At 41.8% G+C, this 144,179-nt stretch overlaps 2 protein-coding genes and 1 non-coding gene across 6 annotated transcripts; 1 reads left to right on the plus strand and 2 right to left on the minus strand.

Moving 5' to 3' along the window:
- Positions 1 to 531: 531 nt before the first annotated feature.
- CAGE1 (cancer antigen 1) lies at positions 532 to 47,793 on the minus strand. Of its 3 annotated transcripts, none has more exons than XM_061194799.1 (9): positions 47,589 to 47,793; positions 25,944 to 26,093; positions 23,957 to 24,067; positions 21,960 to 22,040; positions 21,640 to 21,747; positions 5,005 to 5,109; positions 4,329 to 4,399; positions 3,347 to 3,415; positions 532 to 633 (listed from the first exon to the last, which is right to left on the minus strand). In XM_061194799.1, exons 2-9 carry the CDS (start codon positions 26,082 to 26,084, stop codon positions 555 to 557), a joined length of 765 nt encoding a protein of 254 aa, XP_061050782.1. In that variant the 5' UTR covers positions 26,085 to 26,093; positions 47,589 to 47,793; the 3' UTR covers positions 532 to 554. The 3 variants fall into 3 exon arrangements, with proteins under 3 accessions (XP_061050782.1, XP_061050781.1, XP_061050779.1); XM_061194798.1 differs by lacking the exon at positions 47,589 to 47,793 and adding an exon at positions 46,857 to 47,038; XM_061194796.1 differs by lacking the exon at positions 47,589 to 47,793 and adding an exon at positions 39,439 to 39,706.
- An 87-nt stretch (positions 47,794 to 47,880) lies between these two features.
- On the plus strand, positions 47,881 to 71,326 carry RIOK1 (RIO kinase 1). 2 transcript variants are annotated; one of them, XM_061194800.1, is made up of 17 exons: positions 47,881 to 48,150; positions 51,198 to 51,402; positions 53,666 to 53,756; positions 54,649 to 54,718; positions 55,892 to 55,934; positions 58,855 to 58,947; positions 60,278 to 60,390; positions 60,503 to 60,583; positions 61,956 to 62,042; positions 62,457 to 62,594; positions 63,010 to 63,113; positions 63,331 to 63,437; positions 65,802 to 65,867; positions 66,656 to 66,775; positions 67,610 to 67,663; positions 69,561 to 69,728; positions 70,796 to 71,326. In XM_061194800.1, exons 1-17 carry the CDS (start codon positions 48,080 to 48,082, stop codon positions 70,904 to 70,906), a joined length of 1,722 nt encoding a protein of 573 aa, XP_061050783.1. In that variant the 5' UTR covers positions 47,881 to 48,079; the 3' UTR covers positions 70,907 to 71,326. The 2 variants fall into 2 exon arrangements, with proteins under 2 accessions (XP_061050783.1, XP_061050784.1); XM_061194801.1 differs by lacking the exon at positions 69,561 to 69,728.
- A 33,511-nt stretch (positions 71,327 to 104,837) lies between these two features.
- Positions 104,838 to 104,944, minus strand: LOC133095844 (U6 spliceosomal RNA). Its single transcript, XR_009701701.1, has one exon. It is a non-coding gene; the product is annotated as a U6 spliceosomal RNA (small nuclear RNA).
- Between the last annotated feature and the right edge of the window lie 39,235 nt (positions 104,945 to 144,179).

Below are 144,179 nucleotides of genomic sequence, written 5' to 3' on the forward strand. Positions count from 1 at the left end.
GGGAGAAAGGGAGTTGGGAGACAGCATTCCAGGTTGGGGAGCCACCCGGGCAGTAGCCAGAAGGCACAAAGGTAACACGGCATGTGCAAAACATTGCAAGTGTTAGATATGGTTGGGGTGTATGATGAGAAGGAGGAAGCAGTGAACGAGAAGCCTGGATAGGAAGGCGAGGGCTAGACCACAGAGGACCTCTATGCCAGCTAAGGAGCTGGATGTGATTCTGAATGCACCTGGGAAGCACTGAAGGGTCTCATGTAGGGGAGGAGTATAACTAGGTTTTGCTTCTGCACAGCCACTCTGTCTACTCCGTGGAGGGTGGAGCCAACTGGAGGCAGAGCCACGAGTAAGCAGACGACTGTGACAGGCCAGATGAAAACGATGAGGCCCTGACATGAAGCAGTAGCCGTGGGGATGAAATTAAGGCTTCCAGTTACAGAACCAACTACAATCAGAGGCAAAAGAGGCCCTCATCTGAGGGCAGAGGGGAAAGCTAAGCTGAACATTACTGAAACATAACTTCAGGAACTCATATTTAATTTTGTGTAATTTGACAATTACATGGGAATATAGCATTCTTTATAATTATCATCAGTATGACCTACCACGGTCATGGACTTCGGATGACTTCTCAGTCTGCAGGAAACAGAAAGAGAATAATGTAAAGCAAACAAACAAACAAACAAACAAGTGGCGGGTGGTGGTGAGGAGGACTGAAATAGAGAACATAGTGAACAAGGATGCCATTATTTAAAATTTTCTTTTCCTCACTTTTCAAAGAGAAACCGTCATTTGGGATAGAACTATGAGACCCTAAAAGATTAAGTTTTTCAGTATGTAAAATATGGATCATTCTCAACTGCAATTAAATAAAAATATTGAGCCTCAGTATTGTTATGTTTTAACATTCTCCTAGATTTACTTAGGATAAGATTCTGGCTATGACTTGAAAACCTAATGAATCTCCTTGAAGTGATAAAGAACTAGAGGCCAAAAAAAAAGAACTAGAGGCCAAAACAAGACATCTGAGACTATTAAAGTGCTCACTTTTCTCTCCCTATTTCTCACTGTTTCCACTTCTAAAGACAACTGGCAAAAGCAGCACCAGAATTTTGAGACGATGCAGAGGTGGTCTAAAGCGTGTTTGCGTGCTGACTTGACTGAGGCCCATCGGTCAAGGGGAGGCTCGTGGATGGTGCGGGGCTGAAGGCTGATGCGAGTCTGAAGTTCTCTAAGAAACGGTCTTCTCAGCTAGAAAGGGCCTCAGAGCTCTTCCACTCCACCTCACACCTTTGTTTCAAGGCCACCCTAAGTCTATATAAATGGGCCTCAAATCTACTGTGAAGATAGGCCAAGTATAAGTACACAAATATCTGAACTAGTGAAATGTGTGAATTTAGAAGCAAATTTTCTTATTGTAAAATAATGCCAGAAAAAAATATTCCACAGTTTCTTTCAGCAACTCAGAGAAGATTCACATTCAGTTTAAACTAGCGATTACTGAGCATCTGTAATATGCCAGGCATCAGATCATATTCTTTCATATTAGGGAGAAAATCATAGTTAAACTATCACTTTGCAAATAATAGTGTAAACCTGCTAAAGGCTTTTGATTTTCAAAACATAGTTGTATTTGCAAATGGTATTCGGAACAATCATGACCCACGATATAATGAAAATGCAAATTTCATGTCTGCTCCCCACTTTAGCCTTTTTTTAAATTTTCTGGTTTTTGGGGGGTTTTTTTGGCCACACCACATGGCACGTGGGATCCCTGGCATGTGGGATCTTAGTTCCCCAACCAGGGACCAAACTCACGTGCCCTGCAGTGGGAGCTCAGAGTCTTAACCACTGGACAGCCAGGGAAGTCCCTACTTTAGCCTTTCTTCACTCAGGGGAGCTCTTCCCCTTTGCTGTTGGCTGAATATGCAGCAGGCCCAGTGATTTTTTTTGCTCTAAGGTAACAATCAGCCCTCACTGTGAAGAATTAAGCACAGCTCAGTTCAGTTCGATGCCCAGTCTTAAATATTAATCCATCCTTTAATCTTCACTCAGGAGAACTTCTCATCCATCTCCCTAAGCTAAGGCTTGTAGTTGGTGGACACCACCTGCCCCTGAAGTTCAATTTCTGTGCCCTCCTCACTCCCCACCTCCTCCCTTTGCAGAAGGAGGGAGGAGAAGTAAAGCAATAAGACATTTTTACTTGGCTGGGTGGCTTCACAGTCTCTGGGATTGGCTGATTCTTTCTCTTGGAGCTTGCCACTGCCAGGGACCCCTGCCCTACAGTTCCCTGGGCCCAGGCTGAGGCATCTCTCTTCCGGTGGTCACCTGATACTGCTGCAGCAGCCCCTAAGAATGTGCTGCTCCCTTTCCACTTCTTGCTGCTGGCATCCCACCAGGCAGCATTCAGCCGAGCCCAAGATGACTCAGATCTCACCTGCATGGTTCTTAAGAAACTGTCACAGACATTCTTTGTCCTGATGACAAGCTCAGGGAGAACAGGCCACCCAACTCAGCCCCTCTGTCATGCTGCCTGCCACACCTTGCTTTAATTTTCTCCGTCACTGATCCTCCCTTTCCTAAATGTGTTTAGGAAACACATTTCAAAGTTCCTTAGGTGATCTCCCAGAGACCCCTCACAAGGCTTTAGGTAAAAGAGGTAGAATGACTTGGGGGTGACGGGAGCTCATGACACGACAGAGTCAAAGAAATCTCTTCTGCAATTTTCCCCACACTCCAGACGTTTCATATACTGGATCTGGTCAAGGGATATGAGTCATGAAAAAGGTTCTTTGAAATTTCCCTCAGAAATTTCACATTGGGCAAACTCACTCTCGTTTTGGGAATCGGTAAATATTTAATTAGCATCTTAAGAAGTAGGTCAGGAAGAGTCCCATTTTAACATCCTACTATGGTCTGAATCAACCCCATAGGGTTTGTGCATATACCTTGTAGCATCAAATACTGAGAGTTGAGAGTCTTCTAAAATAACGGATTATAAGATTTCACATTAGTGTAAGAAAATCTGATCATAAGATCTGGTCTGCTATATATTTACATCAGGGTAAGCTGTTTTATTGTAGACAAAATCTTAGCTCATAATCTGTATAGTATTTTTCTTAGAGATAATCATAAGTTCCATGAGAGCAGGTAACCAGGCTTTCCAATTCAGGTCCTACAAAAAACATCTATCAAAGAAACTATTTTATTCTAGGCAAAATACCAAGGACTTTTATATAATTTATCTTAAACTGAGATAAGGAAAAGGGTTTTTTTTTTAATGTATAACATTATTATGCATATATTCTAAAGTTAAAGACATTATTATTTAGAAAAAGAAACCACTTACCTTGGTTTTCTGGCTCTCTCTCTGGGCCTTCTAATTAAATCTTCCAAATGTTTATTTCTCTCTTCTAAACTGAAAGAAAAAACAACTGAATTTTATGACTAAAATGGACTTTTCTAGGCTAACATTTTGCTAGTTTCATTGGAGGATTTGAGTAGATAAATTTCATGGTGGTCTAGTTCTCTATACATCATCCATCCATCTTGCTTTATGGGAATCTGGAATTCTTTCCAAGCAACTCAAATTATTATTAGTATTATTTTTTTTTTGTCTGCGTTGGGTCTTCGTTGCTGTGCGCCGGCTTTCTTTAGTTGCGGTCAGCGGGGGCTACTCTTCGTCGTGCACGGGCTTCTCATTGCGGTGGCTCCTCTTGTTGCGGAGCATGGGCTCTAGGCGCACGAGCTTCAGTAGTTGCAGCACGCGGGCTCAGTAGCTGTGGCTCACGGGCTCTAGAGCGCAGGCTCAGTAGTTGTGGCACATGGGCTTAGCTGCTCCGCGGCATGTGGGATCTTCCCGGACCAGTGATCGAACCCGTGTCCCCTGCATTGGCCGGTGGATTCTTAACCACTGCGTCACCAGGGCAGTTCCTGAATCTCATTCTAATGAGAAAGTTTATTTGGTACTTGATATGTTTCATTTGGGGTGCATTCAAAAACTTTTGTGAATAAATTCTAAGCATAGCAATGTTACTTTACTTGAATACCATGGTCATATCCTCTAAAATTCTTGGATGTTTCTCTGTAATTTCTTAACCTCGCTCCCCCGACCCCCAAGTCAAAGGGAGTTCTGAGGAAGGAAGATGAAATTCTGCTTGTTCAAGTAGTCCAGACACTAGGCACACTAAATATATCATTGAAGAATGGTCTTGACTTACAAAACAGCACATTTTCCTCTTTCTAGGAGTCTAAAAAATGAACTTAGCAAGCCAGAGAGCAAAATATCAGCAAACGTTTACAAAATTAAAAATTAAGTTTTTTCAACTTACTGTGCAATCTGGGAGTTCGATATCATGAGCCTTCGGTCAGCACATTCGATAATTTCTTCGTATGATGTAACCTTGAAAAACATTAGCTAAAACAATTATTCTGTAAGAAATTCTAGGATATTTATTTAATTTTGCTTTTTAAGAATCTGTACAAGTTGAAGTTCAATTATATGACTCCCATGAATGAAAGTTTTACAGTAGGCAGAACATCTTCCTTACATTTTGAAATCAGGAATATGAATACAAATAGAATTGTAATGTGCCTGTTCATCATGCAGAAAAAGTGAAGTGTCAAAAAACGGACAACTGTAGCAGCAAGTCAGCTATGATCCATGCACGTGGTGTGTGTATCAACCCAGGCTTTCAGTCCACCTGGTTAAAGTTCATGCAGTTTTCAAAAGGTAAACTAGCACACTATGTTGGCAAGATTTATAGTGGCCCTCAAAATGAAGCAGCAATACGAAGACCTGAAAGTGCTGACAGCACAAGGACAGATACACACAATGTTCTTTGCTAGCTTTCAGCTAAAAGGCTAATGGAAGGTCATAATGAAGTGAAAGGAATCAATACAAATGTATTACATCATCCCTCAGATCCTTTTTAGCACCAAAATTCTATCGTTTTAATATTTCACACAGTTTTAAAAAGACAAATATTTATGTAAGAAAATGTGTACCTTATTTATTAAGTTGCCTAAATGTCTTCGATACTTGTCATTTTCTTCAATGAGTCTGTTGCAGTGGTCTTCTTTTAACTCTAGAAGATTTCCCAGTTTTGCAATCTACGGAGAAACACCGGTAAAAATACTAACCTGGAAACTTCCATGAAAACCACGTGTGGATGCTAAGAACAAATCAGAACAGTGAGCTATACTTTATTTCAATATTCTCTTAAACTAATTTGTACCATAGGTGAATCAAGACATGCTATGAACCAGGTCCTAGTTTGATTGCACCTAGAACTGATGAGCAGAAATTCAAACGATGTTTCAGCTTTTCTCCAATTTAATATGAAACAGCTTTGCAAATAATTAAACACCTATTAGTGAATACAAATACTTATTAGCCCCAAATCTTCATTACCTTCTTTCCACATATAAACAATGGGTAGACATATTTGATTCTCTCTGAAGTAAAGCACGGATGTTGGGCTTGATGACGCATTTTCAGGTTTGATAAATATTCTCAAATATTCTCAAATATGCATAAATGAGAGTTGTTTTTTTTAAGGTTCTGCTCAATGTATGTCACATTCTGACTTATGGTCCAATTTTTATTTGCAAAAAAAATTTTAACAATTTAAAAATTGTATTTCTAAAAGTGACATCTAGGATTAATTATCAGGAAAAGGTATTCACAAGTCCCTGAACAGTTACCTTAATTTTCAAAGCAATTATAGAAAAGGACAGAAATGTTCCCATTAAATAACAATGATAATAATGGCCATCAATATTCTAATGCTTATTTAAATATTCTTATTTACATATGCTTACATGTCTGTAGTGAGATACCCTGGAGGAAGCAATGGCAAAACAAATTTGCTGCAGACACAGCAGCTTTCTTGTTCTTTCTCTTTACATAAATATATTAATGGGGACAATATCAAATCAGGGGTCCCAGTCCTCTGACTACACACATTATTTAAGGTAGGGAGTATAGATGTCACCTCGCTTTAACAGACCCAAGGTGAAGAGAATTTAAAAGATTTTTTAAAGGACGTGTCTAGAAGTAGAAAAGACTAAAATCTCTACTTATCTACTATTAGCATTGGGCTTTTCCCATTCCATTCCTTTGCATCTCCTCACGGCATCCTGGAAGGTGGGGTTCCTCTCTTAGCTTTACATACCTCATGACAGTTTACTGAAGCAACATGGAATTCCTTCTCACTTCTGTTGTCTTTTTTGTTTTGTTTTTTTTTTAATTACAGACTTAATGGCGCATCTTGAATTTCTTTACTGGCTTTCAAGATCAAAGTACTAACCCTTTTAAGTCCTCAGATTGATTTTTAAAAATTTGCGGGGCTTCCCTGGTGGCGCAGTGGTTGAGAATCTGCCTGCTAATGCAGAGGACACGGGTTCGAGCCCTGGTCTGGGAAGATCCCACATGCCACGGAGCAACTAGGCCCGTGAGCCACAACTACTGAGCCTGCGCGTCTGGAGCCTGTGCTCCGCAACAAGAGAGGCCGCGATAGTGAGAGGCCCGCGCACCGCGATGAAGAGTGGCCCCCGCTTGCCACAACTAGAGAAAGCCCTCGCACAGAAACGAAGACCCAACACAGCCAAAATAAATAAATAAATAAATAAACAAACCTTATAAATAAATCTGTCCAATCTTAGCCAGCTTTGACCACACAAAGTAAGATTCCTTTAAAAAAAAAAAAAAAAATTTGCTAGCCTCAGATTAAATAAAGAAGGGCAAAGGAATTCTTAAATATTGTTTATTTTAGCGATAAAAGAATTGCTCCGTAAAAGCCAGTTTTGGGGATTACAGTGAAAGGTAATCCAAAATTTTAAGTTTCTGCTAAAGAGTGTAGAGTTTAACCATTTTAAGAGCATAACTGTCATACAATAAACTGCATATATTTATAAAATGTACAGTTTGATATGTTTTTATCTATGAATACAACTGTGAAACCATCACCGCAATCAACATAATGAACATATCCACCCGCCCCCTGACCAAAGTCTCCTCTTGCCTCTTGATAACCCCTCCCTCCTGTCTGTCCTTCCCTCACTCCCATACTCTATGCCAGCCCTAGGCAAACACCCATCTGCTTTCTGTCATGACTGATTAGTTTGCATTTTCTAGAATTTTATGTAACAGAACCAAGGGGTATTTACCCTTATCTGGCTCTTTTCAGTCAGCATAATTATTTTGAGATCCATCTAGGTTACACGTGTATCAGTAACTCATCTCTTTTTCTTTTTTTTCTTTTCTTTTTTATTTTTTTGTCATTTAAATTTTATTTATTTTTTTATACAGCAGGTTCTTATTAGTTGTCTATTTTATACATATTAGTGTATACATGTCAATCCCAATCTGCCAGTTCATCTCACCACCACCCCCCCGCCACTTTTCCCCCTTGCTGTCCCTATGTTTGTTCTCTACATGTGTGTTTCTATTTCTACCCTGCAAACCGGTTCATCTGTACCATTTTTCTAGGTTCCACATACATGCATTAATATATGATATTTGTTTTTCTCTTTCTGACTTACTTCACTCTGTATGACAGTCTCTAGACTCATCCACGTCTCTACAAATGACCCAATTTCATTCCTTTTTATGGCTGAGTAATATTCCATTCTATATATGTACCACATCTTCTTTATCCATTTGTCTGTCGATGGGCATTTAGGTTGCTTCCATGACCTGGCTATTGTAAACAGTGCTGCAATGAACATTGGGGTGCATGTGTCTTTTTGAATTATGGTTTTCTCTGGGTATATGCCCAGTAGTGGGATTGCTGGGTCATATGGTAATTCTATTTTTAGTTTTTTTAAACGAACCTCCATACTGTTCTCCATAGTGGCTGCATCAATTTACATTCCCACCAACAGTGCAAGAGGGTCCCCTTTTCTCCACACCCTCTCCAGCATTTGTTGTTTGTAGATTTTCTGATGATGCCCATTCTAACTGGTGTAAGGTGATACCTCATTGTAGTTTTGATTTGCATTTCTCTAATAATTAGTGATGTTGAGCAGCTTTGCATGTGCTTCTTGGCCATCTGTATGTTTTCTTTGGAGAAATGTCTATTCAGGTCTTCTGCCCATTTTCTGATTAGGTTTTCTTTTTTTTTAATATTGAGCTGCATGAGCTGTTTATATATTTTGGAGATTAATCCTTTGTCCATTGATTCATTTGCAAATATTTTCTCCCATTCTGAGGGTTGTCTTTTCGTCTTGTTTATAGCTTCCTTTGCTGTGCAAAAGCTTTTAAGTTTCATTAGGTCCCATTTGTTTATTTCTGTTTTTATTTTCATTACTCTGGGAGGTGGATCAAAAAAGATCTTGCTGTGATTTATGTCAAAGAGTGTTCTTCCTATGTTTTCCTCTAAGAGTTTTATAGTGTCCAGTCTTCCATTTAGGTCTTTAATCCATTTTGAGTTTATTTTTGTGTATGGTGTTAGGGAGTGTTCTAATTTCATTCTTCTACATGTAGCTGTCCAGTTTTCCCAGTACCACTTATTGAAGAGACTGTCTTTTCTCCATTGTATATCCTTGCCTCCTTTATCACAGATTAGTTGACCATAGGTGCGTGGGTTTATCTCTGGGCTTTCTAGCCTGTTCCATTCATCTATATTTCTGTTTTTGTGCCAGTACCATATTGTCTTGATTACTGTAGCTTTGTGGTATAGTCTGAAGTCAGGGAGTCTGATTCTTCCAGCTCTGTTTTTTTCCCTCAAGACTGCTTTGGCTATTTGGGGTCTTTTGTGTCTGCATACAAATTTTAAGATTTTTTGTTCTAGTTCCGTAAAAAATGCCACTGGTAATTTGATAGGGATTGCATTGAATCTGTAGATTGCCTTGGGTAGTATAGTCATCTTCACAATATTGATTCTTCCAATCCAAGAACATGGTATATTTCTCCATCTGTTTGTGTCATCTTTGATTTCTTTCATCAGTGTCTTATAGTTTTCTGAGTATAGGTCTTTTACCTCCTTAGGTAGGTTTATTCCTAGGTATTTTATTCTTTTTGTTGCAATGGTGAATGGGATTCTTTCCTTAATTTCTCTTTCTGATCTTTTGTTGTTAGTGTATAGGAATAAAAGAGATTTCTGTGCATTAATTTTGTATCCTGCTACTTTACCAAATTCATTGATTAGCTCTAGTAGTTTTCTGGTGGCATCTTTAGGATTCTCTATGTATAGTATCATGTCAGCTGCTAACAGTGACAGTTTTACTTCTTCTTTTCTAATTTGTATTCCTTTTATTTCTTTTTCTTCTCTGATTGCCATGGCTAGGACTTCCAAAACTATGCTGAGTAAGAGTGGTGAGAGTGGACAACCTTGTCTTGTTCCTGATCTTAGAGGAAATGGTTTCAGTTTTTCACCATTGAGGACGATGTTGCCTGTGGCTTTGTCATATATGGCCTTTATTATGTTGAGGTAAGTTCCGTCTATGCTTACTTTCTGGAGGATTTTTATCATACATGAGTGTTAAATTTTCTCGAAAGATTTTTCTGCATCTACTGAGATGATCATATGGTTTTTATTCTTCAATTTGTTAATACGGTGTATCACATTGATTGATTTGCGTATATTGAAGAATCCTTGCATTCCTGGGATAAACCCCACTTGATCATGGTGTATGATCCTTTTAATGTGTTGTTGGATTTTGTTTGCTAGTATTTTGTTGAGGATTTTTGCATCTATATTCATCAGTGATATTGGTCTGTAATTTTCTTTTTTTGTAGTACCTTTGTCTGGTTTTGGTATCAGGGGGATGGTGGCCTCATAGAATGAGTTTGGGAGTGTTCCTTCCTCTGCAATTTTTTGGAAGAGTTTGAGAAGGATAGGTGTTAGCTCTTCTCTAAATGTTTGATAGAATTCACCTGTGAAGCCATCTGGTCCTGGACTTTTGTTTGTTGGAAGATTTTTAATCACAGTTTCAATTTCATTACTTGTGATTGGTCTGTTCATATTTTCTGTTTCTTCCTGGTTCAGTCTTGGAACGTTATACCTTTCTAAGAATTTGTCCATTTCTTCCAGGTTGTCCATTTTATTGGCATAGAGTTGCTTGTAGTAGTCTCTTAGGAGGCTTTGTATTTCTGCGGTGTCTGTTGTAACTTCTCCTTTTTCATTTCTAATTTTATTGACTTGGGTCCTCTCCCTCTTTTTCTTCATGAGTCTGGCTAAAGGTTTATCAGTTTTGTTTATCTTCTCAAAGAACCAGCTTTTAGTTTTATTGATCTTTGCTGTTGTTTTGTTTCTTTTTCATTTATTTCTGCTCTTTTTATGATTTTTTCCCTTCTACTAACTTTGGGTTTTGTTTGTTCTTCTTTCTCTAGTTCCTTTCTGTGTAAGGTTAGATTCTTTATTTGAGATTTTTCTTATTTCTTGAGGTAGGCTTGTATTGCTATAAACTTCCCCCTTAGAACTGCTTTTGCTGCATCCCATAGGTTTTGGATAGCCATGTTTTCATTGTAATTTGTCTCTAGGTATTTTTTGATTTCCTCTTTGATTTCTTTTTTTTTTTTTAAATTCTCAGGCCCCACCCCAACTTCCTGAATCTGTGTCTCAGAATTGGGTGATTGTGAGGCATGCTCGGGGTTTTTTTTGTTTGTTTGTTTTTGTGGGTTTTTAAAAATTTTTATTTATTTATTTATTTATTTATTTATTTATTTATGGCTGTGTTGGGTCTTCGTTTCTGTGCGAGGGCTTTCTCTAGTTGCGGCAAGTGGGGGCCACTCTTCATCGCGGTGCGCGGGCCTCTATCGCGGCCTCTCTTGTTGCAGACACAGGCTCCAGACGCGCAGGCTCAGTAATTGTGGCTCACGGGCCTAGTTGCTCCGCGGCATGTGGGATCTTCCCAGACCAGGGCTCGAACCCGTGTCCCCTGCATTGGCAGGCAGATTCTCAACCACTGCGCCACCAGGGAAGCCCCTCTTTGATTTCTTCAGTGATACCTTGGTTATTTAGTAATGTATTGTTTACCCTCCACGTGTTTGTGTTTTTTACATTTTTTTCCCTGTAATTGATTTCAAGTCTCATAGCATTGTGGTCGGAAAAGATGCTTGATATGATTTCAATTTTCTTAAATTTATCAAGGCTTGATTTATGACCCAAGATGTGATCTATCCTGGAGAATGTTCCGTGTGCACTTGAGAAGAAAGTGTAATCTGCTGTTTTTGGATGGAATGTCCTATAAATATCAATTAAATCTATCTGGTCTATTGTGTCATTTAAAGCTTGTGTTTCCTTATTAATTTTCTGTTTGGATGATCTGTCCATTGGTGTAAGTGAGGTGTTAAAGTCCCCCACTATTATTGTGTTACTGTCAATTTCCTCTTTTATAGCTGTTAGCAGTTGCCTTATGTATTAAGGTGCTCCTATGTTGGGTGCATATATATTTCTAATTGTTATATCTTCTTCATGGATTGATCCCTTGACCATTATGTAGTGTCCTTCCTTGTCTTTTGTAACATTCTTTATTTTAAAGTCTATTTTATCTGATATGAGTATTGCTACTCCAGCTTTCCTTTGATTTCCATTTGCATGGAATATCTTTTTCCAACCCCTCACTTTCAGTCTGTATCTGTCCCTAGGTCTGAAGTGGGTCTCTTGTAGACAGCATATAGATAGGTCTTGTTTTTGTATCCATTCAGCGCACCTGTGTCTTTTGGTTGGAGCATTTAATCCATTCATGTTTAAGGTAATTATCGACATGTATGTTCCTATTACCATTTTCTTAATTGTTATGGGTTTGTTTTTTGTAGGTCTTTTTCTTCTCTTGTGTTTCCCACTTAGAGAAGTTCCTTTAGCATTTGTTGTAGAGCTGGTTTGGTGGTGCTGAATTCTCTTAGCTTTTGCTTGTCTGTAAAGCTTTTGATTTCTCCATCGAATCCAAATGGGATCCTTGACTGGTAGAGTAATCTTGGTTGTAGGTTCTTCCCTTTCATCACTTTAAATATGTCCTGCCACTTCCTTCTGGCCTGTAGAGTTTCTGCTGAGAAATCAACTGTTAACCTTATGGGAGTTCCCTTGTATGTGATTTGTCGTTTTTCCCTTGTTGCTTTCAATAATTTTTCTTTGTCTTTAATTTTTGTCAATTTGATTACTATGTGTCTCGGTGTGTTTCTCCTTGGGTTTATCCTGCCTGGGACTCTCTGCATTTCCTGGACTTGGGTGGATATTTCCTTTCCCATGTTAGGGAAGTTTTTGACTATAATCTCTTCAAATATTTTCTTGGGTCCTTTCTATCTCTCCTCTCCTTCTGGGACCCCTATAATGCGAAAGTTGTTGTTGTTCATTCTTTTTTCTTTTTTCTGTTTCGTGGCTGTGAATTCCACCATTCTATCTTCCAGGTCACTTATCCGTTCTTCTGCATCAGTTATTCTGCTACTGATTCCTGCTAGTGCATTTTTCATTTCAGTTACTGTATTGTTCATCTCTGTTTGTTTGTTCTTTAATTCTTCTAGGTGTTTGTTCTTTAATTCTTCTAGGTCTTTGTTAAACATTTCTTGCATCGCCTTGATCTTTGCCTTCATCTTTTTTCTGAGGTCCTGGATCATCTTCACTATCATTATTCTGAATTCCTTTTCTGGAAGGTTGCCTATCTCCATTTCATTTAGTTGTTTTCCTGGGGTTTTACTTTGTTCCTTCATCTGGTACAAAGTTCTCTGCCTTTTCATTTTGTCTGTCTTTCTGTGAATGTGGTTTTTGTTCCACACGCTGCAGGACTGTAGATCTTCTTGCTTCTGCTGTCTGCCCTCTGGTGGGTGAGGCTATCTAAGAGGCTTGTGCAAGCTTCCTGATGGGAGGGACTGGTGGTGAGTAGGATTGGGTGTTGCTCTGGTGGGCAGAGCTCAGTAAAACTTTAATCTGCTTGTCTGCTGATGGGTGGGGCTGGGTTCCCTCCCTGTTGGTTGTTTGGCCTGAGATGACCCAGCACTGGAGCCTACCCGGCTCTTTGGTTGGGCTAATGGCAGACTCTGGGAGAGCTCACGCCAAGGAGTACTTCCCAGAACTTCTGCTGCCAGTGTCCTTGTCCCCTGGTGAGCCACAGCCACCCCCCGCCTCTGCAGGAGACCCTACAACACTAGCAGGTAGGTCTGGCTCAGTCTCCTATGGGGTCACTGCTCCTTTCCCTGGGTCCCGATGTGCACACTACTTTGTGTGTGCCCTCCAAGAGTGGAGTCTCCGTTTCCCCCAGTCCTGTTGAAGTCCTGCAATCAAATCCTTCAAAGTCTGATTCTCTAGGAATTCCTCCTCCTGTTGCTGGACCCCCAGGTTGGGAAGCCTGATGTGGGGCTCAGAACCTTCACTCCAGTGGATGGACTTCTGTGGTATAAGTGTTCTCCAGTTTGTGAGTCACCCACCCAGCAGTTATAGGATTTGATTTTCTTGTGATTGTGCCCCTCCTACCGTCTCATTGCGGCTTCTCCCTTGTCTTTGGATGTGGGTATCTTTTTTGGTGAGTTCCAGTGTCTTCCTGTCGATGATTGTTCAGCAGTTAGTTGTGATTCTGGTGCTCTCGCAAGAGGGAGTGAGGGCACGTCCTTCTACCCCGCCATCTTGAACCAATCTCCAACTCACCCCTTTTTCATTCCTGAGTAGTATTTCAGTGTATGGATGTACCACAATTTGTTTATCCGTTTATCTGTTGATAGAAATTTGAGTTGCCTTCAGTTTTTGGCTATTATAAATAAAGCAGCTAGGAACCTTTGTATAAACATAGGCTTTCATTTCTCTTGGGTAAATAAAACACCTAGGAGTAGAATGATGGTAAGTACATGTTTAACTTTTTAAGAAACCACCAAAACGTTTTCCGAAGTGGCTGTACCATTTTACATTCCCACCAGCAGTGGATGAGACCTGCAGTTGCTCTGTATTCTCACCAATCCTTGGTATGGCCAGTCTTTTTAACAGACATTCTAACAGGTGTGTAGTGGTATTCACTGTGGTTTTAATTTGCCTCTTAATGATGCTGAGCATCTTTTCATGTGCTCATTTGCCATCCATGTATCTTCTTAGTGAAGTGTCTGTTAAAACCTTTTTGCCCATTTAAAAAATTTGGTTGTTTGTTTTCAAGGATTCTTTATATATTCTAGATACAAGTCCTTTATCAGATCTGTGATTTGAAAATATTTTCTCCCAGTCCGTGACTTGTCTTTTCATTAAGAGCTCATTATTTTAAAGTTAAAAAAAAAATTTCAAAATAGAAAAGTTTTGGAAGACAGTCTATTAAAATCAAATCACTGGAAAAGTCTAAAACATTTTTCTGAAAGCATATCAAAAGGTACTTTTTAATGTAGACATAGAGAATGGACTTGAAGACACGGGGTGGGAGGGGGTAGCTGGGTCAAAGTGAGAGTAGCATTGACATATATACACTACCGAATGTAAAATAGCTAGTGGGAAGCAGCCGCATAGCACAGGGAGATCAGCTCAGTGCTTTGCGATTGCCTAGAGGGATGCGATAGGGAGGGTGGGAGGGAGGTTCAAGAGGATATGGGGACATATGTATGCATATGGCTGATTCACTTCGGTGTACAACAGAAACGAACACAGTATTGTGAAGCAATTATATTCCAATAAAGATCTATTAACAAAAAAAGGCACTTTTTAATAAACAAGGTCTAACAAGACCTCCCCTAACCCCGGGGTGCCTGAGGGCTGAGAGCAGGTGTGGCAGCACTCTCTCCCAGCCCCCCTGGTCCCCTTTCCTGAGGGGCCTGCCCGTGAGTGCCAGGGCCGTGGTGCAGATGCAGACCCACAGAAGTTGGGATGGGCCTTGTCAGTCATCTAGGAGAAGCGGGTTCCAAGGGCAGGGTGGAGTTTGGTGGAGGAAGAGCACCGTGCCTGGCCCTGCCCAAAGCAACATGCACTTGACCGTAGTGGAGGAGGAAGTCCTCTTGGAAAGCTGCCCCCCTGCACTGTGAGAACAGCAGGCACTGAGAGGCAGGAGAGCAGTGGCTGCTGGTTTGGGAGGAGGTCCGCTGGGTCCAGGCAGGCTGCTTAGACGTGAATTCCTGTAGAGGAGGAGTTCCTGGGTTGGGTCCCCTCTGTGGTCCCCCGTATTCTAGATTTGTGGACACAGTTCCATGTTGATAATATATGGACTTGCCCCAATATATTATGGGACACTGAAATCCAAATCACTAAAGAAAATGAGGTCAACATATCATGTAATAGTTTCCTGCTGCTGCTATAACAAATGATCACAAACTCAGTGGCTTAAAACAATGCACATTTATTACCTTATAGTTCTGTTGCTTAGAGGTCTGACAGGTGTCTCACTCGGCTAAAGTCAAAGTGTCAGCAGGGCTGGTTCCTTTCTGAGGCTTTGGAGGAGACTTTCCAGCTTCCAAAGGCTGCCCACATTTCCTCAGCTTGGGTCCCTCCCCGTCTTCAAAGCCAGCGATGCTGCGTCTCTGACATCCTTCAGTGGTCACGTCTCTCTACAACATTGCCGGGAAGATTTCTCCACTTTTAAGGATAGTTGTGATTAGACTGGGCACATCCTGATAATCCAGGATAGTCTATCTTCACACCTAAAGGTCCTTGATTTCATCATGCCTGCAACGTCCCTTTAGCCATAATTGCTAGCTTCCTTGTTTCATTAAGGAATGCAAAGTCCCTTTTGCCATGTTCGCAGAATAGGGCATGGACATCTTGGGAGGCCATCATTGTGCCTATCACACCCCTGAGAGGAGCACTGAGGGCTGCTGTGACCTGAGGTACAACAGCCTGGCCTATACAGTCAGGGTATCTGGCTCTACCTAGTTCATGATTCCAGGCTTCCTAAGAGGCTTTTGCTTGTCTTACACTCTGCTAGTGTCAACTCACAGAGAAAGTGTGTCAAGGTAGCTAGGGGGAACCTACTGTATAGTACAGGGAGCTCAGCTCAGTGCTCCGTGATGACCTAGATGGGTGGGATGGGGTGGGGAGGGAAGTCCAAGAGAGAGGGGATATATGTATACATATAGCTGATTTGCTTCACTGTACAGCAGAAACTAACACAACATTGTAAAGCAATTTTACTCTAATTAAAAAAAAAAGAAAAGAAAAGAAAGTGTGTCAAGGTAGAAATAATACCATGACAGCGATGCATCAGTCATCATTATGAACAGTCCTGGAGACTGGGATATCTGAAGGCTGGCTGATTGACTGATTCCCCAATTCTTTACACAAAGGTTTTGAGATTGAATATATGCAATAAAATATAAATTAAAAATAAACAATTAAACCAGAATGTACAGAACAGATAAAGAACAACAGGCGGATATGAAGCCAGTTAAGCCCTGAGCTACAGCACCATGCTTTCGGAACTAAACTTCCTGGTAGCCAAAGCAAACAGGAACCTGGTCAGTTACATGATTTTCATTATTCATGCGATGAAAACACACCTGCTTCTAAGAAAAGCTTTTCCTAGTAGGCCTGAAGTCTCGAAGGACGTTCTCATCCAAGTGGCACTAAGGGAAGCAGCAATCTTTTTACAACAAATGGAAAAAGATGTTTCCTAGGATTGTTGAGGGCGTAAAACACCAAAACACAACTCAGTAAAAGCAATTCTGTGAGGGCCAAGATAGCGTGTTCCAAGCAGCAGCTTTCTGATAACAAACATGATCCAGGTTGTAACTCGATAAGTATTGAAATGAATATATGAACAACACGCACACAAAAAATGGAATAGAACAGGATCGAATATGAAACTGGTGTTTCTTCTGTGTGTGGGCATATAGGTATCCGATCAAGATGTAAAATGTGTTTTTACTGCGGGTTACTGCTAGAGGAATGACAGGATGGCACACATAACCCTTCAGAGATACAGGAATCCTTACACACGCTCCTCCTAAGAGCTGGTCGGCAGATAGATTGAGGTTATATCCTCTGAAAAGGGTCTGCAGCGCAAATATTGTTTCTTGTGCTGGCTTTAGAATAGGATTTAGGGAAATCAGAACCAGGAAGGTGAGGAATAGGGTCAGAGCATCAGAGGAATGCCCAGGGAGCTTGGGAAAACAAGGAAATAGGTGGTAAGGTTGACATCTTCTCTGGAAACCGAGGAGCTGGGGTTCCACCTGGTGGGACAGCCCTCCCACCTGTTTGACCTGAATCCTAGTGAACCCAGACCCTTCCTCAGGAGATTGGTCAGTGACACCAATGTAAAGTATACTCAAGGTGATACTGTGCCCAAATGCAGGAGCTGGCAGGTATGGTTCATAGTTCAGAGGGATCATGAGACAAGGGACTACGGTTATTTTCTTTTGGAGTACCTAGAAAAATTTTCCTAGAGTAGTAATTTTATGCTTTACATATTTGTTCTTTTCTTATTTTTATGGCTATAGGACATAACATGAAAATAAAAATAATTATATATATATATATGATGCTTCCTTCTGAGTATTTCTTTACAAGTTAACAAACTTCTAATTTTAAAGGCTACCAAAATAATAAATTAGGTAAATGGGTTTTTTGTTTTTTGTTTTTGGCTGTGCTGGGTCTTCGTTGCTGCGTGCGGGCTTTCTCTAGTTGTGGCGAGCAGAGGCTACTCTTTGCTGCCGTGCACAGGCTCTAGGTGCATGGGCTTCAGTAGTTGTGGCACATGGGCTCAGCAGTTGCAGCTCGCGGGCTACAGAGCACAGGCTCAGTAGTTTTGAGGCACAGGCTTAGTTGCTCTGCGGCATGTGGGATCTTCCCGGACCAGGGCTTGAACCCGTGTCCTTTGCATTGGCAGGTGGATTCTTAACCACTGGACCACCAGGGAAGCCCAAATTAGGTAAATGTTTTATGTAATATATAGAGTGCTAAAGTGAAGTGGTATATTTTAGGACAGTATTTTAGTTTTTGATCTTCAACTAGTCTACAATAATGGTTAAAGGATATCTTCTATAATACTGGTTAGAGAATATCTTTTTTTAAAAAAATAAATTTATTTATTTATTTATCTGGCTGCGTTGGGTCTTCGTTGCTGTGTGCAGGCTTTCTCTACTTGCGGTGCGCGGGCTTTCTCTAGTTGCGGTGAGCGGGGGCTTCTCATTGTGGTGGCTTCTCTTGTTGCAGAGCACAGGCTCTAGGTGCACGGGCTCAGTAGCTGTGGCACACGGGCTTAGTTGCTCCACAGCACGTGGGATCTTCCCGGACCAGGGCTTGGACCCGTGTCCCCTGCATTGGCAGGCAGATTCTTAACCACTGGACCACCAAGGAGGTCCAAATTAGGTAAATGTTTTATGTAATATATAGAGTGTTATAGTGAAGTGGTATATTTTAGGATAGTATTTTAGTTTTTAATCTTCAACTATTCTACAATAATGGTTAAAGGATATCTTCTATAATACTGGTTAAAGAATATCTTATTTTTTACATGTATATGTATAACTGAATCACTTTGTTGTTCACCTGAAACTAACACATTGTTAATCAACTATAGTCCAATATAAAATAAAAATTTTTAAAAGAGTATCTTATTTTTATAAAAAGGTTCCTATTTTACAGAAGATGGGATCTAGGAGGAACTTGAGGGGTCAATCTTATTAGCCCCCCCCTTGAACCCGGAATGTCAGCAGTGTTAACTGGACTCTTGCCTCTTCCCTCTGACCAAATCCCTGACTTTGGTGTACCTTATCAAGACCTTGTAGGACCAGGAGACAGTTTGCACTTGAAAGTTAAACATCCAGCTGGCTAGAGCCAGCAGGAAGGCAAAGCTGGGGTCCTGTCTCAGGATGGAGGAGGTCAGGAGGCTCCTGGAGCAGCCAACAAGATCAGAATTGTGAAGAAGAACCAAAGGCAAGGGTCCGAAGGACCACAGGAGCAGTGCACGAGAAAGCATGAGAGGAGGTGCAAGCCACCAAATTTAACTCTGGCAGACCTAGTCTTCCTGGCCTAGAGTTCCTTGGAGAATGAGGAGTGAGCCTTCTAGAGCACACTTCTGCATTTCAAAACCAAAGAACAAAACTAAAGCCCTTTTTACTTTGGAAAATTCCAAAACACATACAAAAGTAGAGAGAGTAGTATAATGAACCTCCATGTACCCATCACTTAACTTCAACAATTATCAACATTTTTCCAGTATTTTTTCATCTGTCTCCAACTTCCCACCCCCCACTCTCACTCTGCCACCTTTTAAATTTCTTGGAGTATTTTAAAGCAAAGCTAGCCATCATGTTAGTTCACTCATAAACACTTCTCAGTATGTATCACTAACAGACAAGGGCTTTTAAAAACACAATGATACCACTATCACATCTACTAAAATTAACAATAAATTCTCAATACCATCTAACACCCAGACTGTGTTCGGTTTTCTGCTGATATCTCACGAATATCTTTGTGAAGTGGGTGTGTTCAAGCCAGGATCTACACGTGATGCGTTTGCTTGATTTGTCTCAGGTCTCTAATCTCTGAGTCTAGAACAGCTCTTCCTCTCCTCTCCCTCCCCTTCCTTGTGCCAATTGTTTATGGATTAGAATTTCTCACGTTCTGGATTTTTATCATGGTCAACTTAATATGGTTCTTTATCCTGTCAGCTGGTCGTGTGGTCTAGAAGCTTGCTTTCAGAACAGGTGGTTCAGGTGAGAACACCTCACGCACAGTGCCCCGTTCCCTCCTGCATCCTGTCAGGGGCATGTCTCACCTTTCGTGTGGTTGAGGCAGACGAGGGGGCTCTGGTGTTGGTCATTAACAGGTTCCTATGAGCCTTGAACTTACATGTTTTAGCAACCATTGTAATTGCCTGGATTCCTTATTTTATTCAGGGATGCAAAATGAAATTTTCTGCAGGTGTGTCTTCTCTTGCTTTTAACAGCTTACATTCTTCCATGAAGACCTCTCCCTCATCAATTATTTGGTTTCTCTGAGATACGGTTTGTACAAGAAAGTCTGCAGCACATGTTAAAAGCGACACAGCGTGTCTGAGCGCTTCCATTTGTGTCCTTTTCCTCACTCCAGCTTCCCACCCGGGGAAGATCAAGGTCCACTCCCATCCTTTTTATGCCTGAAGCACAGAAGCTGGTGATGGAGCCACAGCTTACCGCGTGCCCTCCTCTCATCCGCCCACTAACAGTCTGGTCACCGTCCTCTGTGCTTCTCCCACCAGGACGCCATCGGTTCCTCCTCTGATCTCCTCTGTCGGATGCTTGTCACTGTATATCTCTTTTTAAAAAATGTTCCCTTTAGTCCTCGTAAATAATTATCTATGTATCGCATCTACTTTTCTAGATTCTTTGGAAGCAGGACTCATGTTTTTTTTTTTTATAAATTTATTTTATTTATTTTTGGCTGCATTGGGTCTTCTTTGCTGCACGTGGGCTTTCTCTAGTTGCGGCGAGCGGGGGCTACTCTTCATTGAGGTGGCTTCTCTTGTTGCGGAGCACGGGCTCTAGGCACGTGGGCTTCAGTAGTTGTGGCTCACGGGCTTTAGAGCACAGGCTCAGCAGTTGTGGCGCACGGGCTTAGCTGCTCCACGGCATGTGGGATCTTCCCGGACCAGGGCTCGAACCCGTGTTCCCTGCATTGGCAGGTGGATTCCCAACCACTGTGCCACCAGGGAAACCCAGGGCTCATGCTTGATTTATCTTTCTATCTTCATAGCGACTAGCCCTGCTTAACCTTTCGTGGGAAGTGAACAATTACTTATTTAATGAAAAAAATGAACAAATTAGAAAAGAAGAAACCTTTAAGCCCTCACCACGTTGGACTTTTTTTTCTCTCTTAAAGATGAATGGGTATGTAATGAATTTAGTACAGAATGCCGATTTTAATTAATTTATCATTAATTGTTAATTAATTTTAATTAATTAATTATTTATTTTTTTGGCCAGACTGCTCGGCTTGCAGGATCTTAGTTCCCCGACCAGGGATTGAACCCGAGTCCTTGGCAGTGAAAGCACTGAGTCCCAACCACTGGTCTGCCAGGGAATTCCCTGATTTTTAATAATTTAGAAATATGATGATAGACTTCTCTAGCTATTAAAAAATAAATTACGTTAACCTCTTTTTAATTAAGGTGGGATCCAAATGGGCTGTAACTTTCTAGATACCAAGATATTTTTATGTTCTTCCCACGTATTTTTCCTGTTTTATCTGCCTTTATCTTAAATTTTCCAGCTTTATTGAGATATAATTGATGTAACACTGTGTAAGTTTAAGGTGTACAACGTGTTGATTTGATACACTTACATATTGCAAAATGATTACCACCATAGCTTAGCTAACATCTCCATCCCCTCACATAATTACCATTTCCTTGTGATGCCTTTATCTTTAGATGCCATCTAAAGTATGAGTGCCATTTTCCAAAGCACATCCCTTAATCATGATTGCTGTAGACACCTGCTGCTATAAGAATAGTGGTAGCATACGCAACAATATAAATGTGCTCCATCCTCTATGAAAAACTGCACACATTTGAAAATTTCTGCATTTTGAAAGAAAAAATCTGATTAAACAGAAATCAGGTGGGACAATATTTAAAATTTCAAAACCTGAAAATGCAAACTTCAATTGTATATTTTTGTGGGTGAATAATGCTGCTACTATGCCAGTGTGTGACCATTTCAATGAGCAAAATTTTTGAAGGTCGATAATTTCCTGAACTTGTTACTAAAATGGTGTTGTATATAAAAATGCTAGCAAAGCAACAAAAGGTGTTTCTTACCAAGAAATCAAGCTCTTCATTTAGGCTGTGGTACTGATCCAGTTTGGCTCCCAGTAAGACAGGTACGTCTCCGACATTCTTGGCTTCATTTGAATCAAAGTCTGTAACCTGAGATGAAACATATTTGTACTCACTTCCAATATGTTCACACCCCTTGGAACATTTGACAATGAATATGTTATTAGTTTAACCATCAGAGAGATCTCCAGTGGTTTCAATAACAGATGTGTAGAACTTGGAGTCAGAATGATTTCAATGTTAAGTATCTAAAATTGTATTTTTGTATGTTAAAGATAGTACATAGTGAATGTTTAACTCACCTCAGTATCCTGATCTTGAAATGATTTTTCATTAGCAATTAACTCTCTGAAAGCTGTGATTCTGTCTTTATGCTTCAGTAGCTAAGGAAAAAAGCATTTTCTATTTCAGAGGAGAGGAAATAAAACTACATTCCAGAACATTTATAATAAAGTCACCAAACCATGCACAGTCCCTGGTCTCCAAAGGTGTCTTGTTTTTAAAGCTCTTGTGTAGCAGAGCGTTCACACAGCAGGCCTGAGACTGCTGTCCTTAGAAAGGCCTGCTCGCCAGACTGCCCTCTGACTGGCATCTAGCAACTTGGATTGTGGGAGAGTTTCCATCATTTCCTGATATGAAGGCTCACTGTGCCTAACCTATTTGTACAAAGAACGTTTATGCTGAATACCCCTTTCCTTCGGGAGGGTCTGGAATTTTGGTACATGGCAGGCAGAGGGCACCTACCCAACCAGCCTCCAGTCAAAACCCTGGACACTCAGTCTCCAACAAGCAGCCCTGGGAACATTTCACGCACGCTGCACGGGTCACTGCTGGCGGAAGGAAGTGTACCCTGTGTGACTCACTGCGAAAGGACTCTTGGAAGCTTGGATCTGGTTTCCTCTGAACTTTGCCCTACGTGCTTTTTCCCTTTACTGATTTTGCTCTGTATCCTCTCACGGTAATAATACATCATAGCTGTGAGAACAACTATGTGCTGAGTCCTGCGAGTCCAGTAAATCGTTAAACCTGAGCGTGGGCTTGGGATCTCCAGAGAGCTTATCCTAATAGTCAATTGTTTTTGCAGCCAGGCTATTAAAATTCTTCTTTAAAGAAAAAAAATTAGCCAACTTTTTCTAGATGCAATTTATAGTCATTTCTCCTCATTTGTTTGTTCCATGTAATAACAATAAATCTTAACATTCAATATTCTAACTCCTCCAAATATTAGTGAGGGCTGCACAGAATTTTTTTTTTTTTTTTACTATGAACACTTGCCAGAAAAGAGGAAAAACTTTAATGAACGCCCATGTAACTATTATCCAGTTTCAACTACTAACAGTTAACGGTCAGCCTTGTATCGTTAATACCCCAGCCACTTCCTCCTCCCTGCAACTCCCTTCACTGAATCAAATTACACACATCATATTATTTCATCTGCCAGTATTACAGGAATGACACAGAAATTTACCAAGAGAACATAAATATCTGAAATGGTATTTTTATAACATCTTACTCGAATCCTCAACTGGGCTTATTTCTGAAGACTGGTTTAAGAAATGGAGGCCAGTAGTTTCTCTGCATGTCTGTTTATTCCTTAGTCCTTTTCTCTAGAGGTTAGCTAAGAGACAAAGAGATTCCGCAGAATACCTGCAACAAATTTTCTATCCACCTCAGTTCAGAGAAGTCATTTCCTGATAATGCAGCACTGAAATTGAATCCCAGATTTAAATACGTTTTTATTCCTTTAGCCAGATAAATTAGTCACTTCTGTATTCCTTTCAGATTAAAAGCGCACACATTCACGTCCTGTTATCACTTTCTCTATATAACTGACTCTCTTCATTCTCTCTCTCCACCTCTGCACCACTACACCAAGAAAAGAATGATTGAAGAAATTCCAAGAGCCTCTTCCCTTACCCTTGTCCCACTTGAGAAATAAAATTTGTTTTCAATGTATTCATTATTCCAAGTGATAAAGTTTGTAATCACTATAGAAATGTCAAAATACACACTTCTTCAGGAATCAGTAGTACCATACAAAAGTGAAAAAATAATCATACCAATTTTTTGGTAGATGAATGAGATTTTCTAATACATACTTATGTTATAAAACAAGTCAAATGTTGAACAGTGTATCTCCTTAGTGAGGGCCAAAGTAAAGCTAATCTTGTCCCCCAAAATAATTCTTTAAAAAAATCCAAAATTTTAGGAGCCTCTTTATACTTTTACATGACCTTTTTCTTTGTCTTTTTTTCACTAAAAATGATACAATTTTCAGAATAAAGAATACATACAGTACCTCTTTATCTAACTTTTTCTTTTTAAGATGAAAACTCTTCAATTTTTGTAGCATGATATCACTAATTTTCTCATTCTCTTTGAAATGTTCGGCATCAGGATTGGTGATGTCCTAAGGGTAACATTTTGAGAAGCTATATTAAAAAGTTTTCAGTAAAGCTAAAAGGAGGCAGGAAAGAAGACAAATGAAATAAATCTCCCTTCCAAAATAAGTGGCTAAACCAAAGGAGATAAAATCATATTGAACTCAATTCTTCAATTACTCATCATAAGCCATCTAATAAAGGGTTAATGTGGAAAGAATTCATATAGATTCACACTTGTATATAAATTGTTATTGGGACAAATTAGTATAATCACTGGGAAGTTAATAACTACACATGCTTATATACTCATACATACATCTGCTCTTAGCCTAGTCAGTTTACAAATCCAAATTTTAGTCAAATTGTTATACCTGACACCAGAACAATCAGACATCCTCAACAATACTGAAACTCTAGATATTTCAGTGGCACCCACATTCCACAAGAATGAAGATACTTGGACCAATATAACCTAAGGGTCAAAAGTGCATGCATTACAGTCAGACTACTTGGGTTTGTATCTGAGTTCTGTCACTTAACCATCTGAGTTCTGTCACTTAACCACTTGACTTTGGACAAGAAACTCAATGATTCTAAGCCTAAGTTTGTTTTTCCGTGTTAAAAAAAAAAAGTCTGATAATGTAAAAAATGGGGTAAGAATTGAATGAGATAACCTATGAAAAGCAAGGTCAACTTAAATGCCTCCAAGGACAGGTTGGGAAGTCAGCAAATATTTGTTGAGTGCCTGTTAAGGGTTTACCCTGCATTAGGCAGAGGGCATCTGACATATGGAGTCTCTGATCTTGAAGGCTTAAGCAAACAGATATTTGTTTGGCCTGGGATGAGATTTACTAAGAAGAGGGCTGATGACTCACTCCCTTACTGAGAGGTCTTGTAGAGAAGAAGCAGACACCAAATAAGACTGAGAAAGAACAGCAGCCTCCAGTGAGACAGGAGAAAGCCAAGCAAATATGGTAAGAAAGCAGACGTCTGAAGGGGCAAGGTGGGGTGGAAAAGGTTACAGCAAAGAAGAGTTTGTGCCATATTCAAATTCAAATATTAAAGACAAAACTTCAGGTGGATACAGTCTATGGGCCACCACTTTGTGATCACTGCTAAAAATGCTTAGCTTGGTTTCCAGCATTCAATAAATGCTAGTGTGCAACAAATTTTAGCTAAAAGAAAGCAGGAATAAAGGTTGTGTTGGATCCGGAACATTGCAAACTCATGTCCCCAAATTTTGGCTCAGAGGAGTGCACTGAAGCTCAAAGAAATGTACAATGATCAGAGGGAAGAGGAAGAAAGAGAGCTTAATAACTGAGAAGCTATCAAGTGTCATGCCCTTAAAATGTTCTCTCATTAAGACGTAGTGTTTGTAACCTCCCAGGGCAGCAGCAAATATCACTTCAGCTAAGGCTGAGAAAGGAAAATTTACTTGGCCAGGTCACACAACAGCGAGGTGGTGAAGCCGTGCCTTGAACTCACCAGACACTAACTTCATTTTTCATTCTACTAATTAATGTACACAGCTCTGCACTGCCCAACCCCTGCCCCAAAGCTGCATTTCAGATTGGGTAAACAGCTCATTTGTGTGAACAATCTCTCATCACAGGCTGCCCTGAAGCACAGGACTATTACTCTGAGGGAGTGTTCCTGAAATGTGGAAAGCACTGAGGGAAGGGTTTTGCCTGAAGTTTTTATTTTTTTAATCTTATTATATTATCTTACTATAGATTTGTGGGAATTAGGTGTTGAAGAAAGAAAGAAGTAGTGGGAAGAAGGAAGGGCTGATTGGTTGGTTTAAGGATCTGTATTTTTACTTCCATTTTTTTTCTTTCACAACTTAATTGTCCAACCTTGATATCTCTTCTCCCAGTAAAAAATATGATTTTTTCTAATTACCTGGCACATGAGAAGTCGTACCATCAGAGCCAGAAGATTGCAAATTTTGGAGGTCAGCTGCGAAGTTCTTTTCATGTCTGGGGGATTCAGGCTCTCTCCTTCACAAGGTGAGTGATTCAGGAACAAATTAGAATGTATCATCTTTGCATCCTACATGTACACAATTCAGATTTGCCACAATAAAGACAAAGAATCTGGATTACTTTTTAGGTAAAATGCTGAATAAAATACCACTCTTAAAAACTCAGAGCAGTGGTTCTCAAACTTTTTGATTCTCAGGATGCCTTCATACTCTTAAAAATTATTGAGGATCCCAAAAACTTTTTGTTTATTAGGTTATATCTATCAATATTTATTGTATTGAAATTACAACTGAGAACATTCAAAAATATGTTTACTAATTCAAATAACAATAAATCTATTACGTGTCAATGTAAGTAACAATTTAATACAAAGCACATTTTCCAAAATGAAAAATTAGTGAAAAGAGTGGCAGTGTTTACACTTTTTGCAAATATTTTTAATGCTGGCTTAATAGAAGATAGCTGGATTCTCATAATGTGCTTCCCGCATTCCATCAGCCGTGAAAAGCAATTACACCATCACATGTCACATAGCTTCTGGAAAACTCCACTGTACACTTGTGAAAGAATGAGAATGAAAAAGGCAATAATGTCTTCGTATTTATTACCATGAAAATGCTTTTGACCTCAAAGATACTCCCGGAACACACTTTGGGAAAATGGACCTAAAGGTAATGAAAAGCAAAACTAAAAGCAGAGTAAAAAAATTGATTTGTCAAGATAGAACAAGGAACTTCACTGCTTTTTAAAGAAGAAAGCTCAAGAAAAAAATTGTATACTGGATAAACTTCTACACAGTTACACTAATTTACTCAGTGTTTGCTAATTCAAAACTTGCCATGATTTGGCTACCAGCTAAACTTAAGGTCATCTTTGTTTAGGTCAGTGGTTCTCAAAGTGTGATCCCTGGACCAGAAGCATCAGTGAGATCCAGGATCTTCTTAGAAATGCACATTCTCAGGCCCCACTGCACACCTACTGAATCAGAAAATCTGGGTGGGCCCCAGCAATCTGCATTTTCACAGCTGATGCTGATGAATGCTAAAGTTTGAGAACCACACTGGCTTAGATAGTCCTTCCTTCTTTCTGGAGAAAAGATCACAGAGAGAATTTTTTAATAAGAGAACAATATTTTTCTGAGTCATTAAAAATAATAGAATTATTTACTTGCAAGCAATACTTATACTGATTACAGATTCATGAAAGAGAGTCCTCTAAGGACATCTTCAAGCAACAGATCAGCTCAGCCTAAGTTATTACGACAAATGTAAAAATAAACTTATACATTTTTCTAGTTTAGATTAGCCTTCTTTCTAAGTACTCAGAGTTAATAAGATTGTATACTATAAATACTTTAAGGCAGGCCTACAAAACTGAAATAGAACAGATATGCTCTGGCTTGTGAAGATTATCACTACCAGGACATGCTTCCAGGCTGTCTGCCAAAAAAGCCATTTGAACTGCAAATACAAAATTACAGCCTTTCCAAACACATTGATATGAGGCTCTCATGATGTTTTTAATGAATGTTAAGTAGATATATTATGATGATCATTTTGCAATATATACAAATAACAAATCTTTATGTTGTATAGCTGAAACTAATATAACGTTATATATCAACTACATCTCAATAAAAATGTTTATAGCTTTACAAAATTACTGTGTGTTACAACATAGGTTTGTTTTACCTTGTAAACCAAATATGCAATTGTATTATTTAGTTTGAATAGGTAGATGTGGCATGAAAAGATTGCGATCCCCACTTAGAAAATCTTTTCTCAAAGGATTCTCCGGATGATTGGTCATAGGAACCCACAAAATTCCCACATTAATTTTCACCACTACCAAAATAATCACAAGAGGCCAGGAATGGCTGTTCTTTAATGTGAGTACCCAAGAACCAAAGAAACTTCTCCAAACCTGTGGTGCATTTTCCTTTCTCTCTTTTTTGTTAATGACTCTCTCTGCCAACAAATTTGTGTATGGGCCATGCCCAAATATGCATCAGAAGAGTACTAGAAACTCCTGAAATTCTGCATTAGAGATTCTGAATCTGTGATAATACCTTTGCCATATCTGACTCTATTCCTTCCTCTAAGTTCTCCTTGAGTTGAGCTATCTCACATTTAGGGACATAATTTTGCTCCTCACTCCTTGCAACCTGCTGCTGAAGTTTTGAGTTTTCACTTTTTACTTTGTTGATCTGCTGCTGGAGTTCTGTATTCTTAGCCTTTTCATTGTCGGATATGAACTGCAAATTTTGAACTTGAGCGACCAATTTCTCAAGTCTAGATTTCAGTTTCTGTCTTTCACCCAAGTTTTCCTTTTCACGTTTCTGAAATTCCTCCTGTAAAGACAGGAACTCTTGTTCTCGGGTCTCTTTTTCCTTTTTCAACAAGTCCAGAGCAGAAGTGGTGGCCTTTTCCAGTTCTCCTTTGAGTTGCTGCAGCCTCTCTACCTCTTCTTCTTTCTTGCTTAAGGCTCTGTCCATCTCCATGCACTGACTTGCAGCTTTATTTTTTTGTTGCATTTCAGTCATGTACCTTTCCTGTAGACTAACATAATTGCCCTTGATCTTCTTAAACTCTAGCTGTAAGGTTTCCTTTTCATTCCTGGATTCCTGAAGATGTTTTTGGGTGTTAACTAAAATCTCATGCAAATCCTGCAATGTCTTCTCTGTATCATTCTTCTCTAGCATTACTCTGTATTTGTCTTCAATTAATTCTTCAACATTCTCCTTTAGCTTATTGATGATGTCCACGAACACGTGCTGTTTAGTTGTCTTCATCTGCAGTTCTTCAACCTTCTTCTCTAAATACATGTTACTACGCTGTAGGTCTTGGATCAGAGTTTGCTGTTCTTTGTTAGTACGTTTTAATTTTCGTAGGACTTCGTTTAAAGCCATGTCCTCTTCCAGAGGTTGTGAGCTTTCCAAGCTCTGCTCTGTGTCGGGTGTCATGCAGTCCTCCCGAGCTGCTCCACCACTCCAAGAAATGCCTGTCGGAGACCAAGTTGAGACAATCTCTGGACTCTCCCTCCCCTCCACTGTGACTTCCTTTTGGTGCCTGACTGACATCTCAGGAATATCCGTAGAATTCTGTATTCCTTTTGAAGAACCTGCAATCTGTAAATTACAGTAAATAAAATAAGTATGAAAGAGTAGAAAGATCATGAGCTTTGAGGTCTGGCCTTGAATCCAAGATCCCTAGTTTGGTATTCTCTGTTCTGAAATAACAATGACAACATCTACTTCCAATACTGATGTCTAATTAACAAAAATACTTAAGTATTAATTGCTGAATGTATGTACAGCACCTAATAGCACAGCAGAGCACAAACAGTAGGTATATGATAGAGATATGTATTACACTTACTTTTACAGAGGAAAAATTAAACTTTGATACTCTCACCATTTTCTATGACACAAACTTTTCTGAATACATATAACTTTCTTTGACTTCAAATGAATTAAAACAGATTTGTCCATCACCCTAAGCCTGCAAAGCCTTTTTTAAAAGTTTATTTTCTATTGAGGTAACACTGGTTTATAACATTATGTAAGTTTCATGTGTACAACATTATATTTCTACTTCTGTATACCCTACAGCGTACTCACCACCAAATATTTAGTTTCCATTCATCACCATACAGTTGATCCCCTTTACCCATTTCACTTATTCTGTTCATTTGAGTTTTTTCCATGTATGAGGGAAATCATATGATATTTGTCTTTCCCTATCTGACTTATTTCACTTAGCCTAACACCCTCAAGATCCACCCATCCATGTTGCTGCACATGGCAAGATTTCATCTTGTTTATATAACAGTAGTATTCTATTGTAAACATATAAAACATTCTCTTTATCCATTCATCCATTCACAGGCAATTAGGTTGCTTCCATATCTTGGTTATTGTAAATAATGCTGTGATGAACATAGGGGTGCATATATCTTTTCAAATTAGTGTTTTCGTATTCTTTGGGTAAATACCCAGAAGTGGAATAGCTGGACCATATGGTAGTTTTATTCTTTATTTTTGAGGAATCTTCATGCTGTTTTCCATAGTGGCTGCACAAATTTACATTCCCACCAACAGTATAAGAGGGTTCCCTTTTCTCCACATCCTCTACAGCATTTTTTTTTTGAATTTTTGAATTTTATTCATTTTTTTATACAGCAGGTTCTTATTAGTCATCAATTTTATACACATCAGCGTATACATGTCAATCCCAATCTCCCAATTCATCACACCACCACCACCACCACCCCACCGCTTTCCCCCCTTGGTGTCCATATGTTTGTTCTCTACATCTGTGTCTCAATTTCTGCCCTGCAAACCAGTTCATCTGTACCATTTTTCTAGGTTCCACATATGTGCGTTAATATACGATATTTGTTTTTCTCTTTCTGACTTACTTCACTCTGTATGACAGTCTCTAGATCCATCCACGTCTCTACAAATGACCCAATTTTGTTCCTTTTTATGGCTAATATTCCATTGTATATATGTACCACATCTTCTTTATCCATTCATCTGTTGATGGGCATTTAGGTTGCTTCCATGACCTTGCTATTGTAAATAGTGCTGCAATGACCATTGGGGTGCATGTGTCCTTTTGAATTATGGTTTTCTCTGGGTACATGCCCAGTAGTGGGATTGCTGGGCCATATCTCTCCAGCATTTATTATTTGTAGACTTTTTGATGATGGCCATTTTGACCAGTGTGAGGTGACAACCTCGTTGTGGTTTTGATTTGCATTTCTCTAACAATTAGCAAAGTTGAGCATCTTTTCATGTGCCTGTTGGCCACCTGTATGTCTTCTTTGGAAAAATGTCTATTCAGCTTCTCTGCCCATTTTTTAATTGGATTTTTTTGTTGTTGTTGAGTTGTATGAGCTCTGTATATATTTTGCATATTAACCCTTATTGGATATATGATTTGCAAATATCTTCTCCCATTCGGCAGGTTGTCTTTGTATTTTGTGGATAGTTTCCTTCACTGTGCAAAAGCTTTTTAGTTTGATGAGGTCCCATTTGTTTGTTTTTGCTTTTGTTTCCCTTGCCTGAGGACACATATCCAGAAAGATATTGCTAAGGCCAATGTCAAGGAGTATACAGCCTATGATTTGTTCTACAAGCTTTATGGTTTCAGGTCTAACATTCAAGTCTTTAATCCATTTTGAGTTTTGTGTATGGTGTGACATAGTGTTTTGTTTTTTTGTTTTTTTTTTTGCATGTGGCTTTTCAGTTTTCCCAACACCATTTATTGAAGAGACTATTGTTTCTCTATTGTATGTTCTTTGCTCCTTTGTTATAAATTAATTGTCCATACATGTGTGGGATTATTTCTGGGCTCTGGATTCTGTTCCATTGATCTATGTAACTGTTTTTCTGCCAATATCATGCTGTTTTGATTACTATAGCTTTGTAATATAGTTTGAAATCTGGGCGTGTGATACCTCTACCTTTGTTCTTTTTTCTTAGGATTGCTTTGGTTCTTTGGGGTCTTTTGTGATTCCATATAAATTTTAGAATTGTTTGATCTATTTCTGTAAAAATATCCTTGGGATTTAATAGGGACTGAATATTTAATAGGGACTGAATATTTAATAGGGACTGAATAATAGGCATTGAATATGTAGATTGTTCTAGGTAAGTGTTAATTTTTCTAATCTATTAGCATGGAGTATCTTTCTATTTGTGTCTTCTTCAGTCTCTTTCAACAATGTCATAGTTTTCAGTGTACAGATCTTTCACCTCCTTTGTTAAATTTATTCCTAGGTAATTAATCTTTTTGTTGCAATTGTAAATGAGATTTTCTTAATTTCCCTTTCTGCTAGCTCATTGTTAGCATATATAGGAACACCACAGATTTTTGTATGTTGATTTTGTACCCTGCAACTGTATTCATTTATTATTTCTGACAGTTTTTTTTTGTGAAGTCTTTAGAATTTTCTATCTATAAAATCAAGTAATCTGCAAATACTGAGAGTTTTACTTCTTCCTTTCGAATTTGAATGCTTTTTGTTTCTTTTTCTTGCCTAATTGCTCTGGCTAGGATTTCCAATACTATGTTGAATAAGAGTGGCAAGAGTGGGCATTCTTGTCTTGTTCCTGATTTTAGGGGGATAGCTTTCAGGTTTTCAAATTTGAGTATGATGTTAGCTGTGGGTTTATATAGCTTTTGTTATGTTGAGGTATGTTCCTTCTATAGTAATTTCATTGAGGGTTTTTATCATAAATGGGGGTTGAATCTTGTTAAATGCTTTTCTGCATCTATTGAGATGATCATACAGTTTTTATCCTCCATTTTGCTAATGTGATGTATCACGTTGATTGATTTGCAAATGTTGAACCATCCTTGCATCCCTGAAATAAATCCCACTTGATCATGGTGTATGATTCTTTTCCTGTATTGTTGTATTTGGTTTGCTAATATTTTGTTGAGGATTTTTGCATCTATGTTCATCAAAAATATTGGCTTGCAATTTCTTTTTCTGTGTTGTCTTTGTCTGACTTTGTTATCAGAGTAATGTTGGCCTCATAGAATGATTTAGGAAATGTTCTCTCCTCTTCAAGTTTTTGGAAGAGTTTGAGAAGAATAGGTATTAAATCTTTTTTGAATGTTTAATAGAATATACCAGTGAAGCCTCCTGGTCCTGAACTTTTTTTTTTTTTTGGAGGTTTTTGATTACTGTTTCAATCTCTTTACTAGTGATTTGTCTATTCAGATTTTCTATTTCTTTTTTTAAAATTTATTTATTTTTATTAATTTATTTTTTGGCTGCATCGGGTCTTTGTTGCTACGTGCAGGCTTTCTCTAGGGGCAGCGAGCAGGGGCCACTCTTCTCTGCAGTGTGCAGGCCCCTCACTGCAGTGGCTTCTCCTGTTGTGAAGCGTGGGCTCCAGGTGTGCAGGCTTCAGTAGTTGTGGCTTGCGGGCTCAGCAGTTGTGGCTTGCGGGCTCCGGAGTGCAGGCTCAGCACTTGTGGCTCATAGGCTTAGATGCTCCACAGCATGTGGGACCCTCCCAGACCAAGGATCAAACACGTGTCCCCTGCATTGGCAGGTGGACTCCCAACCACTGCACCACCAGGGAAGTCCTTCTATTTCTTCTTGATTCGTCTTCGAAGGTTGTATGATTCTAAGAATTTGTCCATGTCTCCTAGGTTGTTGATGTATAGCTGTTCTTAGTATTCTCTTATAATCATTTGTATTTCTGTGATACCTGCTGTTAATAGTCTCTTTTGTTTCTGATTTTATTTAGCAGAGTGCTCTTTTTTTCTTAGTGTGTCTAGCTAAAGGTTTGTCAATTTTGTTTATCTTTTCAAAGAACCATCTCTTAGTTTCATTGATCTTTTCTATTGTCTTTTTAGTCTATTTCATTTATTTCCACTCTGATCTTTATTATTTTTTTCCTTCTACTGACTTTGGGCTTTGTTTGTTCTTCTTTTTCTTGCTCCTTTACGTTTAAGTTTAGATTGTTTGAGGGTTTTTTTTCTTTCTTTCTTTTTTTGGCTGCACCGTGCAGCTTGTGGGATCTTAGTTCCCCAACCAGGGATCAAACCCATGCCCTCTGCAGTGAAAGCACGGAGTCCTAACCACTGGACCGCCAGGGAATTCCCTGAGATTTTTCTTTTGTCTTGAGGTAGGCCTGCATTGCTATAAACTTCTTTTAAGAGCTGCATCCCTATATGTAGTATTTTTATCTTCATTTGTCTTCAGGTAACTTTTTATTTCTCCATTGACCCAACAGTTGTTCAGTAGCATGTTGTTCAGTCATGAACATATCTGTGATTTTTCCAGCTTTCTTCTCCTAGTTGATTCCTAGTTTTATACTATTATGCTCAATATGATTTCAATCTTCTTCCATTTATTGAGACTTTTTTTGTCCCAACATATGGTGTATCCTTGAGAAAATTTCATGTGCACTTGAGAATGTGTACTTTGTTGCATTTGGATAGAACGTTCTGTACAAATTTATCAAATACATCTAGTCTAATGTTTCATTTAAGGCTGATGTTTCTTTGTTGACTTTCTGTCTGGATGATCTATCCATTGGTTTAAGTGGGTGTTAAAGTCCCCTACTATTATTGTGTTGCTGTCAATTTCTCCCTTAGGTCCATTAATAATTGCTTTATATATTTTGGTGCTCCTATGTTAGGTGCATATCTATTAATATATGTTACATCTTCTTCATGAATTGTCCCCTTTATTATTTTTATATGTCCATCTTTGTCTCTTATTACCTTTTTTGGCTTGGAGTCTATTTTGTCAGATATGACTATAGATACACTTTCTTTTAGCTCCCATTTGCTTGGAGTATCATCTTCCATTCCTTCATTTTGAGCCTATGTTTATCTTTAAAGCTGAGGTGAGTCTCCTGGAGGGAGTATATAGTTGGGTCTTGTTTTTCATATATATTTTTTTGCAGGGGGAGGGTCTTGTCTTTTAATCCATCCAACCACTCTGTGTCTTTTGATTGGTGAATTAAATCCATTTACTTTTAGGATGATTATTGACAGATGAGGACTTGGTACTGCCATTTCATCTTTTGTTTTCTGATTGCTCTCTATCTCCACTGTTTCTTTTTTCTTGTTTCTGTCTGCTATTTTTTTTTTTTTGGTGGTTTTCTATGATGTTTCTCTTTTTTATGTTTCACGTATTTGCTCTAGATTTATGTTTTGTGGTTACCATGAGGTTTGTATAAAACATCTCATAGATAAGACAGTCTTTTTTCTGCTGATAGCATCTTATCTTCATTTGCCTATATAGGTTCTGTCCTTTTCCTCTTCCCCTCGTTTTTGTTGTCTCAAATTATCCCTATTTATGTTGTGAGTCTGTTACCAAATTTAAGTAGATATGGTTATTTTTTCTGCTTTTTTTCTCCCTTGATATTTATGCTATATTACAGTGTTAACAATCTATTCCGACATAGAGTTGCAATTTTCTGATTCTATTTATCACCTTACTCGAAGTTTTGTGTATTTTGCCTTTCTATTTTTGGCATAAGAGCTCCTTTCAGCATCTCTTGTAAGGCACATCTAGTGTTGATAAACTCCTTCAGCTTTTGTCTGAGAAAGCCTTTATTTCTCCTTTGCTGGATAAAGTGTTTTTGGCTGACAGTTTTTAATATTTCAGTATTTTGAGAATGTTATTCCACTCCCTCCTGGCCTATAGAGTTTCAGCTGAAAACTCTGCTGATAGCCTAATGGGGGTTCCTTTGTAGGTAACCATCCTTTTTTCCCTAGTTGCCTTTAAAATTCTTTGCCATTGACTTTTTTTTTGTATTTTTAATAAAATTTTTATTAGTTTCCCTTAATGTTAACATCTTATATACCATGGCACATTTGTTAAAATTAAAACAAAACAACACAAATGCACTGCTATTAACTAAACTCTAGATTTTACCATTTTCCCACTAATGTCCTTTTTCTGTTCCAAGATCCAATCCAGGGTATTACACTGTATTTAGTACCTCTTTGTCATTGACTTTTGACAGTTTTAATATAATGTGTCTTAGAGAAGATCTTTTTGCAATGAGGTAATTAGATGTTCTCTTGGCTTCATGGATTTGTATATATAGTTCCTTCCTCAGGCTTGGAAAATTCTCAGCTATTATTTCTTTTTTTTAAACCTTAATCTTTTTACATCCCTGATATGCTGTTGGTTTCAGTAATCTTTATTTTTATTTATTTATTTTTTTCTGAAAAAAATCTTTATTCCAACAGGGCTCTTTATAGCAGTTAATTTTAGAATTAAAATGAGCAAAAATTCAGAGTCATGTTCCAATTATAAATCTCTGTTGTCATCACAATTCAGTCATGATTAATATTTTGAAAACTGAAAAATCTTTATTTTATCTCCAAGAAAATTAAGCCAGGTAAAGAAAATTAACTTGAAGTGTTCTTTGAACTTCCTATTCACTTGAAGACATCATCTTATTTTTCCACTTAAATATTTTTGTTTTATTGTGACATATACCTTATATACAGAAGCATGCACAAAACACTGGAGTTTACTTTAAAGAATAGTAATAAAGTAAGTACCTGTGTAGCCACCATCCAGGATAAGAAGTAAAACATTTCTCCCCCTGTGCCTTTTCCCAAAGGGAAAAGGCCCACGGGTATATATATTTTTTTTAATTTATTTTTTGACCGCCCTGCACGGTATGTGGGATCTTAGTTCCCTAAGCAAGGATCAAACCCGTGCCCCCTGCAGTGGAAGGTCGGAGTCTTAACCACTGAACCACCAGGGAAGTCCCTCAGCTATTCTTTCTTTAGGTAAACTCTCTGCTCCCTTCTTCATCTCTTCTTCTTCTGGGATAACCCATTACCCTACTGTTGTCCCTCCTAAAAGAGTTGTATAGCTCTCATAGAATTTCCTTTTTTTTTGGCCTCTCTTTTTCTATCTGTATCATTTCTAGATTTCTATCCTCAAGCTCGCTAATCCTCTCTTCCATACGGTCTGCTCTACTTCCAAGGCTTTTTAATGCATTCTTCATCTTGTTTATTGAGTCCTTCAGCTCCAGAATTTGTTTGGTTCTTTTTTAGAGTTTCAATATTTTGGTAAAATATTCCTTCTGTTAATTGATTCCATAGCTCATTGAACTGCCTGATTTTCTCATAGCTCCCCGAGTTTCTTTATGACAGCTATTTTGAATTCTCTATCAGTTAGATCTCAATATTCCATGACTTTAAGTTTGGTTTCTGGAGAATCATCATTTTCTTTTTGTGATACAGTGTTACTGTGGCTCTTCTCTTCCTTGGTGCTTGATGAGTTGTTCCTCTGCCAGTGCATTTGAAGTAGCAAATACCTTTCTTCTTTAGATAAACCTTTTTTCTTTTTCCCCTCTCTTGATTCTAATGATTCAATAGGTTAGAAATTAGAGGACTTTCTTTTGTTTTCCAGCAGGTGGCATACATAGCACAAGTTTTCAGTTTCTCTTACCTGTGCTACCTCTGGTTACATTTGAGAGTTGGCACTCTCCACCCTCCATGGCCTCTGACAGTTGCCCTTGCTATTGCTGCTTGTGCCTCTAGGGTGGTTGGTGCCTTGCTGCTGCTGGTGTTGCTGCCTGGGGCACTGGGATGGTGGTGGGCGCTTCTGCCACGTCCAAGATCCCCTGAGTCACAGGCTCTGCCAACAAGCGGGGAGGGGAAGAGAGTAGGGATCATGGGCACCCTGTTGTGCCTGGTGGTGTCAGGTTCGTGGGTGCTGCCACTGTGGGCTGGATTGGGGGGGCAGAGTTATGGGTGCCCCTGCAGCTGGAGAGATGAGGTTGTGGGCCCCACTGCCACTGCTGCCTAGTCACCTATGGTTGGCTAGTGCTACTGTGGCCAGGAGGCTTGAGTCACGTGTGCCGCCTCTCCTGCTGCTACTGGGTTCTCTGAGGCCGTGGGCTTAGCCACCATGGCAGGGGGACCAGGATTGCAGGCACCACCTCCACTGTTCCCCCAGTTCTTCCTCCTCTATGTATTCCAGTGCACCCTCCTTTAGATGTACAGCTGCGTGGAATTCTCCAGCACCCTGGTATGTTCGGCAGATGCACGTTTGTTGAGTTGTGGATGTTTTACTAGTTGTAGATTGAAGGGCTGAGACAGAGAGAGCATCTCAATCCACCATGATGCTGATGACACTCTCGTGAAGCCTCTTTTGAATAAAGACTTTTTTTTCCTCATTAAACCATTACCTCACTATGCTATGACTCCTGTGAACACTGGAAAGTCAGATGAACATACCTCCTGATTGACTTTCTGCCCACAATACAGTTTTGGGGGGTTTAAAAAAGGACAGTAAGTTGTAGTAAGAAAACACTAAAATGAATATGACATAACAACCCAGTAAAAGATCTCTGAAGGGGTGGGCTGAATAACTTTCTAGAATTTAGGGACACTGGATTCTTATATTTAGTGTTTTTTTCATTGCTCTGAGATAAAGACAACTATCCTTACTGAGGCCTACAAGGTCCTGATATTGACCTTGATATCTAATCCATGCTACCTTTCCATCCTCATCAACAACATCCCTCTTCTCCCTCCAACCCAGCAACATTAAGCTTCCTTCAGATCCATGAAATGAAGGTACCATGCTCCCTGCAGCCACAGGGTTTTTGCACTTGTTGTTACTTCTGCATGGAATGCTCTCCCACCCACTGTTACCTAACTACGCCCACTCATCCTTCAGAGCTGAGCTCAATTACCACTACACTTCAGGGAAGCCTTACCCAAACTCCCCGACCAGGACAGGAAGACTCCCATCTTACTTTTAGTCACAGCACTTATCATAGTTGCAAGTTTATATGTAATTTTATATAACATTATATACAATTTATATGTAACTTTTATTCACAGCACTTACCACAGTTGAAAGTTTACATTTACTTATGTGATTGTTTAAGTCTATCTCCTCTACTAGGGTGTTCTTTTCATGAGGACAAAACCCACATCTTTTTGGTTTTGGTTTTCTTTTTCAGCCATTTTATAACCAACACATAGCACAGGGCCTAGGATATGATAGATGCCTGAAAGTTTTTATTGACTGACTGAATGGCTAGATGCAATGGGAAATAGGAAGGAACAATCTTGAGAAACCCTAATTAAACAGCTTTTTAAAATGTTCTTTTCCAGACCTCAAAACAGGTAAATAAAGTTCTCTTGTAAATGCTCCTTCCAAATAAATGAACAAAAAACCTGCTTATACTTGTAAATGATACATAACAGCCATAGCTTTCTCACCAAACTCACAAGGATAAGGCACTGTTTATGCTATTCTTGGATTGTTATCTATTTGCCCACACAAATTCTTAAATTTTTTATTTTTTTATTCAGAGAGTACACAGACTTTATACTGTTGGCATCTTCAGTGCTCTTAGGATACTACATACCAAGAATCAACAATTCAAAGACAAATTAATGTTTTCACTTTGGTAGAAAGACAAACATTTTTTGCTTGTCAGTAGAAATCCCACATGATAGAAAAACCATAAACTTTTCCTGTCAAATAATTAATACCTCTGTACTTCTTCCTCTTCTAACCTTTTCCTTACCGTAAACTCTGAGTTCCAATCAATATGATTCACCAAATATAAAAGCTTAGTATATTCAAGGCATCATGCAGATGCTAGGGTGCATAAAAGGATAAGTAAGACAGAGCCCTGACCCTCAAAGAAATGATCATTTGGTAGAACTAATCCCCAAGTATGGACTTGATTTTATTAGAAAAAATTGTTTCTAAATTGAGTAAGATCTCAGAAGGCATTTTCCCCAGAGAAGCAATGTCCCTCATGCTGATCAGATGATTTAGCACTACTTACAAAAGTCTCAGATTACATACAGTGTTTTTTGTTTGTTTTTTAAAAACACATCCTTTAATACCCTACAGGCTGTACTAACCATTAAAAATCTTACCTCCTCTGTTTTATAATTAGCTCTCAGATCAAGCAGGTTAAAGCTATTCTCCTTATAAAGTGGTTGTTCAACATCACTGTGTAAATTTTCCTCACACAAGAAGCCTTGAGGTTGACTAGGGTTGAGGGCAGATTCCATGGCAATACTATTAGCCAGTGACATTTCCATGAATTTCAGCATCTCTCCACTGCAGTGGATTAGAGGTGGGCTTCTAGGAGGTTGTCTGACACACTCAAGAACAAGTTGATCTTTATTTGTGGAAGTGCTAGTTCCCTTTGGATTTTCTTCCTTAAATGAATCTTCCTGTATATTGGTGTCTTCTGCATAATTATATACATGACGTTGCAATTCTGGCTCCTCTGTATAAGATAAGCCTTCTGTCAGATTTTGAAATGTTATCATTTCATTATTAAATGCTTCTGTCTGATGAAATTTGCAAAGGGGTTCAAATTGTCTGAAGGAAGAAATGCTGGTGTCAACTGGCTGAGTTGGTACATTCTGTGAGTAATTTCCAATGTTGACATCTCATTAGAAAGAGAAAGATGGAAATAAGAATTAGCTGACCTGAAATTTATGACTTAACAGTTACATTTACATTTATGAAATCAACTGTTGGAGGCTTTTATGCATTACATATATTTCAACCTTTTTCACTGAGTGTATTTGTGCTAGCAGACACAACAAAACTTTTTCATGTGGAGGAAAAAGTCATCAAGGGACTGCTACAAAAAAGCTTGTTATATATCATTCTTGTCAAACACCATTGCAACAAATTCCAAGACATCTTCAAAATTCTTTCGTTGTACTGTAATTTTAAAATGTTTCAAAACAATACAAACGCACAGCACATAGTGTAATAGCAAACACACATAAACTCATTTAATCTCACAACAATCTCATGAGCTAGGTACTGTTATTACCCCTGTTTTACAGATAAGAAAACTGAAACATAAGAGATGTTAAGTCAGTTGCCTAGGGTCACAGAGCTGGTAAGCAGTGCATCTGGGATTCCAGAATACTATTTCTAAATGCTATGCTATACTGTTTCTCAATATGACAAATTACCCAGATTTAATACATTTTAAAAAATAAGAAGCAAATAAAGACAAAATGGAAAGAAGTAAAGTGTTACAAATTAATAAATGACCCTTCCCTTCTACCTAAATTCCCTCCTTTTCCCCTCCCCAGAGAGAACTACTATACTGAAGCTGGTATTAATTCTTCCCATCCATATTTTTCTAATTTTACTACTCATTTAAGTACCCGAAATAATACATATCAAGTTCCCAGACTTCCTCATTTTGTGACGCCTTAAAGTCTGCAATTTTTTCACAGCACCCCTAGACCAAAAGAAATACTTAACAGTTCCATTTATTAAGTAGTTAAGCTCAAACAACTTAACGATTTTTCCTAACAACTTAGTAGCTGTTTAAAAATACACATAAACTGTAAAAGAAAAATATTTTATTTCATTCTTAAACAACCAAACTTGCCTGCTAGTTGGGTACACGACTGAGCACAGCACAATGTCTCAAACCTTGGAATCAAGCTGGAAGCCAACCCTCACTTCTGACTTCACACTGATTTTCAGGAAGTACTTGCTTTTTATCACAGAAACCTCCAAAAACCCATCTTTGCAAACAAGGCAGCATAGAAAGGATTATAGTATGGTTTTTATACTGAAATAGTGAACTATCTTAAGCTAGTAGTTTGTGGGGTCCAACAGATGTCCAGTATCACTGTTTTCTTCAAATTTCAAAATATCCTGCAGCACCCTGGGCAAACTGTGGGTACACAGTATTATTTTGTTTTAAATTTTTTATATAAATAACAACATGTTTTATATATATCCATATAAATGTCTATTTCACTTAAATTTTTGCTTTTCAGACTTAGCCATGTAAATACATGTAGATCTAGTTCATTCTAAAGGATTACACTTTATTCCCTTTCTGTTAGATATTTGTTTCTAATTTTGCTATTAAAAACAGCACTGCAGTAAACATCCTTATACACATTTCCTTGTACACTAATTTAAGAATTTTGGGGGGCTTCCCTGGTGGCGCAGTGGTTAAGAATCCACCTGCCAATGCAGTAGACACAGGTTCGAGCCCTGGTCCAGAAGATCCCACATGCCGCGGAGCAACTAAGCCCATGCGTCACAACTACTGAGACTGCGCTCTAGAGTCCGCGAGCCACAACTACTGAGCCTGCGTGCCACAACTACTGAAGCCCACCTGCCTAGAGCCCGTGCTCCATAACGAGAAGCCACCGCAATGAGAAAGCCCACGCACAGCAATGAAGACCCAATGCAGCCAAAAATAAATAAATTAAATTCAAAAAAAAATTTTTTTTGCCTAGGCTCTGGGTATATACCTAGAAGTGGAATTGCTGGATTATAGGAAATATATATCTTCAACTTTACTAGATATTGCAAAGTTACTCTCCAAAATGGTTGTACCAATTTACACTTCTACCTTTGCTTTACATCCCTCCAACCCATGTCAGACTGACACATATGAAATGGTATTTCGTGGTGTTTTTAATGTACATCCTTTCAGGTATTTAATGGTCTTGCAGGTTTCCTTTTCATGATCTGCCTATTAGATACTACGTCTCCCCAAAACTCTTATGTTGAAGGCTTAACCCCCAGTACCTTAGAATGTGATTGTATTCTGAGATAAGGCCTTCAAAGAGGTAATTAAGGTTAAATGAGGTCATAAGTGTGGGGCCCTGGTGCAATATGACTGGTGTTCTTATCAGAAAAGACACTGGGGAGGCACAGAGAAAATGCCACATGAGGATATAAGAAGACAACTGTCTGAAAAGTCTCAGGAGAAAACTCTGCTGGCACCTTGATCTTGGACTTTCAGCCTCTAGAACTGTGAGAAAATAAATTTCTGTTGAAGGCACCCAGTTTGTGGCATATTTTGTTATGGCAGCTCTACCAAACTAATAATACAATTTGCCTGATTTTCTATTGAGTTATATGCGTCTTTTTCTTATTGGAGTTCTTTATTTTGTATACTAATCCTTTGTGAATTGTATACATTGCACATGTTTTCTCTTAGTCTGAGGCTTGTTATTTTACTTTCCTGATTATACTTTGGTCATACAGAATTTTTCTTCATTTTAATGTAGTAAAATGTGTTGATTATGGTTTATATTTCTTGTGTAACTCTCTGAGCCTCACTTTTCTCATCTGTAAAATGAAGGTTAAAAACAGCCCTACTTAAAAAGAAAAAAAAAAGCCCTATTTCATAGGACTGTGGATTAAACGTGATAATGTACATAAAGTGCTTAGCACAGTACCTATTATTATAACAGGACACACACAAAATTTTAGTTTCTCTGTTTGCATATTGCCGACAGAGAGATACTCACCACCTAACAAATTGCCTAGTGTGCTACAGATTTCTTCAGAAAGTGTGAGTTTAGACTCATTTTTCCTTTTTATATACTTTATTTCATTCTGTATTAATAACAAAAAGGCATTAATATTAATACTTCTAACCTCATAAGCTTCTTCTAAAGGTATATGTACATTGCTATATAATTTTTCTTTTAGTATTTTTTGTTGCAAGGGTAGAATGTGCTTTCTGGTATCTTTCCCCACTGTATATCTGAACTCCCTTCTAATTAAACCATACTAATAGAGTTACAATATTAAATCGCAATTAAATAAGTATCTTGCTATTTCAATATTTCGGGTTTTTCTGGTAAATCAAATCATGTTACTATAAACATTCAAATATATGATAACATATATATCCCTTACTGATAATTCTTTGATGTTTATTAAATCTGGTCTAAACAACTTTAAGGTAGTTTTTATTCGAGTCATTTAACATTGCAGATACACAAAAAAAGGATTCCAGTATAAGGTGGAATCTGATTTCACTAAACAGCAATCCCTAACAATTCATGTAGCTTATTCTCAAAGTTACGTTACTTCTACATAAGATGAAAGGGTTTATTAAGTAAATTAAAAATATAAATAAGATAGTAAGAGAAATATTTTAAACGTTTGAGGAAAACATTGGTTTAATCATGAATAGCGTACCAAGTATGGGGACCTAAATGATGCTATTAAAAAATTCTTATCTCTTATTAAAGTCAGCTGGTTACAAACCTCTATTCAAAAATGCTTTTTTATAGCATTGTTCTACTTATTGAATGCATTTGAAGTACAAAAAAACCAAATTGTATTTTATAACAATCTGTTTTTTAGACGTGTTGCTGAGACCGTTCCTTCTAATTAGATTTTAAAAGTATCAAGAATAACATACATGAAAAACAAAATATAGCACTATTGACATGTACTGATGTTATATTTATACAAACTTTTTGGAACTCCTACACACTGAATTTTAGAGATCACTTCTAACACTAGTATTCTATGATATTTAACTAAAACATGCCTTTTGTTCCTTTGGTCTATACATTTTCTATAAAAAATAAAATGCTCAGTGAAACCCATGAGGAAGGACCTCCTCATATAATTTAAGACATTCATTCTTTATAATTCAATATATAGTATCTTGGTCCCTGATTAACCCTGTAATACTATGACAAAAATTTTTTTTCAAAATGAAAATAGTTCTTTATAATTATAAAAAATAATTTTGAATTATTAAAAAATAATTTTAAAATTATAAAAAATAATTTTGAATAATTTTGTCTAAAAAGAGAAAGTAAAAAACACTCAAAAGCCCACTACCCAGTGAGAAGCAGTGTGACCATTTTTCCATGTCAAGTATATATCTATACTATCAAATTTTAGGTTTACATATCTGCTATACATCTGTACAATAACTAGTCCCCTACTGATGAAAATTTAGGTTGTTTCCAATGTTTAGTTATTATGGAGAATTATGCAAATATCTCATTTGTATACTTTCCTAGAGGTAGAATTAAAAGTAAAATGTGCAGTTAAACTCTTGATTTCCTACCACTAAACAGCCCTTTAGAAAGTTATGCCAATTTATGGCCTGAATCACATGAAATTGTCACTATTTGTCCATTTTCGAACTATAGAAATGCAATTTCATATGGCACAACCTAACACACTGCTACTATTTCCCTACACTCAAGCTAACAATTATCGAACATTTAGAACATTAATGAAGATCCTGCAATATTACAACCTTTTATTTTGTGAGAAAGGGCACTAGGAATGTTCATATAGATACAAAGGAAGTCATTTACGTGCAGGGCACAGTCAATGTCATTACAAATCATTTGCAAGCTGACATAGTGGAAAATGCTCTAGACCAGATGATGTGATCTGAGTCGTTGTGCCCACGTCCCCTGGCTGCACTCATGGGACTACACCAGGATGCTAGAAAGGATTGGTTTTAACACTCTATTTGTAAGACTCTACTTTTCTTTGTACACTAATGGAACTGGGAAAACCAAGCCCTATATTCCCCTCCTCTACACCTCCACTGGAGATTCTTTTATTATTCCTCATATTTTTTATGAAATTTAATACAGAAGACAATGTGAAGGATGAAGACATCTAAACCTCCCAGAATTTATAAGCAATGCACACCTGAGGCAAGTCTGAAGTGGTACTGCTGGTTTCCATAAAGAAGGGAGAATCTGAGTGAGTTAAGTCTCAAAAAAGGCTGCTGAAATTCATAGCATCTGCTTCTGACATGCTTTCTAATTTTTCATGAGAAGCATCCACTTCAAAAGGTACAGGATCTGAAGGTGATGACCAAACTTTCTGATAGTCCTTGTTCCTAACTGTTGAATGATGAAAGGCCTCTTTAAAAAAACATAATTTTAAGGGCTTCCCTGGTGGTGCAGTGATTGAGAATCCACCTGCCAATGCTGGGGACACGGGTTTGAGCCCTGGTCCGGGAAGATTCCACATGCCGCGGAGCAACTAAGCCCGTGTGCCACAACTACTGAGCCTGCGCTCTAGAGCCCGCGAGCCACAACTACTGAGCCCATGTGCCACAACTACTGAGCCCGCGCCTAGAGCCCGTGCTCCGCAACGAGAAGCCACCGCAATGAGAAGCCTGCGCACCGCAATGAAGAGTAGCCCCTGCTCGCCACAACTAGAGAAAGCCCGCGCACAGCAACAAAGACCCAACGCAGCCAAAAAACAAAACAAAACAAAAGAAAAACATAATTTTAATGTCTATTAGTATATACAAACAAAAAGCTGTTTTCCGCTTCCCTCCTCACATTAAGAAGGCAGCAAAGTTCACTACCCTAAATTTTAAAATATCATTTGTGAAGTCATTGGAAAAATATAAAATTAGTCTGAGTATGTTACAAAGTCATGGTAACTTTGCATGGTAGTAAATGCTAATTTGGACAAAAAGAAGTCAGTATGTGTGGCTACCATCCAGTGATTCCCTAAAAGGTTTGGGACCCAGAACGTGAAGGGATCTCTCAATTACTTAATCAAAAGATATTTACAAAATAGTATCAGAGACCTATTAGGGTCCACAAAACACTGTATTTCTACTTACTTGATAACTTTCTATTCTAATACCTCATTACCAAGTCAAAGCCAACACTGAACATCAGTTTTCCCTCCCTTCCCTATGCCACACTTATTCTCTCAGGCACTTGGGTTTGAAAACCAGGAGACATCTTTGGCATCCTTCTACCTCATCACCCATGGGCTACTCAGTTACCAAGTCCTGTCCGATTCTCCTTTAAAAAATGTTCTTCATAACCCATGCTTTCTTTCCCTCCCTACGGCATCATACTGGTCCACATTCTCATGACCTCCTCAGGTCCGTCAGGGGATGGGAGTAGAAAACAAGTCCAAACACAGAGTCCAAATTCTTCTGCTTGACTTCCTAGGTCTTCCATAGCCTGAACCCACATTACCTACCCAGTCCTCCTCTGCTCAAGTCAGATCAGGCTTCCTTCCCTGCAAATAGATCACGCTCCTTACCATCTCAGCAGTCTGCCCTGGTAAGTGCTTCTCCCTCCTAAAACTTTCCTATCTACCCGTTCACCCAGTTTTTAAATTCCTTCAACGTCTTTAGTCTAAACTTCCATCTCACAATTCAGCACCTTATTCGTTGACTGTTTTAGTCTTCACCATTCTTCCAAGGGTGTTAGTGTCTGCACTCACATACTATACAGACCTCAGGAGGAGCCCATTTACGGTTTTTCAATATCCCCTACAGCAAACCAACCAGTGTTGTTCCGAGAATATATAGAATAAATCCTGCACTTAAATGATTTATTTCTATTAAAACTTTTCAATCTGCAGCCACTTAACCACTCCCCTGGGGTATTTTATTGAATTATCAAATTAATAAATAATTCGCTGAGGTTTAATTTTTTTTCAAACTTGTCATCATTTGGTTAAGGATCAATATAAAAAAAGCGAGGGAGCCAAGCCGGCTGGGCAGGATTGGTGAGAGGCCAGACTTTATGCTCACCTTTTCCTCTGTCTTCCAAATACGTAAATGCTGCCTGGGCTGTGGTGAAGGGGGTCTGAAACATCCTTCTTTTGTTTTCCAAATACAAAAAACCGCCAGGGCCTTATTCCTTCAAAATTTTTTGTTTGCAAACCTAGAACTCCCAATTATAACACTTTTACAACTTTGTTCATATGGCATAATCTACCAATTTCCTTTTTTTTTAAGTTAGGCTTCCTTTTTTCACCTTTCATTCTGTCCTTACCCAATTTATGCTAGACTTAAAAACAACAACCAAAAAAAACTTGTTCAAATGTTTGGATAGATATTCCAGAGACACTCCCAAGCTGTTTTAGGATGGGTGTTAGAAGAGGTGTCACTGGGGCTACTGGCAAAAATTCTCAAGTGTTTTTTTTTCCTTAAATTTTCAGTCGTATGTCAAATTTCAAACTTCTGAAAAGCAACTGTCTTATTTTCACCTCACAACAACGCAACAAACTTTTCAGGTCGCACACGTGTGCTCACTTCCAGGGTCCATAGCTGCTCGGCTCCACATTAAGGATTTCGGGCTGCCTCCCTCCGCACTGGGTAACGAGGGAGGGGGAAGAACGCTTTCAACCTTGCCCACGCACGGCTTTTCACACCTCGCACCGGGGATGCGGCAGCGCTGGAACGTCCCAGTGTGACGTCCGCTCGGCCGCGCCCGCCCCTCTCGGCCGCAACGGCGCCCGCCCGGCTCCCGCGCCCTCTGACCCTCTCGAAGTTTCCATTCGCAGAGTTGGGAGGTTACATGGTGTGATACCCCCCGTCCAGCAGCCCCGGGCTAGCTGACGCGTCCTTCCACGGGAGGACACAAAGCGGGGAGCAGACTCGAAAAGCTCCGGAAGGAACAGTCGGCCCAGCCTCGGCGGGGAACGACGGGAACACGAACACCCCACACGCCTCGGGTACCTCTCCCGCCCTGCGGGACGCGAACTTCCGGCGTTCAGCCCGGCGCGGGGGCGGGGCTTCCGGTGGGAAGACGAATTCTATTCGGGGCGGGGCTTCCTGTTCGGGTGGCTCGGGTGCTAGGCTTGGGACTCCGTCACCCGCACGCGGTGCGCGCTTTGGGCGCGGGGCTTCTGAGCGGTTTGCGAGGCGGTGCAGAGGCCGTTGGATCGGCGGGTAGAACCGTCCCTGTGCCGTTTCTGCCCCGGCGCAGGGCGAGCGGCCGCGGTGGCGCTGAGGCTCGGCGCGCTTCCGTCATGGACTACCGGCGGCTGCTGATGAGTCAGGTGGTCCCGGGGCAGTTTGACGACGCCGACTCCTCGGACAGGTAGGCAGCCGTGAGTACACCGACGCTGTGGGCACGGTGCTCTCTCTTCCGCCGCCGCGGTCCCTTTGGGGAGTTGACGCTTGTTTGTGGTTTGGAGGGAGACTGGTAATTTATCACTCGGGGCCTCTTTTCACAGCCTTTTGCTGCTTTCTCCATCCCAGCCAGGTCTTTCTGTTCAGTTGCCGGCGGAGTTAATGAAAGCCGCTTGTCTGTCCGGAGAGTCCGGGTTTCCCAGATTGTTAGCATCGCTGAGAGGCAGAGTTGGAGAGAGCGATTGGGTAACGGGTGTTTGAGCTTTAACTACATTTAGCGTTCAAAAAATATTGGAGCACCTATCGTGTGCCTATTTCTGTCCTCGGCGCTAAAGATAGTGATGAACAAGACAAACCAAGGCCCTGCTGCCATTGAGTTCTGCCTTCTACTTGGGAGGGAGGGCATACCATTAGGTACATAGAGATTTTTTTTTAAAAAACCCAGATGACATGTTTACTATGCAAACAATTAAAATCAATTGGTAGACCTAAGTAGTGGCTTAGTTGTAAGGGAAGGGTTAAGTCCAAATCTGGGGACTTAACTTGGTGGTCCAGCGGTTAAGACTCCGAGCTCCCAATGCAGGGGACCTGGGTTGGATCCCTGGTCAGGGAACTAGATCCCGCATGCCGCAACTAACGATCCTGCGCGCAGCAACGAAGATCTCTCCTGCAGCAACCGAGACCCGGCACAGCCAAAATGAATGAATGAATAAATAAATAGTCCAGATCTAAAGGACACGAAGGAGCCAACCTCAGGAACAGCAGCGGGAACAGCAATTCAGGACAGGGGACAGCAGGTGCAGAGGCCCTACGGTGGGATCCCTTTTGGCTGTGAAAGGAAGATCTAGAAGCCATTGTGCCTAGAGCACAGTGCAGGTGGTTGAGGAGATTGGTTGGTAATGATACAGAAGTGAGAAGGGGCCAGAGCATGAAGAGTGTTACAAGTGATGGTAAGGTTTTGAGATATTATTCTAGGTCTTATAGAAAGCCACAGGAGGGCTTTTAGCAGGGCAATGACATCACCTGATGTATGATTTAAAGGAATCATTCTGCTCTGGAGGAGATGGTTTTGGAGGGCAAAGGTGGACACAGTTCAAAAGTACTCAGGTAATTGAGTTCAAAGATGATGGGATCAAGCTAGGGATGTTTTGCAGGGCGAAGGGACAGGGTGTAACGGTAGGTTAGATGTGAAGTGAGAGGCAAAAGGAATTAAGGATAACTCCTACTTGAAAGCAAAATGAAACAGAGAGTTCATTTTGGAATTCCAAGAAAATGGTTTTTACTTTATAGTAAGGATTCACTACACATAGATTTTATTAATTTCAGTAAATATAGGTGGATTGCTTTCTGTGTGTCAGATCTCTTGTTAGTTGATCGTGATACATTGGTAAATACTCCCCTGAATGACACAGAGCTTGCACTCTACCAGGGGAAGCATATCGAATAATTAGACAAATTATTTGTATTAGATTTGGGTAAGTAGTACAAAGGAGAAGTGGGTAAAGAACAGGGCAGACTTTCCTGAGCAAAGATAGTAGGTCAATACTGGAAGGATACGTAGGATTTAGCCAGAGAAATGAGAAGGGCATCCAGAACTACGTTTTCAGATGAGCGTACAGAAGGCCTTAGGGACTAAGTTAAGTGGGAAGAAGAAACACAGCCAGTGTGGCTGGTGAGTAGTTAACGGTCATGAGTGTACTCTAGACATTGTGAAGATAGAAACCGGCAGATTTTGCCCACTCCTGGGGCTTTGGAGACGTTTTTGTTTGTCATAGCTGGGGGGGGGGGGGGCGGGTGGTGCGCTGGTGGCATCTGGAAGGCAGGGACCAGAGATGCTGCTGGACATCCTGGAGGCACAGGACAACCGCCCTCAACAAGGGATGGTCCAGCCGAGGTGGTGACGCCATGGTACAAATGAAGGTATAGCTTTAACATGCCGCTCTAGGTTATTGGCAATTGAAGGATCGACTTATGGATTGTGTTTGTGAAATCCTAGTCAACAACAGGAGTTTACTGATTATTTGTTCTCTTCCCACCCATATCCGTGGAGATTTGGAGCCCTCTAAGCCATGGCTAGTTAATGAGTCAGGATCGATCATCTGAATTTACTTAAACCACTGTCTGACTGTGTTTAATCTGGTAGGGCATATCATCATGTGTTTTATGTGGTTTCTGTACTCGTTCTCCACCTGAGGGCTCAAAACTGGTAGTACTGCCTCTGGAATCTGACCTGCAGACATGTTGTGTTTGGTGTGCACAGTGGTTTGTTCAAATTGAATATACCAGGTAAGTGGGAGATTTTACACAAAAACCCAGAGTTCTGGCTTCTTTTGAAAAACTAAGAAGATACAGTAACACTCGTCTGAATTCTCAAGTGGCATGAAAAGACCCCGTTAGCTGTGCTCCCTTTACTCTGGGCCAGTTCTCTGGGTTTGACAGTCTCCGCTTATCCTCTTTAATTATACCCAGCCTTCTTCTCTCATTTGTGCTCCTTCCCTTCACCGTCCTTCCCTTCATGAGCAAGGGTGATTTGAAGTTCTTTGTGTAACACAGGTCTTGATACGGCTCCTTTTGGTGCAGAATGATAATTGAGTTCAAGGTAAGGCTTGAAATAAGGCTTTAGACTTATTCCCAAGTTTGGTCAGAAAGCTTCCCCCACCCCCTCCTAAAGCAGCTCTGTGAATGGTTTTCCTGAAGTTCAGGTCTGGTGTACTCATCAGAGTTAGTTCATTCAGCAGAGAAGATAATAATATAAATTCTAACTTCATTAAGGCAGGGGTGGATTTAACAACCTTATGTACTTCTTCCGTGGTAGGACCTGGAGAATAAATGAACAGCTGGAACAGAACCCTGAGAAACAGGAGAACTTGGTGTTAAGTTTGAGTTTATTGGGAGATGTTGTAAGCGAACCTTTTAGATGTATTGGTGTAGATGTAGCCTACTATATCATAAATAAATACATATGCAAGTCCAATTAGAGTATGTGTAAACATGCCAAAACATTGTTATTTCCAGTGAAAACATTGACTTGAAGACTGTCAAAGAGGAAGGTGATATTCTGTTTGAAGACCATCAGAATAACGTGAATGAGATGATGGGTGAAGGTGAGATAGAAAGGGAGGAGGAGGAAGATTATGACAACGATGATGATTGGGACTGGGACGATGGATTTGGAAAACTGACCAGGTGTTCAGCCTCAGGTGGAGGGAGTAACCAGCAGGTATCTGATGAACGATCCTGTACCTCTTTGCGTTGTTTGCTTATGTCTTTTTTTTTAAAAGGACTTTTTGTGGTTCTAGAATTGAGTAACTGAAAGGTTTTCACCAGGTTATATTGCACCATAGCCCTAGCCTTTACTGGTTTTCATTCTTCATCCTTTCCATATTTCTGATAATGATGTACATTTGTTCCATAATCAGTAAATTTAAAAAGTTATTTAAATTGTCATGAGATAATAAACCTAAAAATCTGCCTGGGAAAAGACACAAATAGGCAGATTACTACAAATGGTGAGGAAACAGAGGAAAAGTTCAGCTTAATTAGTAATTAAAGAAAAGCAGAGAGTATGTAGAGATTTTTTTTTTTCACTTATGAACTGACAGAGACACAAAATATGTAATAAGTCTGTTGCCATGGAAAACTGACTTAATGACATGGAGAAATGTTCCCGATCTGCCATCTTCTACCAAGTGCAGAATGCAGGTTACCAAGCCGCGTAGAGCCTGCCCCTCAAACTGCAAGGACTAAGAGTTGGGAGTGTGCAGAACCAGAGGGTTTAGACGGTGCATCTTCCTGGAACATAAAGGTTCCTAGAGCGTGAAGATAGGGAGGGGGGGAAAGCAGCACTATTTCTTTGAAAATTAAAACAGCTATATCGTGGCCTAGAATGCATACGTTCTTGAATAACCAAAGAAATTTCACACTTACATGCAGTATTGCTTTGGCAACTCCTTCCCTGATTCATTGGTGAGACTGAGCAATTTCAACATAGAGTGGAATTTCTTTTAATAAAGCTGCGGGAAAAATATATATGCTTAAATGTTAACTGTTCATCTTTGGGCGCTGGGCTTATAGGTAATTAAAATTTTACCTGTGGTTTCTACTGTGAACGTGTATTATTTTAAGTTATATTTAATAGAAAACAATTTTTAAGTTCCCTGTAAATAAGAAACTACTCAGCCTCCAAGTTCACGCTTAGATACCAGGATTGAATCAGTCCTTGTGACAGGCCCTTTTAATCTCTGTTCTCTTATTTATAGGTTCTGGATATTGTCTCCCCTCTCTTCCCTTTTTTTTCCATTACTTCAGTTTGTGCATTGCACCGGTCTAAGTGCTAAGCCTTGTACTTAGTCTTTCCCTCTCTTGAGACACTAGGCCCAAAATGAAATTCCTGGAACCAGTTTAACGTTGGTCTTAGCTCTTTATTATACACTTGGGGGTAAATGAACATTCTCACATTTTAAATCTGGAAACCAGTCAAGTTAGAAAAATGCATTTAATTTTAATTTGTTATTTATAATAATGAAGGATATGTTGTAGAGAGGTTAGAAACAAAAGCAAAAATGCAGATTATATAGACTTTATTTTAGCCAGTGACTTTGTCCTATTTCAAATGCTTTTTTAAAAACAATAAATTTATTTTTTTATTTATTTATTTTTGGCTGCATTGAATCTTCGTTGCTGCACGTGGTCTTTTCTCTGGTTGCGGCGAGCGGGGGCTACTCTTCGTTGTGGTGTGCGGGCTTATTGCTGTGGCTTCTCATTGCAGAGCATGGGCTCTAGGCGCACGGGCTTCAGTAGTTGTGGCTCGTGGGCTCTAGAGCGCAGGCTCAGTAGTTGTGGCGCACGGGCTGAGTTGCTCCGCGGCATGTGGGATCTTCCTGGACCAGGGCTCGAACCCGTGTCTCTCCTGCATTGGCAGGTGGATTCTTAACCACTGCGCCACCAGGGAAGCCCTCAAATGCCTTTTTAAAAAACTTCTTGGGCAAATTTGATTGATCCTTCCCTTCCCTTAGGGTACTCCCCTAAGTACTGATACTTTAATAGTTAACTATGGGACTTCCTTGGTGGCGCAGTGGTTAAGAATCCATCTGCCAATTCAGGGGACCTGGGTTCGACGACCCCTGGTCAGGGAAGATCCCACATGCCTCAGAGCAATCCCACATGCCCATGCGCCACAACTACTGAGCCTGCGCTCTAGAGCCCACAAGCCACAACTACTGAGCTCACGTGCCACAACTACTGAAGCCCGCGTGCCTAGAGCCTGTGCTCCGCAACAAGAGAAGCCACCGCAATGAGTCCACGCACTGCAACGAAGAGTAGCCCTGCTCGCCGCAACTAGAGAAAGCCGCCATGCGGCAACAAAGACCCAACGCAGCCATAAATTAATTAATTAATTAATTAATACTAAGGGAGAAAACGTGATGAACCTTAGGCTTGTATTTATCATTAGAGCTTTAGTCTCTGGAACTCATTTCTTCCAGGCAAATCGACAGACTCCCAGCTGCAATTCAGCCAAAATGTCTACTCCATCAGACAAGGTCTTACGGAAATTTGAGAATAAAATTAATCTAGGTGAGTTTTTAAGATACATTTCCTCACTGGGCTATGAGAAGATTCTTCAAAAACCACAAAGTGTTATAAAATTTTATTAGATTAAGCAATGGATACATTCAGTGTTACTGACTAAATACTAATGCTTAGAGAAAATTAAAAACTTAGTCATTTAAAAACATGGCTTCAAGGAAAGACTTTAGCTTATACTTTTTTAGTTGTGTTTTCTCTCCTGTTGTAGAAATACGAAGTTATAGATACCCATTCAAGTTATTGTCTGTTTTGTATTAGATTTTGTAGTAGGATTATCTCGTAGTAGAATGTTGAAAACACTAGGCTATTGAGTATAATTACGTTTTGTTTTACTCGAAACTTTTTGTGTGGCATTGATCATTTAGTGAGCCATTGAAAGCAAGGAATCAGAATGTGGATTTGAAGCCACTTGGGAAATGCAGGTTCATCTTTCTCTCGTAGACGCTGACCGTTACGGACCTGGTACAGCATCTCTCATATCTCATCATTGCCTATCATGGGCCCATAATTTGAAATGAAACTGACATTTTTAGAATTAACTTGGAATACAGGCAGTTATATTATCTATGTTAGTCGTACAAAATATTTAAAAAGTCTGAAATTCAACATACGCAGGTAAAGTAGTTTTGAGAGATTTCTGGATCTAGATTTTTATGGCTCAGAAATGATGGCTGTCATGATGAAAGTGACAACCCTTGTTAGTAAGAAAGCACAACTTAGCCTTGCCCTTAAAAACATTAAACACTTTTTTCATTACTACAATAGATACTATGTATAATAAAATATTTAGAAAATGGAGAAGGCAGAAAGTATGCTTAGTCAGAAACTTTTTGTCTTACATGTTGTTGTTTACGTTGTGGGTTGTTTTTGTTTTTTTTAGAAAAACTAAACGTTACTGATTCTGTCATAAACAAAGTCACGGGAAAGTTTAGACAAAAGGAAGCAGATATGTAAGTAATATTTCAAGTATATAAAATAAATAAATAAAACAAAACCTGGCTGGTAGGAACTAATTCTAGACAAATTAGTAGCATCTTTGTCATAATTCTTTTGCAAAGGATGTTCCTTTGTGTACCTGAACCAATTCTTTTTTTTTTTTTTAAGTTTAAATGAGGGTATTCTATGCCTTTGTAGGTTGAAAATATTAAATGAGTTTTCTTAAGAAATCTGTGCTAAAACTATAATCTTGTGAAATTCACAAATGTCCTCTCAGGAGGGGAACAGTGTTTGTACATTACAGTTTGAACTAGAATGTTAGAGTATGAAAATGTTCCCTTTTTAGAACTTATTAAGAATTGTTCCCTTCCATGGAATATTTTTAAAAATTTAAGGGCAGATTTAAAACTAAATAGTGATACAACAGAGAACAGTTTTCATTTTACAACTCTGTTCTCAAAGCCAAATGTTTAAGATCTGGCTAACCTCCTATTGCTAATGGCTCTAAGGCATTAACAATATATTATAGAAAGTGACACTAAGATCATATAAATGGCAGTGTTAGAACTGAACTTAAAAACCAGTTTTCTTCTAGTTTATTGTTATGCCCAAGGGATACCAGCTTTTTGAGAAACAGCATTTCTTATTTCATTTAAGTGTTTGTTTGAATCTTTGTTAATAGTTTAGGTTAGTCTGTGAATTGAGTCATTTAGTGTGAGCCGAAGCCATCAGAGCCTGCGTTTTAATGCAGTAACTGTCTTGAAATGATAAAAACTTGTGTCTTTGTAGAAAAGGACTCTGAGGAGAAAGCCTTGTATATGACTTTAATTCTATACTAATATAATCATTAAAGGTCTAAGGACAGTAGTTACAGACGTGATGTTTTCTTTTTTCTGACATAGTTCACTTTATGCCATTGCTCTACTTATTTAATGCTTCTGAAACATGGATGGCATTTTTTTTTTTTTTCTTACTGCAGATATGCTCCTTTTGCCCTAGGGAACTGAATTGCTTATTAAGGGGAAATGAAGTTTCACAAAATGATGAAACTATGATGAGGTCGTGAAGCGTGTTATTAAAGGAACTACCTGCTTAGGAATTTCATGGAACGATGTACATTTAGAAACTTTTGATTTTGGCTTCTCTGAATTTTGAATGTCACTTCTGTTTTTTTGGTTCTGCCTTAGGTATCGCATCAAAGATAAGGCGGACAGAGCAACTGTAGAACAGGTACAGTTGAAATGTGTTGCAAGCTCTTATTTTAAAGTAGCCTTTCTTCTGTCTTTGAGTTGTAATTTGCTTTCATCCTTCTGGCTTAATGCTCATGTCACCTAGAACTGCTTCTGTGTAAAACTGCTCCTTCTTTGAGTTTAGCGAGCTACATTTTGCTTTATTTCTAATAGGACTATTAATAGATAAATTAGAATCATGCCCCCCTTCTGTGGCCCTGTGAAGCCACCACGCAATGCTTTCATCTTCTAGGGGGAAGCAGAATTGACCATAAGACCAGAAATCTTTTCTTTTGTCTTAAACAAGGTCTGCAGGGATTTTGTGAGCCTTCCCAGGTGGTGAGTCAGGTATCACCCACAAAGCGTGTGTGTGTGTGAGAGAGAGAGAGGTAGACAGACAATGCTTTCACATTTTCTATTAGAATCCCTTACTTGGTTTAGAAGTTATGCTTGTTTTATTCTTTATTCAAGAATGGGGAAAAATGAGCCCCTGATTTTCCCACATGTAGAGGGTTGTAATTGGGTGTTAGGATTGGCCCAGATTTTTGTTGTGAAGGGTGATAAAACAGGTCAGAACATTACTTCTAATGCCTACCACCCTCCCCGACAGTACACATATGCACAAACACGTTTCGAATAGTAGCCTCTTCGCCCTACAGGTTCTTGGTTTAAGACACAAGCACCCATTCTAGCCACCTCCATCCCAAGGGAGTCACACCCAACCTGGGCTCCAACCCATTTGTGCAAATGAAGAATTCCACCTTCGGTCTGGCGGGAGCAGGTCAGGTCTGGGATCTGTGTCTTTGTCATCCTCTAATGTACTTATCTTGTGTATTCTCTTTTGTGATTGAGAGCGAAGTGTGGTCCAACTCAGATGAGGCGGGTTTCATTTTCAAAGACCCTGACATCCTTTTTCTCTTGGGAAATTAATTTTGAACAAGAGTGTATATCTTGAGTCTTAAACTGTCTTTTAAAACTATATATTCGTGGGCTTCCCTGGTGGCGCAGTGGTTGAGAATCCGCCTGCTAATGCAGGGGACACGGGTTCGAGCCCTGGTCTGGGAAGATCCCACATGCCGCGGAGCAACGGGGCCCGTGAGCCACAGTTACTGAGCCTGCGCGTCTGGAGCCTGTGCTCCGCAAAGAGAGAGGCCGCGACAGTGAGAGGCCCGCGCACCGCGATGAAGAGTGGCCCCCGCTCGCCGCAACTGGAGAAAGCCCTCGCACAGAAACGAAGACCCAACACGGCCAAAGATAAATAAATAAATAAATAAATTTATTTAAAAAAAAAAAAAATATATATATATATTTGTAAGTTGACTTGCCTCTCCTATTTCTCTTCCCCTATTTTGTTTTCAGCTGTTTGGGCCCATTGCCCCTTCCTGGGCCTCTCGCTTGGCTCCCCAGCGATCCTGCAGAAGCCCAGGTCTCTACGCAGATTCCTACTCACCCAGCTTATGTGCCCTCTGTTTACCTGCGCGCGGAGAGGGAGCGGCAGTTCCTGCCTCTTTACTCACTTTCCTTTCATTCTGCTCTACTTGCCCTGGTTGTAGCTCGCTTTCAGTCCTCCAGTCTTACAAGGTTGTTTTGTTTCTGTTAACCTTAGGTTTCTTGTGCGACCACAGCCACCTCGTTGAAGGGTAGGCCCTGAACTATAGTTAGTTCTGGCCACTTTCACTGTCCCCTGCCTGGAGCTGGAGGGCTGCCTGCGCCCAAGGAGCTGCTGGCGCTGGCCCTGGGAATTGCATGTAATTGTGCGGCTGCCTCAGTTTCACGTGTGAACAGCCTCAGGCTTTAAATTCGTTGCCTTCTGTTTGTTAAAGAGAACTTGAGGGTCCTTTGTACTCAATATTGACTGCTCTGACTTTGAAAGAGAGCCTTTCCCTGATCTACTCATCTCTAGCAGGGGTCTGCGAACTCTTTCTTTAAAGGGCTAAATAATAAATACTTTAGGCATTGTGGACTACAATTTTGTTTAATAAATTTTTTTTTTTTCTTATTTATTTTTGGCTGCGTTGGGTCTTCGTTGCTGCGCGTGGGCTTTCTCTAGTTGCGGCGAGCAGGGGCCACTCTTCATTGCAGGGGCTTCTCTTTGTTGTGGCGCACGGGCTCCAGGCGCCAGGGCTTCAGTAGCTGTGGCACACGGGCTCAGTAGTTGTGGCTCCCGGGCTTAGATGTGGGATCTTCCCAGACCAGGGCTTGCACCGTGTCCCCTGCATTGGCAAGCGGATTCTTAACCACTGTGCCACCAGGGAAGTCCCTTTAATAAATATTTTTAAAATTAAAAACCATTTTCAGCTTGCAGGCTATAGGAAAACAGGCTGTGGCTGATTTGACTTGTGAACTGTAGGATGCTCGTTGCCGCTTTAAAGCTTCTTATCCAGTGCAGCGGCCACGGAGCTTGTGCGGTGCGGCTAGCATGACTTGCAACGTGCTAGAAATGCACACGCACACCAGGTTTTGAAGGGTTTGTGTAAAAAACAGTGTTAAATCTCCCCCTAGTAACTTTTTATATTGATTACATATTGAAATGATAATGTTTCAGATGTATTGGGTTAGATAAAATCTATTCAGATTAATTTCACCTGTTTACCGATGACTGGAAAAGACAATTTCCTCTGGTTTGATTGTATTTCTGTTAGCTAACATTGGTCTAGAGTCAGTTTCCGCTTCTCTTGGACTTGGTAGCCTTTGATTGCCACGACTGAATGAACTTGCTGGTTTCTTGTCTCTTTGGTTCCTTTGGTCTCACCTCACCTTTTATTCACTAAAAATGAGAGTGAACAAAAGCACCGCAATAGTGACTCTTCTTTAGTCGAGCAGGATTGCGTAGGGCCTTTGCTCTTCAGTTTCTTGTCTAACGCTTCAGTGAGAAATATTTGGTACTCTCTGAACTTTGTATTTCTTGCATTTCTTTTTAGGTGTTGGATCCCAGAACACGAATGATATTGTTCAAGATGTTGACGAGAGGAATCATATCAGAGATCAATGGCTGCATTAGCACAGGAAAAGAAGTGAGCGATTCTTGGGTTGCCTGATGCTTTCATGTTAAGTTTTCTGATTTCAGATACCAGATGAAACTAAGGCACTTAGTAAATAAATTGTGCCTTTAAAAAGAAAAGAAAAAACAAAAACCCCATATACAAGCCAGGATAGTTTAATCAGTGCCATTTCTTAAAAATGGCTTTATTACATGCTATACAAAATAGATAACTAATAAGGACCTGCTGTATAGCACAGGGAATGCTACTCAATACTCTGTAATGACCTATATGGGAAAAGAATCTAAAAAAGAGTGGATATATGTATATGTATAACTGAATCACTTTGCTGTACAGGAGAAACTAACACAACATTGTAAATCAACTATACTCCAATAAAAATTTTTTAAAAATGGCTTTATTAATGTTTATGGCCGGGTAGGAAGTTGTGCGTGTAAGGACTTTGGTCCTGGGTCATGGAGTCCGTCCAGGTGTGCCCAGCAGTGAGTTCAGATGGTCACATGGTTACTGCTGGGACAGGGGGTTATGGTCTAGTTTCTGTTAGCCAACAAGTGTCCTTCTCATTGTTTTCTTTATATATGGCATGCTGTTTTTCTATTAGCATCTCATTCTGTGGGAAGCAGTAAAATTCACTTTATAAATCGTGAGATGTAAGAATGTCTTCAGATATTTTCCACGTACTTGAAATACAAAAATGTTTGAAACCACTTCTCACGTGTGTGTATGTATGTATGTATGTGTATATTTATTTAATTTGAAGACCTATTTTTTCAATCAATTTATTTTTTATTGAAGTATAGTTGATTTTCAATGTTGTCCTAGTTTCAGGTGTACAGCAGAGTGATTCAGTTTTATATATACACACACACATATATTTATATATATTTTTATATGTATACTTTTCCGGTTTCTTTTCCCATGTAGGTTATTAAAAATATCGAGTAGAGTTCCCTGTGCTCTACAGTAGGTCCTTGTTGGTTATCTGTTTTGTATATAGTAGTGTGTATCTGTTAATTCCAAATTCCTAATTTATCCCCCTCTTCCCCACCTTTCGCCTTCGGTAACCGTAAGTTTGTTTTCTGTGTCTGTCTCACATGTGTTTAAAGTGGCCTTTACTATACATGTAAGTTGGAGGTGTATTTACCCTACCTTTTGGTGTGACGTTTTGTATTTTAATTCACATTCAGAAGAGGATGGTGTTCCTTATGCACAGAATTTCAGTTCACTCGACTTTTTTTTTTTTTTAACCTTTGAGGATAGACTCAAATAGATTGCAAAAGTAAAATACTACTTATAGTTACTTAACACAAACTTAATTTTCTTTGTTTTTGACTTAACATAGGCTAATGTGTATCATGCTCGCACAACAAATGGAGAGAGCAGAGCAATCAAAATTTACAAAACTTCTATTTTGGTGTTCAAAGACCGGGATAAGTATGTCAGTGGGGAATTCAGGTGAGCTCAGGTGTTTTTTTTTATTTTCCCCAGGTGGCTTGACTTCTATATCCTAAAAATAAAAACTAAAATAAGGGAACGATCGAAATAGCAAATATGTTTCTCATTCAAGGTTTCGTCATGGCTACTGTAAAGGCAACCCCAGAAAAATGGTGAAAACATGGGCAGAAAAGGAAATGAGGAACTTAATCAGGTGACTGTCTGGGGTGTGTGTGTCTGTGCTGTGTCCGCATGTCAGCCTCAGAGCTTTCCTCCCAGCAGGTCCTGGTGTGGTTCTGTCCAAAGATAGGGTCTCGCAGAGCTCCGTTAGATCTGCAGAGGAAACGCATTTCCAAGCAAATAGGAGCTACCTTCTCTCTCCTGTTTTACGAACCCATTACAGGAGAATTTTGCCCTGACTCACATTTATTCCGCAAGGCTGGGTCATGTGAGAAGCCTTGGGAGCCATGTGAAAAGGTTTAGAATTCATACTGAGGATGATAAAGAGCCATTACAGGATTTGAAGCAGGGAAGTGACACAATCAGGTGGTGAGAATAATGTGTCATTTTTTAAATAGGTGTTGGAGTTTTAGGCAATTTTGTTAGGCCCTAAGCTCTTTTTTTTTAAATTATTTATTTATTTATTTATGGCTGTGTTGGGTCTTCGTTTCTGTGCGAGGGCTTTCTCTAGTTGTGGCAAGCGGGGGCCACTCCTCATCGCGGTGCGCGGGCCTCTCACCACCGCGGCCTCTCCTGCCGCGGAGCACAGGCTCCAGACGCGCAGGCTCAGCAACTGTGGCTCACGGGCCCAGCCGCTCCGCGGCACGCGGGATCCTCCCAAACCAGGGCCCGAACCCGTGTCCCCTGCATTGGCAGGCAGACTCCCAACCACTGCGCCACCAGGGAAGCCCGGCCCTAAGCTCTTTATCGTAGTTTCCTCTTCTTCAGTCCCATTTTGGACACATTTATATATTCTTTGTTTGCATTGGCACCTTTGTATCAAGTAAAGGCATCTGAGATCAAGTTTCCTCAATTGAAGTTTTAAATTGGAAGGTTTTTTTCCTCTCTTTCAAATATCTTTTAACTTTTTATATGCTATACATAGGTGCCATACGTTGGATGTTTTAGTAGTATTCAGCAAAGTTCACTTGTTTTGAAAGTCCTTCTGAAATCTTACGCTCAGTTTGCGACTGGCTATGAGTCCACTATTTTTATTCATCACTGTTCACACTGATCAACTCAAAAGATAATTGCAAACATACCTGCTGTATTTCATCGGTTCTAAGGCGCCCATTTCTTCACGGTTTGACATCTCTGGCATCGAACTATGCCATGGAGGCTATGGGATGTCATAGTTGAATTGCTGGTGTTTTGCCATTCTTGGTGACGCGTAACGGTGCCGCTTAAAATCACGGGTGCCTTAGAGTTTATGAAATAAAATAATACAGTCGAGAGGCCTGGGTGCTGTTTCCTCACAGCACTGCTAGTCTTGTGCACTGCAGCTGTTGTAAGTTGTTTTAGATTAGGTGCTTTAGATGATTTGTTTCAGCTTTTCATTTGTCCGTTTATCTGTTTTCATATCACAGGCTAAGCACAGCAGAGATCCCGTGCCCAGAACCTATCCTGCTACGAAGTCATGTTCTCGTCATGGGTTTCATTGGCAAAGACGACATGTGAGTGTGTAGGAGGCCTAATAATTACACGCCCAGAACTGTATTTTTAAGTGCTTTGAATTATCCAACATGTGAATATTTCCCATTTAAATAGCTCCTTGCGTCTTGTAATATTTTGAATGAATCTTTCCCACTCTATTAGTGCATAGAGTTACTAATTTGTTCTACTGTTTTTAAGTCCAAAAATGCTTCAGAATAACAAAGCTCACCTTGTTTCTTGGGGAATGTCTCATACAGTCAGCTGGGAAAGCATCTGTTTGTGGACAGCTTTTTATTGATAGAACCGTATCTCTGGAGCGAAGCACATTGTTCAGTGATGATTGGTAGAAGAAAAGAACGGGTAACAATGTTAGGAAGCAAGAAGACTTGTTCTGGGTCCGTTTATCTGAGTTGTTCACTTTATTTTTGTTCAAGGCCAGCGCCGCTCTTGAAAAACGTCCAGTTATCAGAATCCAAGGCTCGGGAGTTGTATGTGCAGGTGATCGAGTACATGAGGAGAATGTACCAGGACGCCAGGCTCGTGCACGCGGATCTCAGTGAATTCAACATGCTGTGAGTGTGTGGCCCACACACACCTCCCAGCAGTCACCTTTCCTTTGGGGAAATGAACTAAATCCCCGTCCAAGAAGTCTTGCTAAATTCTCCAGTTGTAGAGTTGGCTTCCACAGGGTCACAGGATAGGATGCGTTCCCTGCCTTTGGTGGCCTCAGTCACAGAATTGACCACCCTGATCGTTAGCAGAGCTAAAGGGCTTGGGAAATTTTCTCAGTTTTCATCTCTTGTTTGTCAAAGTGGCTCTTCTCCTTACCCACCTCGTTCATTTTATTAGTTCTTTCCATTGCTACTAAAGTAGAAATGTTTAAACAAGAGTGTGGGCGAGCCGTGGTGTGCCCTGGCCCCGCGTGCCCGGCCCTCATGCCAGCCTGGAGGCAGCGGGCGGCTCACCCCCGGCGCGCCTGGCCCGCAGGTACCAGGGCGGCGGCGTGTGCATCATTGACGTTTCTCAGTCCGTGGAGCACGACCACCCGCATGCCTTGGAGTTCTTGAGGAAGGACTGCGCCAACGTCAACGGTGAGTGGACACTGGGATTGTCCCCCAACTTGTTTGCGCCGTTGCTTCTCACTCTGGTAAACCGTGGATAGAGAATCTTGGCGCTAAATCGTTTGATGCAGTGACACTGACACCAGTGTGGGTCATGGGGCATTTTTATCTCTTTGTTTCTCTATGAAGGGGTTGGATTAACAACCTCTTCCCTCGCAAAGCTCTCACGAATGTCTTCCTGTGACAGATTTCTTTCTGAAGCACGGGGTCGCCGTGATGACTGTGCGAGAGCTCTTTGAATTCGTCACGGATCCGTCAGTTACACACGAGAACATGGACGCGTATCTGGCAAAGGTGAGGCGGGGCCGGGACGGGAGGAACAGACAATAGCAGTAGCGATTGCACTTCTGAGGGACTCAGGGCTAGGCGTGACTTTTGTTCATCGTGACAGCTTCCAGAGACTGTCTCCTGATTTCACAGATGGGGAATCAAGCTGTAGTAAAAAGCCAGTGGTAAAGCCAGGTTTCTTGACTTTCACCATCAGCAAGATACACAGGCTGTCAAATTCGTCAATGTATAGTAAGAAACCTGTTAGCTTTGGGTCATTAATTCCTTTCCCTTGTTTCTCAGAGGCCTTTTTGCATCACAGAACTTTTAAAATTGTGGTAAAATATACACAGCATAAAATTTACCATTTTAACCATTTTTAAGTGTATGGTTCAGTGGCATTAAGTACACTGTTGTGTATCCGTTACCACCATCCATCCATGGAACTTTCTGCATCTTGTAAAACAAATTGTGTCCCCATTCAACACTAACTCGCGGTCCCTCCCTTTCCCAAGCCCCTTCTGCTTTATGTGTATGACACCTACTCTGGGTACCTCGTATAAGTGGAATCATACAGTATTTGTCTTTCTTTGGCTGACTTATTTCACTGAGCATAATGTCCTGAAGGTTCATCCATGGTGTAGTGTGACACCGGATTTCCTTCCTTTTGAAGGTTGAATAATCTTCCATTGTGTGTATAGACCACATTTTGTTTATCTGTTCATCCCTTGATGGGTACTTGGGTTGCTTCCACATGTTGGCTGTTGTGAATAATGCTGCTGTGAACATGGGTGTGCAAATATCTCTTCAAGACCCTGCTTTCAGTTCTTTTGGGTGTATACCCGCAAGTGGGATTGCTGGATAATATGGTCATTCTACTTTTAGTTTTTGAGGAACTGCCCTACCGTTTTCCCTAGTGGCTGCACCATTTTACACTGTCACCAGCAGGCTGCGTGGGTTCCAGTTTCTCCACGTTCTTACATCCTCACCAACACTTGTTATTTTCTGGTTTTATTTTTTGTTTTGTTTTTTGAGTAGCTGATGGGTGGGAGGTGGGGTCTTGCAATTTTGATTGACATTTTCCTAATGATTAGTGATGTTGAGCATCTTTTCATGTGCTTGTTGGCCATTTGTATGTCTTTGGAGAAATGTCTATTCAGGTGTGCCCATTTTTTAATTAGATTTTTTGTTGTTGTTGAATTATGGAAGTTCTTTATATATTTAGGAGATTATTAACCCCTTGTCAGATATATGATTTGCAAATGTTTTCTCCCGTTCCATGGGCTGCCTTTTCACTCTGTTGACCACACCCTTGGATGCACAGAGGTTTTTAGTTTTGATGTCCAGTTTATCTGTTTTTACTTTTGTTGCCTCTCAATCGTAGAATACTGAACACATGGCCCCTGAACAGCTGTTCAGGTTCATCCCACCTTTTCACACTCTCCCCTTTCCCTGGAATGCCTTCCCGTTTCTACCTTTGCTCGTCTTGCTCTGCCTAGTGAACTTCAAAGCTCAATTCAGAAAGCTCTCGAGGGGAAATCAGGCAGAAATCATTGTTTCCATAGGTATATTTTCTATATTATCTAACTCTGTAACGGAAGTAGTCACACTGTATCCTTCTTATCATGTTAAGTTCTTTTTAATTTTGTCACCCTCTGCTAGGCTATGAACTCTTAAGGGACAAGAGTTTTCTATATCACTGGTAGCTAGTCAGTACCTGGCACGGAGGAAATAATCACGTTAATTGAATAAGTAGATATCCCATCACTTTTATTCTTAAACTCTTTAGCACTAATTTTAGTGTGTGAACTTAAAAAACTCTAGTACCACTGTTGTTTGCTTTCCTCTATGTATTCTAAATAGATTAGAGAACAAATCTTCAGCTTTACAAGCCAAAAGAATCTATAGAATCTTTGTCACCTTCTTAGTGTCAGTCATCGTTTGCTCAAAGAGCTTTCTTTGGGGGTCTGTCGTGCGGCAGCGTTAGAGCCATGGACTCAAGGTGAGAGGACCCTCCTGCTCCTCTGTGATCCCCTTCGTGGACAGCTCAAGAATTGAGGAATGGTTCTTTCATTCTTTCGGTGTCAGTTTTCCTTTAATAAATATTTTTGCTAATCGTTTAAAAATTAGTCCAAGCAGTATTACTCTTGAGTAAGAGTCTAGGGATGCCCTGAGGCTAAACGAGTTTGATTTATTCTGTTAACTTCTGGGTTCAATGGCGGCCTTTTTGGTGAGTTCTACCGTGGAGAGCTAACCTGTACCACTGGAGGACACGGAGTGTGAAGGCGTGGTACCCAGAGAGACTAGAACAGCTTTCCACTAAAACTGGGGAATGGATGTGTCTTCTATGGATTGAATGTAAAGGAAAGTGATTTTTGTTTTCTTTCCAAGGCCATGGAAATAGCATCTCAAAGGACCAAGGAGGAAATGTCCAGCCAAGATCATGTGGATGAAGAGGTAAGATGTATTATCTGTTTACTGACTTAGGAAACACTTGTGTCTTGAGGTCTTTTTTTTTGTATTGCTGGGGCATGATCTTAATTTTAATAGATAAACAGTTTTTTTTAATGATGATATTTCCTTGACACGTAACATGTTACACGATTCAGCTGCATGAGGTTGTGTAACTTACATCTCATTACATCCTTCCACTCAGTGACCTGTTAGCCCCTTGTCCTGTGTGGAGAACATTTTTACAGAACCCCTTGGAGGACGTGATTCAAGAAGGAAAAGCCTGTTTCAGTTTGCTAATGTGAATTTTTAAGTGATTTAAATGTTGCTTTCAGTAACACTGTAGATTTTAAAGACTCGTGTTTGGTAAAAAGGAAGACTTTTTTAAAATCTTGGGAGTCAGTATATTTTTTTGTGAAGGTGATCCATAGTAGGCTTTTAAAAAATAATAATCATCCTCACAGCTGTCGTGTGCGGTGTGATGGGTGAATATAAGGTACCCCGTACACGTCAGCTGTGGCACAGGGTAGATGATGCGCCCATGAAGGAGCCTCTTCCTTTGTTAGGCATAGGCAGGCAGTGCTTGCTCGCGGCAGCCCCTTTCTCTGCCATCGGAAAGGCTTTATGGAACACGGACGAGGGGAGAGAAGTGTTATTCTAAGGGTAGCCATGTATCAGCGCTGAGGGCGACGATGGTGATAAATTCCTCTGTGACTTGACGGGGTGAGGATGCTGAGTGCACGGGAGAAGTATGTGAATAAGTCTCCATTTTACTTTTCCTCTATGTCTGTTAGGTGTTTAAGCGAGCTTATATTCCTAGAACCTTGAATGAAGTGAAGAATTATGAGAGGGATATGGATATAATGATGAAATTGAAGGAAGAGGACATGGCCATGAACGCCCAGCAGGACAACGTGAGTCGCTGGTTTGTCTTCAGCAAGTAGGCTCACCGCGGAAGCTGCCGGCCCAGACCTGCGGTGTCGAGCGTTGACCTCTAAGCTAGTGCGACGGCTCATTCCCTTCACATTAGCAAACCCTCTGCGCACATTGCTTGTAAAGGGAATCAATCCCCTGGTCTTTGTGAAAGGAAATGACACACTTGAATGAGTCCAACAGACTATAATTGCAGGAAAAGGAAGATTTGTATAGAAGTCTAGGCTATAAATGGTTATTATACTAGCTCCACTAACATACATGTTTCAGAGTCTGGAAAATTATTTTCTGCTAAAGGGCCAGATAGTAAATATTTAAGGCTTCGCAGGCCAAGAAGCAAAATTGAGGCTATTATGTGGGTTGTTATATAACAAGAGAGAAAAAACTTCCCCCAAATTTTTGATGAAATTAAAAATACTTTAATAATAATTGAAAACATACAGCTTTTCATGATACAGGTCTACTAATGAGAGAAGAATGGAGTTATGTTGGGGGGGGAGGAGAAAACATTACATTTAGTTGAGATTCAGAGTTAGGGCCTTCTATCATCAAATTGATTGCAACTGTTTATCCTTAAAAACCACCAGGCCGCAGGTCAGATTTGGCCTGTGGGCCAGAGTCTGCTGACGCCTGCTGTGCCTGTGGGTGAGAACCACACCCATGCTACACACTCTGTGTCCCATGAGATAAATGTTAGGCACCTTTTTATAATCACACAAGGTATCATTTAGCCCACAGTGTTCTTTCTTAGTATTGCAGGGTACTTCCGTGTCCAGTTTTATGTTGATTCTTGTTTTTTTCTTTTTGGTTTCAAGATTCTATACCAAACTGTCACGGGACTGAAGAAGGATTTGTCAGGAGTTCAGAAGGTATGCAGAACATGTGTTACTGTTCATTTACTTGAAAACTCTTTCAAAGGATATAAAATTTCATGTCAGGTATTATTAAATTAACAGTGGTGTAATGTTACTAGTATAGATGCTTTCACAGTCCATGGGCATTTTCAGAAATGCCCTTTTTATGTTCATTCTTCTTAATCGTGAGACTGAAATGTGGAAATGTTGGTTTATTCTTCATTCTGCCCCTGAATTGCTCTGTTGTTGTAGCTGAGGCATCGATTCTTTTTGTATCCTGGTCTTCATTTGTGAAGTTATTAACAAATAGCCATGTGCTTGTTGATGTTTCTACAACCAACTTAAAGCAACAGTGAGATCTGGTCTCATCCCAGCGCACAGGCTGTTGAAGGGCTAGTCATGCCGTCTCGCAGTGCAGATTCCTGTAGTGTTCTTTTCTTAAAGCAACTTTGTTTTGTCTTACATTTTCAAACGGCAGGGATTGATTCTTATTTAAGCAATAATAAAGGTAGTTCTTCTTTTAATATTCTTTTTTTAAAAAAAATATTGATTGATTGTTTGGCCGCGTCGGGTCTTAGTTGCAGCATGTGGGATCTTTTGTTGTGGTGTGGGCTCCAGGGAGCGTGGGCTCTGTAGTTTGCAGCACGTGGGCTCTCTAGTTGAGGCGCGTGAGCTCAGCAGTTGTGGCACTCAGGCTTAGTTGCTCCGCGGCATGTGGGATCTTAGTTCCCCGACCAGGGATTGAACCCACGTTCCCTGCATTGGAAGGCGGATTCTTAATCACTGGGCCACCAGGGAAGTCCCACTTCTTTTAATATTCTTAATGAAAGCCTTGAATATGAAGGATCACGGTTTACATTCTGAAAATTGAGTGTGGTTTTTTTGTGGGAAGAATTGGACTAGGAGAATTCTGGGTTTTATGCAGCAGGTGTGATGGGGTAGGTGTGCTTTGAATTCCAGAGCAGGAAGATTCTGCTGTAACTGGCTGGAAAGCCTTTCTGTACAATCGCCTTTTAAAGATCTGTTTTTTTTCTTATGAAAAGAAAACCTCATGGTTTTAAAAATGCTTCCTGCTGCTTTAAACACTGCTAAATTTGGACTTCTCTGGTGGTGCAGTGGTTAAGAATCCGCCCGCCAATGCAGGGGACACGGGTTTGAGCCCTGGTCCGTGAAGATCCCACATGCCGCAGAGCAACTAAGGCCGTGCGCCACAACTACTGAGCCTGTGCTCTAGAGCCCGCGAGCCACAACTACTGAGCCCGTGTGCCACAACTACTGAAGCCTGTGCGCCTAGAGCCCGTGCTCTGCAACAAGAGAAGCCACCGCAATAAGAAGTCTGTGCACCACGACAAAGAGTAGCCCCTGCTCACTGCAACTAGAGAAAGCCCGTGCACAGCAACAAAGACCCAACGCAGCCAAAAATTTTAATTAATTAGTTAGTTAATTTAAAAACTGCTAAATTTCAGGGAAAAAAAATGAATGTTTCTCTTGTTTAAATATTGTCTTCCCTCTTGGCTGGATTAACAAGTGTTAAATGAAATTTAATTCGTAGGAAATCCACTGTAAAGTGATCCAAATAACTTCACTTTTTACTTCTATGTGTATTTCACATCTTTCCAAATCCCGGCTCAACCCTCCTGATTTCCTGCAGGAGGTAGAACAGTGCTGTTGTTGATCTAGGTCACCCAGTGAAGCCCCAGTCCCTGCGTTTGGGTACGTCCTTGAGCCGTCCTGGAATGGCTACTTCAGGCTTCCTCCCTGACATTGATTCCATCGTTTTGATGTTTCAATACAGGATGTCATTTTTCAAAGTCTGTCTGTAAGGCTGAAATCTGATTTTTGGCATTAACACATTTAATACCAATAGATAACTGATTGGTTTAGAATAACATGGTCCTGTGATATTTTCAAGGTCCCTGCACTCCTAGAAAGTCAAATTAAGGAAAGTCAAGTTAAGGAAAAGACTTGTTCTGATTCAGAAGATGCCAGAAGCTCTCAGTGTTCTGACACAGACTCTGAAGAGCAGGGAGACAACGCCTGCTCCAGGAAGCCCACCGCTGACCTTGAAGTTGATAAAAAGGTTAGCCACGAACTTACATTCCCTTGTTTGTCAATACGACAGCACAGCCCCTCAAGGCTGTCTGCTCAAGTATCTGGATCATAGTTGCTGAACACATTGGTCAGTAAGTCCCTCCACCTGAAGTTTTAGTTCCCAAGCGTGAACTTTGCTTTTGATGGTAACATCAGCTAGAGATTGGGCTTCTGCTAGGAGCTCCTTGGGCACTGCCTCGAGAGAGGGCTCACTAGTTTCAGTGCATTGATGAAAAGTGATTGTCATGCACTTGAAGAACAAATGATGCTGGAGTTGCCCCATGGTGAAATACCAAAGAACCATTTCAGGGGGGTTACAGCCCAGCCTCCTGTTTCCAGAATCTCTTGTTTCTACCACTCCTGGCCGTGGACATAAGAGATGCTACTGATGAAACAATCCATGGTGGCTAACTGTTACTCTTTAGTCTTAGCCTGATCCTTTAAACCTTCTAGAGTGAGGGTTCCAAGACTTCTGAGAGACATACCCAACTCCCTAGTGCACGTTCTCTTTGGCTATCTTCAAATTTCTATTAAGAAATCTTAAAGAAAATTTTCATCCCAAATTCTACCACCAAGCCATTATCATTTTCAATTTTTTTTCTGTGATGCTCACTTTTTATCTTTTTACATACATTTTAAAATTTAGTTGTGGGGCTTCCCTGGTGGCGCAGTGGTTAAGAATCCACCTGCCAATGCTGGGGACACGGGTTTGAGCCCTGGTCCGCGAAGATCCCACATGCCGCAGAGCAGCTAAGCCCATGCGCCACAACTACTGAGCCTGTGCTCTAGAGTCCACGTGCCAAACTACTGAAGCCCGTGCGCCTAGAGCCCGTGCTCTGCAACAAGAGAAGCCACCGCAATGAGAAGCCCGTGCACCACAATGAAGAGTAGCCCCCGCTCGCCGCAACTAGAGAAAGCCCGCGTGCAGCAACGAAGACCCAACACAGTCAAAAATTAATTAATTAATTAATTAGTTAAAAAAATATAGTTGTAATAATAATATGAATACTCAGAATGAATGAAATTCGCAAATTTTTTTACTTTTTGTTTTTACAGGAAAGAAAAAAGATGGTCAAGGAAGCGCAGAGAGAGAAAAGAAAAAACAAAGTTCCTAAACATGTGAAAAAAAGAAAGGAGAAGACAGCCAAGACGAAAAGGGGCAAATAGAACCAGAATTGTATGATGTACAGTGATTTCCCATCACCTGCTCTCTGAGCTGCATCTGGAGGATGGGTTATTGATTTTAACTGAATGGTTATTACTGCAGTGTCCATGTGGACGGATTCACGTGTTTTCGTGTAATTATGTAAAAAGCTCTAAGCTCTAGTGTCTAGGTCTAGTCCCTAGCTCTGTATGGTATTGATAGAGGATTGTTTAAGCTACTATTTTAATGAAGAACTTTATACAATTTTACTTTTGTATATATTTTCTCCTGCAGTGTGGTTTTTGAAGCATCGTAACTGTTTAAATGTATTGAGCATTCATGTAAAGGCACTTTGGACAAACCTGGGCAAATTGTTTTTGCTTTGTTTGTACGTGCCAAAGACCCATCTGAAATCATTTGATTATAAGGCCACAGTTTCTATAAAAGGGGGTTTCACTAATTTAGAGAATTCAGTTGTTGATATAATCGTTCATCGCAACTTTGTTCTATGTGTATTGATGATTATTTACAATGAATTTACTCTTCATCTCTCATATTCTTTTTTGAGCTAGGATCTCCTAGTTTATAAGCTATTTCACGTTCAACTATGAGACCTGTTCGTTCATTCATCAAATATTTGAGTATTTTAGGTGCGAGGGATACAGCAGTAAATCAAAAGCAATTTCCATAGATAAACCTAGTTTCCCTTAAACTGAAGCTTGTACCTGCTTGTTTGAGAATCAGTGGGTTATTGAGGGAGGGGCGTGTCTACTGGATAAAGCAGACAAAAGTTACTAGCTTCAGCTGGTTTGCGTTTTAATAGGAAGACAAGGCATTGAAACAAAATAAGTAAAAAATAGTCTATCAGCATGTAATATATTCCGGGGTGGGGGGAGAAATAATGTAGAGAAGAGAATGCCTGGGGCGGTGGGAGAGTGCAGGTTTAAAACAGGCCACACTGAGAGGCCATATTTGGGCAAATACTTGAAGGATGTGAGTCATGTGCATATCGGGAGAGAAGAGCATTCCAGGCAAAGCAAACAGCAAGTGCAAAGGCCCCGAGGCAGAAGTGTGTCTGAAACGTTCCAGAAACAGGGAGCTAGAGCATCATAACCACCGGGGGGAAGTAGCAGCTTAGATCAGGTGGTGGTATGTGCCTGGAAAGTTTTGAGCAGAGGAATGGTGTAATCTGACTTCTGTTTTGAAAGGGTCGCGATCCCTGTGGCTTCCAGGGAGAACTGACTAGGAGATGGATGGGGGCCGGCAGGTGGCTGGGTATGTACCGTGGTAACCCACGCGACAGATGTCGGAGGCTCGGTCCAGGATGGTAGCAGTGGACATGGAGAGAAGCGGTTGGATTCTAGGTAAAGCAGGCACGGTGAACTGGATGTGCCATGAGGAATGCCGATTTTAGTCCTTGAATCAAAGGCAATTTCCGTAGATAAACCTAGTTTCCCTTAAACTGAAGCTTGCACCTGCTTGTTTGAGAATCTGTGGGTTACTGAAGGAGGGGCGGGGTCAAATGAGCTTTTAAGGTTTTAAGTCAAATTTATTATGTTCATAATAGCCTCTCTTACTGACTTGAAAAAAGTTCAAAATATGAAGTATAATTTCAGTGAAACACAATTGTATGTCCTCTAAAATATTCTACAGTTAACACAACCAAAGAGAAAACAAAAAGGAGGCTGAGCAGTCCAGTACACCTTGGGGGATTCATCTTCAGGACCCCCCGGTTCTCTCATGGGTTGGGTCTTACCTCCAGCCAGGCGTGTTGGAATCAGGTGGTCGGGGTCCTCAGTGCCATCTTTGGTGAATCGAATGCAATCACTAGGCTTGGATTCAGTTTCACTGGGCAAAAGCGGTGTCGGCCGGATGGACACTCATTACCTGCTGCCAGGAGGAAGTGGCTTGTGCCGTGCCGAGACTTGGGACTGTAGGGGGATTCTAATTTGAGGCGCCTTTTTCTGACAGCTTGCTGACGTGGCTGTTTCCCTGTCTGGATTCTGGGCTGTAGCTGTGGCTGAGTGGGAACCACTGGTAGCATTCTTGCCAAACTGGTCTGAAACCGTTTCCCTTGTTTGTTTCTTGCCGGGAGGTCTGGAAGAAGGAGCCTCTTTGTAGGCCGACTTAACAGGGCTACTTTCTGGCTTTGACTGCAATAGAATTTTGAGCAGTTGACAGGTTTCAGTGTCCCTGGATTATTGGTTGTGCAGTGACTTTCCATTTGGAGAGATGAGCTTTGGGGTCTCTTGATCCAAAGGCTGGGACATCATTTTGTCAGTTGTTGATGTATCTGGTTTTCTGTCCTATTTTGTTGATTTTCTAATCGCTTCAAAAAATGCAGGTGTTTCTAAAAGTTTACTGTGAGGAATCTGGATGATTTCGTTGAAGCACGAAATCACAGCTATTTCCTCTGCGGCTCTACTTATTCTTCCTCTGATGAAGCAGTTTAGGAACAGAACTTCCCCTGGCCCAGGAGCTCCAGCATTTGAGCCTGGCCTTGGAGTGAAGAGGTGGGCACAGTGGCAGCTGGCTGCCTAGGTCTGATCAAATGCGAATCCACGTTTGGGGCTGACATCACGTTTTCTTCAGCTTTCTCTACTCCTTGATGAAGATGGGCTCAATCGGTTGAAGAACTTTGTAGTTTTGGTACTAAGACTTGTTGGAGAAGAGCTCTCCTTTTCATGGGTTTCTGTTGAATTCTGTGCAAGCAGCTTGTTGTTTCTTGGTTGCAGGGCTATCCTGTTTTGTGGCTATGATTTCATTAACCTTTTGGCTCAAAATGAAGAGATGAAGAAGTTCTTCTGGAAGCTGGTAGAAATTCACTTGAAGGACATCTCAAATGTCTTGGGCTCTGAATGTTGACGTTTCTAAAAATCCTTTTGGTTTTCAAGGGCTTGACAGATTTTCTAATTTTTAGTTGTTTATACACATGTAAGTAAAGACCGGGAACATTCATTCAGAGCTTGACTTTGACTTCTGGGGTTTACTTTTTGATGATGAAAGGGTCGCATGAATCAGCAGGTACAGCAAATCCTGCTCCTCGAAGTATAGTCTCCTGTGAAGATTTCCTGTGACCACATCAAATGGCTAAGATTTTCAACCATTGGTGATCATAAAACAAGAGCTCTCCATGTTCTGTCTCTTGAATTGGATTAGGTTATTACATTCCTAATCCATTTTGGTTGGAGGTTTTAACTTCCATATCCTTTGGGTTTGTGTTGCCTTGGACATCAGGGTTTTTTATTAGTGCTCCAGGGGAAATTATAGTGTTGTGTCTGAAATCACTTAAGCTAGTTTCCGAAGGAAAAGATACCTTTCTCGCGTCTGTGTTCTCCAGAGATCTTAGTCGCGGTTGGTAGTGCTGTGGGAACCTCTGGGCTTGAACTCGGAGAATGAAGACTTGAACTCGTGGAATTTTTGGTTTTCGGCTTTCCTTCATTTTCTGTGTCACTCCACATCCTGCTTTGACTGCTGGCAGGCCGCGGTCGTGAGGAAGTGGCCCTCGTACCGCCTGGAATAGCCACACACCCACAAAATCCTTTCTCTCTTCTTTTCTCCCAGAATGGCAAGGGCATCATCTGTGTGTGAGCACAGCTATTTCTAGCTCTCCGAGAGCTTTCTACCCCTCTTATCAATGCACCTTGATAATTTTAAGGCCGAGCAACTTAGTCATCTCGGGGTGAAATTTTAACCTTTACACATTTTCTGCATAGCTGTCTTGGAGTCATAAACTTGTCGGTGAAAAAGTGGTGGGTCCTTGGGGTCCAAGTGCAGCAGCTGGAGAGACGGGCAGGCAGAGGATGGGCTGTTTAAAATACGCATGGGGGTCGCCCTTGTGGGTAGCATCTGCGCTACAGCCGTGGGCGTGAGTGGCTGCATAGGGGAGCATCAGAGGCTTAGGTCAAGGAACTGAGGCCAGGGTTTTGGAAGGACCATCTGTGTTAGGACAGGGCCTAGTTTTAGAGTGTCCGTGAGTGACATGCCTGAATCTTCAGTGGGCTGGGAGAGGGATGACGTGGACTTCTGTAACGTTGGGGGGAGGTGAGGGGTGTCTGACGACATCAGTGCCCTCCGGAGAGCCAGGGTTTAAATGGGGCAAGGAGAGGGGAACCCTCAGAGGAGACGTTGAGGGTACGAGGCTTCTTGCTGGTGTCTGACCCCACGTGGGTTCCAGACGGCACGGGGGGGAGTGTTTCAGGATGGAGAAGAGTAGGAAAAGCCCCGTTGTGGGGTTGGATGCTTCTGGGTCTGAGGACCTGACCCCATTAAGTAGGCAAATGCCATAAGCACATGGAGATAAAGAGTAGTGCCTGCCTCGTGGAGTTATTGTGAAGGACACTGAGGAGAGCTACGGGGAGCTTGGTAAGGGCTGGATCAGGCTGGTGAACCTGAACTCAGTCATTAAAGATGGAACAGTCAGACCCCTTGGTGTTCCTGCAGTGATGTGAAAAGAGGTTCACAGAACCTAGAAAGTATCTTGCCTAGAAAGTATCAACCTAGAAACGTTGGACCTCAACCCATGTAGCCACCAGCTGTAATCAGCAGTTTACAAAGTATACAGCTCACAGGAACAGGATAAATGATGCTGGGAGGATATAGCCAACCGAATTCAGAATAAGGGGGGAAAAAAAAAGAAGAGGGAGAGCTATGATAAAGAGGTGAAAGAGACATATTTCCCAATGCTGTGGATTTCACTTGGATCCTGATTAGATCAAACCAACTGTAAAAAGATGGACTGTTTTGGGGTTTCTTTTTAGACAAATAGGGAAAACTAAAAATGGAGGAGGCGTTAGATGATAGGGATTGTTAATTTTACTGGGTGTGGTAGTGGTATTGTTCTCTCAGAGTATGGACTGAAGTCTTTATGGGTGAGATGGATAGGATGCCTGCGATTGTTTCAAAATTCTCCATCCTTGACCGACTCCTAAAGGAAAGTGGTGGATGAAGCAGGAATAGCAGGAGGTCAGTAGTTGCTAAAGCAGAGTAATGGGTATGTAGGGATTTATTATACTCTTCTCTCTCTGTAACAATTTCTGTAAGAAAAAAGGGGTTTTTTTTTACTGAGTCAAAGTAGCTATATTAAGTACTTAAAACAGGGCTTGTCACATAGTAGTACTGTATTACGCAAGTATCTATATTTTTATTTTACTCGTTATTCTTTTTTTTTTTTTTTTTTTTTAATTTATGGCTGTGTTGGGTCTTCATTTCTGTGCGAGGGCTTTCTCTAGTTGCGGCAAGCGGGGGCCACTCTTCATCGCGGTGCGCGGGCCTCTCACTATCGCAGCCTCTTGTTGCGGAGCACAGGCTCCAGACGCGCAGGCTCAGTAGTTGTGGCTCACGGGCCCAGTTGCTCCGCGGCATGTGGGATCTTCCCGGACCAGGGCTCGAACCCGTGTCCCCTGCATTGGCAGGCAGATTCTCAACCACTGCGCCACCAGGGAAGCCCTTACTCGTTATTCTTAAGTGACTTTTTTTGCCCAGGCATCAAGGTTTAGTCATCTGGGCCAAAGAAGTAGGTCTAGGTAGGACTGTGATGGCTTCTGGTACTGGCCCAGCTCGGCAATGTCACTTGAAATGCCTTTTTGTGAAGGCAGTTCGAGACATGGTATATTGAACAAATGCTGACAGAAGTTTTACTGCTGCCAAGCCTGACCCTTGTTTTAACATATGTCACCTTCTCAGTGACGTGTCCTAACCACTCTGTCTGGATTTGCAGTCTGCCCCCTTAACTAAGGCCCCTACACACCTTATTACCTTTGCTCTGCATCGTTTTTCTAAAGCTCCTCTAACTAACTTACAGGTAGACCTCATTTTATTGCGCTTCACAGATAATTGCGGTTTTTACAAACTGAAGGTCTGTGGCGACCCTCTGTTGAGCACGTCTGTCTGCCGTTTTTCCAACAGCATTTGCTCACTTTGTGACTCTGTGCTACGTATTTTGATAGTTCTCACCGTCTTTGAAACCCTCTACCAGCAGAAAGATTATATCTCGCTGACAACTCAGATGACGGTTAACTTTTTTTTAGCAATAAAGGATTTTTTAATCACTTTTTTTAGACACAATGCTATTGCACACTTATAGACTGCAGTCTAGTGTAAACATCACTTTTTTATGCACTGGGAAACCAAAAAGTCCGTGTGACTTGCTTTATTGCACTACTCGCTTTATTTGGTGGTCTGGAGCCGAGCCCACGGTATGTCCGAGCTCTGCCTGTACTTACGTGCTGAATTTTCTCATACGTATTGTGTGTCTTCCCTCACCTCCCAACCTCTTCCTAGAATGTAAGCTCCACAGGGGCAGGGATTTTTATCTTTGTTCAGTTTTGTATCCCAGCACCTAGAATTGTGTCAAAAATACCGTAAATGCTCAATAAATATTTAAGGGAATAATACGTTGTGTTTCTTAAACAAAGGTGGAGTTGTGACATCAATTGGATACACACACCACCACCGCCCCCCATGATGATAAAAATGAAGACTAGGGGTTGATGTGCATTGACTTGTGCCCTCTAGCCCTCCCTTCAGTGACCGGGGGCGCCCGCTGTAACGTGACCGACCTACGCCTGGGGGCTACAGCGCTGCCCCTGCACAGTCTTCTGTCCTCAGACCCTAGGCATCAGCACAGCTCTCCAGCCAATGGAACGGGTGCATTTTAAACTGGATTGTTGTTTTGACTTTGACCACGTGAGACCATTTGACTGTTACCCAAAGTGCTTGGGCAACAATGGATCGACTGATGAGTTATTCAATCCCTAATCACCATAATGTAGGAGAATGGGAGACCTGATACAAGCCTAGGCTTATAGTCACACATTTTGCCAACTCATCCCAAATATGGACTGAAAGTTTTGAAAATAAATTGATCTTAAGAGATGGTTCTGGTGGTGGTCTGTGAGAACCGTTCCAGATACAGATGTATTTTTGATGTATTTGTGGGGGGAGGTGGGCTCCACTTCCTACTTTGCCATCTTGACCTCCTCCTCAAGGGATGGTTCTGAGTTTGAACTAGGCCTCTGCTTCCTTGAGAAGCTGATGAACTCCCACAGTGAAGCACCATCAACAGGGCATAAAACAGGACCCCAGCCCCAGGGGTGGGCATGATTGTCAGTAGGTGCTTGGTCTGGCCCAACCTGGTTTTTCAGTAAATGATACCAATATTGGCAGTGATGTTGGGAGCCTCCCTCCTGCTGCCGGGCACGTGAACGTGGTCAAGGCTAGCCGGGGCAGGGTCGGGGGTGGGGGAGTTGCAGGAATGGATAAGGCACTTTCCGTTGGGGGAAGATTTCTTGTCTGTGGATTGTGGGAATTGGACCAGATAGCCATCAAATTTCTCCTTTACAATTCTATTATTTTAAAACGTGTAGCACAGATGACCCTTATTGAAAGGAGTTGCCAATAGGTATTTTTGGGACTTCCCTGGCCATCCAGTGACTGGGACTCAGCGCTTTCACTGCCAGGGTCCGGGTTTAATACCTGGTCAGGGAGCTAACATTCCGCAAGCCGCGAGGCGTGGCATGAAAAAACCAAAGAAAACATTTTCAGAGAGAAGGAAAGGGGTCTCAGATGAAGGCTTGAAGAGGAATACGGAATGAAAAAGAAAGCACGTGTGAGGGCAAATAAATAACAGCCATTGATTGTTTAAAAAAAAAAAAGAAATTGTGTTTTACAGGAGTCCTGGATATCACTAAACAAAGTGCTGTAGTTTTATCAGGATGACCAAAGGCCTCTCAAATTTTGTGCTCAAAGAAGTCTCATGTTTTTCTCATGGATACTGCACATTGTGTGTTACCTATTTCTGATTATGATTTCTGGCTTTATATAAAATTAATAAAGCAACTGACAAAGTGAAAAAAAAAGTGTAGCATATCAATGATTTAGAAAAGGCCCTTCAGAGGCCAAAGGACCAGGTTAGAATTACATCTCTTAAAACAGTTTGTTTATTAAAATACAATAAGTGGGTTTAAGGTGCCAGTTATATCCCACAGGCCAGGTTTGCTTTTCACCTGTATCATAGTCTCATAAGGTATCATAGTCTCATAAGGCAATTTTATTTTTTTTACCGTGTGCCATTTGAATTTAACGATGGGAATTCTGTTCATTGCCCTGCAATAATTTTTGCTCCTCTGGAGGGAGATATTTGCCTAAGTTCTTATCATTAATGTCCTGCGAGCTGCAGGAATGGCCCGTGGACTACTGATTGCACAGGAGGCATAAGACTAGTCAAGTTCATGTCTTTACCTTCTCCTTGAAGAAGGATTAAATGAATGGATCCTTATGACAGCAGGTGCATGTTTGGTGGTTGATGTTTAAATCAATCCTTTGCAAGAGCTCCTGAAGAAAGAGCTCCTCAATAACATTTCCTAGAAGTTGTAATTCGTTTAATCAGGAGTTGTTCGTTTTACTTTAAAATTAGACACATACTTGAAGCAAAGAATATCAACCACACACAAAAAGACTCCTAAAGAGCCTTAGACTGGAAATCTGACCTGTTATTAACTTGTGACGCTCACTTCGTCTTTCTGGGCCTCAGTTTCCTCATCTGTGAAACGATGACATTGGGGAGATGAAGCCTCTGATCGTTCTTGAGCTGCACTTTCCACGTGGTATCCACGGGCCACATGTGACGGTCAAGTTTTTGCAATGGTGCTAGTCTGGATTGAGAGTGTAAAATACACACCGGATTTTGAAGACTTAGTATGAAAATAATATATATATATATATATATATATATAAAGTAACTTTGTAGTTTTTTGATATTGATTACTTGTTGGAATAATAATATTCTGCATGTATTGGGTCAAATAAAATAAATTAGAATTAATTTCACCTATGTTTACTTTTCCTGTGGGGTAGAAAATTTTAAATGACATATGTGAATATGTGGTGTATAGGACAAAGCAACATACAGAGGAAGGAATGAGCAAGATTTTCCCCAGAATCTATCTCAACCCATCTTCTACAAGAGAGTTTTTATATTTCACATTCAAAAATATATTATTTCTGAGGGCAAAATTGCCATTCTAATTGGCTTAAATACAGATCATATATACGGTGTATGAGGGACAATAGGGCTTTTTAAAAATAAACAAGTAAAAGGAGACATTAGGACTTCCCTGGTGGTACAGTGGTTAAGAATCTGCCTGCCAATGCAGGGGACACGGATTCGAGCCCTGGTCCGGGAAGATCCCACATACCGCGGAGCAACTAAGCCCGTGCACCACAACTACGGAGCCTGAGCTATAGAGGCTGCGAGCCACAACTACTGAGCCCATGTGCCACAACTACTGAAGCCCGTGCGCCTAGAGCCCGTGCTCCACAACAAGAGAAGCCACCGCAATGAGAAGCCTGTGCACCACAATGAAGAGCAGCCCCCGCTCATCGCAACTAGAGAAAGCCCGTACACAGCAACGAAGACACAACGCAGCCAAAAGTTAATTAATTAATTAATTAATTATTTTTAAAAAGGAGACGTTACATACTTGTTTTTTCCCCACAGTATTTTGTGCGCTTGTTGGTTTGCTCCTCAAACTTTCCTACTGAAAGGGATTCACCAAGACAGAAGAACATGGCCCCAGGATGCCTTCCACTCTACCTCCAGGCAGGCCTTTTTTTTTAAATCTCTTGTTTTAGCTTAAAAGACAAAATCCATGTGAGTTTTGCATTCATAATAAATTTCTGTTAAGAACTTTGGGGAAAAGTTGTAAATTACCATCAAGTAATATCGATGCTCCAGGAAGTGGTGCCTCACGTATAACCCGAGGTTTCCCTGGTCCACATCAGGACCATCATAATCGTATTTTATTTTAAAGTCAGTTGCTAGTGAGGATAGTGTAGCAGGATTATTGCTTGTAAATTGCAGAATAACAGTGTCCATTATATTGCAGTAAGGATTAAATGAGATTTAATGCAGACAAGTCATTTAGCACACACTAAATGTTTCTAAAATATAAGTATTGGCTATTATTCTCATTTGGCTCCTAATACGTGCCGTTCCACATAAAACGAAGGACAGAGGCTAAAGACTTTTTCTTAGAGAATGCTGACTGTACTGGGATGGCTCACATCAAGTTATAACATTGTATCAGGACTGCCATTATACCAATGGGATACTGGTTTCATTTACAGTTTTGTTCATATTTATGCAGGTGTCAGTAGGAGCCCATGTGTCCTAACTGAAAAAGTCCCAGATTTGAATTAAGAAACCCTGAAATTTAGTCCAGAATCTGCAACTCCTTTTTATTTATAACTTATACCCTGTCTATGAAGAACTGTTAAATGGTCTTTCGTAAACAGCATATTCAATGCTATCGATAAAAAGAGCAAAGCCGTTTGGAGGAAGGGAGAAGCGAATACAGCAACAACCTATAGGCTGATATACTTGTTGCCTGGCTGAATTTCCTCGTGTGTTGGGCTTGGAAAAGTCATTTGATATAAGCCCTTGTCTCCTCATCTCCTTAACGAGGGTGATTGCTAAGGCCTAAGCCCTGAACTTGCAAGTCAGACAGCCTGACTTCAAATTCCACCTGGTTGGCATTTGAAGTCAGCCTAGTTTCAAATTCCACCTCCACTATTTGCTAGTTGGACAAACTTGGGCAAACCAAACTTTCTGAACTCGCTCCTTCATCTGAAACGAGGATGGTACTCAATTAATATTGGTTTCCCCTAAGAATTCGAGGAAATGCTAAGACAAGTTCCCTCGCAGTGTCACTTTCTTGCTCCGTTCCCCTCTTCCAGGAGGAATACGTTTTATTTTACAAACAGGGTAACTGGGAACTTAAAAACGGAGAATTCCAGAGCGAGTGGTCTAAGTCCATGGACAGCCCTCGGAGAAGTGAGGAGAAAATCACCTTCACCACCAACAGGTTGCTTCTGGAATAGGGTTTTAGGAGCAGATGAGGGGTGGGAATTCCCTGGCGGTCCAGTGGTTAGGACTCCGCCCTTCACTGCAGGGGGCACGGGTTCGATCCCTGGCCAGCCAGAGGGCGGAGGGCGGAGGGCGAGGGCGGGGGCGGAGGGCGAGGGCGGGGGCGGAGGGCGAGGGCGGGGGCGGGAGGGGAATCTAGTTATAAGCAAATTACTGAAAAAGGAGCAGATGAGGACCAAATGTACATGGTGAATTTCCGTGGAAGGAACCCAACAAGGCGGAGGGCCGGGACTGCCGGAGGGGTGAGGTGGGAAGGGCAGAGATGGGTAGAAAGGGGAGGGTGGAGGAGTCCGAAAGCCAAACGCCCAGACTTGGCAGTTTCACTTGCGCCAGCCCCGCCCCAGCTTAAAAGGGTGGGCGGAGTCGGCCTCATCCTGTTGGAAAACCCTCCCTGTTTTGGGGCCTGGGATCTCTGCGTGATGCTTGGGAGGCTCAGGTGGAGCTGGTTTGGCACCCACCCTAACACCTGAGCAGGAGAGGCCGGCCTTCCCAGCCAGGTGAAGGGGTGCGTGCTCACCCCAGGGGGAGGGCTGGGGCTGAGGCTGTGAGATCAGCTGAGCGCTGGACTCCCCGCCCCCGGGGACCCGAGTGTCTCTGGGCAGGCCGGCCATGTTGTAATTAGGATTCTGCAGTAGAGCCGTGGGTTGGTTTGGGGGATGGTCGTTTTTCTGGTTTTGCTTTTTGGCTGCTTTTTGTTTGGTTTGGTTGGTTTTAGGTTCATGGCAGCCTATGGAGCATCAAGTTACCCGGCTTAGTGGAAATTGGAAAGCCGGTGGCCCTTGCTTTCACCGGGAAGCCCACTCTGGTTAGGATTTCTCTGTCCCCTCCTGCAGGAGCTTCGCTGCTTCTTCCCCAGTTTATGAACGAGTCTGCTTTGTTTGCTGCTTTTAGCCTGTGCTCACCAGGGAAGAAAGTGTCCAGAAAAGCAGTGAGCAGTCTCGGCCATTAGCTGGATTCACTCTCCCAGCATCTCTCTGAAATACCTTTGACTTTGGGGCATGGTTCTGAGGCCCTGGGATGGCCCAGAGGGGGCTGAAATCCTCCTGCCTCTGGAGTCTGGGCTCAGGGAACAGAGAGCAGGTTCTCTGGGGACAGTTCTCCAGGATGAGGCAGTTTCTCAAGGTGTCACGGAGATGGAAATCTAGCTCTCTTGACTGGAATGGGCTTGTTAGGAGTCCAGAAAAAAAAGAAAAGAATCCTTCAAAGATCTTAACAATGGGAAAACATTTTTGTAACAAAGAAAGGGTAAGCCCCTACGAGAAGGCAAGTTACAGAAAAGGTCTCCGAATGGTTGTGTTTGGGGTTTGAAATTTCAGCTGCTTCTACCTTCAAGCCCGAGGGAGGCCCCACCCAGCCTCAGTGGGCTGCCCTGGTCCAACCACCTTATGCTGGGCACGTTGCCAGCCAGTATCAGCATCCCAGCATGCAGAGGACTCTGTTTTCCAGACCATGAGGATTGAGGGCGAGAAGAACCCGAGTAGACACACGAGGGGTGCTTTGGATACAGCTGTTGGAGGCTGGGTGTGGGTGAGGCTGCCTGAGGCCGCTGGAGCTGGATGCTGGCCGGAGCTGCATCACATTGAGGCAGCGTGAGCACCGCCTGCACGTGATGGAGACCCACGTGTCCCCAGAAAATCGAGGACAGTGAAGAAGGTCACCCAGTGCTTGTGGACGGGGGTGGTGCAGGATCCGTCTGGCCTTGTGGGAACGTGCGAGGCCAGTGTCTGTGGACGCTCCCAGGAGCAGAACCCGCAAGGCAGAGGCCAGCCCGACATAGCTAGGGCCGCCCGCTAGGTGGATGGAGGCGGGTGAGGACCAGGCAGTCTGGGACTTGGTGGTCTGTCCTCTCTGGCTGCTCTTAGTGGAGGTGCTCCCCTTCTTCAGACCATCTCCTTGAAGCAGGCGAGAAAGATGAGGTGGATCAGGCACCAGGAAGAGCTTTGAGGCACCTCCTGGCCGAGGCCCATTTTGTCATCCCCAGCTCAGGGCGGGGCTGTCGTAGACTCTATACCCTGGATGTAGAAACGGGATCCACTTTCCCATGGCCCGTAAGGATCTTTCTTGGAGGGGTTTTAGATGCTCTCTGCCACACACAATTCCAAGAAGACCAGAGGAAGGAGGAAAGTTCTAGATGTGATGGTCAGCCCTGCTCTGGTTCTGAGGACGACAGTCCGGCTGCAGCAGGTTGACTGTCCCTCCCACCTGAGTGTCTGGGCTGCTCTGGGGCTACTTCCCGGCCTCCGCAGGCCACGCAGCTGCTCACAGGCCTCTTAGGCATCCGTGAGTCTGTTCTGGGTTGCATGGTGTTGGGTTTTTGAAGTAGGAAATGTGAACAGCTGAATGAAGCACCATCCAGAGCCCTCCCTGCTCTGGTTTATGATCTTTCAAGCTCCGTTCTTGGGGAGGCCTGGACCACACAAAGTCCAGTTTGAGGTCCCAACAGAGGTTTGAGAGCGGGCAATAAATTTTTACAATAAACAGAGATTTGCGTACCTTGGATTCTCTTTCTGACATCCATGCCCCATCGAACGAATCTCCCTGCAAATAAATAGAAAGTCAGTGAAAATCAGCACTAACCCTATAGTTCATTCTCTCTCTCTCTTTTTTTCTTCTGAATTGAATATTATTCTAAACCTACTGATGATATGCTATTGAGAGATATACAAGATTTATACTATAGCTACTGCCCTTAATGTTACTGCTTTCTTATGGAATAAAACACACACACGCAGACACACACACTGGCTGCCAGCATCGGGAAGCCTCGCACAAGGGGGGGAGCTTTGATTGCTTCATTCCTCAGTGTGTGAACGTTCAAGCTATCCTCTGCCCTCAGTACAGTCTCCTGACCCCTAACTGTGCCTGGCGTCCCCCGGTCCAGAGAGCCTCTCCTGTACCTTCCCCTGGCAATAGATCTCCCCGCTGTTGCCATGGGGGAGGAGCAGTCGTGGAGTGGGGGAGGGGATCCGCAGATCTAACTGCTTGTTAAACAGCTTTCATCCTCGACCTCCCGGGGAGGAAAGTCGCACCTCCTTTACTGCTGGCTCCTGGGACCCCTCGTGCTGCCATTCCCTGCATCTTTTAAGGATTCTGGGCTGTACGTCAGGCTGTTCTCAGCTTCCCCCGTTGGTTACACTCAGTCTTTTCAGGTCAGCAAAGTCACTTACCACTGTCCGTCTGTTTTCCAGCTTCCAAAGTTTTATTTTGTCTCCTCCCTCATTCTCCCTGGCCATGTGCCGGTTTTGTTTCTTTGGTTTTTAGCATTTCAGGAGGAATGAAATGAGTTGTGTGTGCTCATCGTGTATCTTTACCCAGAACTGCATCTCAGATTCTAACAGAACTGTTTGCTTAGTGAAGGATATACAAACAGCAGAGATGGCCTGGAAATCTTTTATTTCGTTGGTGTGTGCCCCTACGAGAAAAGGAAATAAAAAGATTACATTTCGATGAATGCATAATTCTTTTATCTCTATTTTATCTTAAGAATCTTTTCAGAGCAGGCCAAGGAAGGTCAAGGAGAGGTAGTATTAATTCATCATGGACAGATTTCAGGTCTCTCTCTCTCTCTCTTTAATTGATAAAACTTTAAAGATCATACATATTTTCACTTATGACAATGGAAAAAAAGGATCACAAGAGGACGGGGTTACTTGGTGGGCAAAGGACCAGCAGAATTTTATCACTCACATTGCTTAGAATTGCCAGCACATGGTGGTAATAAAAAGCAGAGGGAGTTTTAATTGGCTTATTATTGTCGTTAAAATCTTTGCAGGCAAACCCATCCCTTATTGTCTGTACCCTCGATAAGGTCTCCCTCTCCTAGGACACCACTGCTTGGAGGTTCTGGTTGAGGATCCTGGGAAAAGAGACTTGTAGTGATGATGTGGAGATTTGAGACTTCAGGCAGAAAATGGCAAGTTTCTGGGCTTTTAGAAATTTTAAAACTTCAGAAACTAAAAATTGTTGGTGGTTCTTCATATTATTTCATCTCTATAAAATTCTGAACGTGGAAAGAATGTGTTTCCTCGTATTCTTCTTCATTTAGTCATGCATTTAATACATATTTATTGAGAACAAATTGTGTGCCAGCCCTGTGCTGGGACTTGAGGGATGCAAAGCTATTTAAGACTTGTCTCAGGGAGTTAGTCTGGAGTCCAGCTGGAGAGAGAGACGTCTTCTTAAAAAATGCACTAGAGGTACCATGTGATACCTGATATAGTAGGGGTTTCCCCGACTACACAGTCCAGAGGAGGCCCAGAGAAGGATGGTATTGATTTTGCCTGGGGGCACAGGAAGGCTTCAGCTGGAGAGGGTGTCCAGATAGCAGAATAGCTCGGACAGAGAAGGGGTGTCCCGGCGGGAAATGAAATCATTAAGGATGCTGAAGAGTAGGGTGAGTTTTGGGGCCAAGGTGCTTCAAAAGAATTTAAATTGATTTTTTAGGCAAGTGGATTTCAAAATCAGGTCCATGGCAGGGCTACCCTCTTACCACTCATTGGAGATCCTGACTTGGCCTTTCTTGGGTCCTGTGAGTCTCCATTTTTAAAAAAGCTCTCAGGTCTATTAACCAGGTTTAGAAACCATTGCTTTAGGCAGTGCAGTCCCACTGAAGGAATGTAAGTAGAAAGAGAACATAACAGACTGGCATTTTAGAAATATCCCTTTGGCCACAATGTGGACGTTGGACTGGGCAAGAGACTGGAGACAGAAAAGCCACTTTGGAGGCTAACGAGAAAGTGGGCCTTTCGGAGGCAGTGGTACCCGGGATGGAGAGGATTCGACTTGAGAGCACATGAAGATGCAGCCGTAGGGACGGGAGGAGAGCAACTCACTGACTCCCAGGTTTCCGGCCCTGATGGTGCCAGGGGAGACAGCGGTACAATCCACCAAGATGGAGAATCAGGACGCGATCAGGTCTGGGGAGACAGAACAAGGTACTTTGGGGGAATAATGAGTTTGCAAGTGTGTTAAGTCGATGTGGTGATGTGGGAGTTGCCACTTGGGGGAGGGGTGAAGAGGGGGGTTTGACATTATAGGAATAAGTGAGTTGCCTGACAGAGTGTGAGGAGTAGACGCGGGAAGAGAACGTTGCTTTCAACACTGAAGGCAGGTAGGACAGTGCACGTGGGGTGGGAGAAAGTGGAGGACACAAGAACAGTGGCAAGCAGGGGCAGCCAGAGGGGCGGGAGGAAGATGAAGGGTTAAGTGTCCCCCCAACAGACGAGGACAGCCTGGAAGAAGAAGGGTGTGTTCATCCAAGCCCCGCGCTCCCCCAAGGCCCCCTGGGAGCGGGTGGCCACGTGCCCAGAGGGGAAGGGAGGAGAGCAGAGCTGGGGATCTCCCTCAATTATTTTTAATCTCCTTGCAGATTCTGTCAGGACTCAGCAGCATTTTCTCCCAGAGACAAAAGCTGGTAGGTGCTTGGGGTCTGGGTGGAGCTCCCTCAGCCTTTTGCTGAGTGAGAAGCTCCTGCAAAGCTTCGGTGTCCTGGCTTTGAAGGAACCGGGCTTTCCAGCCTCTGGGAAGAGGCCAGCTCTGAGCTGTGCATTGCCGTATACATTTCTTCTGATTTTGGCAGGATACGCCCAGGGCTCAGTAATCATTCTAGACACTGCAAAAAAGAGAAATGACATTTAAAGGGAAAAAATACATTTTTTCCCCATATCCTATGCTCTCCGCTCTTTGTGCTTTCAGTTTAAATGAGCCTTTATGGTTATTAATGAAGGGTAATCAAGGCCCCCTATTATGAGATAAAATATATTTTATTTTTTAAGCTTTTTGTTCAGCCACCAAGATTTAGTGGGGATTTTTTTCTTAATCATATATATATATATTTATTGAAGTACAGTTGCTGTACAATATTATGTAAGTTACAGGTGTACAATATAGTGATTCACGATTTTCTTAGTGCTTCACAGTTTTAAGGATTTATAGTTATTATAAACTATTGGCTATATTCCCCATGTTGTACAATGTATCCTTGTAGCTTATTTTATACCTAGTAGTTTGTACCTCTTACACCCCTACCCCTATCTTGCCCCTCCCCCCTTTCTTCTCCCCACTGGTAACCACTAGTTTGTGTTCTATATCTGTGAGTCTGCTAAAGATTTAGTGTTTATAATCTGAAGATTTCAGGCGTCATTAGGGACACAAATGAATTAATCTATTCAGCACTCCCTGTAAAGTAGGGAAGAGCAATCCTCTCCGTTTTGTGGAGCTATTTTTTTGGACAGATGATTTTGGATAGATAATCAGGTGCTAGGAGTACATTCACTCACTTATTCATTCAGCAGATATTTATTGGCTGCCTACTCCGTACAAAGTCATATATATGAAACTCTGCCCTGCCCACAGGGACACAGCCAGCCGGGGGGAGGAGATGTGCCATGCCCACAAAGTTTAAAAACGCTGCCAAGACAAGGCTTAGGCCATTGCTCTCAAAACGAAAGGCAGAAGGTAGGAGCTTCTGTTGTTAGGTCTGTCTGGCCTGGGGAGGCTGGTGGAGGAGACGGCCTGGGAGCAAGATACAGCGGAGTGGCCTCTGCTGGGTGCTAGCCCTCGGCCTCCTCTGCTCTGGAATGGGTGTAACTCTGTCTCCCTAACAGCTGCTGAAAGCACGAGGTTAAGTGTGCCTGATGTTCTTCCCTGTCGTCCCCCCCCCACACCTGGTTTCCTCTCCCCCAGAGCCCTGCTCCCCACCCCAAACCCCTGCCCACACTGCATTTGGAACAGCCTGCATCCTTGCCTGCCGCCCTCACTGGCTGTGTCACCGTGACGTCCCACCACGGCACATCGTGGGGACTTTGTCAATATTTGTTGAATGAGGAAATAAGGAGCATTGTGGACGGAGAGTGGAGCGTGGTCTGAGCAGAGGCTGGAAAGCGTTTGGGGTGCTCAGAGGAGAGAGTGGGTCAACCTGCCTGGCTTGGGGTGCTCAGAGGAGAGAGTGGGTCAACCCGCCTGGCTGGGGGAGAGAGAACAGGGATGGGCAGATGCGGAGCCCACTGGGGCACGTCCTACATGTCCGTGCATCAGGCTGAGATCGGGATGTTGTCCTGCTCGTACCAGGGAGACACGGAACGGTTTAGATGGGGGGGAGGGGGACTGACAGGGAGATGTGGGGCAGAGGTCAGCCTGGGTCGCTGTGTGGGATGAGGGGACAGGGCGAGGGGAGGGGGCAGGCAGCAGTGAGCACTGTGACAGGAGTCCGGGGGGTAGGATGCTGGCCGCTCCCACAGGGCGAGTACAGAGGCAAGGATACAGTTTAAAGAGCTATGTGTCTGTGTTCCCCTAAAGAGCATTTTAGCCACTGAGGGGACAATGACATAATTTAAAAATCCAAACAAGTTTTATTCAGGCTGTACCAGAATGACCTAAGCTTCCGAGCAAGGATTGACCTGAAGCTCTGATCTTTGACTCCCAAGGACGCCTGTCTGGTAAACAAGGCCTGTCTCCCTAGGAATTCTCTCTGGAGGCCGGATGGACAGAGATGGCGGCGGAAGAGTCTGAGCCCTTATCTTTGGTGTTTACTCTGACTCCCAGGAGAGACTCCAGGCACAGAGGTTGCTCTGGAGGGTGTGTGTGTGTGTGTGTGTGTGTGTGTGGAGACCTCCCGCCTGCTTCTCCAGATCTTATCTGCAGCTAAACACTGTCCAGTTGCTGATCCTAATCTCTGTTAAGAGAGTCTCTGGGGCTCAGTAAACCTGGGCTTAAAAAGACCACAGTTCACACTTGTGGGAGCAGGGGAGCAGGGGGGGTTTCAGCAAACCTCTTGGCCTGCAGGTAAAGAGCTAATGGCAAATGTGACTATTCAAAGAAAGCTCCCGGGTGCCAGCTTTTAGATTTTTTTTTTCCAGGTTGAATTAATTTGGAAATGATGATTGTACATGTTGGCAAAGAAGGGGAATAAAAAAATGCCCAGTAAAGGAAGAAAGGTCAGTTATTCGGGAGGGAGAACGGGGAGGGACTGGGAATTCGGAGAGAGAGAGGGTAGCAGCAGACAGACGAGGGAAGGAAAGGACGGAAGAAGCAAGGCAGGTGGGTGAGAATGCAAGGGACGGGAAAGGGAAGATTTGACTTAAATGAAATTTTGACCTTTTCATAGTTGCACCAGAATGTATTTTAAATGTGTATTAAAATGCGTACAGAAAACATCCACTTTGTAGCTGGACACGCTGCCCAGCTTTTATATTGAGTATTAGGAAACCTTGGACTTAGTGTGGATCAGATTTTGCATTTCTGCGGCATTATTCATTATAGCCCAAAAGTGGAAACAACCCAGCTGTCCATCAGCGGGTAAACAAAATAGGTATGTCCGTACCATGGAATATTTTTCAGCAATAAAAAGGAATGAAATTCTGACACATGAATGAAATTCTGACACATCCACATGGATGAACCTTGAAGACATTTTGCTGAGTGAAAGAAGCCAGTCGAAAAGAACCACATGTATGATCCCATTTACCTGAAATGTCCATAGGTGGCAGATCCAAAGAGACAGAAAGCAGATTAATGGTTACCAAGGACTCGGTGGAGGGGACATGAGGAGTGACTGCTAACAGATAAGGGGTTTCCCTTTGGAGTGATGAAAAAGTTCCAGAATTAGACAGTGGTGATGGTTGCCCAACTTTCTGTGTATACTAAAAATCACTGAACTGTACACTTTAAAATGGTGAATTTCAAGATATGTGAATTATATCTCAATTAAAAAGATAAAAGAATTTTGCATTTCTGTGACTTCACTTCTCAATTTTGGCCCTACTCATTTTGTTTTGTTTCTATTTAAACTTTTTCCCCCTGGAAATAGTATTATTAGTCACGTTTCAAAATTCAAAAGATTTGAAAGGATATCTCACTCCCCTTCATCCCCCCAGCTACTCAATTCCCCTCTCCAAACGTAAACTTTAAAAGCAATAGTACCTTCTTGTATGACTTTCACAGGTTTTGTGCACACAGGCAAGTACGTATATAAAACTTGCCCCTCCCCCCTTTAAACAAATGATGGTATTCCGCAGCTCTGCACCTGGCTTCTCTCACTAGACAGCGTATCTGGTTGAACGCTTTCCCACATCAAGGGGAAACAGCTGAGCTCCTTTCAACCTGCCAGGGATGATCAGGCCTTGTCAAGGGAGAACGGGAGTGGGGAGGGGCAGCAGGCTGGGCTCAAGCAGAGTCAGGGCAGCGAAATGTTACAAAAAGCTGGTGAGAGGGTTCGTCAGTGTAAACCCCATCAGGCCAGCTGTGTCCACTAAACGGCATTTCTCAGTGAGGCTTCTCCCCTCCTACAGCGAATGGGAGCCAGTGGCCCTGTCCTGCTTGATGATGACACTTGAAAGGAATGGCTTTGAACCTGCTATATAAAAATAAATAAATAAAATTAAAAAAAAAAAAGGAAAGGAATGGCTTTGAGGTCTTTGAGAAAAATCATCCTGGGTTGTAGCAGAAACACACACATCTCAAAAGGACAGAGGAAAGATTTACAATTGTAAGTTTTTGGTTTTTTTTTTTTTAGCAAATGCTCCAAGAAAGGGAGGTCAGGGGCGTATCAGTAAGGGGTTGGCTGGAACAAATGGTAAATTTCTTTTGGCAGCTTTGTGTTTTTCCAGAGAAGAACACTGAGGTGGGAGGCGTGCGGGCTTCCCAGGGACGGGGGCTGAGGCTGCCAGAAGCCGTACTAGAGTTTGCTCGGGTCGCTTAGTAAGGGGTTTGAATGGAGTCTTTCACGTGGAGAGTGTTTGCAGTTCTCACAGATCAGTGGCATTAAGTACATTCACGTTGCTGTACAACCATCACCACCATACGTCTCCCCAAACCGAACCCCTGTCCCCACCAGACACTAAATCCCCATCCTCCCTCTCCACAACCCCTGACAACCACCATTCTACCTGCTGTCTCTATGAATTTGAGACACCTCATTTAAGCGGAATTATATAGTATTTGTCCTTTTGTGACTGGCATATTTCACTTGGCATACTTTCTTCCAGATTCAGCCATTTTGCAGAATATGCCAGATTTTCCTTTTTAAGGCCGGATAATTTCCCGTTGTGTGTATAGACCACATTTTGTTTATCCATTCATCCATTGATGGACACTTGGCTTACTTCCACCTTTTGGCTTTTGTGAACAGTGCTGCTGTGAACACAGGTGTACAAAGAACCCTTTGAGAACTTGATTTCAATTATTTTGTTTATTTACTTTTGCATCTTCAGGGCTGGCCACCTGTTAGTGCCTCAATAAATACTTGTTTAAAATCTTGTTGAAGGAAATTCCCTGGCGGTCCAGTGGTTAGGGCTCCGTGCTTCCGCTGCAGGGGGTACGGGTTTGATCCCTGGTCGGGGAACTTAGATCCCATAAGCCGCATGGCCCAGCCAAAAAAAAAAAAAAAAAAAAAAACTAAAAAAAAAACCTAAAAAAATGTTTCTGTTGAGTGAGTTCTTGACAGTGGGAATGGCCACAGCAGCTCTGCCAAGGCGTACAATGGAGAGATTCCAGGAGGTCCATGTGGAGATGAGGGGCTCCTGGACCAGACCACACCGTCAGTGCCCTGGAGGTAACAGAGCTGGACACTGTTTCTGGAGGAAACTGGGAGTTCGAAGTATAGTGGCCTTCCACTGGCTGAGTTGTGACAGTCTCTCATTGGCTGGGCTGTTGCCAGGCGAGGAGAAATCTTTCTTCTTCCTGCTGGGTAGTAAAGAAGTGTCACTTCCTGCCGGAGATGCAAGGTAAGTCTCTTCCAGGGAATTCCCTCAAGGTCCAGTGGTTAGGACTCAGCACTTTCACTGCTGGGGCCCGGGTTCGATCCCTGATCCCTGGTGGGGGAACTAAGATCCTGCAAGCCATGCAGCATGGTAAAAAAAAAAAGGGAAGTTTCTTCCCGTTGGGATCTGTAATGATAACAGGGTGGTACGGTAGTGAGACCACCCCCTTGTGGCCTCCCGACTCCATTTTAGTGAGCTTTCCTTTTATTAATTTAATTTTCACATTAAAAAAAGGCAGAATGAATAATGGTCAGTGTGGTTTCATGAAGAATGTTAAGTATCTCTGGTTGTAGTCTAAACAGCGATGGGGGAGAGGCAGTGACCCAAGACCCTGGCCATCCAAGACTTCCCTGGCCTGGGGTGAGGGTTACGAAAGATCCCTGGAGCAAGCAGCTGAGTGGAACTCAGGCAACCACATGATCTCTGGGGAGTTTGGGGGACCAGGCACAGAACACAACAAGGCCCCAGACTCTGGGATTAAGTTCAGGCACAAGATTATTCATTAGAAGAACCAACGAGAGTGGACAGGACTCAGCCAAGAGGAGCCAGACGTGAGGCTGGAGCGCCGAGCCTGGGGTTGGGCCTAAGGAGAGCAGACAGAAGAGCCCGATGAGTGGGTCCAGGGAATCGGGTTTGCGTGAAACCAGCCAGCAAGCTCTGTCTACTTTGCTTTGGGCAGCGTTGGCCTAGAGCCTGGGCTGGGGGTGAACAGCCTCCGCATTCTGATTTCAGGGCAACAGGAGCCAGAAGCAGGCAGGCCGCTATAGCAAGCATGGTGTACTCAAAAAATGATGTTTCATGGGGTATAAAAAACAAAACAAAACAAAAAACAAAACCCTCAGACCATAAAGGAAAGGGTGGAAAAAGTGAATGAGTTGAAACTTAAGGGACTTCCTTGGCGGTCCAGTGGTGAAGACTTTGCCTTCTAATGCAGGGGGTGTAGGTTCGATCCCTGGTCGGGGAGCTAAGATCCCACATGCCTTGTAGCCATAAAACAGGAGTCATATTGTAACAAATTCAATAAAGGCTTTAAAAATGGTCCACATCCAAAAAAAAAAAAAAAATCTTAAAAAAAAAAAGTAAAACTTAAAAAAATTTTTTTTCATCAAAAGCATAAACAAAGCAGGGACTCAGATACTTGTACACCCACGTTCATAGGACTATTATTCACAATAGGGAAAATGTGGAAACAACCCCAGTGTCCACTGACAGATACATGGATAAACAAAATGTGCTGTATACATACTATGGGTATAATATTATTCAGCCTTAAAAAGGGAGGAATGGGGAGTTATTTTTTAACGGATATACAGTTTCAGTTTTGCAAAATGAAAAGAGTTCTGGGATGGATGGTGGTGATAGTTATACAACAATGTGAATCTACTTAGGTTCATTCAGTTATACACTTAAAAAGGGTTAAGATGGTAAATTCCCTATTATGTGTATTTTACCACAATTTTAAAAAAAGAAAGGAAGGAGATTCTGACATATGCCTCAACATGGGTGAACCTTGAAGACATTATGCTGAGTGAAATAAGCCAGTCACAGAAGGACAAATACTGTATGATTCCACTTATATGAGGTCCCAGAGTAGCCAAATTCATGGAGACGGAAAGTAGAAGGGGGGCTGGGGGAGGGGGGGGAGGGGGAGGGAGTTGGTGTTCAATGGGTACAGAGTTTCAGTTTTGGAAGATGAAACATTTCTAGAAATAGATAGGGTTGATAGTTGCATAACATTGTGACTTTATTGATGCCAATGAAACCTACATTAAAAAATGGTTAAAGTGGTCAATTTTATGTATGTATGTTTTACTACAATGAAAAAAAAAAAGACAGCATAAACAAAGGGAAAAGATAAGCTTCAGACCAGGAGAGGATACCAGTTAAGTTTTTATATCTATTATTCATTTAGTATCCTAACTGGAAGCATGAGGTTTCTGGATCAGAGAAGAGACCAATGATTTGCTGACATTATCAGTCTTACTGCCAATTCCCAGCAGGCAACGCAGTGAGGGCAGATGTGTCCTGCAGGCCCAGGGGCTTGTAACACAGGGAAGAGCTGGAGAATGATGGCTCTCAGAGCCAGTATAGATGCTGCCGGCACATCTGTCCCTCCCTTGCACTCTGGAGGTAGAGGGAGAGACCTTTGCTCTCTAATCTAAACCACTCCCCCCTGGGGAGAGGAGAGGAAGTTCTCTGGGTTTTTACAACCATTTGGAATGTAAACAAATGGCTCTGGGTTTATCACCTTTAGAAAATGAAGAGAAAAATGGGTTTGGGGAGAAAGGAGACCATTTCTACCTTTATAGCATGTCAATATTTGCTGCTCCAAAAGGTCTGGACAGTGCAGGGAACACTGGGAAATCCAGGGAGCATTGCCTTCCAACAATATCTGCAACATATTGAACCGATAAAGGACGCCTGTACAGAATATGTAACTAAGTTCTACAAATAAACAAGGAGAAGGCAAGCAATCCTATTTAAAAATGGATAAAAGAATGTAAATTGGCATTTTCAAGAAGAATCCCAAATGGCCAATAAGCATATGAAGACATTGTCTGAATTACTAGTAATTAGGGAAATACAAATTAAAATGGGCACCAACCACATATTGAATCTTTCCCCAAATTACAGAAAAACACTAAGCAAAATGTTATGTGGTCAAGTTGTAGGAATTTGTGAAAAGAAGGAAAGTGTGGTTCCTTCTTTTATGAACTTATATGAAAGGTCCAGAACAGGCAAATCTATAGGGACAGAAAGTAGGTCAGTGGTTGCCTAGGCCTGGGGAGATGGGGAGTGGGGTATGGGGGTGACAACTAAGAGGAACTGGATTTCTTTTTGGGGCAATGAAAATAATTTACAATAGATTGTGGTGATGGATGCCCACCTCTGTAAATAAACTCAGAGCCATCAGATTGTACACGTTAAATGGATGAATTGTATGGTCTATGAATTATATCTCAAGAGGCTGTTTTTAAAGAGGGAGGAATATACCATTTTATTCCTGCTAGATGAGCAGAAACTAAAAAGTCTGACTATTCTATGTGTCGGTGAAGATGTGGAAAGATAGGAACTCTCCCCACTGCTGGTGGTATTGTAAGCTGGTACACTTTGGAAAGCAAATTGGAAGCATCTAGCAAAAGGAAAGCTATGCTATTCTGTGTCCCAGCAACCCTACTTCTAGGTAATGAATCTAGGACATGCACACAAGGGGACTTTACAAGTATGTTCATGGCAACTTTATCTGTAAGAGAAAATTTCAAGCAACTTCAGTGCCCATGAACAGGAGAGTAGATAAATAATTGTTTTTATTCATGCAGTGGAATACTATACAGCAAATTAAAATGGACGAACTAGAGTTACATGTGTCAACATGGATACATCTCATAAACATAATTTTCGGTGAAAAAAAATGTTTTTAAGAAGCTGCATATAGTGGGATGCCATTTGTCTAAAGCCATGCAAAGCATAACATATTTGTATTATCACTAACATATGAAGTCATGATGTAAAATATGCATGGGAATGACAAATAGCAAAGCATGGTAATAGCTCTGGAAAGAAGGAGAGAAAGAGGATTGGGTACGAGTACTCAGGGAATATCAACTCTACCTGGACATTTGTTTCTGTCAAAAATATTTAATGTCGATAATTGATAAAGCTAGTATATACATATTTGCAAAATCATCTGTACTTTTCAGTACATTTGAAATATCTCCCAGTATTAAAGAAAAAGGTGAGTGAAGTTTTATGTTGTCGGGCTGTAGGAATTTGTGGACAGAGTGAAAGTCTGCCGTCTAGGGGAAGCTGGAGCTGGGGGAGCGGGGGGGACTCGGGGATTGCAGCGTGCTGGGCCCGCTGCTGTCGCCATCTCCCCCCTCCTGCCCTCACCGAGGCGCGGGGCAAGGTGCTGGTGGGCAGTAGATGTTAGCAGACGCACGTTTGTCTCTGTCCTTGCTGTCTGGGCCAGAAGAGCACAGGCAAGGTTCCTCCCTTGGTGACTGTCTCCTGATCCTGGAGGCTGTGGGTTGAAGTTTTAGGTCTGGGAAGGTCCTCGACTCTGCAGTACCCCTAATTACTTAGAAATTGTGCCCTAGAGCCTCAACCGTCTCTTAGCTTATAGGGTGACAGGCTGGAAGACTAGAAAATGAGACTGCTCGGATGACTCCGGCATTCCATAGGTGTTGAGAAGCCACTGCTGGTTATCAACGTTGCCATGACAACCACTGGGCACATGAATAACTTGACAGAGGTGAAAGGTCATTTCAGACACTGATAAATGTATGTAGTAAAACCTCTTATGTGCCTGGACTATGTTCTTGAGATGCACTGGATGGCTGGTTTGAAAGGTAACTTTTCTCTTCACTCTCAAGTGACCTCCTATTAATTTAGTCTCTTTTTCAGTCTATTGCATTGGAATGTTGCTTAGCAAACAATTTTACCTGGTAGTACTCTTCGAAGGAGCATGTCTATTAACTATGTTAAGTATGATCGGAGATAAAACCATCTCCCTAGTTTGTACAGGCTTTAAACAACCATGACTTCCTTACCTCCATCCAGTGCTGTGATGAGCTAACATGAGCATGGTTTGCAAATCAGACTCTTAAGAGTCAAGATAATTAAACTCAGAATAATTAAAGACTCCGATAATTAAGCTCCCAGAAAGCTGGTGTTGAGGGAAGCCATGGATGTGCACTAAGTCTTATTTTTCAAGAGGGCAGTGTCCACAGGTGGGTTTCTCTGGCTGGCCCCCTGCTACTCAAAGTGTAATCACTGGACCACCAGCAGCAGCTGAGAGTTTATTAGAAATCCAGAGGCTCAGGCCCCACCCAGGTCTATCGGATCAGATTCTGCAATTTTTCTTTTTTAAATTTATTTTATTTATTTATTTTTGGCTGCGTTGGGTCTTCATTGCTGCATGCGGGCTTTCTCTAGTTGTGGTGAGCGGGGGCTACTCTTCGATGCAGTGTGCGGGCTTCTCATTGTCGTGGCTTCTCTTGTTGCGGAGCACGGGCTCTAGGCGCATCAGCTTCAGTAGTTGTGGCACGTGGGCTCAGTAGTTGTGGCGTGCAGGCTCAGTAGTTGTGGCGCACGGGCTTAGTTGCTCCGCGGCATGTGGATCTTCTCGGACCAGGGATCGAACCCGTGTCCCCTGTGTTGGCAGGCGGATTCTTAACCATTGCGTCACTAAGGAAGCCCCAGATTCTGCATTTTAATACAATCTCCAGGTGATTTTTCTGCACATCAAAATCTGAGAAACCATCTTAAAACCTGAGGTGACTGCCTTCTAAAAGACACTGGCATTGTAAGAAATAAAGCTTTCAGAAAGGGGAGACGCTCCCGGGAGAGTTCAGGAAGCAAAGCTATTCTAAAAGCCACACAAACAGAGATTCTCTGGGCTGTCCTAAAGCACTGGATTGCTATTTGTAGATTATATTTTGTACAAAGTTGTTATTCCCTTTCCCCATCCATTGAAAATATGAGTTCGATTCCAGAAAATATCAGGAAAAAGGGTGGGGGAGGAGGGGTTAAAAATAACATGGAAGTCCCAGTTCCCGTTGAATCATCTTTTTGTGTGATGTCCATCACGACTGTGACCCCACTGTGCCTTAGCTTCCCAGACTTTGAAAATAGCCCAGTCATTTCCCAGGGCCTGCATGGGACTCAGAAGCCAGTGCTTTAAGGACTTTGCGGTCTCCAGAGAAAGGCGTGGCCCAGGCGTGAGGCATTACTGGGGCCATTGCTGCAAGGCTGGCGGGCTCCTGATTCAGCAGCCTCCTAGCTCTCTGGGCCCAGGGTGCTCACTTTCATTTCCATCCCTGGCTTGTCTGGAGGAAAGGCTGGGGAGGGCACAAGGGTGAGAGGAGGGAGATAAAGCAGCTTTGTGCACGGATGAGTCAGAAGAAGCCTCGTTTGTCGTTGGCAGGTCCACATCATTCACCGACCCAAGGTTGAGAGGAGCAGGAGTTTCTCCCTGCACTTCCGTGGTGGGAGGGGGACCACTGCCCGTGTGCCCCAGCTCCCTGGGGCGGGGCAGTTACAGAATGACATTGTCAGGCAGCTGGTTTGCCATCACACACCTGACAACACACAGCGACGGAGGTGAGTAAATGGGCATGACTCACAAAGTGGTTTTTAGACGTAAGCAGGAAATAAAATGTCTGTAAATGAGTGACTCTCACAGAATCTCCTGGAAGAAGTGATTGCAAATGGGCAGGTCCCTGAGCAAAACATATCTCAGGTGTGCCTGGCTTTAGAAAATTCGGTATACATAATCTAAACTTCTCAGAGTAGTTAGGGGGAGGAGGTGTGATTCCTGACATTATTCAAAATGAGACTTTGCTTTACAGTGGGACTCATCTATGGCTCTCTTCATATTTTAGAATTTTGTAATGAACAGTACTAATTTTATAATCTGATAAAAGATGCTGTTTTTAAAACATAAAAGGAAATATCAAAAAGAGGCAGGATGATGAGAACATTATTTCATTGAAAAAAAAATAACGTAAAATAGAGTACTAGCAGGAGAAACACTCAGAAATGACATTGGAGAGCTGGGATCACATGCCGTGCTTAACTTTGTCACACACTAAGGATGGTCCTAAGCATTTTCTGTAATCTATCATAAAATCGAGGAAGAGTAGACCTGAAAGAGACACTGTGATTGCATGCTAACCCCTGCACACACTTTCTCTAGAAGAGGACGATGACTTGCTCAGACTCACACAGTATCTATTTTTTTTTTCCTACTGTGTGAGCTGTCATTTTATCTTGAAAGTTATGAAATTCTCAGGTAGGAAGTGGCATATGAGGGCTGGTAAATGTTGAGTTACAATTCTTAATTGTGACATTTTAATTCATGAGAAGAGAAAGATTTAATGTCTCTGATGGGAGCATGACACATTCTAAAACAAAGGAAGGTCACTACTACCTGAAATAGACGTTTTAGGTTTGGCTGGTTTGGTTGGAGGGAAGCTAATCTTCTAAAAGACATGCATGGCTAGTCTGAAATTCAACTTCCATGAGTATCTGTGGGTAGGTAGGGAGAGAGATGGAAATTGTGTTTTGGGTATATAACCTTGTTTTTAATACAGTTGCTTTATATTGGCCTCATGGGAAGGGGACCTGATTTTCTTTGTATCAAATCGCTAGACAAAAGAAGTGAAGTGTTGATCCCGCAAGTTGCCGCTTGTGTTGGCAGGTGAATGAATACGCTTGCCCTGGTGGAGAGCCGAAGCTTGCTGCTTCCCACACCCATTCCTGAACTGCAAGAAAGAAACCTACCCAGAAGCTGGAAGGAATCCAGAAGACATGGGCAAACCTACAGCTGCTCCCTAGAGAGAGCTGTTCATTTCTCAGGTCTACTGAGTCTTAAGATTAATGAGGGATTGCTTGCCTCGGAGGCATTTCACAGAAGCAGGCTTGGTCCTGACCAGCAGCATCCTAGGCTGTCAGGATAGACACAAACTGGGGCTCCTCCGTCTGTGAAATCCCCCAAATCACAGCTGCTGACCTAGAATTTTGTAGACCCTCTCAGCCTTTTAAGGCCGAAGGAACTCAGTGGCGAACAGCCCTGGGGAGGTCTTCCTTTACTTGTTACATCTTCAAATTAAATTAAGGTGAATGATCACAGCTAAATTTGAGAAATTATTAGTGCAACTGTCAATCAAATTCTCTAGATGGAAAACATTATTCTTTAGAACAGAATCTGAGTTCAGAACCCATCTAGAATTTTTCAGTACCCTTGGGATCAACTTAAAAATTCCATTACCTTTCTTTCCAGTGCAGACGTCCATCAGGGTAATGTGATGGGGTTTTCTTCCAAGGCACTCAGCTTGAAAAATCTGGTCACAGAGAGAAAAATATTGGTAAAGGTGTCAAAAATAACAGACAATGGCATTCAAAATATTTGGCCCACCTCTAACCTTAGTCATTTGCCCTAGTGAAGTAAAGCAAAGAGCTAGTTAGCTGGGGGTTTTTTGGGGGGTAGATTTTTGGAATTAGTGTAGATAATAATTATTTAGCTCCTACATTTAGATCTAAGAATGAATTTTTGTGTATAGTGGGAGGTAAGGTATACTTTTTTTTTTTTTTTTGCCTTGGCATCTTTTTTGGAAAGCAATTGATTGTGACCATAAGGGATTATTTCTGGACATGTCATTCTGTTTTATTGACCCATATGTCTACGTCTATGCCAATACAAGGTTGTCCCAGGGAATTCCCTGGCGGTCCAGTGGTTAGGACTCCGTGCTTTCATTGCCAAGGGTGCAAGTTCGATCCCTGATTGGAGAACTAAGGTCCCACAAGCTGTGCGTTGCGGCCAAAAAAAAAAAAAGATTGTCCTGATTACTCTAGCTTTATAGAAAGCTTTGAAACCAGGTAGTGTAAGTGCCAAAACTGTTTGGCTCTTCTAGGTTCTTTGCATTTCCATGTAACTTTTCGGGTCAGGTTGTCAAATTCTATTATACCAAAAGAGCCCTCCTGAGATTTTCGTGGGGATTATGTGGAATCTCTAGATCAATTTAGGGAGGACTGCCTCTTTAACAATAATTGAGCCTTCTAATTGATGTGCATGGTGCGCCTCTCCATTTGATCAGACGTTCAGGTAAATATCTCAGCAATGTTTTAGGGGTTTTGGTGCATAGTTCTTACACTTTTTTGTTAAATTGATTCCCAAGTATTTTGTTCTTTTTGATGCTATTGTGAATGGAATTGCTTTTTAATTTCATTTCTGAATTGTTCATTGTTAGCATATTAAAATATAATTAACTTCGTATTGGTTTTGTGTGCTGTGGCCTTGCTGATCTGGTTTATTCATTCTAGTACGTTTTTGGAGACTCCTTAGAATTTTCTACGTACAGGATCATGTTGTCTGTGAATAGAGACATTTCTACTTCTTCCTTTCCAGTTTATATACCTTTTATTTGTTTTTCTTGCATTATTTCACTGGCTGGAGATTCCAGGACAACGCTGAGTGAAAGTGATGAGAGCAGATATCCCTGCCTGGTTCTCGGTCTTAGGAAAGCATTCAGGCTTTCACTATTGTATTTACTTATTTTTATTTTAAAAATTGTGGTGAGGGACTTCCCTGGTGGTGCAGTGGTTAAGAATCCGCCTGCCAATGCAGAGGACACGGGTTCGAGCCCTGGTCCGGGAAGATCCCACATGCCGTGGAGCAACTAAGCCCATGTGCCACAATGACTGAGCCTGCGCGTCTGGAGCCTGTGATCCGCAACACGAGAGGCCGCGATAGTGAGAGGCCCGCGCACCGCGATGAAGAGTGGCCCCCGCTTGCCGCAACTGGAGAAAGCCCTCGCACAGAAACGAAGACCCAACACAGCCATAAATAAATAAATTAAAAAAAAAAAAAAAAAAAAAAAAGAGTAGCCCCTGCTCGCCGCAACTAGAGAAAGCCCGTGCGGAGCAACAAAGACCCAACGCAGCCAAAAAAAAAAAAAAATTGTGGTGAAATATAAAATTACATAACATAAAATTTACCATTTTTACCATTTTTAAGGGTACTGTTTATTGTCATTTAGTACATTCGCACTGTTGTGCAACCATCACCGCCATCATCCATGGAACTCTTTTCATCATCCCAAACTGAAACTCTGTACCTTTAAACAATAACTCCCCGTTCCCCTGTCCTCTCAGCCTCTGGCACCAACCATTCTACTTGCTGTCCCTATGAATTAGACTACTCTAGGTACTTTATATAAGTGGAATCATACAGTATTTATCTTTTTGTGACTGGCTTATTTCACTTAACATAATGTCTACTAGGTTCATGCATGGTGTAGCCTGTGTCAGAATTTCCTTCCTTTTTAAGGCTGAATCATATTCCATCACACATTCAGTCTTTTAGTGTTAAGTATAATGTTAAATTGTGGAAGCTTCCTTTTCCCCTTAGTTTATTGAGCAATTGTATCATGAACGTAAGTTGAATTTTGAGAAATGATTTTTCTGAACCTATTGAGATGACCGTGTGGTTTTTGTCCTTTTTTTCTATTACTATAGTGAGTTACATTAATTGAATTTTGGGTTTAAAAACAACCTTACATTCCTAGGATAAATCCCACTTGGTCATGGTGTATAATCCTATGCTTTTTTTTTTTTTTTTTTTTTAAGAGTTACATAGTTCTAGCTCTTACATTTAGGTCTATGACCTATTTTGAGTAACTTCTTTTAGATGATGGAAGAAAGGGGTCCAGAATCATTCCTTTGCATATTGTTGAAAAGACCCTTCTTTCCCCATTGAATGATCTTGGCACCCTTGTTGAAAATCAGTTGATTATAGATGTGAGGGTTTATTCCTGGAGTCTCTATTCTGATCCCTTGATATATACATCTTCTTAATGCCATGCCACACTGTCTTGATTACTGTAGCTTTACAGTAAATTTTGAAATCAGCAAGTATGAGTTCTCCAACTTTGTTCTTTTTCAGTATTGTTTTGGCTAATCTGGGTCTCAGACTTCTCAAAGTCCTTTTTGACTTTACCTCACCCGGGAAGAACAGCCTTCACTCAGTTGTGATTTAGTGTTGTGCATGAGGCTGATGACTCTGAAGCTTGGCAATATATAAGAATCACCTGAGGAGCTTTTTAATCTGCTGCTGATAAATGGGCCTCATCCCATTATCAGAACCTCTGCAGTGTGAGGCCTGAGTGTTGGTAGAAGTGCCCAGCTGAGCTCAGCCCAATTTGCTGACCCTCAGGATCATGAGCAAATAAAACGGTGGCTGTTTTAAGCTTTGGGAAGATTTGTTACACAGCAACAGATAACTGATACAAACTCTATATTCCAGCTTGAGAACCTCTTTATTAACCTTTACTATAGAGTTTTACTTTACTGCTTTTGCTCTAGGAATGTATGATATAGTTTCTACTCTGTCATGAGTTGGGCGGGTGGAAGCTAATACGAAATTGTGTATGAGGTATATAATTTAGAACCAAATTTTTCGAAGAGCTAAGCTTCCCTTGAGGAAGTTTCTTTTCCTAAGAATAAGGACTATGTAACTGACCATATTTTCCTATTCAGTTTGGCTGGTAGTAAACAAAAAGTAAAAATTCAGGCTTAATTATGGCAACTATATAATTCCTTATAGCCTACATATTTATGATTTTACTTTGCCTCTTCTGTTATTAGCTTTTATTTTATTTTAACTAGTCATGTTTAAGTTACCCATGATCCTATTATTTTATTCTTATTTGTATTTAGTCATGTTATTGTAGGTATCTTTGTGGTAAATCACTTTATTTTATTTTTATTTTTTATTTTATTTTTATTTTTTTGGCTGCATTGGGTCTTCATTGCTGCCCACGGGCTTTCTCTAGTTGCGGCGAGCAGGGGCTACTCTTCGTTGTGGTGCGTGGGCTTCTCATTGCGGTGGCTTCTCTTTGTTGCAGAGCGCAGGTTCTAGTCACGCAGGCTTCAGTAGTTATGGCATGCAGGCTCAGTAGTTGTGGCTCGCATGCTCTAGAGAGCAGGCTCAGTAGTTGTGGCACATGGGCTTAGTTGCTCCGCGGCATGTGGGATCTTCCCGGACCAGGGATCGAACCCGTGTCCCCTGCTTTGGCAGGCGCATTCTAAACCACGGCGCTACGAGGGAAGTCCCAGTAAATCACTTTAAATCCCTGGAAGGAAAAAGTAAGGTATAAATAAATGCATATAAGACTTTGACTTTTCCTTTAGAGAGCCTAATACGATGCCCAGAACTTCCGGTTCTCCACCAATATATGTTTGGAGTGCTGAAATAAGGCAGAAGGGCAGGAAAAACTAGGTAAAACTTTATCAACTTGATCAGGGACCAGGATCCAGCCAAGCCTGTCTATCATGTATCAGTCATATGCTGTGCTAGATACTTGCCTAGACCATTGTGCTCAAAACTGGGCTGGGTAACGGTGGTGGCTAAGTTCCCAATAACATGGACTTTGTGATTATATTCACATCTGCAAAATGCGTGAACAATGCCTACCTCACAGGAATGTTGAAAGGATTAAATGAGATAATATATTTAGAGCACCCACCACAGAGTCAAGCACGTGCTGGGTTTGTAAATACAGTCAGCCCTCAATCTGAGTATCGCACATCCACGGAATGAACCAACCATGGATTTCCAGCTACGGTTTGTTGAATCTACGGATGCAGAACAGCGGACACGGAGGACCGACTGGCATTTTCTTTCTTTCTTTTTTTTTTTTAACATCTTTACTGGAGTATAATTGCTTTACAATGATGTGTTAGTTTCTGCTTTATAACAAAAGTGAATCAAAAAATATGGAACGCTTCACGAATTTGCGTGTCATCCTTGTGCAGGGGCCATGCTAATCTTCTCTGTATCATTCCAATTTTAGTATATGTGCTGCCGAAGCGAGCACGTACAGGGCATTTTCTATGAGGGACTTGAGTAGCTGTGGATTTTGGTGTCCATGGGAGTCCTGAAAGCAATCCCCCGCAGATGCCGAGGGACGATTGTATTCTCTTCCTTCTTCACCCTCTTCCTCAATTAGATGCTAAGATAACTTAATAAACTTATGCTTGCTTTATGAAAAGAATACTATTTGTTGAATGTGCAAATGAACTTTGCCATGTCTTTTTTTTTTTTAATCATTGTTCTCCCTGTAGTTTTTTATTAATTAATTTATTTATTCTTGGCTGTGTTGGGTCTTCGTTTCTGTGCGAGGGCTTTCTCTAGTTGTGGCAAGTGGGGGCCACTCTTCATCGCGGTGCACGGGCCTCTCACTATCGCGGCCTCTCCCGTTGCGGAGCACAAGCTGCAGACGCGCAGGCTCAGCAGTTTGTGGCTCACGGGCCTAGCAGCTCCGCGGCACGCGGGATCCTCCCAGACCAGGGCTCGAACCCGCGTCCCCTGCATCAGCAGGCAGACTCCCAACCACTGCACCACCAGGGAAGCCCTTTGCCATGTCTTGATCAGAGGGAAACAGGGAGTGAGAGGCAGGGCTCCCTTGTTGCCCACGATCAACACCAGACAGCTCTGTATGGTCTCATCACTGTGAGGGCTCGAGTAGCAGAGACATTGTGATGCTGGACGACATCAGAAGAGGAAATATCAATAGATTCAAAGGAGGGGAGGTGGTCAGGTGTGGAATGAGAATTCCCAGCAGCAGCCATCCTTAAGGACACGGAACCCTCCCCTCTGCAGAGCCTTGGCTCTATTGCCTAAAAGCTGTCAGTTCCCCACACTGCTTTGCCAAGGAGATCACATCCTACCTGTGTACCCCTTCCTCAGCCTGCACATCTTCTCAGCCCAGACCCAGGACCCAAGCAGCCAACAGTAGGACCCGGAGTCACTCATCCTGTTGGGAATTGCCCCAGTGGCATCCTCTTCTGACTGTCCCTGTTCTGCTTGGCTTATTTGTAATAAACTGACAGTTTTAAAGTTGGGGATGGGGGCATGGAAAGAGAGACTCTTCTTTTCTTGCTACTGGTTCTCTGAAGAGTATGGCTGAGCTTTAAGAGTCTTGGTTCAGTTGCTCTTAGGACCACTCATTCTAACTCAATCGTATTTTACAATCCAATAACCCAATTTATGTTGTGTATGTTAAGATGAAGATGAATTACCTGTTATTACTTATTGAGGATGGTAACACATAGAACTCCCTGGCCTTACTCTGTATTTTCAGTCTCACTTCTTATCAGCTTACCCCCATATCTATAGCAGTATAGATCCACACAGAGTTGTCCCAAACCCATCACTCTTTTTTGTGTTTTGTGTTTCTTTGCACGTGCTGTTCCCTCTTCCTGGAGTGTTCTGCTGACTTTTGTAAGCATGAAAATGCCTATTCATTCTTCAGTATTCACTTTTTTTTTTTTTAACATCTTTATTGGAGTATAATTGCTTTACAATGGTGTGTTAGTTTCTGCTTTATAACAAAGTGAATCAGCTATACATATACATATATCCCCATATCCCCTCCCTCTTGCGTCTCCCTCCTACCTTCCCTATCCCACCCCTCTAGGTGGTCACAAAGCACCGAGCTGATCTCCCCAGTATTCACTTTTGACTTTTACCTACCGCCATGAAGACCATCACCACTCTTCAGCCCCTACTCACTTCTTTTTGTGCCTTTATCAGACTTTATTTTAATGACTTATTTACATGCCAGTCTCCCATGCTATACTGTGAATTCCTTGAATACAAAATCTCTATATTATTTATATTTGTATTTCCAATACAAATATAAATAATATATTCATGTGGGTGTGATAAACATTTCTGCAATTTTACATTAAAGACAAAAAATTCATGAGGGGAATTCCTGAACTTATTTTACACCAACAGGTTAACGATCTACTTCTGGGGTTATTCCCATCTTAGTTATTGTTTAGAATGAAAATTACACCCTTTTGGGGACACTCCCAGAAAAGCTAGTAAATGTTCTCAGTCTTTGTTTATCTACAGGATGGCATGATGCCATAAAATAAATAATTATACATGTGAAGTATATAATATGCTGTGTAATTAAAGATTTGATGATAAATGAATCTACTTCCCTGCAAGAGCTGTCTCTTAGCAATTAGTCTTTAGGGCCAGCTGTGTGGTGTATCTGCATAGTACAATTTGAGCAGAACAGAGAAACCAAAATAAAAGAAAATCGAGCAAACTAGCCATCATATCAAATCTAACCAAATATCACTTATACAGAAGTACGTATCTATTTTAAAGGCTCTCTTTTCATTTTTAACCAGAAATGTTGTTACAGTCACACTTTTTTACCTGTGCTTTTCAGGAGGACCTTTTCATTTAGGAAGTTTAAATATTTGAGGACATGTCTGATTTGCAGGCAGCTCACTCTTAAATTCAAAAGTGGAGATCCAAGAAAATCAGTTCCCTGATCCAACTGAAGGTTTAGAATCATCCAAATGAAGTTGCAGAGATATTCAAAGAGACTTGAAGTACATAAGGACCATTTGTGCTCTCTTTTAAACGTGTCCCTCTTTAAAAGCTGAACTTAAACTTCTTTAGTATCCCAGGGATGTCCTTTTCTTTTCTCCTAACAATCACCTCTTTGTACTTCTTTCTTCATCTCATAGGGAGCTGGGATTCTCTATATATCACAAACGTATTGTGAGCATCTTCTATGTGCCAAGCACTGCCACGTACATTATCTCAATGCTCATGCTTTTCTAGAGATGGGTCAGAACACTGCAGTGCCCCAGAGCCAGTGTCCTGCGGGGGCAGAGGAGGGTGCTGGGCAGTGCTGTCCTGGTACAGCTGGTGAACCCCTGACACCCCAGGAGGAGGGTTTGAAATCAGATATGTGTGAGGAGGGAACGTGACTCTAAGTAGCTTTCTCTTAAGGTAACAGAATTCAACGTTCTGCTGAACAGGAAACTGACATATCTTATCCTAAAAAGTAAATTAAAAGGCTATGGAAGCCATAGTGCCTTTTTTTTTTTTTTTTTTTTTTTTTTGACATAAGAGATGCTGGAAGATTAAACATTTTCTAGCTAAGCAAGCTTTCGGGTATCTGTCATCTGAGATTTTTTTTTTTTTTTTAATTTAACATGGCAAAGGAAGTATTATTCTGCCACCAGAATAATAAAGCTTGGGCATAGAAAGTGAACTTAGAGATAGATCATTTTCTCAGCATCTTGGGGTGGCCCCAAAAGCCTGTGGATCAGTCTGCTGACTCCAAGGGTGAATCTTGCTTCTCCCAATTTGTTGGAACAAATCTTCTCTGCCTATGATTTTTGTGTATTTAGGCATATTTTGGCATCTAACACAAAATGTCTTTGGAATAAAAGCCTGGCCATTACCACATACTCTCCCAATATCTACGCATTCCAGAGAGTGCCAGGTACACATTGCACCTTGCTTCTGCTCCTCACATCTGCCAACTCTCCTTTTACTTTATAAAAAAAAATTTATTGGGGTAAAATATGTTTAACAGAAAATTTGCCATTTTAACCATTTTAAGTGTACAGGTCAGTGACATTAAGTACATTCACAGTGTTGTACAAGGATCACTATCTATTTTCAAAACTTTTTCACCACCCCAAACAGAAACTTTGTAAGCATTAAGAAATAACTCTCCATTTGCCCCTCCTCCAGCTCCTACTAACCTCTATTACACTTTCTGTGTCTATGGATTTGCCTATTCTAGATGTTTCATAAAAGTGGAATCATACAATATTCGGCTCTTTGTGTCTGGCTTATTTCATTTAGCATAATGTTTTCAAGGTTCACGCATGTTGTATCAGAACTTTATTCCTTTTTTATGAGTCAATAATATTTCATTGTATGTATATAACACATTTTGTTTATCCATTCATCTGCTGATGGACACGGGTTGTTTCTACCTTTTGGCTATTGCAAATAATGCTGCAATAAACGTTGGTGGACAAGTATCTGTTTGAACACCTGTTTTTAATTCTTTTGGGGTATACCTAGGAGTGGAATTGCTGAATGATATGGTTATTCTATGTTTAGCTTTTTGAGGAAATAGCGAACTGTTTTCCAAAGTGGCTGCACCATTTTACATTTTCACCAGCAATGTATTAGCGTTCCAGTTTCTCCACATCTTTGTCAACACATTATTTTCTGGGTTTTGTTTGTTTGTTTTTGATAATGGCCCACCTAATCAGTGTGAAATGGTATCTCAATGTGCTTTTGACTTGCATTTCCTTAATTACTAATGATATTAAACATTTTTTAATATGCTTGATGGCTATTTGCATATCTTCTTTGGAGAAATGTCTATTTAAATCCTTTGCCCATTTCATTTTTTAAATTTTATTTTATTATTATTTTTTAATTAATTAATTTATTTATTTTTGGCTGTGTTCGGTCTTCGTTTCTGTGCGAGGGCTTTCTCTAGTTGTAGCAAGCGGGGGCCACTCTTCATCACGGTGCGCGGGCCTCTCACTATCGCGGCCTCTCTTGTTGCAGAGCACAGGCTCCAGACGCGCAGGCTCAGTAGTTGTGGCTCACGGGCCTAGTTGCTCCATGGCATGTGGGATCTTCCCAGACCAGGGCTCGAACCCGTGTCCCCTTCATTAGCAGGCAGATTCTCAACCACTGCACCACCAGGGAAGCCCTGCCCATTTCTTAAGTTTGGTCGTTTGTCTTCTTGCTGTTGGGCGTTAGAAGTTCTTTATATATTTTGGATATTAAACCTTTATCAAGTATTTGATCTGCAAATATTTTCTTCCATTCTACAGGTTATCTTTTCACTTTCTTGATAATGTCTTTTGGTGCATGAAAGTTTTTCATTTTGAAGTCTGATTTACCTATTTTTTTTCTTTTGTTGCTTGTGCTTTTGGTGTCATATCTAAGAATTCATTGCCAAATCCAAGGTCATGAAGACTTACCCCTGTGTTTTCTTCTAAGGGTTTTATGGTTTTAGATTTGATATTTAGGTCATTGATCCATTTGACTTGATTTTTGTATATGGTGTAAGATAGGGGACTGACTTCACTCTTTTGCACGTGGATATCCAGTTTTCCCAGCATCATTTGTTAAAAAGACTTCACCCATTGAATGGACTTGGCATCCTTGTTGAAAATTATTTGACCACAGACACATGAATTCATCTCAAGACTCTTAACCTATCCCATTGGGCTATACGTCTATTTTTATGCCAGTACCACACTGTTTTGATTACTGTAGCTTTGTGGTAAGTTTTGAAATTGGGAACTGTGAGTCCTCCAACTTTGTTCTTCTTTCTCAAGATTCTTGTGGTATTTGGGGCCCCTTGCAGTTCCATATGCATTTGAGGATCGGCTTTTACCTTTCTGCAAAAATACCTGCCAACTCCCCTTTGTCCTCTTCTCATAAGTAGTATTCAAACATCTGTCTTCCACTCCAAAGTTTGCCCTGGCACCAGCCCCCCTCAGGCCCTCTGTATGATCCTTATCACAGGTGTTGGTCCTACCTGCCTCCAAGGACAGGTTAATCATCTCCTTGGATGCAGACTGCCAAGAGTCAGTCGCTCAACCCTTTTATCAACATTATGCACATGAGGATAAGTCAGCTTTGTGTTTCGACCCACAAAGCTCCTTTTGGAGGTATAAGGACCCCTCTGCCTTGGGGCTGATGCTTTTTTGAGCTGTATTAAGGAAGTAAGGGGAGAGCTGGTGCAGTTGTGACTTAAAGGCTATTTCTATGGATTGAAATAATATGCTTAAATTTTATATCTACTCCTTTTACTACTAACCCCATTTCCTGGGCCAAGGGAAAAACCTCCATGGACTTCTGGGGTGTTGGCTACTGTCTCAGCATTAATTTCTTGAGCACCGAGTATGTACTGGATCTGGCATGTAATAAATACATAAGAAGTCCCAAATTTATAACCTCAAGGAGTTTAGAATCTCCTGGGGGAGTTTGCATGAACGTTCCAAACATCTTGAGCATTGGCATAATACATTATTTAATATCTTGGTGGATTTTGTGGTATAAATATGTGTGATTAAGATTCAGCCAAGGGAGAGTGCCACCTGAACAGTAGTAATCACGAAGGGCTGTGTGGACAAGGCTATGTATAAACTGGGACTTCAAAGATGGAGAGGATTTTCAGAAATAGGGAAGAGGAGAGAGGACAGCCTGGTAGGTGTAAGTGATGTGATGCAGGGAGATGACAACGAAATCCAAGACACAGTGGAAGTGAGTTTAATGCCTCTGTGAATCAAGAAGAATCTGTTCTAGTGTAACCCACCCATCTTGGAGAGGAGAGAGCACCCAGTTGCAGAGCCAGGGTGGGGCTAAACAAACCGAGAGGGCCTTGAATCAAAAGGAATTGTCTGGAATCATTGGTGTCTCTGGACTTATGAGCTCACCTTACATGGCTTTGGTAACTGCTGCCTTTCCAGTTTCTAGAGGACTCATTGTTCTCAAGGTGAAGGTGGAATGTGGTCCTCACAGATGCATCAGCTGGTGCAGGTGCCTGGAACAACCACCAGGCACATCCATCCATCTCCAGCTTTTATTCTGTGGCCACCACCCTGGTCAAGGCCCTTGTGACCCCACACCTGGAATGAGTAGTATTCATTAGCCTCACCTCTCATCTGACCTCCCTGCCTCCAGCCTCACCTCTGCTCCAACCCACAAGGCAAACCGGTGCCTTCTAATGTGCCCACAACAGTATCAACCACCAGGCATTCCTTTGCTCCAGTGTCTTAGAGCTTGAGCTGGACTTCTCTCTCCAGTGCTCAAGGCCCTCCATGATCTTTCCTACTGTAAGTGTCCCACTAACTTCCCACCGTTTCCACAAACAAAGCAAACACAATTTGCTTCACTCATTCAGTTTTTCAACCATTTTCTCACCATTTATTACACTTCAGGTGTAGGCAGTGTGGTGGGCTGAACTGTATCCCTTCGAAATTCATATAGTAAAGTCTTAACCCCCTGGACCTCAGAATATGACTGTATTTGGAATTAGGGTCTTTAGAGAGGTAAGTAAGTTAAAACGAGGTCAGTAGGAGAGACTCTAATCCAATAAGACTGGTGTCCATAGAAGAAGAGGAAGTGAGGTCAGGACACAGACACACACAGAGGGAAGAGGCCTCAGGAGCAACCAACCCTGCCCACACCTTGATCTTGGACTCCCAGCCCCCGGAACTGTGAGAAAATACTTTCCTGTTGTTAAAGTCACCAAGTCTGAGGTACTTTGTTACGGCAGCCCCCGTAGACTAACACAGGCACCTTTGCCAGGCCTTGGTCAATGGCAGCCACCTCCCCTCACACACTCACTCCCCCCGAGTCCCTTATGCGTCTGTTCCTCCAGCCTGACCCACTCAGCCTTTTGTGCCTCTTCTCTGACCATCCAGACATCAGGATTCTCTCTCTTCCAATTATGACATCTAGGCCAATTATTCACTAATCTGCTTTTGTGCATTGTCTTGTTTCCCCAGATCATAAGACTTTTTTTTTTTTTAATTTATTTAATTAATTAATTTATTTTTGGCTGCTTTGGGTCTTCCTTGCTGCACACGGGCTTTCTCTAGTTGTGGTGAGTGAGGGCTACTCTTCGTTGCGGTGTGCGGGCTTCTCATTGCAGTGGCTTCTCTTGTTGCAGAGCACGGGCTCTAGGCGCGCGGGCTTCAGTAGTTGTGGCTCACGGGCTCTAGAGCGCAGGCTCAGTAGTTGTGGCGCACGGGCTTAGTTGCTCCGCGGCATGTGGGATCCTCCCAGACCAGGGCTCGAACCCGTGTCCCCTGCATTGGCAGGAGGGTTCTTAACCACTCCGCCACCAGGGAAGCTCCATAAGACTTTTCAAGAGTGACATCCATGTGGCTTCTCCCCTGTGTCCTGTGAAGAGAGGGAGGTAAGGTGTGAAGGAAAGGTAGCAACTAGGATGACTGATCCTTGTGTTTTTGCCTCAAGCAGCTGAGTGGATTGTGGTGCATAGTGAGATGGGAAAGACTGAGAGAGAAGATCTGGGTATGTATAGGCATGTGCACACATTGTTTTCTTGTAAAAAATGATATTGTACTATACATATGGTTTTGAAACTCAGTTTATTTAACTTAGCAATACTCATGGGACATCTTCCACATCAGTATTTATAAATCTACTGGATTCTTTTTAACACATACATAGTATTATTATTCCATGTACTTCCCTCAGTCTTTTTAACAGAAAAACATTAATGACATTAATTTTATTAAAACTCCTAGAATCTATAACGTGACTGAATATAGGTTGCCTTCAGAAAGTGAAGATGGGTTGGAACTCACACTTTCTATGGGAAGGACCACAGAAGCCACCTCCTGGAACTCCCAGATTTTAGAGATGCAAAAACAAAGGCCTGGGGCTTCCCTAGTGGCGCAGCGGATAAGACTCCACGCTCCCAATGCAGGGGGCCTGGGTTTGATTCCTGGTGAGGGAACTAGATCCCACATGCATGCTGCAACTAAGAGATCACATGCCACAACTAAGTTGTTGGTGAGCTGCAACTAAGGAGTCCACCTGCCGCAACTAAGGAGCTGGTAAGTCGCAACTAAAAGAGCCCGCGAGCTGCAACTAAGGAGCTGACCTACTGCAACTAAGAAGACCTGGTGCAACCAAATAAATAAGTAAGTAAATAAATAAATAAAAACAAAAAACAAAAGCCTGGAGGATTTAATGACCCCTAAGATCATTCCCAAGGTAAATGCTCAAACCAGCAGAAGAATCCAAACCTCCAGGGTCATCCCCACTCCATCTCAGTGCCGCTGAAATGGAGGGACCACCACACCCTCCCCGGGGATTGCTATATGGGTTCTCTTCCATCAGCCTATCTAACAGTCATTTTTATAAATAAGGAATCAAAAAACGGAACTAAATACGACTTTAGAGGTCAGTTGATCTAACCTCATCTTATAGATAAGAAAACCGAGGACCTGCATTGACTGGGTAGAGTTCTGATTGTAATCAATATTTCATGTAAATGAAATCACACAACATGTGGCCTTTTGTGTCTGGCTTTTTTTTTTTTTCTTTTTTTCTTTTTTTTAAATATACCATTACAATTAATTTCACCTGCCCCCTTCAATGTGGCTTTAGGATTTTTTTAAAAATTTTTTTTATTTATTTATTATTTTTGGCTGTGTTGGGTCTTCGTTTCTGTGCGAGGGCTTTCTCTAGTTGCGGCAAGCAGGGGCCACTCTTCATCGCGGTGCGCGGGCCTCTCACTATCGCGGCCTCTCTTGTTGCGGAGCACAGGCTCCAGACGCGCAGGCTCAGTAGTTGTGGCTCACGGGCCTAGTTGCTCCGCGGCCTGTGGGATCTTCCCAGACCAGGGCTCGAACCCGTGTCCCCTGCATTGGCAGGCAGATTCTCAACCACTGCGCCACCAGGGAAGCCCTGTGTCTGGCTTTTTATAAAACATCAGTCCAACCGTGTTCCTCTCCTTCAGCCCCTATCACACTTGCAATGATGACCACACTCCTTCCCACGGCCTCAAGGCCCCTTCGCAGCTGCCCCTGCAGCTCACCTTATTCTCCCCCTCCTCACTGTGCTTCTGCCACCCTGTCCTCTGTGCTGGTCCTTAAACAGCCAGATTTTTTTTGTTTTAAATTTATTTTTATCCTATAGTGCATACAAATTATTTTATTTAGTTTATTGAAGTATAGTTGATTTACAATGATTCTGCTCTACAGCAAAGTGATTCAGCTGTACATACAAATATGTATATATTTTTTTCAGATTCTTTTCCATTATAGGTTATTACAAGATATTGAACGTAGTTCCCTGTGCTATACAGTAGGTCCTTATTGTTTATTTTACATACAGTACTGTGTATCTGTTAATCCCAAATTCCCAGTTTATCCCTCCCCACCTTTCCCCTTTAGTAACCATAAGTTTCTTTTCTATGTCAGACAGCCAGATATTGATTGAAAATCTATTCCACGTAAAACCAGATGTTAGAAGAAATTTCACTTTGGTCTTTGATGCGCTTATAATATATTGGGGGAGGGGTGAGTAGGATTCATTCTTTCAGTCAATCATTCAATACAATATTCTTATCCATGTATACATTTTAGGTCCCAAGCTGGTCACTGGGGACACCAAGTCCAGCAAGACCATGACCTTGGGTCCAGCAGGGAGGGCAGCCAGGTAAGGCAGGAGTAGAAAAGCAATCACTATGTGCTGGGGTGACTGGACATCTGAGGAGAGGTCCTTAACGCTCCAGGGAGTCTTCTCAGAGGAGGTGACAGCTGAGCCGTGTCTTGAAGAACTATTGGGAGTTAGTAGGTCGACGTAGGACGCAGTGGGGTTTGGGTGGCGGGTGGACCGGGAGGATTAGAGACCTGAGAACAGCACGTGCGAGGCTTGGGCGAGTGCGCATGCGCCAGGCGGCTGCCTATGGCGGGCTGCTCGCTGTTCTATCCTGGAGGTGCATCTTAGCGGTAGGAGGTGCAGCTGGGCTTCGGCCTGCATGGCCTTACAAGCTTTAAAAAAAAGAAATTATTCTGAGAGTTATTGGCTTTAAACGAAAAGTTCTATGTGGGAACATGTGTGTCTTTTATAAGCTCATTGGGGGCGTAGTGAGCACTGGATTTTCTTCTTGTGTCACTGCAGCCAGGGGCCAATTAGGAAGTTGTTTTCTTAATTAAAGGGAAAAAAAATCATAAAGGTCTACTCTGATGAGTGTTTACCACATATGCTAGTTTCTCTCGGTGTGTGTGTGTGTATAAAATTTTGGAGAGTTTTTTTTTGAACCCCTTTTGCAGATGAGGAAACTGAGGCTCAGAAAAGCTGAAAGCTGAGTAACCTCCCCAAGGTCACACAGGTAGCGAGCAGGGTGGAGATTGAGGCTGCCTATCTCAGTGCTGCTTGGGAAGTCCTGCCCCTGCTCCCGGGATGAGGATGGCCTGAGCTACCACCTGCGAGGAAGGATGAGAGAGATTTCAGACGCAGATTTGAGAGGACTTGAGTGTTGAATGAGGGAGAAGAAGGAATCTGGAGTCATTTCCGAGTTTCTGGCTCGGACAGTGAGAGATGGAGGCATCGCTAAGGTGGGGAAAGGAAGAGGGAGCACAGGCGATGCTGTGATACAGGGCAGAGTGGGTGGGTACCACGCGGAGCCCTGCCGCACTCTGGGGCAAGACAGTGAGGCAACCTGGGTGAGGGTATCAGAGAAGAATCTAAGCGGGCCGTGTCATTTGAAGCAGATTTTGGATTAGGAGAAAAGAGCTTTGGGCAGGTGACATTGCAAGGAAAAGCTTTCTAGGGAGAAGAAACAGGCCTGCAGGTAGTGTTTGGGGAGAGGCAGTGGTAGACTTTGGGGAAGGGGCACCATCTGTGACCTTGAACGCAAGCAGAGCAAGGTGTTTCAGGCAGAGGAGAAGACATCCTCGCCTGGGCTTGAGGAAGGGAACGCTGTCAGGGTTGACCTGGTTGATTTTGAGTGGTTATAGAGCCTGGAAGTGGGGAGCCCAGGTCAGGGGGCTTTGCAACAGTGCAGGGAAGAGGTGATGCAGCCTGGGCTGGGTGGGGACACGGGTGCTGGAAAGAAGAGGGCGGGCGGGGTAGAGAGGTCAGTGGACATGCAGTCGATAGGCTTTGGTAACTAGATGTGAGGCTGAAGAATGGGGAGGTTGTCCAAGGTCATTCTGAAATTTGGGGGCTTGGGTTGAAAGAAATAAATTCTGTTTTGGAAATGTTGGTTTATGACAGCAATCACCTATCCAGGCAGTGTGGCCCAGGAGAAGTTTGAAATTGGTCTGGAGAAAGGTCAAGACTAGAGATAAACGTTTGGGATCATCCTCATGGAGGTCACAGCTGAAGTCTTGACAGCAGATGACCTTGTGAGGGCAGAGTGAAGAGGCAGACAGGAGGGCACAGAGCATCCCTTTGGGAAAGAGCCCCCTTAGGGGAGGAGGAGGAGGACGAAAGGTGACCTCAAAGGCAGGTGCAGGAGAATTAGGGCAGGTGAGAGGCTCAGAAGTCTGGAAGAGGCATTTCAAAGAGGAGAAATAAAAAATAAATAAAAAATTAAAAAAAAAAAAAAATCGCTTCAAAACCCAGAACCTTGATGATGTAGCATGCTGCCACTTCTATCATATTTTGGCCAAAGAGTAGGTACAACCCTTTCCCTTTTTTCTTCTTACTACTGCTGTGACATACTGAAACTTAAAAAAAAAAAAAATGACTTTTCCAAGTACTAAACAGAGAACAGAAACGATACAGTAAATATCAGATTTGCAAGATATATGGTTCTAATCCAGCACAGCCAGCTTCCTGGGTTTCATCCCAAAGGGGAGCAGGGTTCTCCACACCCCAGCCTCAAAGGGGGTCCTTGTCCGGGCATCCTCCTTCCAGGGACTGGATATTTCCACTTGACTGGCTTCCTTCTGCACCCCTCACACAGGCATCCCTGACTTTACAGCTGGCATCTGGAGTCTGGGCAAGAGGGCTGCCCACCCAGGACCTGAGTTCTCTTTTCCTTTGCCCATCGTGAAGGACCTCTTGTCCTGCCACCAGTGACACCAGGGGTCGCGTCACTCTTCAGGTGAGACCGTGGCTATCCTCAGGGCCGAGAGGACAATCATAGGTTAAAGAGGGGACAGCTGTGCAGCCTCACAAAGGCAGAGCGATGAGGGGTGGCGGGGGTGGGTGGTGAGAGCGGAGGGCGTTGCTGTCAGAGTCAGAGGGAGTGAGCATTGCGGTGGCCCTGGGAGCCGGGATGGAGAAGGAGCCTCTGGAAAATGATGAGATGGCGGCAGTGATTTTTGGAAGAGCCAATCAGTAGTGAGGCTGGGTTGACCAGAGCAACCGCAAGGGGTTACAGAGGGAGCGTGGAGGGAAAGGAATCCACAGCCCCTTAGAGATGTTCGCCTCTTCCCTCCTGCTTTGGAAGTATACTGTCTCCTCTTTTCTTCATCCTGTGCAGTGGGGCTGCCCAGTCCCTGCTCTGCTGTCACTGGTGGGTGATTAAACCAGGAAGAAGCAGAGGCCTCTCCATTTCTCCCAGGCTCCCTGCCCTCTGCAGCGGTGGGGGGGCCTCTCTGCCTTTCTGAGCCCAGCTCTTGAGACCCAATTGGAATACTCCCCACAGTCTGGGTTTACACCTCCTCCATCTGTCCTTCCCTTGCCCGCTCCTCTGGCTTATGGCCGGCCATGTGTTCTCTCCTTTTGCGCATAAAAGTCCTAAACCAGGGCTCTGAGTTCAGCTGTGAAAGGGTAGGAAAGTCACACTGTGGATAAAGGTGTGAGCATCAAAGTCCGTTTGCTTTTGTTTGGGAGCCACGTGCATCACAGGAAACAGTAGAACAAGTCTGGTAATGTAGCCAAAATGATGGATTTTCAGGCTACGAATCTTAGTTTCTTCTTACTTGTGGTCAATCTGTTTATCCCAAGTTTTCCAAACATGCCACCTTTTTTAAAAATTTAACTTAATTTTTTTTTTTTTGGCCGCACTGAGCAGCTTGCGGGATCTTAGTATCCTGACGTGGGATTGAACCCAGGCCCTCGGCAGTGAAAGCGCAGAGTCCTAACCATTGGACCGCCAGGGAATTCCCTCCTCTTTTTTTTTCAAGGGCAACCAAGCCTCTTCTTGTTGACAGTATCACAGATACACCGTTGTGTCCAAGTCTTCCTGTTGCATTCCACACAAATATGACAAAAACAGTGCTCGTCCCTCAGCTTAAACTATTAGAGCAAATCCAGGGTGGGCCTGATAGTGAGCAATCTCTTCCCCCGAGAACCAGTTTTCAAGATAGCTATTCATCTCTCACTCCCTGTTTTTACTGCAATTACACCCTCTCACATGGCTCTATTTATTGGCAGGATGCTGGGCTGTGGGTAACAGGGCTGCGCTTTAGGTAGCCATTCACTGGACTAAGGCACAAAGGATTTGGATTCTGAATTCTGACGCTAATTTATAGTGTGACCCTAGATGAGTCATTTCCCCTCTCTGGGGCTCAGTTATCTTATCTATAAATAAAAGGCTTGCATAAGATCAATGATGTGCTAGTAAATTTCTAAACAACCAGTTCTTGGTGGAGGAGGGGGAGGGAGGGAAGCCCTGATTTGTAGTGTTTGTCAATTTCTGTGGTGTGAGGATCCCACCAAAGGCCGTTTCAAGCTACCAACTTGAAATTAACTGGTTCACACATTTCCTGAAAATTTAACAGTTGGTTCTGATGAGACAGTGTAAGCCAGTTCCAGCACGACTCTGGATAAGATCAATACTGCACATTATTTTAATCCTGAAATTCTTTGATGTTATAGATTGAAAATCCCCTTCAGCCCTAAAATGCTATGAGTCTATAATTCCAACACTGGGTGATTATTTTTTTTTTCTATTGAAGTAGTTGATTTACAATGTTATGTTAGTTTCAGGTGTCCAGCAAAGTGATTTAGTTTTACATATATATATTCTTTTTCAGATTCTTTTCCATTATAGGTTACTACAAGATATTGAGTATAGTTCCCTGTACTACACAGTAGGTCCTTGTTTATCTATTCTATATAGTGGTGTGTATCTGTTAATCCCAAACTCCTAATTTATCCCCCCCTCCGCCTTTCCCCTTTGGTAACCATAAATCTGTTTTCTATGTCTGTGCATCTGTTTCTGTTTTGTAAATAAGTTCATTTGTATCATTTTTTTTAGATCTGACATATAAGTGATATATGATATTTGTCTTTGTCTGACTTACTTCACTTAGTATGGTTCTCTCTAGGTCCATCCATGTTGCTTCAAATGGCATTATGTCATCCTTTTTATGGCTGAGTAATATTCCATTGTATATATGTGCCACATCTTCTTTATCCATTCATCTGTCGATGGACTTTTAGGTTGCTTCCATGTCTTGGCTGTTGTAAATAGTGCTGCTGTGAACATAGGGGTGCATGTATCTTTTCAAATTTGAATTTTGTCCAGATATATGCCCAGGGGTAGGATTGCTGGAACATATGGTAACTCTATTTTTAGTTTTTTAAGGAACCTGCATGCTGTTCTCCACAGTGGCTGCACCAATTTCGTTCCCAGCAACCAACTGTGGGTGATTTTTAACTTGTCGGCATACACCCAAGCCTAATTGACTGCACTTGCTGAGCACATTAAGTCCATCGGCGTCCTGATTACAGCTGCCTTTGGTCCAGGTTGGTAGTGGTCCTCCGTCTTGAGCGAGCAGCTCTGGTCAGGAGACCTTGGAACAATAATTTGCTCTGAAACTGTCACAGCTTCTGAGCTGGGAGCTTGGGTCCTGATTCTCCACGAGTCATTCTGGAGCTGCTGCTGCCTTCCCTGGAGTGGTCAGAGGGGCTGTGATTCATCACCATGTTTTTCCAGCCCCAGCTTCCCAGTGAGCCCCAGTGAGCCTGGAAGCAAGGAAGGCCTGAGAGGCTGAAGCCGACGGAGGGGAAACAGGGAGGAGGAGAGCACGGCACGCCCAGGGTGGAGCCCCCCGCCGCTGAGAGGTGAGCCGGTGTGAGTCACACTCTGTCCGCCTGGGCAGCCTCACCCTCTGCCCGGGTTCTGAAGGCCGGGCGGGGAATTTGCCTACCCCAAGCTCCCGTGATCAAGTCAGAGCAGGTTTCCCATTAAAATGAATGGAATTAAAATAGGCTGGTCTCTCCTGAAACATGACTTATTTTCTTTTCTAAATGTTTCCGGAGTGTTTACAGAGAATCCTGAGAGTGTAGAAAAGAGAAAAGAGGAGGAAGCATACTTTGACATCAAGGAGGCCGGGGGCTAGAGCAAGGGGGAGGCTTTATATGATTCCATCCTGCTAACCTACAGAAACCAAGCTGAGTGCAGAGAGGGATGGAATGGGCGTGGATGCTCACGCGTTCCTGCATTGTGATCAAGATCTTTCCGTTGTGTGTGTGCTACTGCTACTGAATTAAGAAGAAAAGTTCTAAAAGGGAAAGACTTGGTACAGGTTTCAGGGACACACCTCACATCCATCAAGAGGGCTGCTATCAAAAAAATCCCAAACCCCAAAACAAGTATTGGCAGGCATGTGGATAATTGGAACCCCGGCGCAATGTTAGTGGGAGTGTAAAATGGTTCAGCCCCTGCGGAAAACAGTATGGCGGTTCCTCAAAAAATTAAACATGGAATTACCACATGACCCAACAATTCCATTGCTGGATATATACCCCAAGGAAAGCAGGATCGCAAAGAGATATTTGTACTCCCATGCTCACAGCAGCGTTATTCACAATAGCCAAAAGGTGGATGTATCCCAAGTGACCATCACTAGGTGAATGGATAAACAAAATATGGTCTATACGTACTATGGAATATTATTTGGCCTTAAAAAGGAAGGAAATTCTGACACATGCCACAACATAGATGGGCCTTGACAACATTCTTCTAAGTGAAGTAAGCCAGTCACAAAAAGATAAATACTGCATGATTCCATTTATATGAAGTGCCCAGAGTAGTCAAATTCACAGAGACAGAAAGAAGAAGGCCTGGGGGAGGGGGAGGGGGAGTTAGTGTTTAATGGGGACAGAGTTTCAGTTTGGGAAGATGAAAAAGTTCTGGAGATGGATGGTGGTGATGGCTGTACAACCATGTGAATGTACTTAATGCCGCTGAACTGGACACTTAAGAATGGTTAAAGTGGACAGTTTTATGATATACGTGTTTTACCATAATTAATCTATTCACACACGCACTCACACACACACGCAAACCTTGGGGACAGACCTGTGGGTCTGAATCCCTGTTTCATGGTTTGCCAGAAATATGAGCATGGTCGAATTACTTGACCAGTGTGAGGTTTTGTCATCTGTAAAATGGAGTTGATAATGACGCACTTCTAGGGCTGTTGGAAGGTTGAATGAGACAACTCAGGTAGGGCACTTGGCACAGAGTTTGGCGGATACTAAGTGCACAATAGTGGTAGCTATTGTATTGTTGAGGCTTCGGGCATCATGGTGGAAGGTCAACTAGAAGCTGGCCATGGCAGTCTTGTTTAACGTGTCCTTTTTAACTTGATCTCAAAAATAAAACAATAATTTCCCACCACACGTATTTACATCCGTAAATACACACACCATTAAGACCACGTGGAGTACAGACAAGCTAACAGCTCTAGTCAGCATATTTATTTCATGTATTCTAAATTTGTCTTTTCTGTTAATATATCGGAGTCTTGCTTTACCCTTAGGCAGACTGCATTTAGGGCAGAGATGTTTTGCGTTCACTGACACCGTCAGACATTTGTGTTCTGTGAGGGACTGCTGGAATCGCGTCGGAGGTGTTACAGTGGTGTCCACGTGAGCCTCAGAGCAAGGCCTGCAGGAGTGAGTCAGGTCTGTAGTTAGGGCAGCAGCAACGGCAGAGCCCCTCCAGCCCCACACCCCAAGAATCACAGGAACCCTCTAAGTCTGTCCTGTGCTCCCTGCTGCAGCCGCCCGCATGCTGCCCCCTGCGGAGTGCCTGGGAAGTGATCTGCCGAAGGCCCAACAAGGCAAGGGCAAGGAGAAAAGCAGGTGAAAATGCTGGGGAGAGCTACCATGGAGGCTTGAGATCTTTGAGATGGTATTTAGGGATGAAGTATGGCAAAATATGCATGTGTGGTATTGCAATTCCAGCGAATAGTTCCAGAATAGTTGTTCTTAATTGGGGGGGGGGAGGGTGAGGTGGGGATTTCACCCTTCTGCTCTGCACCCCCAGGGGACGTGCAACCACATCTGAAAACATTTCTGTTTGTCACAGTTGGTGCCAGGGTGTTGGGGGTGTACAGGAGGGTGGAGGTGCTACCGGCATCTGGTGGGTAGACCAGGGATGCTGCTAAACACCCTGCAATGTTCAGGACAGCCTCACCGCAAAGGGCTCTCCAGGCTAAAAGGTCAACAGGGCCAAGGCTGGGAAATCCTGCTCCAGAACAGCCAGGAGGGATTAAAAGAAATCATTTCCTAGCTGAGAGGAGGAGGAAAGAAAAGAGCCATTAAAATTGGATGGTCATAGGGACTTCCCTGGCGGTCCAGTGGTTAGGACTCTGTGCTTTCACTGCCGAGGGCTGGGGTTCAATCCCTGGTCAGGGAACTAAGATCCTACAAGCCGCGCGGTGCAGCCAAAAAAAAAAAAAGTATGGTTATAGAGGAAGCCCAGAGAAGAAGGATGCCTTTTGTATACAATTTGGCATTTTTAAACATTCTTACCTTTAACTTTACACACACACACTGCTGACTGGAGGCTACATCTATCACGTTTATTTATCTTCTTTTTTGCAATAGAGATACTAACATTTAAAATTGCATTTGGTTAGGAGGGGAAAATTTCTTTATAAACCATTCAAGGCTTCTTTATTTACACCTTCACCGTATTAGTCAGAACTTGTTTCTCATCTTGTTCAACCTTCAGAAGAAATTTGCCCAAACATGAAATCCTTTTAAACTTCACAATGAGTTATACCTGGGAAACAGCTTTATAAGCCACAGATTGAAGTGTGAAAAAGGTTCAGAAAAAGATGCACTCAATTATCGGTGGAAAATTCTGATAGAATGAGAGGCTCCCCCATGTGCTGGAATCTTAAGCCATGTCATCACATAGCTTAGAACAAGAACAAACACCGCCCTCCACAGAACAAACAGCAAAACAGTTACTAGCAGGTTCTGAGTCTGACTGCCTGGGTTTCCATCCTGTTGTCAGGAGACAAGCTGGGTGACCCTGGGCAAGATACTGAACTTCTCTGTGCCGCTAGTTTCTCATCAAAAAGTAGGGATAACAATAGAATGTACCTCGAGACTTCCCTGGTGGTCCAGTGGTTAGGACTCCGCGCTTCCACTGCAGGGGGCACAGGTTCCACCCCGGTCCGGGAACTAAGATCCCGCATGCCTGTGGTGAGGCCAAAAATAAACAAAAACAAAGACAAAAAACAAAACACAGTAGAACGTGCCTCATAGTGCTGTTGGGTGGATTAACTGAGATAATTAACACAGTAATACACAGAGCACAGTGCCAGGGCCATTGCAAGCCCTCTGTTAGCTGTTACAGTTAGGATGAGAAAACAGGACACTGGTACATTTATAAAGGCTAAAGGACAGAATAGAGTTCCTTTTAAATACAATCAGCTTTTGATATCTCTGTGGCTCAAAATAATCCTCAAGTTGTTTCTTTTCTAACTGTTCATTTTATTTTATTTTATTGAAGTATAGTTGATTTACAGTGTTGTGTTAATTTCAGGTATACAGCACAGTGATTCAGTTTTATATATATATATGTGTGTATATATATATATAGATAGATAGATAGATAGATTCTATATATATAGATAGATAGATAGATAGATAGATTCTTTTCCAGATTCTTTTCCCTTAGAGGCTATTACAAAATACTGAGAATAGCTCCCTGTGCTATACAGTAGGTCCTTGTTGGTTATCTATTTTATATATAGTAGTGTGTATATATGCTTAAGTTGTTTTAAAACTGGACAAAACGTAATTAATTTTCCTGTTTCAGGAAATAATAACCCATAGTTGTAGTGGCACCAATGAATGCTTACAAAATTAGAAAAGAGGATTCAGGGACTTCCCTGGTGGTGCAGTGGTTAAGAATCCACCTGCCAATGCAGGGGACACGGGTTCGAGCCCTGGTCTGGGAAGATCCCACATGCCGCAGAGCAACTAAGCCCGTGTGCCACAACTACTGAGCCTGCGCTCTAGAGCCCGTGAGCCACAACTACTGAGCCCACGTGCCTAGAGCTTGTCCTCCACAACAAGGAGAAGCCACCGCAATGAGAAGCCCGCGCACCGCAACAAAGAGTAGCCCCCGCTCGCCGCAACTAGAGAAAGCCCCTGCACAGCAATGAAGATCCAATGCAGCCAATAAATAAATAAATCTATTAAAAGAAAAGAGGATTCATGAAGAACGAGCCCAAGAAAGAGCATTTAGATAATTTACTGCCAAAGGAAGTTTAAGAACAGGTTTTGTGTTTATGCAAATTCTAGATGCTCAATAAACATTTATTGACAAAGGAGACTAGGAGGTATTTTTTGGAAGTGGAAAAGTAATACGATAAGGGAAGGTTGAGTAGTAAAGAGGAGAGAAATCACTGTGTAGGTGAGACACTGGCTTACAAAATACTGCAGGAGTTTTGAAGCTCTCAAGCAAGGATGCCGAGCAAATGGTTCTTACCCCTGGCTGCACACTGGGGGCATTTTTAAGAATCCTGGTTCTCAGACTGATTAAATCAGACTCTTGTGGGCTGGAACCCAGGCATCTGTATTTTGGAGTCCCCATTGTTTCCAAAGTGCAGCCAAGGTTGAGGGACGATGCTCTAGACCAATTCTTCTCAAAGTTGGACGTCATGAGAGTTGCCTGGGGATTTTATTAAAACTGATTCAGTGGGGTGTGTGTAGGGGGAGGGAACAGAGGGAGGAAGCAGGAGGCTAAGATACTGAATTTCTAAGAAATTCCCAGGAGATGTCAGTTCTGCCGTTCTGGGGATCCCATTAGGAGCTGCAAGTCTCACATGCTTTGAAAATGGCTCCATGTAAATAGACATATGTTATCGTTATAAAGTGCTACCGTTCTTCTTTGAGAGGAAATTCACTTGTTCAACAAATGTATAAAAACCTACTATAGGGGACTTCCCTGGTGGTGCAGTGGTTGAGAATCCACCTTCCAATGCAGGGGACGCGGATTCAATCCCTGGTCAGGCAACTAAGATCCCACATGCCACGGGGCAACTAAGCCCATGTGCCACAACTAGAGAGCCACCGTGTCGCAACTAGAGAGAAGCCCGCGCGCCACAACGAAAGATCCTGCATGCTGCAGCGAAGATCGCGCATGCTGCAACTAAGAACTGATGCAGGGACTTCCCCGGTGGTGCAGTGGTTAAGAATCCGCCTGCCAATGCAGGGGACACGGGTTCGAGCCCCGGTCCGGGAAGATCCCACATGCCGCGGAGCAACTAAGCCCGTGCGCCACAACTACTGAGCCCATGTGCCATAACTACTGAAGCCCGCGTGCCTAGAGCCCGTGCTCTGCAACAAGAGAAGCCACTGCAATGAGAAGCCCGCGCACTGCAACGAAGAGTAGCCCCCGCTCGCCGCAACTAGAGAAAGCCCATGCATAGCAACAAAGACCCAACGCAGCCAAAAATAAAAATTAAATTAAAAAAAATAATAATTAATATAAAAAATTTTTAAAAAAAGAACTGATGCAGCCAAAAATAAATAAATATTTTAAAAAAATCCTTGTACTTGATAAAACATTTAGGAAAGATAGAAAAATATAAAGGAGACAATAAAAATCACCATAGTCCCTCCATGCCAAGATAGGCCCTGTTAATAGGCTGATAAATTTCTTCCCCACCATGTTTATTCCAGATGTGGATTATGCAGCCTAGACAGCTTTGCTAGCCTACTTGTTCACTTATCATTCTTGCTAAATAACGTTGAATGGGGAAATCAGTTTTCTTAGTCATTCAGGAAAATAGCTCTTCTATGGTATGAATTCCCATTGGTGGGTCATATCCTTCATTATAACATCCTTTGTTGCTCACCTACGGGGCACAGCATCTGGTAAATGAATTATCCTGTTCTCTAGAGCCTTGTGGCAGGATTGGACTCCATTAGACTCAGTCAAGAGTGATTCTGTCTGTGATAGGAATTAGTTAAGGTAGCTAGAATTTGCTCATTTCCACTCTCGAAATATCCTCGGAAATAAGGAGATGCCAGGCTTTGGAGAGTAGCCTCTACTGTCCCCAAAAGTGCCACCTGTGCGTTTGTAAAATAACGTCATAATATTTGCTTGACTGACTGCCTAATCTACCCTCGGGACCTTTTCATACTAAATGCTCGTTATTTCTTAAGCTTGCCCTTTCCTTCTCACCTGTCCATTAACATCGAGCCTCCTTAGACAAGTCTATCAGCAAGCCTTTATTGCGCGTTGACAGCTCTGGTATTTTAGGAATGGCAATGATCAGGTCCCTAAAGCTTCCTTGGGAGATAACTTAGACTAGAGCTTCATGGTTCAAGGAGCCCATGAGCACTGGTTCTCATCCCTGGCTACACGATGGAGTCACCTGCTTTTGTGCTGAGGCTGAGCCTCAGACTAGGTGAATCAGCCTCTCTGAAGATGGGACTCAGGCACGTAGCTTTTAAAGCTTCCCCGAGTGACTCCAGTGGGTGCCCAGGGTGGAGAACCAGAGCCATGGAGCACTGATTTTCATCGAATTAGCTGCACCTGAGGATGTTTTTTTAAAAATTAAAATGCCTGAGCCCCACCCGAGAACGAATGAGTCAGACTCTCTGGAAAAGGAGTCCGAGAAACTGTATTTTTTTCATAGCTCCTTCAGATGACCTGATACACAGTTTGGGTTGGGAATCATTGCCATCGGCAATCTACCGAATGAGAAAATCTAGATTTGAACCCATTTTTGGCTCTTTGGCTTTGCAAGCCATGCATGACTGTACGATGATGAGTTACCTCAAGGAGCCCATGTGGGGTAATGGACACAACCCTGGGCTGGGCGTGAAGGACCCTGAAGGCATGACTCATGTCTTGCTCTCTGATGTCAGACAAGTTTCAGAACCTCTCTGGGTCAGGAGCCCCTATCTCTCTACTTATGATTTCTACCAGGCCTTGTGTTTTCAGACTTTCTTTCCTCTTTATTTGATGTTTTACTGGTTTTCATTTGGTGATCAGTATATATGCATGATGATCAATTTCTATATAGTTCTTAATGCAAGTATTGAAAAATTTAAAAGCTATATAATTTTTTTCCAAACAGTTATTCTAGTGACTTTCCAGCTTAAAATTTGGAGACAAATTGTTCTTAAAAAGAGGTTCTGCAAGGACTTTGAGGGCATTCTGCTAAGTGTAATAAGTCAGACAGACAAATATTGTATCATCTCACTTATCTGTGGAATCTTAAAAAAACAGACTTATAGAAACAGAGCAGAGAGGTGATTACCAGGGGCTAAGGAGTGGGGGTAATGGGGAGATGTTAGTCAAAGAGTACAAACTCCCAGTTATAAGATGAATAAGTTCTGGGGCTGTAATGTACACCATAGTGACTATAGTTAACAATACTGTATTATATACTTGAAAGTTGTTAAGAGACTAGATCCTCAATGTTTTTACCACACACACACACACACACACACACACAATTATACGAGGTGATAGAGGTGTTAACTAACCCTACTGTGATAATCATTTTGATACATATGCATGTATCAAATCACCACATTGTACACCTTAAACTCACACAGTGTTATCCCTCAGTTATATCTCAATACAGCTGGAAAAATATAGACCACGATTTTAAAACATTGGTAACTTGTTAACTAAAACTCTACTAGGTCATCATTTAATATCATATACACTGCATGCTCAAAATTTTCCAATTTTTCACAGCACTTTAACAGCGTTATTAGGAAAAGCTGGGCTACTGAGAACAAAGTTGTCACACAGGGCGCCCAGTTCTATTAGGAAGAGCAAGGATCAGGAAACAGTTTTATAAATAATTCCTCCAAAAGACAACAGGGAGATAAAGTAAGTCATAGAAAATGTTTACAACAAGTTAAATGCATGATTATGACTTCAAATTGCCATTTGGCTATGCTTCTTGTTACGTTAAAAACTGCCAACACACTCTCCCCCCAGCTCCAGCCTATGATCAAAGCCTCCTTTAAATTGATATTTCATTAATTTTTGGTGGTACTGAAAACAACCAACCAGCTGATGAACTCACTTCTTAAAAAATGTATTTATACTTATAAAAAATTTTTAAGGCATAGAGTGGGTATCCTACTTCTTAAAAGTGTGTTTCTAGAACAATTAAAATCTTGCATTTAGAAAACAGTTGATAGAACAATTCCTCTGGATTGTACAAGAAGGGGAACACCAGGACAGCTGGTGAGACTCCCTTTATGTTGATCAGATTTGGCTTTTTTCTCCCTTGCTCCACAGAGGCTGGCCTTTCCTTAGCAGCTCTATTTCTGCAGGTGTGTCTTCTTTCATTTCTCGGTTGGTCACTTTGGCTTGTTTTCCTTTTGCATCCCCTTTTCCTTTGGTCTGCATGATTTTCTTTTTTTCACATCACCGTTTGCAGGATCAGATTTGGATGACATTTGGTGGGTCTCTCCTTGGGCTCGGTATCCGGGAGATTCATTCCAGGACCCCTGGAGATGCCAAAACCCACAGATGCTCAAGTCCCTTATGTAAAGTGGTGTAGTATTTGCATATAACCTACGCATATCCACCCCCCCCCCCCCCCCCCGTGTACTTTAAATCATTTCTAGATGACTTTTTTTTTTTAACTTCTAGATGACTTTTAATACCTAATACAATGTAAATGTTATGTAAATAGCTGTAAATACAAAGCCAATGCTTTGTAAATAGTTGCTGGATGGCAAATTCAAGTTTTGTTCTGGGGAACTTTCTTGAATTAAAAAAATAATTTTATTTTTGAGCTGCGGTTGGTTTAATCTGCAGATGTGGAACCACGGATACAGAGGGCCAGCTCTACTGCCTTTTGAGCTGACCTGCTGTCTCTCCTGGGCGTCTTGGCAGAGGCTGTGGTGGGGAGCACCTGGGTGTGGGGACAGCACAGCGAGTGCCTTCGCAGAGCTGAGTGGCTGGACGTTGCCACTCTTGCCACTCCCGAGCTGCTGGGACTCCTGTTGTCCAACTTTGTAAAATCACCACAACTCCTTTTTATTCATGAAATCTTGTGCAGAATCCGACACTTATTAGGGATAGAGGTGGAACTGTCTCTGTGAGCTGGGGGTACTCTCGTGGAATGCAGATACATTTAACTTGAAAATCTCACTGCTTTTTCATGCAGTGCTGCAAAGACTTTTACTTGGGAGTATGAAAAATAATAAAAAGCCTTTTAAAGGTTTTTTTTTTTCCATAAATGGGAATTACTTGTCCCTTCCACCAATTCTTGGGATTGGAGAAAACAAGGTAAAGGGCGGATGCTGGCAGTGAAGGCTTTGGGAGCTAATGGCTCGTACAGTCCTGACCCTGATGCCAGTGAAGGAGGGGTGCTGGATGGCAGGCCTCATGGGGCGGGGGAGGGCAGCAGCCAAATCTGAAGGCCTAATAGGCACGGATATGGCCCCTGTGTTCCCACGTTTTTTGCTTTCTTCAGCCATAAGTGCGGGTGGAGAACGAGAGGGGCATTTCCTTCTGAGACAGAACGTGGTTGGAATGCAGCTGTGCTCGACCTGGTCACCCTGATGACCCATCAGGTGCTCGGCCCAATAGAAACCACCCACTGAGCCATCCTATTAAGTGACCCAAGACCTTGATTAATGACCACTGATCTGTATTCATCGTTTACCAGCAGGTGAATAAGGCCTTTAATGATACCAGAGAAGAAAACATTTAGGAAAGTACAGGCCAGATGACCGTATGACCTGCAGAGCCTAGACTTTTATCTGGCTGATCGGTTTGGGCTCTGCAGTAAGCGTATCCCCACTTTTTAAAAATAAAATTATTTATTTATTTTTGGCTGTGTTGGGTCTTTGTTGCTGCGCGTGGGCTTTCTCTAGTTCGTTGCGGTGCGCGGGCTTCTCATTGCGGTGGCTTCTCTCATTGCGGAGCACGGGCTCTAGGCGCGTGGGCTTCAGTAGTTGTGGCATGTGGGCTCAGTAGTTGTGGCTTGCAGGCTCTAGAGCACAGGCTCAGTAGTTGTGGTGCATGGGCTGAGTTGCTCCGCGGCATGTGGGATCTTCCCCGACCAGGGATCGAACCCGTGTCCCCTGCATTGGCAGGCGGATTCTTAACCACTGCACCACCAGAGAAGTCCTGAATTGATTTTACTATTTATCACACAAAAGGGATGTACAACCTTGGAGGATTCCTTTTTTACTTGTGCTTTTGATGTAAAGACTAAGAAATCCAGACCTGGAAGGGGAAAACGATAGTAAAACCAACTATTAGCCTGTGTGGCTTTTTGATGATCAGCCTGAGGGTCGAGCCTGAATTTTCCTTGAATGAGGGTGCCTGTGTTTATACATTTGTTTGCTGAAGCCACAGGCGTCCTGTTTATTAACTCATTCATTAATTTATTTCCTGAGCCCTTTTATGTGCCAGGCATTGTGTTAGAGGCTGAATTTTCCAAGGGGGAGGTCTGTTCTTCACACCCGGGGAGACTTGGAAGCCCAAATAGAGTATTTATAGAGTTCACCTTCAGAGTTCAAGAAACACCTAATTTCCTAAAATAAAATATTACTGCTTTTAATTATGCCATGTACATAATAAGAACTCTAAATGCATTTTGGGATAAAGATAATAGTATTGTGCATGTTTCTCTAGAATAAATCAGGACAAACTCTGGATTGGTTAGATTGTCATGAATCCAAATCATTATCACTTTTTAAACTAAACCCAATCTCTTTGCCAGTTAATTAACAACAATGCATTGCAGTCCTTCATGGTGGGGGGCTTCTCTTCCTGGGAGTAACAGCTGACTGACATTTAGGTTGCCCCTGTCCTTTTAGCTCTACTGCAAGAGTGAGAGTCACCACCGACATCTGTGCATTGCTGTGAGGTTTAAAGTCTCATGTCAGAAGGATCTCTAGGCTTCTTCAAGGAAGTATTCGGTAGGTGTATGAAAAACATATTGAATAGCCTTTTCTTTTTTTTTTACATCTTTATTGGAGTATAACTGCTTTACAATGAATAGCCTTTTTGAGCTGTGCAATAAGTTGTCAGTTTTTTGCTTCAAATGATTTCCTGCGGGCTCATGGCCATGTCACAAAGAAGAGTGACAATATAAGGTTCGCCCAAGGGCACAGGGGTGGAGGGTGGTTCTCTTCACTCCTCTTCTGTCACCTGGGCTGGCCTGGTGGACCTCCCCTTGTCACTCCACTTTCACTTGAGTAGGAGGGAGCAGGTGGAGCCTGGGAGGTGCAGCCAGAGCAGGCTGCCTGCGTGTGTTTCATTTTCAGGAAAGAGGTCTGAATCTCTGTGAGGGAAATTATTCTTCCAGATGAAGGAACCATTTCTGGAAAGGGATACAGATGAAAGAGAGAGCGAGAGAGGGAGAGAGAGAGAGAGGGAGGGAGGGAGAGAGAGAGAAAGAAAAAGAAAGAAAAAAAGAAAAAGAGAAAGAAAGGAAGGGAGAGAGAGAGAGAGAAAGAAAGGAAGGAAGGAAGGAAGAAAAGAGGGAGGGAAGAAAGGGGGGGAGGGAAGAAAGGGGACTTCCTTTCTCCTATTCTTAAGGGGAATTCATTCATTCATTTACCATATTTATTAAATTAAAAAAAAAAAACCCACTTTCCTCTTCTTCCCATAACCGCCATGTTTACTGACTGCTGATTTACCACAGGAACTCTCTCCCACCCCTAAGATACTTGTCTTCTCCTGCACTGGGGACCAAGCAAGAAGGGTGTTTAGGTTGAACCCTCTCCCCCACAAGTTTTATGTTCTAAAAATGATAGAACATCCTGATTACTGAAGGTTTCATAAAATGTACAAAGAACCAGAGTGGCTTTTAACCTCTCAATGGCAACTCCACAAACAGAAGACAACGTCCAACCAACACTCAACAGGCAATGGGAACCCTTAGTGGGAAGATGGAGGGAAATTCCACATCAACATTGGAGAAGCAGGTCTGGAGAGCAATGGGCTCAGATTAGAGCAAGTCAGAAGATTCTAGGGAGGATTTCTTTCTCCCTTTCCCCCTTTCTTCCTTCCTTCCTTCCTCCCTCCCTCTCTGTCTCTTTCTCTTTCTTTCTTTCTTTCTTTCTTTCTTTCTTTCTTTCTTTCTTTCTTTCTTCTTTCTTTCTTTCTTTTTGAGGCTGCAATATCTTTTTTAAAAAAATTAATATTTTTGTGAGGTAAAATTGACATATAACATTATATTAGTTTCAGGCATACAACATAATGATTCAATATTTGTATATACTGTGAAATGATCACAATAGGTTGTTGTGTCTAGTTAACAATTTTTTTTTGTGATGAAGAATTTTGATTTACTTTTAGCACCTTTTTATTCTAATTGAAGTATTTTGTGTTAGTTTCAGGTGTAGAGCAATATGATTCAGTTTTATATATATATGTGTGTGTTTTTCAGATTGTTTTTCATTATAGGTTATTATAAGATAATGAATATAGTTCCCTGTGCTATATAGTAAATCCTGTTGTTTATCTATTTTATATATAGTAGTATGTATCTGTTAATCCCATACTCCTAATTTATTCCCCCCCCTTCCCCTTTGGTAACCATAAGTTTTTTTCTATGTCTGTGAGTCTGTTTCAGTTTTGTAAATAAATTCATTTGTATTTTTTTTATTTTTAAAATTCTTTTAAATTAATTAATTAATTTATTTATTTATTTTTGGCTGCGCTGGGTCTTCTTTGCTACCCGCAGGCTTTCTCTGGTTGCGGCAAGCGGGGGCTACTCTTTGTTGCGGTGCACAGGCTTCTCATTCCAGTGGCTTCTCTTGTTGCGGAGCACAGGCTCTAAGCACATGGGCTCAGTAGTTGTGGCGCACAGGCTTAGTTGCTCCGCGGCATGTGGGATCTTCTTAGACCAGGGATCGAACCCGTGTCTGCTGCATTGGCAGGCAGATTCTTAACCACTGCACCACCAGGGAAGTCCCTGTATTATTTTTTAGATTCCACATATAAGTGATATCATATGATATTTATCTTTCTCTGACTTACTTTAATCAGTATGATAATCTCTAGGTCCATCCAAGTTGCTGCAAATGGCAGTATTTCATTCTTTTTTGTGGCTGAGCAATAGTCCATTGTATATGTACCACATCTTCTTTATCCACTCATCTGTTGATGGACATTTAGTTTGCTTCTATGTCTTGGCTATTTTAAATAGTGCTGCTAAACACTGGGGCGCATGCATGTCTCTTTTCGAATTATATGTTTTTCTTTTCTGGATATATGCCCAGGAGTGGGATTGCTGGATAATAAGATAACTCTATTTTTAGTCTTTTAAGGAACCGCCATACTGTTTTCCATAGTGGTTGCACCAATTTACATTCCCACCAACAGTGCAGGAGGGCTCCCTTTTCTCCACACCCTCTCCAGCAGCATTTATTGTTTGTAAATTTTTGGCCGTTCTGACTGGTATGAGGTGATACCTCATTGTAGTTTTGATTTGCATTTCTCTAATATCTAGTGATGCTTAGCATCTTTTAATGTGCCTGTTGGCCATCTGTATGTCTTCTGCCCATTTTTTGAATGAGTTGCTTGGGTTTTTTGATATTGAGTTGTATAAGCTGTTTGTGTACTTTGGAAATTAACCCCTTGTCAGTCACATCGTTTGGAAATATTTCTCCCATTCTGTAGGTTGTCTTTTTGTTCTGTTTGTGGTTTCCTTTGCTGTGCAAAAGCTTTTAAGTTTGAGTGGGTCCCATTTGTTTATTTTTGCTTTTATTTCTTTTGCCTTGGGAGACTGATCTAAGGAAATATTGCTATGATTTATGACAGAGAATGTTTTGCCTCCTAGAAACTCTTCTAGGAGTTTTACGGTGTCATGTCTTATATTTAAGTCTTTAAACCACTTTGCGTTTATTTTTGTGCATGGTGTGAGGGTGTGTTCTACCTTCACTGATTTACGTGCGGCTGCCCAGCTTGGCCAGCACCACTTGCTGAAGAGACCGTCTTTTCTCCATCGTATATTCTTGCCTGCTTTGTCGAAGATTAGTTGACTGTAAATGTATGGGTTTACTTCTGGGCTGTCTATTCTGTTCCATTGATCTATTATGTCTGTTTTTGTTAGCAACTTTCAAATATACAGTACAGGATTACTAACTATAGTCACCAAGCTGTGCATTCCACCCCCATGACTTATTTATTTCATAACTAGAAGTTTATATCCTGTGACCCCCTTCACCCATTTCACCCACCCTCATCCCCCCACCAGGAGGGATTTCTTCAAGCAGATGAAATTAATAGAACACCTGATACGAATGTTTGTGTTGAGAAGATATTTACTCAACTCAGGATGAGTTTGGGAATAAATTAATGATAATTACCAACAACTAAGCAAAAGCAAAAAAAAAAAAGAAAGACAGTTATTAACTCTGGGAGGAGTGGAAGTTCTAAAGGAAAAGTCTATAATAATTTTACTACTTAAGAAAAACAACACAGCAGCATTATTCACCATGTCCAAAAGGTGGAAGCAACCCAAATGTCCATCAACTGATGAGTGGATAAACAAAATGTGCAGTAGATATACTGTGGAATATTATTCAGCCTTAAAAAAAAGAATGAAATTCTGTCACAGGCTACAACATGGATGAACCTTAAAGACATTATGCTCAGTGAAACAAGCCAAATACAAAATAACAAATACTGTGTGATTCCACTTATATATGGTACCTAGAATAGTCACATTTATAGATACATATAGTAGAATAGAAGTTCCCAGGGGCTGAGGGTGGGTAGGGGGAGAGATTTGTTAGTCTTTTTTTTTTTTTTTTTAACAAATGCCAAACATATGTAGAGACCTTGACAGTTTACAAAATCCATGTCTATTACACCTTTGTTTCTCACACCAACACTTTTTTAAAAAATTAATTAATTAATTAATTAATTTATTTTTGGGTGTGTTGGGTCTTCGTTTCTGCACAAGGGCTTTCTCTAGTTGCGGCGAGCGGGGGCCACTCTTCATCACAGTGCGCGGGCCTCTCACTGTCGCGGCCTCTCTTGTTGTGGAGCACAGGCTCCAGATGCACAGGCTCAGTAGTTGTGGCTCACGGGCCTAGTTGCTCCGCGGCATGTGGGATCTTCCCGGACCGGGGCACGAACCCGTGTCCCCTGCATTGGCAGGCAGATTCTCAACCACTGCGCCACCAGGGAAGCCCAATTTGTTAGTCTTTAATGGGTACAGTCTCTGTTTGAGATGATGGAAAAGTTCTGGAGGTGGGTGGTGGTGATAGTTGCACAACTTCGTGAATGTACTTAATGCCACTGAACTGTACACTTAAAAACAGTTTAAAGAGTGAATTTTATGTTATGTGTATTTTTTTCACGATTAAAAAAAAAAAAACACCTTGTCAGTTCCTGTACAAATGAATTGGATTATAATTATTTTCCTCATACTGATAAATATCAGATTTTTAACATTCAGGTGTTAGGGATCTCACTCTCATTTTCAAAACTAGGTACAAAAGCTATCTGTTTCTTTAAGAATTGCATACCTCTATTTAAAAGAACTATTATTAGAAGTGTATATTCTAAAAAATAGGTCTTCCAGTGATAACATCTATGCCTTAAGATTGTACGTCTCTTATAACACATAATTTTTAATATAAAAAAAACTGACCACACTATATATATATATATGGCTTAAAAATTACCTTTTTTTAACTTTACATTTTGCCTTCTGTCTATATAAACACACCCATTTTCTTTAAATGTTTAAAAATTTTAGATTTACACACCCATTTTTTTTTTAACATTTATCTTTAATGATAACTCTGAGATCAAGATGTATTTTTTTGTCTTATTTATTTATTTATTTATTTATTTTAACATCTTTATTGGAGTATAATTGCTTTACAATGTTGTGTTAGTTTCTGCTGAATAACAAAGTGAGTCAGCTATACATATACATATATCCTCATATCCCCTCCCTCTTGTGTCTCCCTCCCACACTCCCTATCCCACCCCTCTAGGTGGTCACAAAGCATGGAGCTGATCTCCCTGGGCTATGTGGCTGCTTCCCACTAGCTATGTGTTTTACATTTGGTAGCGTATATATGTCCATGCCACTCTCTCACTTCATCCCAGGTTACACTTCCCCCTCCCTGTGTCCTCAAGTCCATTCTCTACATCTGCGTCTTTATTCCTGTCCTGCCCCTAGGTTCTTCAGAACCATTTTTTTTTTTTTTTTTTTTTTTTAGATTCCATATACATGTGTTAGCATACGGTATTTGTTTTTCTCTTTCTGACTTACTTCACTCTGTATGACAGACTCTAGGTCCATCCACCTCACTACAATTAAGTCAATTTTGTTTCTTTTTATGGCTGAGTAATATTCCACTGTATATATGTACCACATCTTCTTTATCCATTCATCTGTCGATGGACACTTAGGTTGCTTCCATGTCCTGGCTATTGTAAATAGTGCTGCAATGAACATTGGGGTACATGACTCTTTTTGAATTATGGCTTTCTCAGGGTATATGCCCAGTAGTGGGATTGCTGGGTCATCTGGTAGTTCTATTTTTAGTTTTTTAAGGAACCTCCATACTGTTCTCCATAGTGGCTGTATCAATTTACATTCCCACCAACAGTGCAAGAGGGTTCCCTTTTCTCCACACCCTCTCCAGCATTTATTGTTTCTAGATTTTTTGATGATGGCCATTCTGACCGGTGTGAGATGATACCTCATTGTACTTTTGATTTGCATTTCTCTAATGATTAGTGATGTTGAGCATCCTTTCATGTGTTTGTTGGCAATTTGTATATCTTCTCTGGAGAAATGTCTGTTTAGGTCTTCTGCCCGTTTTTGGATTGGGGTGTTTGTTTTTTTGATATTGAGCTGCATGAGTTGCTTGTATATTTTGGAGATTAATCCTTTGTCAGTTGCTTCATTTGCAAATATTTTCTCCCATTCTGAGGGTTGTCTTTTCGTCTTGTCTATGGTTTCCTTGGCTGTGCAAAAGCTTTTAAGTTTCATTAGGTCCCATTTATTTATTTTTGTTTTTATTGCCATTTCTCTAGGGGGTGGGTCAAAAAGGATCTTGCTGTGATTTATGTCATAGCGTGTTCTGCCTATGTCTTCCTCTAAGAGTTTGATAGTGTCTGGCCTTACATTTAGGTCTTTAATCCATTTTGAGTTTATTTTTATGTATGGTGTTAGGGAGTGTTCTAATTTCATTGTTTTACATGTAGCTGTCCAGTTTTCCCAGCACCACTTATTGAAGAGGCTGTCTTTTCTCCATTGTATATTCTTCCCTCCTTTATCAAAGATAAGGTGACCATATGTGTGTGGGTTTATCTCTGGGCTTTCTATCCTGTTCCATTGATCTATATTTCTGTTTTTGTGCCACTACCACACTGTCTTGATTACTGTAGCTTTGTAGTATAGTCTGAAGTCTGGGAGCCTGATTCCTCCAGCTCCGTTTTTCTTTCTCAAGATTGCTTTGGCTATTCGGGGTCTTTTGTGTTTCCATACAAATTGTGAAATTTTTTGTTCTAGTTCTGTGAAAAATGCCAGTGGTAGTTTGATAGGGATCGCATTGAATCTGTAGATTGCTTTGGGTAGTATAGTCATTTTCACAATGTTGATTCTTCCAATCCAAGAACATGGTATATCTCTCCATCTGTTTGTATCATCTTTAATTTCTTTCATCAGTGTCTTATAGTTTTCTGCATACAAGTCTTTTGTCTCCTTAGGTAGGTTTATTCCTAGGTATTTTATTCTTTTTGTTGCAATGGTAAATGGGAGTGTTTCCTTAATTTCTCTTTCAGATTTTTCATCATTAGTGTATAGGAATGCAAGAGATTTCTGTTTATTAATTTTGTATCCTGCTACTTTACCAAATTCATTGATTAATTCTAGTGGTTTTCTGGTAGCATCTTTAGGATTCTCTAGGTATAGTATCATGTCATCTGCAAACAGTGACAATTTTACTTCTTCTTTTCTGATTTGGATTCCTTTAATTTATTTTTCTTCTCTGATTGCTGTGGCTAAGACTGCCAAAACTATGTTGAATAATAGTGGTGAGAGTGGGCAACCTTGTCTTGTTCCTGATCTTAGAGGAAATGGTTTCAGTTTTTCACCATTGAGAACGATGTTGGCTGTGGGTTTGTCATATATGGCCTTTATTATGTTGAGGTAAGTTCCCTCTATGCCTACTTTCTGGAGAGTTTTTTTTTTTTTTTTTTTTAAATAAATTTATTTATTAATTTATTTATTTTTGGGTGTGTTGGGTCTTCGTTTCTGTGCGAGGGCTTTCTCTAGTTGCGGCGAGCGGGGGCCACTCTTCATCGCGGTGCGCAGGCCTCTCACTGTCGCGGCCTCTATTGTTGTGGAGCACAGGCTCCAGACACGCAGGCTCAGCAATTGTGGCTCACGGGCCTGGTTGCTCTGCGGCATGTGGGATCTTCCCAGACCAGGGCTCGAACCCATGTCCCCTGCATTGGCAGGCAGATTCTCAACCACTGTGCCACCAGGGAAGCCCCCTCTGGAGAGTTTTTTATCATAAATGGGTGTTGAATTTTGTCAAAAGCTTTTTCTGCATCTATGAGATGATCATACGGTTTTTATCCTTCAGTTTGTTAATATGGTTTATCACATTGATTGATTTGCATATATTGAAGCATCCTTGCATTCCTGGGATAAACCCCACTTGGTCATGGTGTATGATCCTTTTAATGTGCTGCTGGATTGTGTTTGCTAGTATTTTGTTGAGGATTTTTGCATCTATGTTCATCAGTGATATTGGCCTGTAGTTTTCTTTCTTTGTGACATCTTTGTCTGGTTTTGGTATCAGGGTGATGGTGGCCTCGCAGAATGTGTTTGGGAGTGTTCCTCCCTCTGCTATATTTTGGAAAAGTTTGAGAAGGATAGGTGTTAGCTCTTCTCTAAATGTTTGATAGAATTCGCCTGTGAAGCCATCTGGTCTTGGGCTTTTGTTTGTTGGAATATTTTTAATCACAGTTTCAATTTCAGTGCTTGTGATTGGTCTGTTTATATTTTCTATTTCTTCCTGGTTCAGTCTCGGAAGGTTGTGCTTTTCTAAGAATTTGTCCATTTCTTCCAGGTTGTCCATTTTATTGGCATATAGTTGCTTGTAGTAATCTCTCATGATCCTTTGTATTTCTGCAGTGTCAGTTGTTACTTCTCCTTTTTCATTTCTAATTCTATTGATTTTAGTCTTTTCCCTTTTTACCTTGATGAGTCTGGCTAATGGTTTATCAATTTTGTTTATGTTCTCAAAGAACCAGCTTTTAGTTTTGTTGATCTTTGCTATTGTTTCCTTCATTTCTTTTTCATTTATTTCTGGTCTGATCTTTATGATTTCTTTCCTTCTACTAACTTTGGGGGTTTTTTGTTCTTTAATTGCTTTAGGTTTAAGGTTGGGTTGTTTACTTGAGATTTTTCTTGTTTCTTGAGGTAGGATTATATTGCTATAAACTTCCTTCTTAGAACTGCTTTTGCTGCATGCCACAGGTTTTGGGTCATCGTATGTTCATTGTCATTTGTTTCTAGGTATTTTTTGATTTCCTCTTTGATTTCTTCAGTGATCTCTTGGTTATTTAGTAGTGTATTGGTTAGCCTCCATGTGTTTGTATTTTTTACAGTTTTTTTCCTGTAATTGATACGTAGTCTCATAGCATTGTGGTTGGAAAAGATACTCAATACAATTTCAATTTTCTTAAGTTTACCAAGGCTTGATTTGTGACCCAAGATATGATCTATCCTGGAGAATGTTCCATGAGCACTTGAGAAGAAAGTGTATTCTGTTGTTTTTGGATGGAATGTCCTATAAATATCAATTAAGTCCATCTTGTTTAATGTGTCATTTAAAGCTTGTGTTTCCTTATTTATTTTCATTTTGGTTGATCTATCCACTGGTGAAAGTGGGGTGTTAAAGTCCCTTACTATTATTGTGTTACTGTCGATTTCCCCTTTTATGGTAAGATGTATTTAATATTAAGTCCCTCTTATAAGACAAGTCCTTCTGTAGTTAAAAAAGAGGTTTAAAAACCCTCCTTTTGTGTATTACATTTTTTCTCAGGGATACATTAAATAGGAATACTGATTTTTGTTTTAAGAACACAGTAATTCCAGTTTTAAATCCTTAAATTTTTTTTTTCCTTATTCAGTAAAGAAAAATAAAAGCTTGTTTAGAGATGATAGCTGACATCTCTTCTGAGTGCCTGGGTGGGAAAAGACTCAGATGCTTTCCTAGATTCTGCCTGGAGCCAAACTGCTAAGCAGTTACAACTCCCAGGGGCCGTCAGGCAGGTTTAACGAGAATGACGTGTAGCTCTCCACACCCACCTCCGCAAGACAGAACAGCTTCAGGGTGTGCTGAAACTGCTTCGGAACTCTGCTATAACTTTTTCTGAGTGTGAAACGTTTCTGGCTGATGGCAGCAAGGTTTAAATGTTTCAGTTTAAATTCTGCAAATCATTAAAAAAGAAAACGCACAAGGGGCTTCCCTGGTGGCGCAGTGGTTGAGAGTCTGCCTGGCAATGCAGGGGACACGGGTTCGAGCCCTGGTCTGGGAGGATCCCACATGCCGCGGAGCAACTAGGCCCGTGAGCCACAGCTACTGAGCCTGTGCATCTGGAGCCTGTGCTCCGCAACAAGAGAGGCCGCGACAGTGACAGGCCCGCGCACCGTGATGAAGAGTGGCCCCCGCTCGCCGCAACTAGAGAAAGCCCTCGCACAGAAACGAAGATCCAACACAGCCAAAAATAAATAAATAAATTAATTAATTAATTAAAAAAAAAGAAAACGCACAAATCAAATCAAGTTAGATTTGTTGTCAAGGGCATTGATTTACGGCAGAAGAAACAATCCTCTATACTCTCCTCTTGATTTTGCATGACTTTTTCTTGAACCCAACTCTTGCTAAAGGGAAGCTAGGGCTAAGGAAGGATCGCTGGGAAGGCCCTACAAGGACTTGCCTGCACCCTTTGGGGCAGGACTGTTTTCCTAAACACCGTTTGGTGATGGTTGTAGCTGCCTTCCATGAAGGATTGCTCCCCACTCCAGCCCTGCCTCGCCCTTGCGCACTTGTTTCCCATCCACAGGGGGCTGCTGTTTGCCATTAATGTGAAAATTCTAGAAGAGGGGTGGATCGCTTGTATGGAAACCTCCAGCATCTGCCCCTTGCCACTTTTACAAAGCCTTTTTAAAAAAACAAACCAAAACCCCCCCCAAAAAACAAACAAAACAAAACAACAAAATAGTATGCATTTTTTAAAGCAAAGCTAACAAGATATTTTAAATGGGGTTGGAAAATACTCATGACATAATGCTAAATTAAGACGCTGGATACGGATCTGTATAGAGAATCTGACATGAGTTAGGTGAGAAATTCATTGGAAAAAAAAAAACTGGAAGGAAATCTACAAAAAATGCTTAGTGTTAGTGCTCTTGTTTGGATGGTACCTTATAGATGAAATTTTCTTACCTGTTTCTTACATTCCCTTCTACCTTTTCTGAGTATCCTACAGCAAACATACATACTTTTATAATCGGTGGGGGGGGGAACCCCAACTTTAGACTCATCCTTCTAAGCAAGTCTCCTACTTGATTTGCTAGCAAACTTTCAGCTCTAATCTAGGTTTGCCCTCACAGGCTGAGACCTGGACAAGAAATGCAAATTCTCATGGCCTGTTTTCTCTGTGTACAGTGAGGAGTTTGAATAGAGTTTCTTCCTGTTGATCTGTAATCTTACCAAGTCTCTGACAAAATTAAACTATTGCAACCTTAGATGAGGAGAGTCAGTTGAAACTGAGGATGGTTTTGTCATTTTTTCTCTCCTAGCTCCTGCTCTATTTAGATGCTCACTTTTTGTGTTTTTGTAATACTGCAAGTTGATTTATGTTTCATATTTTGTCTCCTGCTTTAGATGTCAACATAACTGAAGACAGGAACTTATTCTTTAAACTCCCTTATGTGGACACTTCTCTCTGCATCAGGGAAACAATGTATGTGCAATAAATCTAATAAATCTTTCATGATGATAAAATGGCAGTCTTATTTCTACCTTACTCTTCCATTTGTATAGAAGAGTATTTGTATGGAACTTGTTGTTGCCTGTGAATGTCTACAGTTTTGAAGGATGGTCACTTCAGACACTAGGTGACATTTGGTTTGCACTACACTCTACCCGAAGTTAGATGTCAGATCATTTATGGCTTCATTTCTATTCTGACTTTATGTTGTTTGTATATGAATCTCTAGTTTCACTTTTTTCTAAATGATGGAGGCTATATTAAAAACAGAACAAAACAAACAACCAAACCAAAACAAAAACATGCCCTGTGATTTGAGGATGCCAAGAAAGACAATCACCTCACCTATAGAAATATGGTTAAAAATAATAAGAGTAGTTTTTTTTGATGTACCTTCTGCAAAGCATGCTGATTACTTTATAGTCACTGTGTTTCCAGACATCCTATGTGTCTAGTGTAGGAAAATAACAATTGATCAGATAGTTTCTTGGTTTCAAATTAATACCAATCATTGGTCAGAAAGATATTCTTTCATGCCTGATTGGACAGGAATTCTGACATAGCGGAAAGGGCACGAGGCTGGAAACAGAATTCTGACATTTTAGATATTAAGTAGCTCAGGGAAGTTTCTTAACCTTTCTGGGACTCGCTGTTTTCTTTTATTAAAATGTGGCTTTTGGTTTATACGGCTCTTCCGTCGGGGAAATGCTCCAGAGCCCAGGTGCAGTGGGTGGGGACGGGGCTCCCAGCAGGGCACAACCAGTCTGCCCCCCATGATCTGTTTTAGCTACTGGGTTTCATTGGTAGAAGGAGTTCCAAGACTCTCAATGTTTTGAAAACAATTTGTATAAAAGTTCTTGAAGGCAGCTTTCGTTTCTGAAATTCTTTATGGAATATAAATTTTGAATTCTTTCGGTAAAGGCTGAATAGCGATGCATAATTTTCTTCATGGAGCTATTAGCACAATATACATCCATGTGGTATTGGCTGATAACAGGGTTTACCAGCAGTAATGTGTATCTGACTTTGTAGAGATTTGAGTACGTGTTCCAATCCCAACATGGTAGAAGGACAGTCTACTCACGATGAGAGTCCCTCACAAGCATAAGCTTAAAAAATTCCTTTGAGAGTATATTTTAAAGGCTAGCTTATTTGGCTCCTGTATTCTATTCAGTGACTGTGTGCTTGCCCAACAAAATTAAGGTGAGTTATTGTTTAGCTTGGTGGGTTAGAAGTCACTTGGCTAAGGGTGTAGGTGTCTTCTGTGTAGCCCATACCTGTGCATGCCATCATCCATGCCCTTAACTTCCAGCCTCCCTATCTTGCAAACTTGGGCTCTTAATGAAAAAGAAGATCTGGCAGGAAAGTATAGATGAATCTCCAGTATCTATGCTATCCAATTAAATGTAGTCAAAAAACATACTCAATACACAAAGGATGGACTTCCCTGGTGGTGCAGGGGTTAAGAATCCACCTGCCAATGCACATGTTCGAGGCCTGGTCCGGGAAGATCCCACATGCTGCGGAGCAACTAAGCTCGTGCACCACAACTACTGAGCCTGTGCTCTAG

This window comes from Eubalaena glacialis, chromosome 7 (genome assembly GCF_028564815.1).
Source record: "Eubalaena glacialis isolate mEubGla1 chromosome 7, mEubGla1.1.hap2.+ XY, whole genome shotgun sequence".
Classification (NCBI taxonomy): domain Eukaryota; kingdom Metazoa; phylum Chordata; class Mammalia; order Artiodactyla; family Balaenidae; genus Eubalaena; species Eubalaena glacialis.

What these genes read in the sequence shown, in the direction of transcription:
- CAGE1 (XM_061194796.1), bottom strand. Translation starts at nt 39,618, where the DNA reads ATGCTGAAATTCATGGAAATGTCACTGGCTAATAGTATTGCCATGGAA. An exon ending in CTAATTATAAAACAGAGGAG is followed by an intron (nt 26,094 to 39,438) that starts GTAAGATTTTTA and finishes GTGTACATGTAG; the next exon opens with GATGCAAAGATGATACATTC. An exon ending in TAGGCAACTTAATAAATAAG is followed by an intron (nt 4,400 to 5,004) that starts GTACACATTTTC and finishes ATGTTTTTCAAG; the next exon opens with GTTACATCATACGAAGAAAT.
- RIOK1 (XM_061194800.1), top strand. Translation starts at nt 48,080, where the DNA reads ATGGACTACCGGCGGCTGCTGATGAGTCAGGTGGTCCCGGGGCAGTTT. An exon ending in TGAGAATAAAATTAATCTAG is followed by an intron (nt 53,757 to 54,648) that starts GTGAGTTTTTAA and finishes TGTTTTTTTTAG; the next exon opens with AAAAACTAAACGTTACTGAT. An exon ending in TGAACGCCCAGCAGGACAAC is followed by an intron (nt 66,776 to 67,609) that starts GTGAGTCGCTGG and finishes TTTGGTTTCAAG; the next exon opens with ATTCTATACCAAACTGTCAC.